Genomic DNA, 144,179 nt, shown 5'->3' on the forward strand with positions numbered 1-144,179 from the left:
AACCCTTATCCAACTTAACTGGAATAAATACAGAATTCTAGGCAAGATATTCATCTTGACAGTTGCAATCCTACCAATCTGCATATTTCCCCATTTCACCAAGTCCTGTCCTATCTGTTGCTTGAGCTTATTATAATTATTTTCTTTAAGTGAGCTACACCTTGTTGTCAATTGTATCCCCAGATATTTTACCTTGTTTGTGACCTGCATCTTTGAAATCTCCATCAACCTACCACTGTTTTAATTGTGCTTTTCTTTGCACTTTTTCCAAAGTCTCAACATCTTTTTTGTAATATGGTGACCAAAGTGGCACTAATACTTCATGTTACTTTGATTCTATGCATCTGTTTATACAACCAAGGATTGTATTAGCTTTTTTGGCTGCCACCCCACACTGCTGGCTCATATAATTTGGTGACTTCATTTATTTTCCATGGGAACATAAATTCAGGAGTTTACAGTTAAGACTTAAGACTTACTGCACTAACAGGCTTGTCTCTGCTCATGTTTTGAAATATACCGAATGTTCTGGCCAAATAAATACTATCAGGCTTCGGGTAGCGGTGGAAAAGAGGACGATTTTTCCAGCACACTAAGAACTATATAAGCAAATAGTTTGGAAATCAATTCGTAACAAAGACACAAGATTATTTTTAAGGATATATATATATATATATCCTTAAAAATAATCTTTATATAAAAAGATTATTATAAAAATAATCTATATATATATCGCCGCCTTAACTGGGTTGAGGAAAAAAAAACCCTAAAAGGATCTCCTTCCCCCCCCCCTCCACCATCGAAGCATGAGCATTAGTGAAAGCAGCATCAGGCAAGAAAGCGGCGGAAGGATACGCGAGGCCGCTGCGATGAGGCTTGGAGACTAGAGGGATATATATATATATGGAGACTCCACCCCGCTGTGATTCATTCTGCTCCTGTCACACACTTAGGATTCAAGATTTAGAGCGCCGGTGAGGCACGCGAGATCGAGGACATGGCTTTCTAGGGCTGCGTGGATCCCGAAGGAAAACGAGCGTGTATTGCGCGCTGCAACAGAATCGGCAACATGGAGTAAGTAATATGTTGGGGTGCTGTCTCTTCCCGTTCACCTTCTCCCGATCCACTCTAGGGAAAGGGGGATCCCTTACGGTGGGAGAAGGACCCAGGGGTGCGGTGGGCGTGGGGATAACTGAAGGAAAAGTAACGAAGCGGGGGCGACAGGATGTTGGGGTTTTCCAAATGTCTGAATAGATGCAGAGTAGCAGTGCTAGTTTTCTCTCCTCCCTACACCCCCCCTCCGGTTCCTAGCATGCTAAAACCTGTTTGTCTGCCCGCCCCTTTCCATCGGGGAGTAGAGTAAGACTTTCTGCTCTCTAGGGAAGGAAGCAGATGCGGCTTGCATAACCCCAGAGAAAAGCCGGGCGGCGAGCGGAGCCTTTGTGTGACCGCAGTTCTGCCATTGCCTCTTCCCTTGCTTCCCGCAAACAAGCATGTCTGCACTTGCCCTAGAATCTTCAGAGGTTTTGGATCAAACTTCCACAAAACTTATGCTGGCTGAGGATTATGGGAGTTGACGTCCAGCACATAGGGGAAGATTCCCACTGTTAGCAAGAAAAGAATTTCTACGATGGTGCTTGTAGTATTGATGCAAGGCGCAAAGCTCATCCTCCCTGTTGAGTGCTTTCCTTGGTATTTTGAAGAGTTGAACACACCCCTTAATTTTCATCAATTTGGCTAACATTCTTTCTGGGCCTAGTTGTAATTAGATACTTGCTACATGTTGTCCTTGACTTACAACTATTCATTTAGCAACTGTTCAAGGTTACAGTAGCACTGAAAAAAAATGACATATGACCAATTCTCCTACTTACGACTGCTGCAGCATCTCCATGGTCATATGATCAAACTTCTGGTAACTGGTGTTTGTTTATGATAGTTGCAGTGTCCTAGGATCATGTGATTGCAACTATGACCTTCCCAGCTGGCCTCTAACAAGAGAAGTCAGTGGGGAAAGCCAGAATCGCTTAATGACCATGTGATTCACTTAACTATGGCAAAAAGGTTATAAAATGAGGTGTGACTCTTTTAACAACTGCCTTGCTTAGCAACAGAAATTCTGGGCCCAAATGTGGTTGTAAATCAAGGACTATCTGTATAGGGTATGGTCTCAGCCTAGTTATGTATCCATTATTGGCCTGCCAGCAGAGGCCTATTCTACAAATCTTTTCACATAAGTTGATTGTACCACAAAGTACTAAGATTTCTACTACAGGTAAAACAAATTCTAGTCTGTTTTACAAAAGAAAGAAATCTTGGCTAATGATTTCATTGAGAAAATAAGGTTCATTTTTATCACTTTCCAGGTCTTCTTTGGCCATCACCACCACTATTATCCTTGCCTGCAGGAGCAGAGCCACGTCTTGCTTGCTACGTGCAAATCCTGCACTGAACCTGAGTGATCACCAATACAATGTCTCTGCTGGCAGCACTGACCCTGGACCTGGACCTGACCATGATCCCAGCTAGCACCATGTCCTGCAGGCCGGAGCTGCTCAAGCACCGGCTGCCCCATGCCGGTCACAGTGAGCTGCTACCCGGACCTGTGGATCAGGGTTTTGCCCTCGGCATGGAGCGCCCGGTGCTAACAGGTGACCAGTTTGAGTGAAAGTAGAATAAACCTTAGAATTTGAGAACATTTACATGTATAAGAGACAAGGAATATCCACTTTAGGGACATAAGATTAATACTAGTTTGCTAGGCTATTTTAATATAATTGAGTGCTAACATTCTGAAAGGCTCCTTATAGCGTTGGGATGATAGAAAAGACTTAAAGAGGAATCCATTTAGGTATCTGAGTCTAATCTGCATGGTCAATTGTTATCTTTTTTTCAATCTGGAACCAAGAGTAAGACTGCGCATTCAGATGACCAAGAAAGAGTTACCATCTTCTTGAATCTTTTTGTTGTTATCTAAGGAACATGTAAATTTTGGAGCACAAATTTGATAGCTAAACAAGGAAAGGGCAGGGCTTTTAATAGTCTTTCAATATTTCTTCCCTTAGCTTCTTTCCCCATCATCACCACTTCGGCTTCTGTTTACCCCATATTATAATTTGGTTGTTCCTATACTAATTCAGATAACGTGTTTCTCTCAAATATTCCATACATAACTGTAACGACACATGAAAATAAGTTTACTTTGTAGTTTGTCTTGTGGCTTTGTCTGATTTTGCTTTTGCAACTGCATAGGCGATGGCTTCTCAGACTGGATGACGGAACGCACAGACCTGGCCACGCTCCTGAGTGTGTCAGGGGAGTCCTCGCCAATCTCACTGCCCTCTCCTCCTGCTCCGGACCTGGAGGCCATGGCCTCCCTGCTCAAAAAAGAATTGGAGCAGATGGAGGATTATTTCTTGGAGGAAACGCTCTCACCTGATCAGGTAGCACCCAGCACCCCTCCCTCTGATGGGAATTTTCACTTTCCTTTTGGTGATGGCTTCCATTCACTGGACCACCACCACAGTACACCTGCACCCTTGCAAACCTTGGATTCAAGTTGCTTAGAATTGTTGGAGCTCTATGGTGGGGAAACGCCTGCTGAGCTCCCCCTGCAGGGCAATGAAATATGTGCCTCAGTTCAGCAGTCACTTGTGCTAACACCTAAAGGGGATCGCCGGCAGAAGAAGAGAGATCAGAACAAGACAGCAGCCCTGCGGTACCGTCAGCGTAAACGAGCTGAACATGAAGCATTGGGGGATGAGTGCCAGGCCTTGGAGGCACGCAATCGCGAGCTGCGAGAGAAAGCAGAATCTATTGAGAGAGAGATCCAGTATGTCAAGGATCTGCTCATTGAAGTGTACAAGGCACGCAGTCAGCGCTTGCGAACCGCCCCCTAGAGGCCCTCTACCCTCATGAAAGGAAAAGTTTATGAGGAGAGGCTATGGAATAGTGCATATAGGCAAGAACAGAACAAGCATGTTAGACATTAGGTTTGGGAAATGTTGGTACTTATTAGCCTGCATTACCCTTTGGGGTAGGAGATAGTAATGCAAGACAGATGCAGAGCTGTAGAGATAAGGAATGGTATAGGAAGGAGAGTTAATTTAGTTTGAAAGAAATTGATACTGCTACTGTAGGAAAGAGCTAAAATTAGCCAGTTTGTGGCCGCTACCGGGATTATCAGGGAAGGCTGTATTGGGATGGTGTCCTTTCCCCCACCCCTCCTCTTCTCCCAACTTGGACAACAGTCCTGAAGCTGTGTATTAGCTTTTTTTGGTATGTACTTTATAGAATTTAAGCTACCTGTACCTAACTATGCACTAATAAACACTTATTTTAAACACTTGCTCTGAGTCAGACTTATAGATATCCCAGGAAGATGTCTCGCCACAGAAACAGGAGTTTAAAAATATCAAGGTTTATTTATACACTTTCACCAACTTAAATTTCATACCTGATCACAGAAAATTTCATTCAGCTGGGATACAAACTACTATCAGAAACAAAAACCTGTAACCAATGTTACCATTCTCTACCCCAAACTTAATACAAATCACTTATGTTCAGTGCTATGACTTCATGCCAAAAAAACTTCAATTAGATAAACTGTATTATTAATAGAAATCATCATCTTTTTCCAGTGACATTTGATTTTGGATCTGCTGCTGCTTCCGATAAAGTTCAGCCACCTGTATTAAAAGAAAGGTAGCTGAGTATTTGTACATAAGGATTGTAGGATGGTCTCCTGTCCTAGTCTTGTAGGTCTTGTCTTGTAGTTTGCTTATCTGCTTATCCAACATTGCAATCCCACTCTCACTAAACTTCTACACTCTTGGGGAAATCCTTCATTATACTAACTTAACATTTCTTTTCAAACATATAAAACCAATCCTTGCAATTCCCACAATAATCTGAGCAAGATAAATTCCCTTTTCATTCCCCCTCCCCCAGTGTTTCTTTGTAGCTATGAGAGCAGCCTGAAATGACCTTTTCATGGATCTGGCTCATGTTAGTATACATGAGGCATCTATTTTACCAAGAACCCCACCCCATGCCGTTTACTGTATTTTTCGGAGTATAAGACGCACCTTTTTCCCCCCAAAAGAGGGTGAAAACCTGGGTGCATCTTATACTCCAAATGTAGCCCTGCCCAGCTTCTCAAACGGAGGTTTCAGAGGCTGAAAAGCTTCAGAAAAGAAGCCCCCAAACAGAGCTTCAGAGGCTTTTTTTCTGAAGCTCTGTTTCGGAGGCTTTCAGAGGCAGAAAAAAAAGCAAGGCATAGAGCTCACAACCAGGAACCTGTTGCTAAAATTCACCTCTGGGAACATGGGGGTATGATTGGGGGTATTCACCTACCAATCAGCTTTTTTCTTATTTTCCTCTCCAAAAATGAAGGTGCGTCTTATACTCTGGTGGGTCTTATACTCCAAAAAATATGATACTTCATTTAGAAAATTAAGCAATGTGGTTAAAAGTTCAATCCAAAAGGATAGAAATGTTCATACTTACACATGCCTCTTTTAGCATTTGCAGGCAAAACTGTTTTATTAAAAAAATGCAGCCCTAGGCTACAAAAATTGCATAGTCTGTCTTGCCATGATTACAGATAATAACATAAAAGGACATGAATCCAATTTTGCATATACTGCAAATAATTCTTGACTGATTCATTTCCCCTTTATATATAGATATCTTGCATCTTTACCTCAACACTGCTAGTCGCCTCCTCTGGTTTCTTATCATCTCGGATGCGCAGGAATCTGGGAAAACGTAAGGAGATGCCCTTTTCTTCGTCCACCTGCAAGGAATAAAAAATTATCCTTGAAGTTTCATAAAAGCTACTTTCTTAAGGCCTCCTTTCAAGTACTGTTTTCTGGGCAAAGAAGAGAAATGGTTAATTGCTAGTTCCTTTCCCAGTAATGTCTTTTGTTAGCAAAAATGACTTTCAGTCTTAATTTGAATCCATCCACAAAGCTAACTCTGGGGGCAACTTTGGTATCTCTGTCTCTCTCTCACACACACACAACTACACACATCATGCATCTGGGAAACATCGGACCACACATCAACAATTGGTTTCCAGTTATCAACTCTGCAAGTGTAGGAACCATTATTATGAACAATTGTTTATATATTGAAGCAACCATATTCAAATATAAAAGTTTATGTTAAGGCACTGGCTATAATAGTTAATATTTATTGTTTCAGCTTTGCTTGCTATCTGAGGCACAGACTATGATGATGTTATACTATTAAATTAACATACTTTGGCATGTGTAACAGCAGAGAATTGAGATGCTTACGCGAGATCAAAAATATATTCATAGATCATTTTCAAGGTTTGCATGGTTCTACTATATGATTTGTTAGGAGTAAAACCAGCACTACCAGAATGACTCTTCACTGGTTTCTGAACAATGAGATCTGAAGTCTCTTAGAAAGGTTCTGGGTTTATGAGTTGTGTGAAGGGCTTAGAATCCACCAGATCTTATCAAATCCTTGGACATGCCTCTAACATTAATAAAGTTACATTAGGCTAAGAGTATATTCTAAGTGTATTTCTCCATTACAGGTGACCATTCAGTGACCAAAGTTTGATAGAACTGAACAGGTGGCACTTATGACTTGTCAGGGATGTTCTGGCCATTGCGGCATCTCCAATCATGTGATCCCAACCTGCATGCTTGGTGCTGACTTGATATTATGATGTTGGCAGCGTGCTAATCAGATGATCACCATTTGTGACCTTTGTTGGATTCTTACAAGGAAAGTCAATAGAGAAACTGGCAAGAGGTTTCAAATTGCAAATACATATCTTTGCTTAATGAGGATGTGGGATTTGTTTAATGATGGCAACCAGAAAGTGCTGGAATGGCCATTGCTAAATGATATGGTCACATGATGTCACATTTTATGACCACACCAGTTAGTGTCCAGTTCCCATTGTTAAATGTTATTTAGTAATATTGTTTTATATTTTTTTCTATCAAGTCATTCTGTTACTGACACAGCATTTGGAAATGTAGTATTTCAAGCTAAACATCAAAAACCTACATAATTATGGTAATTTTAAACATTCAAACAATCAAATAAAATTTAAACTTTTGAGATTATAGCCGGATCACTCACAATACAGTTCTTCATTTCCTTCCAGTATAGATTACTGGACAGTTGTTACTCATACATTATATGTATACTGTATGTGCATTACAAGTTAAATGTTTGTACCTTATATACTTACCATATATACAAAACTAAAACTGTTCCAGTGACTAGGGCCTATGCAAGGGCCTAATTAAAACTACAATACATGCATGGCATAAAAATAAAATCCTTATACCTATTAAACAGTAACAGACATTTCTAATCTTAAAATGTAATTTTAATAGCTGAAGATGTAGTTTCACAAATTTGCCTATTGAAATTGCTACAGAATGCTAAACTAATACTGCTAGAACTGTGATCTCAAAATATTTCCTAAGTAGTGACAGCCAATTAACAGTTTATTCATTATTTGTGGTAAATATAAATTACATGTAGTCCTTGCTATACACACATGAATCCCTTCCAAGGTGTCACCCATCACTCACCAAACCTGATGCTGCTCTGTGGATGGGAGAAATGGATAAATCAGCACACTTCACTTCCCAAACATGCTGGGATTCCAACCAGTGATCAGGTTCAGCTGTTCCACCCCAACGGTAGTATTGTCGTGGTTGTGGAATCACGTAATCCTATAACGCAGAGACTAGGCTGAGTACTAAGAAACTGTGATTCTCTTAAAAATTGGAAATATTCTACTTCACATAGAAAATGTACTTTGGGACACTTTTGAAAGCATTTAGAACTTGAAATATAGCCCAAATCTTCTGAATATCTTCATGAGGGGCCATTTCCAGCTCAAAATGGGTGATTTCGAACTCAATACTGAGCTTTCTGTTTTGCAGATCACTAGCAAGAACTATTATTTATGCAGTAGAAACTTTCAGAGGAATAAGTGCACCAGCAATATTGTATAATACTATTCTGAGTTTAATGGATAGGTCAGTCACCTTAGGCATGTGTATCAGAAAAGAAATCAAGAGTAATTGCCCCATCAAATCCAAAGAGTTTGCTTTTTCCCTTTAGTTCTTCTTAAGGACTTAAACATTAAAAAATGAAGGAATAGAAAATATCAGTAAACCATATTCAAATGAACAGATAAAAGTTCCTACCTTGAGTGAATTATGGAGTTTCTCTAAGTCCTCATCTGAGAATCCAGTGCCAATCTGGAAAGGATAAAGGATACTGACAATTAGATACAAATAACTAAATGTCTACCATTAGTCTTAAAGGGCAAGAAAACATGAAATGGAAAATATAAAAGCTACCAATTTTATACATCAGTTATTATTTATTGTGTATTTCTTTTGTAGTATTGGTAATTTTTTTCCTTCTTTCTTTATCCCGGTAAAATTAGTAGTACGATAAACTGTCATTATGGCAATCTCATTTTATAGATTCTAATTAGAATGGGCAGGGCCATTTTGGTCTAGTGGTTAAAAACACTAGGCTAGAAACTAGGACACCATGCATTATAATTTCCTCTTAGCCACAAAGCCAGCTGAGTAATTTTGATTCTTGCTCAGCCCTAGGAAAGAAGGCAACAGCAAATCACTTTTCAAAAACATAGAATCGTAGGCTTGGAAAGATCTTGGAAGTTCCATTATAGCTCCCCCCCACCCTCCATGAAGGAATTTTCAGTCTACCCTGGACAAATGACTGCTCAATTTTTTTTCCTGAAAACCTCTGGTGACTGCTCACTATGTTGCCAAGAAAACTGCCAAGACTTGTCCATGTGGTTGCCAGGAGTCAAGACTGACTCAAACATGCACACAATCCTCTTCCCTCCACCACAATTAAAGTTAGGGCACTTGATGTTATTTAATACCAAAAATTTATAACTTGTAAATCAATGATCAAAATGTCCTAAAAGTGGTAGTCTAAACATTCTTACTTTGCAGATGCTCTGGAATTCTTCACTTTCCTCATCATAACATGCTAGAAGGAAACCTCCATATGTGCCTGCCCGTTTGCCCTTGCCCAAGTAGGCACCAATCACCACCAGGTCAAGGGTGTCACCAACACCTTCCAGATAATCTTTTTTAAGCTGGTATGGGAAACATAATAATGGAGTAAGTCATCTGCTGCTCAGGGTCTGAACCAATATCTAGGCAGATTTTTCTGGTTCTGGAAGGATATGTCAAGTAGGAAAGAATAATTTGGAATATAACTTTTATTTGCATTCCTTATTCTTGACCATTCTGGGTTCTTTTATTCAAACTGAGAAACAAGTAAAATGGCAAATATAATACCACCCATCCTTGAACAATAGCATGGGCAATTTGAGGAGAGGGGCCAATTCTACCACAAGTCAGCACAGCTAAGCAATTGTATCACATAGTATTTAGAGCTGATCAAGCATTTAGTTCTTACCTTCAGCCAATTATGTGACCTCTTTGCAATTTCATATGTGGCATTCACTTCCAGTGTTTTTATCATTAACCCTTCGCATGAGTCTGAGGAAGGCAAACCATTTTATTATCTTCTACAGCATGTTGTTATTCAGTTTTGCTATTTAAAAGCTTAAAAGTGAAATAAATGATTCACTTTTTATTCTCACAGTTGTACTGACCCTAGGTTATCCATCTCTGAAGAGGGATTCTTCAAAATGTAAAAAATAAATAAATTAAAAAGAAATTAATCCACTGAGGTACAAAGTTAAGTAAGATGGTAAACCTCATTCTTCTAAATATTAAGATTCTGCAATATTGGCTTTCATTTGATGCTCAACAGAAGGTTGAGTTTTATAAACAAAAACACTAAAAGAAACTTGTGTATCAGCTATACAATACCTTTGATAGAGCGTTCCAGAAATTCTGCTATCTCATCAACATTACTAGTATCCATTGAAGTGGCAAAAAGGAACTGGCCTTCAACTTCAGTGAAAGAATTATGCAGTAAGGTCCGACGCTGAGACAGAGGCTTCTGGACTAATGACTAAAATACAGATAATTACACATTTAAAAAGAAGGCACAAAGCAGGGACTTCAAAAGAGTAAAGAAAAGAGGGTTAAAAACTTGCTATACTTACCATTCCATTAAGGTAGAGCATGTCAAATGCATATATACAAACTTGCACTCGGATTTCTGCTGCATCCACATCCTAGAGAACAATGGTACCATAAAGGGATAGGGAGGCTAGATATTTATACCACAGAATATTAATTGGAACATTTCTGGTTTAATTTTATTTGCATGACTTTTACATACCCTCAACTAATAGCTGCTAGAAATATTTCTTCCCTATATGAGATGTTTTATTTTCAAAAATTAGAATTTCCAATATATGGTATCTTTCACCTCTCCTCCCCCCATCATTCAAAAACTAATCCATTTCATTCCAGTTGTGATATGCAGGGGTGTCAAACTCAATTTCATTGAGGGCCTCATTAGGATTGTGGTTGACTTTGGGGGAGCCGGGGGGGGGGGGCATGGCCAGCTCCCACTGCTGCTGTGCTCACTCTCTTTGGCCAGGTTGCTCATAGTGTGTGCAGGAGGACAAAGTGTGTGGGTCAGAGGGAGGCCTACTCCATCTCCTTATGAGGAGCCCTAGCTTTGTAACCAACGCATCTTCAGCCATAAGATGGGAGACCACCAGGAGAGGTCAGGAGGGGACAAGGGGATGGCAAAAGGCAGCAGGGCTGCTGGTGGCCAAGTACTAAGTCAGGATTTACCCTCACTCTCTCTCATTATAATCTTCCTTCCTTTCTTCCCTTCTTTTTCCTTCCCTCTTCTTTCTTCTTCCTTCCCCTCTTTTTCATTCCTTAATCTCTTCCCCTCTTTCCTTGTCCTGTTTTCCCCACTGGAAATAGCTGTTTGCAACATACAAGGAGGGGATATTTTCCTAAGAGCTCACAATTCAAGAATACCAATGGGCACATGAGGTATCTCAGGATAGGGAAGGCCATGGGCATCTAGCGATAGAACAGGCCCTCAAGGTTTTCCCGACCTACTAAGATACCTCATGCTTCTCCCTCCCTTCCTGCCACAAAGACTCACTTACCTTGCAAATACCTGTCTCCTCTCTTTGTTTCTTTGTCTTTGCTTTGAGGAAGGGAGAGGAGAGTTGGCTGGGACATGCTTTTTGTGCCGAGAATGGATGCTCCTGGGTGCTACAATATCGCACAGCTTCAAGCACCCATCCTCTTTTGCAGAGTCGGACCCAGAAACTTTCATTCTCGGTGTGAAAAGTCTTTGCCGGTATCCTGCTCCTTTCTTCCTCCCCAACTACTTTCCACTTTACTACTTAATAAGGAAGAGGAGAATGGTGAGGCTTTGCGCTGGCTGGCCAGGCAGGGAGCAGGTCAGGCGGTGCAGGCTCGCTGGTTGGGGAGGGGCAATCATACACACACACAGTTTGGAGAGCCTCCTTCTCTCTGTCTTGCTGTGGTGGCAGTTGTGGCGCTTCAGTGCCTGGCTGGCAGGAGACTCAGGTAAGCCAGTGCTGGGCGAGGGGGGTGGGTGGTGTTTTCGAACTGTTTCTGTTTAATACTAACTACTTGGGCCTGGGTCACAACACTAGGTTATGGCGGCAAGGAGAAGTGGTGAAGAATGAAGTGAGGTGTGGGGGAGGACAAAACAAGGCAGGGGGTGCAGAGCTGCCATACCTGCCCTGTCCCGGCTTATTGAGGGCCCTTCCACCAGGCCAAACTCTCTCTCACACACACACCTAGGGCAGCCACATCCCTTTACTAACCTTTCCAGCTCCTTTTGCTGCCACTACCTGCAGAGCAACTGAAGTAGTCTGTGACATTACAGTAAAAAAAAATCGTTCAGACCTTCCAACTTCTCTCACACACACATACACAAAAAGATCTTGTGAGGTTGGTATTTTTTTTACTGTTGTCCCACAGATTACTTCAGTTGCTCTGCATGTGGCAAGAGAATTGGGGCTGTGTGGGACTTCCTATGGCTCCGCGGGACTTCCTGTGGCTCCCCGAACGCCGAAGGATGCTCCTTTGGGAGCTCCAGCCCCGCGATTCCGTTAGCCGCTAGAACAGCGAAAATCAGCTGTCTAGCGGCTCGAAACTCTCCCCCTGGGGAAAAGGGGGAGAGAAGAGCAGAGGGGTTTGGGTGGAGCTCCCCTAGACCCCTAGGTTTTTTCTTTTTAAGCCTGGGGTTTGCAGGGTGAGAACTCCCTGAAAGCTCTTCAGTGCTCCGGATCCGGGACGAGTCTGCTTTATGCAGAACGAGGCGTCGCGTCCACACCAGCACCAGCAACTCAATTTTAAGGAAAAAAATTTTGGACTTGAAAGCTGGCAGAGCAAATACAGGAGAAACAAAAATTGCAAGTACTAAACCTTTAACTCCAAAATCTATCACTTCCCTCTGAATCTCTATGGTAGAAAGGGAAAGTAAGATGGTGTGTGACTCTAACGGGGCGCGGAGAAGTGAAACTTAGATACAAAGTATTATGTGGTGTTGAAAGCCCCTGTTTAAAAGAAGAGGATTTTATTTTAAAACGAGAAGGATTTAAAAATTATATCTAAGAAAAAGAAAAAAAAATGGCTGGCTTTTCTGAAAGTGATGAAGGCTCACAAGTGATGAAGGCTCACAAGTGCTGACTGTGGATCTTTTGGAAGAAGTTTTAGAATCATTTGCCTCTGCGTTCGTGGAAGGAATTGAAGGGATTCTTAAGAAGGATTTTACTCAAATCCCAAACAAAGATATAAGTGAAGAGGAGGTGGAAGAAAAAACCCAGTTTATTGTGCCTTTGGAAAATGAAATAGAGGTTCTTCAAATTGGGAAGGAGTGTAACCAGGAAATATTGAGAGATATTCCTCCTAAGGTTTTGATACAGATAAATGGAAAATTGTCAGGAGGTGTTGGGATTTTTTACACAAAAAGGAAGATTCGAAGTGGAACTTTACAACTTTGTTACAAAAATGGATTCTCAATCGTAGTTGAAGAGGTGTCTTTTCTGAGGGGAATTACTTTGCGAAGAGAACGGGATTGTGGCAGAGGAGTGAGACTGAAGAAGAAAGAAAGAAAGAAGAGGGTTTGCAAAGAAGCCAGAGAAAAATGGAGAAGGGAAAAATTCTCGAAAATAAAAGCAGGGGGAGGAGCAATGCTGAAGAAGAAAGTATTACTGAAGAAGGAGGACTGGAAAAAATATAGAAAGAAAGGAGAATGGAAGATTAATTTCTTTTAATGTTTTATTGAAATAAAAAGACTTATTAAAATTGGATAGCTTTTTAAAATTTATTGAAGTATTAAAATGGTTAGCTTAAAATTTAATGGATAGCTTTTTTGTTTTGAAACATATATTTTGAAGAATGTCATATTGATGTATTAAGAGATTTTAAAATGTTTAATCTAAGATTATGGTATTTTTAAAAGGTATATGTGATGAAATGTTTAAGTTAGATATAATTTAACTCGATGGATTAATCATATTTTTTTCTTTAAAAAAAGACATACTTTAAAGAAAGTTTTAAAATGTTTAATTTAGAATTTACAAGGGAGTAGTGGTGAACAATCAGAAATTGGCAAGTGGTTTATGAATGACTAAAGAGGATAAATGTTTAATTTAGAATTTTACTAGGGAGTAATGCTGAAAAAGAAGGTATGGAAAGGATTTTAGTAACAAATGTGAAATGTGATAAAAGAATTTATAAAAGGAAGGTTGATGAATAACTTTTAAAAGGGGAGTTAAAGAACTTGAGGGAGTTTTGAATCTTGTAGTAAATTAGCGTATTTTAGCTTAGGTTTGTTAAATGTTATACCCTGTTTTTGCTCTGGGAAGTCGGGTGTGTGTGTGTGGGGGGGGGGTTGAAGGTTGTGTGGGGATAAAATTGTTATAATTTTTTTAATAAAATAAAAAGATAGAGAAGTGTATTAATAGAGAAGTAAGAAATGTGGGGGAAATGTCATAATAAATGAAATGATAATATTAAGATATGATAAATATTGGAGGAGTAAGAAGAAGACACAAAAGATGTACTTCGATGACACATTGAATGATTATGTATTGTTTGTTTGTTTATAAAATAAAAACTTTTTTTATAAAAAGAGAATTGGGGCTGTGTGCGCGCACGCCCACCGGGATGGCGTGGAGCAGGCCAAAGTGACACGGGCCAGACCCTTATAATTTTCAGGATGGCCACACAGACCGGATTTGGCCTCATTGTAGGCTGGATATGGCCCACTGGCCCTGAGTTTGACACCCCTGCCCTAAAGAAAGGACTCTAGCAGGCATACTGATTAACACATTCTAGAATCATCCAGCCATGTTTTACCTTGCGCTTGCGGGTAGTCAATACTTGGAATGGAAGGATCTGGTTTGAAACAGGGTCCCAGGCCACTGCCTCTGCATCCAAAATGCATGATTTCACAGTGCTGTTTTTCACCTGCACAAGAATATAAGTTTAACTCAACTGAATTTCTGCATGCTGCAAGTTCTCAATCCAGTACCATTTTTAAAGCATTCCTCCTGCAGGAACCCCACTAACTACTGAAATTGCTCTTGTGCCAGCAAAATCATCTCCATATTTCTCCCTTCTGTGATATTTCTAACAACTATCGCACCTTGGGAACACGGGTGACAATATCAGGGTACTTTGTTGTGTTGTTCTCTTGGTTTCGGCTATAAATATGTACTTCTCCATTCTCTAGAATGTGGATCTGTATGGAAAAGAAGAATTAATGAACTACAAATGAAAATGAGGAGAATTAGAGTTCTCTTCTTCGTTCACACCAAACATTGTTACCTGTGCCCGCTCTCCATCATATTTGTATTCACAAGTGAAGGCTGCTTCTTCAAAGCGTTTTAATACCTCCCCAATTCCTTTGGTTGGATGAGCCAGCATGGGCTTCAGGGGAATACCTGTTGCAGAAAATACACAAAGCTGGGATTTGCAGTAACTATTAACAACTGACTCAATGAATAGTAAAGCCCAAGAGAACAAGTGAGAGCAAGTTAGCAAACATATAAGGATTACAGAGAAGAAATTGATTACGGTATGTTTTGTAGAATACTCATTTTTTATTACATCCTTTTATGGACAATCTGTACTATAAAAGGCAAACACAATCATAAGAAATAGAACCTGGTTTCTTTTTAAGATGAAAATGCATAGTTTTTGAAAAGCTAAAGCAAACACCCAGGACTGTATATATAAATCCCAAAGCATATAAAATTTTGGAGAGAAAGTGCTAGTTCTGTTTAAGGGATAGATTCTCAGTTTATCAAGTGCCCCACTCCCACTAAAAATACCTGGCGTGATCTTGCAGTACTGAGGCAAGCTCTCCACACCATGTTCCAAAAGGGCAGGTACTATTATGTCATAATTTGGTAGTTCGCTGAAAACAAAGAAATTAAAATGACAGAGATCTGTGACTAGATCTTGGCTAGCTAAAATATATTAAATTCCCTAATCCAAAGTTTGTAGTGGTTTTTGATTGTTCAGTTTTAGGTTGTTAATTCAGAAGTGATTCAAGCTAGTATTCCTTTAATATTCTGTAAGGCTCCATCAGTTTATTTTTCCTGGCACTTTCCTGCCTTTTCCAAAAGTTCTAGAAAGCTCAGAATGAGAACATAAGCCATTACAGGGGGAAAAAAAAATCTGACAGCATTCCAGCTATGTCAGGGATAAGCAACTAGATCCACACATGAAAAGTTCGTGTTAACTATTTTATTATGTTCTACTTAAATGAGTACAAGAATCTCCCAGAGTGCTTGCCTTCTCTTGGGAACAAACAGCTAAGGTACCATGGAATTTAGGAGGGGTTAAGCTTAAGTCTCTTGCGGCTGCATAAGGATACAAGGCTAGTTCTACACTTGATCTCCCCTCTTGCCTGGCTGGGTGTTTCCTAGCAAATATACAATCAAAACAAAAAGACAAAGGAAAATTTATGCGTAAGTATATATGGACTGACTTAGACGCTTAGTAAGGGCACATGCGAGAAAGTGAAAGCATAATTGCTCAGGTTTCCTTTCTTATCCATTCACAAAAAGTTTCATTTACAAGTGAAAAAACAAAGAATGACATGATTGAAGCCAGATACACTTAGTAGCATTTATTGCTGTCTGGGTCTTTATCTATTGCAACTTATGAAAACTGAGAGCTAAGGGAAATGGAAAGACATTATGAATAATTTATTAATACAAATAATATTCACCAGAAGGCCTGCTTAATAATCAAAACCCTTTCGTCCAGCCAGGCTTTGCGTGCATCTGCAGATTTGCCCTTTGCAGCATCTAAAACATCTGGGGGAAATTCTAGAAGGGGAAGAATATATGCATACGAACACATATTAATGATTAGATTCCTTTAGCTAGGATGTGCACATTTTTGTAAAAGTACAGAATAACTCATTGGGACTGACCATTACTTTGAAGTAATGCAATAGGGACTGCGAACTGTTGCTAAGTGGAGTGGTTATTACACACAATGTCACATGACTGTGCTGACTTATGATGTCAATTCCATTGGAAGTCTTTAAACGAATCACCGCAGGTCATTAAGCACGTCACATGACTGACTTGCTGCCTATTCCTCACTGAATTTGCTTGTCAGAAGCTAGTTGTGAAAGTTACAAACAGCAATCACATGAATGAAGGATACTGCAACAGCTGTAACTTTGAGGATCGATCACCAGTCTTTATTTATAGCACTGTCATAAATTCAAATGGTCAGTGAATGAGTGGTTGGTATGTGAGGACTACCTATATACTAAATGCCATGGACTTTTAGAAATAAGGGTACTATTTGAAATTTTTAAGAGACTGAATATGCTCTCCATGCCCCTAAAATCATGTTGCAAATACTGCTACATTTGTTTGTTAATGATTAATTGTATTTTTTGCTTTCTGATCAAATCTTCAAATTCTGAATTATTTAGCAATAATAAAAAATAGCTTATGTCTTTTAATTCTGACTCAATACAGAATACAAACTTCCTGTCCTATGAATGACCCCAACTTCCGAGACGGTTCTATGTATATATATTCAATTCAGTGGTGAAATCTAAAATTTGTTACTACGGTTCTGTGGGTGTGGCTTGGTGGTGGTGGTGGTAATGTGACTGGGTGGGCGTGGCCAATTTTTTTTTCAACTTTTAAAACCATTTTTTCTACAACCTCTTCGCTGAGGTTGTATTTTGGAGAGAGATATCGGCTTAATACAATATGGAAAGCAAGAGATTTTTATATCAACGTATTAAAGGCTGGGACACCCAAATCACCAGAAGGAAAAAGAAAGAAGGAAGTACTGGAAGGAGAGAGAGAAGAGCTACTGACAGTGGTTCAAGGGGGAGTTTTGACTGGCCAAGAAGAACCACTACAAATTCAGATGGCTGTTCAAGATGTGGAGTTAATTGATATTTTTGAAGAACTGAAGGATCAAAAGGCAACTAAAAAAAAGGGTTTTTTTCTTTTAAAAGCCTTTGACGATCCCAGCTGAGCCGCACGATCATCAGAGGCTTTTTTTACTTTTAAAAGCATTTTTTCTGTTGAAGAGGTTATAAAAAAATGCTTTTAAAAGTAAAAAAAAAGGCCTCTGATGATTGTGCGATTCAGCTGGGCATGGGGCCCGGGGGGGGGGGGGGGGGCAAGGATTTTTGCTACCGGTTCTCCGAACCACCCGCCTCCATCGCTACTGGATCAGGTGATCCAGTCCGAACCGGGAGCATTTCACCCCTGATTCAATTCTTTTGCACTAGAATGCTAATCAGGTATTCCCATGTACTGGTCATGGGACTCCATAAATTTCCCTTCAGCCAGCATTAGTGCTATTTCACATTTGCAAACCAAACTCACTTTGTCCTGGAGGAGTAAGTGATGCTGCCTGGGCAAGAGCTGAAAGGACAGACTGCTCTGCTAACCCAATCCGTAATTTTCCTTCTAGTGACCTGCAATGCACAAAGTACTTTATTACAATACTGAAGAGGTTATGTTGATGGCTGAAGAACTTTATATATGCATAGCTTTGAGTTTGTTGGAATTAAGGACACTAAAAAATAGAATGCTAAGAGTTTGCCACAAACCAGTAAATAAAGTAGAAGAAATAATTATTATAATAGTGTTTAGGAAATCACTGAGATAATGCAAACTAAATATCAAGGCACATCATTTTAGGAATATAATGTGGGTATACTGAAGTGACACAAGGAGAACAATTGTGCTATAAGTATAAATACACTTACCGAGCCACATAACGAGCCTCTGAATGACGACACGCAACAAACAAAGATTTGATAATGTCAATTTTCTTGTTCATAGACTGAGGAAAAAAGAAATGGAAATAGGTTTTGAGATGTATAGGGGGGGGAAGAAAAGGAGGAAGGATAGCTAGTAATTTTTAGAAAATCTCATTTTATATAATTATAGCAACCTCACAAAGAAGGCTCTTCCCATACATACATGATGAGACAGGACACTTCAGAAAATAGTTTTATAACCACCCCACTTTATTGACAAATAGGCAAAAAGAGTTAAAAATTTCTCTGGATCATGTTTTCAGAAACTCTTATCTTCCTCCAAGCCAGTGTTCTATTAGACTGTTCTTTCAGAAATGATAACATCAAATATTTGTGCCAGATAAACATTAAAATTAATATCATATATTACATTTAACTAACTGAACCCTTGCCATATCACCTAATAAATCAACACAGCAGACTGTTCCAAAATTGTTAATATCTACTTACAGAGCTTCCCGCCATGCGACCAATTGCTTGCAGTTTGCCAAAGACAGCAGCAGCACTAAGTTTGGGTGGAGCAAACACCGTTCCTTGTGTTGTGCGACTGTTTTCAGCAACTACACCTAGATCTCCCTTCTCTGCTGCCTCTGCCTTGATTTGGTCCAGTTGCCGACCTAGAGAAAAGACAAGATCATGTAGTCATGATTTTTTTTTAAAAAAATCCCGAGTCACTAATTTATTAATTCTATAACCCTGCATCAGATAAGAACCAAAATGTTCAACTTTATTATAAGAGCATACTAATGTTTTATTGGCAGCTATTGCCTAATTTACTTCTTCTAGAAAGATTATAATTGGACAGACTCACCTGTGGCCTGGGCCAGAGCTTTCATGAGGATGGTTTTGCCAATGCCTAATTCTAGGCCCTCATATGCTGGGCCTAACCGATTGAGACAGAGGTAGACACAGGGGAGCAAGTCTTGTGGAGATAGAACAATTGCAGAACGAAAGAGATTGCTTAGGGTCTCTATAATTTTCAACCTAGAAAGAGAAAGATGTTGTATGATTTTTGAGGACAAGACTGAATGCTACAACTATCCTTACTTATTGTGTAATTTGTAGCAAGTCATCTTACCGGGCAGATTCTTCCTCAATATATTCCAAAGTACGAGCCACAGCCATGTATGGTATCCTGTCGAAAGAATTAGGATAACAGCAACATTTAAAACTAAATACTAAAAACTAACTAATTTAAAACTAAAAACTAACCCAGAAGTAGTAGAACGAAGTGAGCTTTCTTCTCTTTGCATATATTTATATCCCCTGAATTTGCTAAAAAAACAGCCATCAGTGAAAAAGAATGCTAAAATCTTTAAAAGGACCTCTTCTCTCTCAAAAATTAATATTAAATTTCATCTATTTTGTTCAATTGGACTTGCATATTGTGATAAGCTATGATTTTTAAATATTATGACTGTTAAATAAGGCACCATTGAATGGGCTCACATATATCATGCTAAGCCATAACAATTAATAATGCAGATCCAAATAACAAACTCTAGTGTTTTAGAAAAAATAGTAGCTCGATTATAATAGCTTGACTCTAAACAAAAGGCAGTTTATATTAAAGAAGTGTTAGATGATAACTATGGCTGGAAAATGAGACACACTCTTCACAGGTCTTAAATACCAATTCTTGGTTTAGGACATGAGATAATTAATACAGTAATTTAACATGATTCTATAATGAAGCTTATATGAGACTGACATGAAAACAGATAGGAAATGTCCACTGGTACTTGGATAATAAGAGATAATTTTTTAAAAGAAGCAATGTTTTGTAGCATAAAATATAACTTCAGTGACACTCACTTTTGGCCAGGGTCCCAGCAAGCATCATGAACAGGATGATAACTGCTCTTTGTAGGGTTGTACTCTGCAGGCTCAAGTGTAAGAGATGGTTTGAGAAAACTGTAAAAGCGGGGAGGAGGAGAGGAATACATAGTATGTAGTTATCCTACACAAAATGACTAATTTACATTGTTTAAGATTTGGGAGCCACGGTGGCGCAGGGGTTAGAATGCTATATTGCAGGCTACCTCTGCCTACAGCCAGGAGTTTGACCCTGATTGAATGACGGTTGACTCAGTCTTCCATCCTTCTCAGGTCAGTAAAATGAGGACCTGGATTGTTGGGGGCAATATACTGACATATGTAAACTGCTCAGAGTACTGTAAAGCACAAGGAGCAGTATACAAGTCTATGTGCTACTGGTATTTCTAAATCTATCATTAGATTATGCAAAAGACCCAAGTCTTTTTGCAGCAAATCAGACACTGGCAAAAAAAAAAAAAAAAAAAAAGGTGTCATGTGAAGAAAGAAAGAAAGAAATGGCTTCTAAGAAACTTCAACTTCTGGCTGAGCAACAAATACAAACACAAGTGCAAACATTTAATTTGGAAATGCTGCAAAAATCATTGAAGGAATCTATCACAGAAACTTTGAAAGAATCCTTAAAGGAGCAGACCTCTGTTATGGAAGAAAAATTTAAGGAAGTTACAGAAGTTATTGAGGTTCGTAACAAGGAGATAAGAGAGGATATTGTGTTTGCGTTTCAAGATTTAGCAAAAAATATGGTTCAGCTGGATGAGAAGGTTGAGGAAATAAGTCAAGCTAATTTGAACTTGGAAAATAAAGTGGAAGAAATTCGGAATAAATCAGAAAGGGCAGATGAAGAAATGACTCTTTTACAATACAGAATGATGGAATTTGCAGTGAGAGTGTAGGATTGAAAGTAAGTAACTTAGAGAATTTAAGAGAGATTATTCCAGAAGCCCTGGCACCCTTGATTGGAGACCAGCCAGAAGACCTTGCACTTCAGATTGATAAAATGTATCGGGTTAATTCCTGGATTGCTAGACAGAAACAGTTGCCAAGAGATGTGGTGATTTATTTTACAACTAGAAGTGTCAGAAATGCAATCTTACAAGCAGCTTACAAGAACAAAGTGGAAGTTGCAGGCCAAGAGCTTATAATACTGAAGGAAATTCCTTCCAAAATGTTAGGAAATAGAAAGGATTTTGCTTTTTTGGTGGATGAATTAAAAAATCGACAGATGCAGTTCAGATGGGATGTTCCAACAGGATTAATTGTGAACCTTTCAGGACAAAGATACCATCTTAATACAGTTTGGAAGGCAAAAGATTTCTATATCAATGTATTGAAGGTGGGATGTCCACCATCGCCAGAAATGAGGAGGAGAAAGGAGGTAGAGATGGCCAAGAAACGGGAGACAGAAGAGAAACATTTGCAAGCTGAAGCTGGGGCAGCAATTAAGGATGGGCAATCTTTGGATGCTGTTTAGGTTGGGAACCTCTGATAAATTTGGATGGAAGATTTGGAGTTGAGAGACATTTGGCGTGAGCGGAATAATGAAGAAAAAGATTTTACTTTTTTCTCTGACGGACATCAATCCTTCTCTAGGATTGATTTTATATTAATTACTAATTATTTTCTTTCTAGGGTAAAGAAGACAAAGATATGCTCAAGAATATTGTCTGATCATAGCCCGGTTTGGGTGGAATTAGATCAGGAAAAGAGAGATAGGCGGTCATGAAGATTAAATGAGAATTTGTTTAGATATGAAGAAAATGTGAAGGAGTGCAAAAGATATATGAAAGAATTTTTTGTTATGAATATGCATAAGGGTACATCTATGGAGATGGTATGGGATGTAAGTAAAGCATATATGAGAGGAATTTTAATACATATGAATACTAGACACAGACTTAGACAGCAGAAAAAGCAGAAAGATTTAGAGGAAGAAATAAAAAAGAAAGACCAATTACTTATACTAAATCCACAAGACAAGAGAACAAAAGAAGCAATAAATATATTACGAGGGCAGTTTAAAATGTAGACCAGGTGGCTACTAACTTACAATATGCTAAGCATAATACGTTTTGCAATGCTAATAAGCCAGGTAGATGGATGGCTTATCTAATAAGGAAAAAACATAAATCACGATTAATTGCTAAGATTGAATATAGAGGTAAAGATGTGTATCAACAGAATTTGATTAAGAAAGCTTTTTTTAGAGTTTTATACAAAGTTATATACTAGTGACTCAATTCAAGATATAGATATAGAGATATATACAGGAGCAGAATATTGTTGCACTTACATTGGAGCAACGGGAAGGATTGAATCAACTTATAACTTCTGAGGAAATTTCTTCAGTAATCAAAGAGTTAAAAACGGGTAAAGCCCCAGGGACAGATGGTTTGACAGCTGTTTATTATAAAAATTTACAAGTAGAAACGGTGGAACCGCTTAGGGATTTATTTAATAAAATTTTGTCTGGAGGGGAAGTGCCTCCTTCTTGGAGAACAGCTTTTATTTCATTGATACCAAAGGAAGATCAAGATTGCAATAAACCAGAAAATTATAGGCCAATATCGCTTTTAAACATTTATTATAAGATTTTTGCTAAAACAAATAGATTAATGATAGTTATGCAGCAAATGATTCATGACCAGTCAGGATTTATAAAAGGGAGACAAATTACATGTAACGTTAGACAAATTGTTGACTTATTGGAATATCTGAAGAGAAACAACCAGGTCCCTGCAGCACTTTTTTCCTTGGATGCTGAGAAAGCATTTGATCGATTGAATTGGAAATGTCTACTTAAAGTAATAGAAAGGATGCAATTTGGGGAATATTTTACACAATCAATTAAAGCAATATATCAACAACAAACAGCCCAAATATTAGTTAATGGTAGTTTAACAGAAATTTTTAAAATTGAAAAAGGGACAAGGCAGGGGTGTCCATTATCTCCACTATTGTTTATTTTAACTTTAGAACTATTATTGAATAAAATATGTAGTTCAAGTGAAATCAAGGGAATTAAAATAAAACAGCAAGATTACAGATTAAGAGCATTGGAGATGACCTGATTGTTACTCTATCACAACCAACACATTCGGTGATATATCTGAGGGATATACTTGATCAATATGGAAAAATATCGGGATTTAAAATAAATCAACGAAAGACAAAGATAATAACAAAAAATATGACTATACAGCAAAAAGAAAAGTTAGAAAGAATAATGGGCTTTGAAATAGTAAAAAAGGTGAGATATTTGGAAGTGTTCATTACAGCTACAAATGTGAAACTATATAAAAATAATTATGAAGTGTTATGGCATAAAGTACAGAAAGAAATGGAAAATTGGAAAAAGTTACAATTATCTTTACTGGGAAGAATAGCAGCAATAAAGATGAATGTTTTGCCAAGATTTTTATTTTTGTTTCAAATGATACCAATACTTAAAAAAGATGTAAATTTCAAGGAATGGCAGAAAGGTATTAATAATTTTGTATGGGTGGGTAAAAGACCTAGGGTAAAGTTAAAAGTAATACAGGATATACGTGAAAGAGGGGGTCTTAAAATGCCTAATTTAAGATTATATTATGAGGCAACTGTTCTTTCAACAATTAGTGATTAGTTTAATTTAAGTGAAGAAAGAATACTGAATATAGAAGGGTATGACTTGTTATACGGATGGCATGCTTATTTATTGTATGATAAGAAAGTGGACAAGACATTCAAAAGTCATATACTTAGAAATGCTTTGTTGTGTGTCTGGAAAAAGTATCAGTATAAGTTGAATTATAAAATACCTGTATGGGCAATTCCTAGACACGTGATAGAGAATATAAGCATAGAACAAAAACAAGAGGTGATTACTTATAAAGAACTTTTTATGGAGAGGGGAAAATTACAATTGAAATCATTAAATATATTGAGAGAAGAAGGGAGAACCTGTACATGGTTTCAGTATGAGCAACTGCAAGCTAGATGGAAGGAAGACCAGAAATTTGGTATCATGCAAAATGAAGAAAATTTGGTAAAACAAATCAGAGACCAAGGGCACTCGCTTATTAAAAGGTTATATAACGTTTTGATAGAAATAGATTCGGAAACAGAATTGGTTAAAAACTGTATGATTAAATGGGCACAGAATATTCAGGAACCTATAATGTTGGAAACTTGGGAAAAAATATGGGTTAGAAATGTTAAATTTACACAAGCACAAAACTTGAGAGAAAATTTTTACAAAATGTTTTATAGATGGCATTTAGACCCAAAAAAACTAGCGAGTATGTACCCAGACATGCAAGCTCAATGCTGGAGATATGAGTCGGAGGATGCAACGTATTTTCATATATGGTGGACTTGTAAAAAAGTTAAGGCATTTTGGATAAAAATTTGGTGGATTATGCAAAATATTATGAAAAAAAGGTTAATTTACTCCACAATTGTTTTTGCTGGGCATAATTACAGATTGTACAGCTATAGAGACTAAATTGATTTTAAACTTGATAACAGCAGCTAGGCTTTTGGTAGCACAATATTGGAAGAAGAAATGTTTACCTACTATTGAAGAATGGACATTAAAAGTGGCAAATTTTGCAGAGATGGCGAAAATTTCGGCGTACTTGAAGGATCATACACAAGAAAGATATATACTGGAGTGGAGAAGATGGATTGATTACATTCAAAATATTAGATTAGGAAATACCAAATAGCTTATGATTGACTAGAATGTCAGAAATGTATCTGTATTGTACAAGGGGAGTTAAAGTTCTAAGGGAGGTGCGGGAACTTATAGATTGTTAGTTTAGTTTAGCTTATGATTGATAAATGCTATACCCTGAATTTTGCTCTGGGAAGTTCGGGGGGGATGTGGGGTGGGAGGGTGTAGAGGGAGGGGGGAGGAAATTTGTAAAAATGTTTTCTGTCTTGTAAAACTTTTTAATAATAATAAAAAAAAACACTCACATTGGTTTTCCCTGAAATAACTTTCTGATTTAGTAATAATTGTTAAATCCTTTCTGGACAAAAAGCATGAAGTATTGTGATCTGCTTATTACATGAACTTATTCTTTGGAATATTGATATAGTATTAAGATAAATATGAGACAGAGCTGTCTTAGAAAAAACACACCAATCACCTACTTGTCAGCCATGCCGTTGGACTCATCATTACTGACTTTATTAAGACACTTTGGTACTGGCATGTTTTCTGATACTACAGGTGCTTGCTTCTTTTCTATTTTCACTGAACTTTTCTTGGGAGCTGAAGGTGAAAACATAACACAACATAACATTCCAAACTACAGGCAGTTCTTGACTTAAGACCATTGATTTACCAACTATTTGAAGTTATGACAGTGTTTAAAAGTGACCTGCAACCAATCCTCACATTTACAATGTTTGCAGTGTCCTGTGATAATGTAATTGCCACCTGAAACTTTCTCAGCCAGCTTCCAACAAGCAGAGTCATTGGGGAAGCTGGCTGGAAGGTTGCAAGCCAGTCAAGTGATGTCTTGCTTAATGACTGCAGCAAGAAAGATCATAAATCAGATATAGTCATGTGATGCCACACTTAGTGACTGCACTGCTTAACGATAACTTTTCTGGTCCCTACCATGGTCTTAAGTGAGGTATAAAATCAAAGCAATTAAACAGAATCCGTTATCAGCCAAAAAAGTAATCTCCCCGCTAAAATTATCAAAAGAGGCAAGAATTATGATAATCTCACTTATATGGAATGCTGGTTTATGGGCATATTTTCTCTTCACAGGTAGTCCTTAACTTATGACTATTCAATTAACAATGGTTTGAAGTTATAATGGCCTCAGAACAAGTAATTTAAATCTGCTAACTGACTGCAATTCAGGTGCTTGGCAAGTGGCTTCTATTTATGATGGCTGAAGCTTCTTGTGGTCATGTGATTAGCAACTTTCCCAGTTGGCTTCAACAATAAAATTCAATTGGGGAAACTGCATTTACTCTTCATGTGATTCACGTAATGATCATTTGCTTAAAATCAACAGTGATTCACTAACAACTACAGTAAAAATCAGGTCCAGTCACATGTGATGTACTTAACAACCACATCGCTTTTGGTAGCAACTGAAATTCAGGTCCCAGTTGTGGTCGTAAATCAAGGACTGTCTATATTGTATGTTGTAGAATATTAGAAATAATCCTCATTTCTACAAAGCATTGGTTAACACTGAATATATCGCTAAATGTCTATGGAGATTCTCAGTCATCCAGGTTATAGTTGCCTCAAAGATGCTTTTTCAAGAGGCAACTGGACTTTCTGGGGTTTTTTTGAAGACGTTTCGCTTCTCATCCAAGAAGCTTCTTCAGCTCTGATAAGCAAAATGTCTTCAAAGAAAATCCAGAAAGTCCAGTTGCCTCTTGCAAAAGCACCTTTGAGACAATACTGAATATACAAAGTATCCCTTTTCATTTCTTCAATATAATTTTTGAGATGTGACTAGAATTGCAGAGTATTCCAAGTGCTGTAACATCATAATTTGTTTAAAAATAATTATATGGCATTTTTTTTGCAATTTCTTTACTAATTATTATCAATGCAGATTGTTTTCTTCCCGCAGTAACTGAATACAATGGTATTATTCAGCTATCCAGCCCATTTACAATATCAGGCTCAAGACTTCCATCCTTCTGAGGTGGGTAAAATGAGGACCCAAATTGTTGGTGGCAATATGCTAACTCTGTAAACCGCTTAGAGAGGGCTATAAAGCACTGTAAAGCGGTATAGAAGTCTAAGTGCTATTGCTCATTCCTCATCAGTCACCACTAGTTCAGACCCCTAGAGGAAGCATATGGCATTTCTTTTTCTCTTAATATGGCACTTTTGATTATATTATACTTCTTTTCTTATAAACAAGTACTTTCTCCTTCTGTACCCTTAAATTGAAAAAAACAGAGACAGGTTGATGGAGTTCTTTTTTAAAAAAAATCATCCCAAATAATTGATAATATTGGCTATTTCATTGGTCTTACTTCTATGCAGAAATGGTGGTACATTTCAAACTTACCAAAAAAACTAGAAATTGACTTGCTGGATGGCTTAGAGGAATCTGGGATTTCTTTTTCCTTTGCATTTTTGTCTGTTTTATGCTCCACAAATGTTGCATTCTCACTTTTAACTTCTTCCACTTCTGTGGGTTTCTCATTGGTTTTATCTGTAGAGTCTGTTTATGAAGCAGAAACCAAATGTTCAACATTATCTGTAGAAAATTCAACTAAGTTTTAAAGCCTAACCCATTTCAACTCAAGTTTGTTTTGACTTGCTTTTTGATACCTATTTTTGATATCCAAGATAGTTGCAAACTGCTTCTGAGAAACGAACATTTAGAGAACAATATTTTGCACTTGAAAAGCCTGCAGAAGATCTGAAGACAGGGTAAATTCATATAAGCATTGACAAACATGACTGGACTCTACAGTATATTATCTTTTATGAAAAAATATGTTGCAAACTAAAACTGTGGACCTAATGTAGAATATATAAAAAGGCATGGTAGTTTTAATGACTGAGTCGAACGAACATAAGCTTATTCTCTGTGTAAACTATATTAACATAGAAATAATTCTCTTCTAATAACCAGACAATAAGGTGCTCACCATCTCTATCAAGCTCTTCCTTCCGTCTTTTACTACTGCGATTTTCATGGGAATAATAGCTGTTGTCATCTTCCTCTGGTTTACGTTTAGAGAGCTGCTTGCGGGCTAAAGGTAGAAGTAAATTTCATTTACAATTAAATTGTCACTACTTTTCCCAACTGTTAGGAAACTTTTGCTGGCCTTAAAGCAAATAAGAGATCATGGAGACTTGATATGCTGTATTTAATTCATATCAAGAGTCCTTGACTCTTCTTGACTAAAAACTGTCTTAACTTAAGCAAAAAAGATTTACAAAAGTGGTAAGATACAGATCAAAAAAATAGTTAAATGTTAAAGGATGTCTACAGAATGCCACACAAAACCTCATTATTCTAGATGGAAAGTGTGAATTTCCTGTTTTTCTGATCTTCCTCAAAGTTCTCCTTTCCAAAACTCAATGCAAATGTTTCTAAGTAGCAAAAACAGGAAGTTGGAAGAAGCAGGGAAGTAGGCCTCAATTCTGGATTGGGCTTTGTGTAACAAGTTGAGAGCTTAATTTGAAAATTTAGCAAGGCAATGTTATCCTAATTTATTCAAAGGTTATTTGAAGTAGTAAGAAAGAAATAATGCCTGATGTCGCTGCTAGCACCGTAGTTTCTGAGGGCTATAAAAGAAGAGCTAGCAGATATTACTAAATGGTAGATTTTATCAGTGTTGGGGCCCAATTAACATTCAAAGGACAGCAACAACTTTCCATATTTCTAAAAATTCAAACAACATTTCTCCATTATACTTAATAGATTACTTGCTGATTGAGGACTGGGATTTGAGCAGTTTCCATGAATCAATGCAATTATGATTTTCTGACTTATATTTTCATAGGCAACCAAATTGTTGATCTGATTCCAGGGTGGATAAAAATCAATGATTTTTTTTTATTTAAATCGGATTTTTTTAAATATAATGCTTTTTGAGGAAAATATATTACCATCCAAAGGTTATTCCATCATGAAATAAAGATTAGTTTTTTAATTATGTAGAATAAGGCTGTATATGTTTAATTTTTGGTAAATAAATTCCATTAATCCATTCACAATGTCATGCTCTTCCAGAGGTTTTTGTAAGATTATTGGGCAGTTTCTCTGCCTACAAGATATTATCACAGATGCTTGGTTTACTTTGCAGTTCTCAAAACTGAATTTGACTCAGCAGAGATCACATGCCTCTTCTTCACAGCAAAAATGTTATAACATGAACAGAGTTGAGAAAAAGGCCTTAATCCTATTGTTCTACAAACCTATGAATACAGAATTAACCCCTTCAGTGATAAGTTTCAAGAAGTTCAGTGAATAGAATAGAAATAATATTTTTCTGATTGTTCGGAGTGGAATAGATCTGCACAAGAAGAAAGTGAAACTAAGTGCGAGGAGGAAGGGGCAAGCAGACAAGCAGTACAAAATGAAAGTGAAACTTTCTGAGCACAATACTGCACAGCCACAGACAGACAAGTCTTTGGATCTTTTTGTGTGTATGACCTGAGGTTTATCACATTCTTTCCTTGGAGGAAAAAACCTATAATGGCAGCAGGCCGTAAAAGAGACCCAGTTTGGCAATATTTTAATGAAGTTCCTTTACTTATCGGTAAGGCAGGCAAACACTGCAACAAAGAAATGCAAGGCCTGGTGGCCCGAATGAGGCAACATCATGAGAAGTGCTGTGATGAAGATGACCAAAGAAACACATTTGAACAGGCAGGATCTTCAGGTTGTTAAACATTTTTATTGAATCATATTTCTAAAGACTGCCTTGAACTGTCATGTTTGAGCAAAATTATATTTCTTATTATTACTGCATGTTACTGTCATTTGGTACAGTTATGAAGAAAAGCAAATATTCCTTTTGGGGCAGTGCTGTGTACAATAAGCAGAAATTGTATAAACAATAAAATAACAGCATTGACTTTTTTGTTTAGGGGAATTCATGGATTCTGGAAACTATCCACCTTCAAGATCACCATCCTCCTGTTCTACAGTTTCAGAGTTATCCATCCAGGATAGTGCTTCATTAGCATCATCATCATCAGACACCCACAGCCAGATATCACTATCACCTAAAAGAAAGAAAAAACCCTTCCCTCCTGGAACCACCATAGATAAGTTTGTGATAAAAACTAGCAGATTAGAAAAAGAGTTAATTGATGAAAAAATTGCCCAGTTTGTTTATGCAATGAACTCTTCTTTCCGTCTGACTGAGAACCCACATTTCATTAATATGGTTCAGTCACTGAGACCAGGATACAGTCCACCCAGCAGAGCAGATGTTGCAGGGAAACTGCTGGATAAAGTGTATGACAGAGAAATGGAGCAATGTGCAACAGCTCTGGAGGGTAGAATTGTTAACCTAAGTATTGATGGGTGGAGTAATGTCCACAATGATCCTATTGTATGTGCTTGTATAACAATAGAAGGGAAAGTCTTCCTTGCACAAACAATTGATACCTCAGGAAATGCACACACAGCAGAATACTTACAAGAAGTGGCAGTAAAAGCTATAACAACATGTGAACAAAAATTCAAATGTCTAGTACGCAGTTTGGTCACAGACAATGCTTCAAATGTATCCAAGATGAGAAGAAATTTAGAAGAGCAGGAAGGGAATACAAAGCTAATAACATATGGTTGCAGTGCTCATTTGCTGCACCTCTTAGCCAAAGACTTAAGTGTTCCAGAAATAAAGACTAATGTTGTTGAAATTGCTAAATACTTCCGTAACAATCATTTTGCTGCAGCAGCTCTGAAAAGGATGGATGGAACCAAGCTAACGCTCCCACAAGATGTTAGATGGAACTCTGTGGTGGACTGTTGTGAGCAGTATATCAAGAATGGCCTATTCTGATGACAGTTTGTGAAGAAAATCGAGATAAAATAGATGGCACTGTCACAGGCCAAATCCTCAACATTGGGCTTAAGAGAAATGTTGAAATATGCTGAGCATTCTGAAACCCATCTATGAAGCTTTAAACAAAATACAGAAAAATAGCTGTTTTATTGCTGATGCTGTTGAAATTTGGAAGGAACTGAGTAAACACTTAAAAACAGAACTACACATGGACAGAATTAAATTACAAGCATTAAAAAAACGAATGGGACAAGTACTGTCTCCAGCTCATTTTTTGGCAAATATTGTCAATATCCAGTATCAGGGTCAAAACTTAAGTGCTGAGGAAGAGGAGTTAGCTATGACATGGGTATCCAGCAATCATCCATCCGTAATGCCAACTATAATAAACTTCAAAGCTAAGGGGGAACCATTCAAGAAATATATGTTTGCTGAAGATATTTTAAAGAAAGTCACACCAGTGAACTGGTGGAAGTCACTTAAGCACTTGGATTTAGAGACTGTTAAAGTAATGATTTCACTTTTAACAGCAGTAGCTTCTTCTGCAAGCGTTGAAAGAATATTCTCTTCTTTTGGACTCATTCATTCTAAATTGAGAAATTGTTTGGGACCCGATAAAGCAGGAAAGCTTGTTTTTCTTTTCCAGATTATGAACAATGAAGAAGATGAAGATGACGAGTGAGCTACAGAGGACAGTATTTAAGTTTTTCATGTGTAGGCTGGGCTGACAGTCTAAGTTTCTTAAAATATATATATTTTGTTTAGCCAAATTAGTTAACAAACATGGATGTTTGTTTAAGCAAATAACATATGCTGTAATGTTATTGTTTCAGTTGAATAAATCTATTTAAATTGTTATTATTAAGGTAATGATTATTTTTCTCCTTCCTAAGTACAAGAAAAAAGTTGTCCAAATATGAATGATTAACCTATTAAACTGGGGATAAAAAAACTAATATGAAAAGTTGTTATTCTAATATGCATCTACTTGCATATTAAAGTTATACCAGCAAGAATTAGTCTTTATGTAGAAAACTATGATTTAAATCAAGCCTTACTGACTAGTGATTTAAATAGTGATTTAAATCAAATCCACCCTGTCTGATTCTATATAGTAAAACTGTATTATAGACATGTTATAGTATTTTCAAGAAGCTGAGATTTCAGTATGCTTTCTTATTGGCAGAACTATCACAATGAAGCTGGTGAGGCTGGCTAGCACTGCTTGTTGACATTTCTAATACACCAAACATGATGAAATGAGGGGCCTATAATAAATGTCAGGCATTAAACTAACCTTCTATCAAAATCAAATTGAGCCAAACTGCTTTGATGGGGTCAGTAATTAAGGTTCCAATCTCATCCAGTTTTCTGCAACTTAAATGGATGGACTTCAGCTTACCGAATTCCTCAACAATATGGAAACTTGTGGAAAGCTATCTAAAACCAGAACTATTCGCTAAGTTCAAGATTTCCTAATTCGATTCGGACTGCATAGTAGTCTTTTAAATAACAATGTTAGAATTAAAGTATCTACAGAGCAAAGATATCAATGGTATAACAGTTTCTGTACACAAACTTTTCTCAGTTGGATGTTCAAGAGGGTGAACTTACCAGTTTTGCGCCTTGGGATACTGACAGATGTGGCTGAATTGGAGGTAGTTGGGCTGGTACTTGGAGAGATGCTCTCTTCAGAGATTTTTGGCTCAGGAACACAGTCAGGGCTCTAAAAATGGAGAATTATTAGGTGACAAAATATAGATAGAAAGAATAACCACAGATAATCATAATCTTGAACATTACAATAAAAGAGGGACAAACCAATATTTATTATAACTTTTATGTTAATCTAATAAGAGCAACCTAACTTGAAATATGTGCTACAATTGAAATTAAATGAGAAATGCAACTCCCAACAACTCTGGGCAATCACAAGTAAAAACATGTTTAAAAATAAAACCTGTATTCTTGAAAGATGAAAGCAGAAAATATTCATTAAGAGTTCAAAGAGTTTTCCATGATTAATCTGCCAAAAATTAGGATGTTATAGGAACAGATTTACCAACTTGTTGTCATCTGCTTGTGCATCCTTTCTATCTAATTCCACAGAATCTTCTTCATCATCACTCTTAAGGACCTTAGGTGATTTTTTTGATGCAGAGTTCACTGTGAAGTCTTCGCAGAGTTCTGAACCATTTACAAATTTCCTGAGAACCAAATATTTAGCAATAATTACTGAATTACTAAATATCCTGTGTGTATGTATGTATATATACACATACACACAAACACATATGTGTTAAAAGTCAGTTATAGATAGATAAAGATTTTTCAGCAGCAAGGACTGTGTATTCAAAATCAGCATTCTTTGAAGATTTGGCCCAAGAATCACTGTAAGAATGCCCAAGATGATAAATAGACTTTGCAATATGAGTACATATCTCAAAGTAACTCACTTTTGTGAAATAAGCACATCTTCCAAGTGGCTGTCTTCTGTTTTTTCTTTTTCAGACTTTACTCGTGCCAGAGGCTGGAAGAATGATCTGCTCAGACATAAATAAAAATGGTTATAGATATTCTTCCCCATTCTGAGGGCTATAGAGTGCATAATAATTTTTATAAGAGAATGATATCATAGTTTTTGGCAGCTTTCCAGTTCAAATAGCCGTCTTTCATACTAAAGCAAGTACATAGAGACAGATAATAGAAAAGTACACCTAAATAAAAGGGCAGATAAATATATAATAGTAATTGCAAATGCTGCCTCTGCAAAGAAGCTGAAGAAATGGTGAACCACCTAGCAGCTGTAAGAAGGTCACACAAACTAACTAAAAACAATGGCATGACAAAAGGCAACAATGGTGCATTGGAATATCTGCAAGAAACCATTTGCCTGCAAGCAAGAACTGGTAGGGCCACAAGGCAAAGTAAGAGAAAATGAGGAAGCTAAAGTGCTTTGGGACTTTAGAATTCAAACAAACATCTGCCACATAACAGCCCAGAATTAACTGTCAGTAAGAAAGATAAAAAAGTCTGGATAGTGGATGTTGTAGTATATGGAGAAACAGAATAGAAGAGAAAGAACTGGAGAAAATCCCAAAATACAAAGACCTGCAAATAGATGCGGAATGATTATGGCAAAAGAAAAAATAAAATAAAATGGCTAGATAGAAACAACATTAAGAGCGTGTTGGGTTTAATCCCAAAACAGTTGGAGCACTACTTGAACACCATCAACTCTTACAAAACCAATTGTAAATGCAGTTTTGCTGTAATGATACCTTTAATAACATTAAACAAGATCTGCCTATCCCAGGTCCTTGGGAAGGATTTGATAGGTGGATAAAGATGCCAAATCCAGTTTTAAAATCTGGCTAAAATCTAACCAAGATATTTTTAAAAAATCACTGAAGGAAAAAAAAACCTTTGGAAACAGTAATATGTTTGTCTTTGCCCAACCAATAATGTAGAAGACAGGGAGCCATTACTTTGGCATTGTTCCTGCTCATGGTGAGTACATAACTCAACTAATTTCTCCCAAAGGAAGTTGTGGTCTTCAAAACACACAAAAAATTATACATCTATATTTATATCTATACTGAAAACATTTGTTTGTTGTTTTATTTTGGTTTCTTTTTTCTAAGCCACTGCATGGCACTGCTTGAGTTCATGGCCATATAAACTGTATAAACAAATAAATAAAGCAGTGTTGCTTGAAAACATAACATTATCTTAAAGTATCGTTATATTTGTTAAGTATTTTAATTGCTGATATGTTCCTTTTACATACTTCAAGAAATTGTTAGCATTTTTAAAAAATGGTAATGTTCAGTCAGGAAAATAATTTCATAGTTAAACATTTTACCTCGTTTCAAATGTCTGTTTTGAGTATCGGAAATGAAATATTTCAACTTTAGACTACTATACACCTTATTTGCTTATAGATGTTATGCTGTCGCATACCTTATATTGCTCTGCATTGTAGAGATCTGGATTTTTCCTTAGTTCATCAGTTCCACAAAATAGTATAAACAAATTCATGGATTATCATATGGATTATATTCTATTTTCTTACAGGATACAGCTGAAAGAAAATAAGAAATGATAGATTGAATTTGAGCTGTGTAAAACTGTGACTGTTGGAATTCCATCAAAATGTAGTGATGGCCACAAACTTAGATGGCTTTAAAAGACGGTTGAATAAATTCATGAAATGTGTGTCTATCTAGTTTTTGGAAGATGCTTCCTTTGGCTTAGGGATGTCATGCCTCCCTATACCAGTTTCAAAAGAAAAAGAACAGGTCATTTCTCTCTCCTGCTTTACCTCAGAAGCCTCTCCTTGGTTAATGTGAAGAAAAAAATAATAATGATGTAATATGGACCTTAGCTTGATTCAGCAGGGCTGTTCTTTGGTTCTACTTCTAGAAGCATAGCATGACTTTTCTAGATTCACTTTAAGCCCATCAAATCCACTCCTACTCAACACAGGTATACTAATAAATATAGCTATTTAACGTCTGCTTGAATGCATATAATGGAGCAGAACCTATTACCTTCTACTTCTGGTTGGTTCCACTTCTAACATTTGAGGAATTTACTGTTCTCTAATTTATTGTTCTATGTTCTACACTCTGGAATGAAATAGAACAGGTCTTAAACTTCTAAGTGATATCCTTTCAGATTTTGAAGAACGTTATTAATCCTTTTCTCAGGTACCTTTTCTCAATTTCTTTAAACTCTCTTAAATCTTATTCCTATTATTCATAAAAATATTTAATGATTGCTAGCACACAATTATATCTTTACAGTTTTATTTATTTTTTATTTTGTGGAAGCTGCCTGCAAAATCTTTTCAATATTCCTTCTCACTGGACAAATAAGCTGTTGCAGACCTTGTCCATAAAATGGATAAACATATGACAGCATATTATAGCACTAGGCAATGAAAACAAGTATCGTATTTTTCAGAGTCTAAGACACACTCCTCCCACCACACACAAAAGGTGGGTGAAAATTTCGGTGCGTCTTATAGACCGAATATGGGCCTGTTTTTGGGCTCCTGGCCCTCAATGTGGCGCACTTTCGCCCTCCCCAGCCTCCAGAAGCATTATGCAGACCAAAAACAGGACGTGCGGAACACTGCAGAGTCCTTCTGGGGGCCGGGGAGGGCAAAAATGCAACATTTTTTTTCTTGTTTTCCTCCTGTAAATCTAGGTGCATCTTGTAGTCTGGTGCATCTTAGACTCTGAAAAATACAGTAACTTTCTAGAGTTTGTGGCATTTGTGAAATAAAAGTGCAATCAAGATGCTAAAATAGCATCTTTTGCAAGATTGCTTGAGTTGTAGAACAGAGAAGTGCTCAACTCTCTTTAAAGTCATAAATTTTAATTTAATTTAAATTTTAAATCATAGTATTACATTTTGACATGCAAGTTCAGTTTTCTATATTCTTTCATTGAAACTGAAACAACAACAAAAAAATCAGGTAAGCTAGAACCAGGTAACTTGGTTCCTTCCATATGTTTTCCATATGTAAGATGTCAACATTCTGTTCTAGTTTGATTAAATGGGTGGTGTCATTTTATTTGGAGCATTAGCTAGTTATATTCTAAGATAGTTTCTTAAATTATAGTTCTAGGTTCCCGCAAAGGGTCTGCAAAATGAAACTTTTTGCCAGTCTATGTTGAAAAATAACACAATGTTAAAATCCCATCAAACAATTGTGAAAAGGAGTAGTGGCAGTGAATGCATTGATTTGTGTTTAACACAGTAAAAATGTATAAAATATAACCCATATTAAAAAAAAAACCTATTTTGACATCTTCCATAATTATTCAAAGTGGGAAAGGGTGAGAGAAAAAAATTTAAGAAATACTATTCTAAAAGATCAGTTGTAAAAAGGAATCACAGGCATTCAGATGAAAGAAGTTTTGGGGATGGGTCATTCAAATCTGATGGCATATAGATCAATTATTAAGATGGCGTCAAGTATAAAATACTTTGATTCAGAAGCTTTAAGCCAGTACCTTGGAAAATTCATTAAAGACAGTCTTTACCTGGATTGCTGCTGAGTTCTAGTCTATGATAGCAGTAATATCAGCATTAGCCCTGTTGTGTAATATGACATTGTTAGATTCCTTCTTTCAAGAACTCAAACAGTTATAATACTTCCTCCTAATTCTCCCCCCCCACCCCCCACCAAACAATAGCACTGCTGACAGCTAGGCTGCATTTGTATTTGTAGGTTAAAAACTGCTATTACTGGCAATAATTCTGTTGGAATTCAGTGAATGTAGCAGAGTTGTCTAAAATATCTGGAACTATTAAAATGTAGAGGCTTTTCTTCATCAAACTCTTTATAACATTAGCCATATTAGCAGATAAAAGTTAAACAGGCTTTCTCCATTCTTCTATTCCATATTAATATTTACACAAAATAGCAAATATAGTATGTGGAAGAAATTACAATTGTTTAGCATTTTATATATATACGTTCACAGCTTTTCTTATTCCATTTCTCTCTCACCTAACACAAGTTTTTAATAAATGCAAATCTAAAGCACAAATACTTGCAAAAAGTCACCAGACTTTCTCATTCATTTAACACACATTTGGAAATATATATATATACAAGAGCAAGGGAAGAAATAAAACCCCACAGATCATACAGCAAAGAGCTAAGCCTGAAAACGCATTTTCAATGTTTTGCAATGCTGCTTATCTCTCCTTTTAATTCATCTTCGTAATATATACATTTTCTTATAAGATGAGCGGTTTTATATCGATTTTTATTTTGAAAATGTCACACACCATATCCTCCCCGTAAAATTTACCACAGTAATTTATACAAGAGCATATACAAATAGAATAACATTATAAAAAGGGTCCTTGGGAACTAATATTTCTTTTTGAGAGGAATGGATAGCTTTCCTCCATTTCCCCCCCTCTGTCTATTCCCTGCCAAATTTGACTCTGGTGAAGGGCAAGGCCTGACAATAGCGGCAAGTAAATACGTTACAAAACACACCTCATGGGACATCAAAAGATAATGAGCAACCGAAATAAATGAGACCGACAGAAAAACCCCTTCTCTGCCACCCGTTCAGCAGACACCAGAGAGTCAAGAGCTAATACGTAAGTCTCGCTTATATAGAGAGAGAAAAAAAGAGGTAGGCGTATGTGTGCGTGGGGGGGAAGTGCTATTCACAAGAACAGTTCATAGGGGAGCGTTCCCGCCATTTCTTTCCCCGCGATTTTTAGAGAGAAAATCTCCCTCATCCCCATTCTATCCTGGACGCACTAATTATTCCCGCCAAAAGTATCCCCTCCGCTCCCCTCCTCCCCCACGGTCGCGCGAAAGCTCCTTCGGCAGCCCCGCAAGGGGGGGGCAAGCTCGCGCGCGCGCAAAAAGCGAAAAAGAATTACCTGCCCCAGCTTCAATGGTTCCCCCTCACCTAGCAACATCCCGCCCATTTTCTTTTTCGCGCCAAAACACAAGCTAGCAATCGGCGGGAAAAAAAAAAAAACCACCCAGCGACCGGGATCCTGACGTCATAAGTCCTCGACGCCTTGATAAAACTACGTATAGATCAGCAAAGCTGGCTGGGGAATTCTGGGAGTTGAAGTCCGCTAGGCTTAAAGTTGCCAAGGTTGGAGACCCCTGGTATAGATAATATCTCTCACTTTCTTTCGTCATTCCCCTTCCCCCCCCAAGCCTGCTGGGAAAGAATGGCCCTTTTTGAAAAGTCTCGCTCATTTCTGTTACCAGAAGGAATTTGAAGAACTTCTGAGGTTGCATACAGAAAAGGAAGGGATGTTGGGAGACAGACGAGAGGAGAAGGAACTGGGGTTTGGAAAGCCTGATACCACTGGCTGGCTCTCTCAGGCTTGGAAGTTCACAAAGCTTTGCCTTTTCTCGTCCCTTTCAGTACTGCTGTAGGGTGGTGGAGGTTTATTTATTTAGCAAATGGCATACAATGTCAGGGAAATCTCCAATGCTAGACACGATGCAATCCTGACAGCCTAAATGGCTAGTTCAGTATGTTTTGCGCTTGCGTGCCTATCCTTGATACATCTCAGGGGTGAACTACCTTACAGCAGCTGAAGCGATGCTGAGGTTGTTGCCTCTTCCAAGCTCCTCTGCTTGGTGTCTCCTTGCCTCGTGTTGCGTTGGCTTGCGTCTGGCCGGATCCAAAGTGGCTTCCGCTCCTTAGCACACAGGAGCTAAGCATACAGGAGTTTTCCCCATAGAAGTGGCACCCATCTATCTACTAGTGGAGAGAAAATGGCCCTTTAAATCAAGTCAATTTGAGAGGCCTTGCGGGTGGCGCCTGATCCCCGAGAGCCAGAAAGAAGAGAAAAAGATTCTGTTATGTTTTTTGGCTCAAGAGTTTGGGATGATTTCAGTGAGGGAAGTATCTGGCGTGCTGGATAAGGGAGTTGCCTTAAACAAAGTTGATGGTTATACAGTATTATTTGGAATCACATTGGGAGAAAGGTGTTGTATTTGAAATGTGTATTGTGTGTGTGAAAATTTATTTTCCTTGGCATGTTTTAAAGAAGTTTGTTTTTCATTTCATTCCTGACTGGTTGCCTTCTCTCAACTCCTCTCAACTTGGTTACAGACACTTAAAGTCTTGTTTTGGTTTCCCTTAGGTGATTGACCAGACTCAAAATAGATGTGGATTTCTGGTCAATCCTCTCCTTGTTCTCCAGAGGGCTGGTATGGAAAAGAGGAACTAGTTTATAGTGAAGGGATAGTGGCAGCAGAGACCTACTGTAATAGTCCAGTTCCTCTTTGCCCCAAAGTGTTATTACCTCAGAAGTGACGGGTTTTGGAACTGGAGCTGGCTTGACCTGAATTTCCTTATCAGAATTAAAAATGCTCTAGTTATTGTCTGAATTGCTGATAAAGAAACCTTAACAAAATACAACATATGTATTTCTATACATATGGTAATAGAAGGACAGAATTATTTATAGGGACCTGACTAATTTGGGATTTGGAAACTAAGCACATTTAGTTCTGGACAGGACTTGAGTGGGAGATCAGACAAAACTACCAGGATTGGGAAGTTGAAACACATCGTATTGGACAATGGTGGCAAATTCTACACATTATTGAGAGGAATAAAGCTCAACAAAGTTGAGCTTAACTCGAAATTTATGCTATACAGGTAGTCCTCGACTTACAACAGTTCATTCAGTGACCATTCAAAGTTACAATGGCACTGAAAAAAGTGACTTATGAGCATTTTTCATACTTACGACCATTGCAGCATTCACTTGGTCACATAATCAAAATTAAGATGCTTGGCAACTGGTTCATATTTATGATGATTGCAAAGTTCTGGGATCATGTGATCACCTTTTGTAACCTGACAAGCAAAGTCAATGGGGAAGTCAGACTCACTTAACAACTGTTACTAACTTAACAATTGCCGTGATAAACTTAACAATGGTGGCAAGAAAGGTAGTAAATTGGAGCAAAATTCACTTAACAAATGTCTCACTTAGCAACAGAAATTTTGAGCTCAATTGTGGCCATAAGCCAAGAGCTACCTGTATACCCCAAGACACTCTTAAGAGTAATTCTGACTCCCTAAATCAGAATTATTTGCCAGCCTATTTTGAAAAATATTAAAATCCCATTAGATAATTGTGAGGAGTTGTAGCAGCAATGAACGCACCAATTTTAATTTTTAATAAAGTAAATATTGATAAATTAATCCATACAATAAAGGCTACATATTTTTAAAAGTGGGAAAGAGTCCTGAAAGGAAAATTGTTTTAAAAACATTTCTATAAAATATTGGCACCAAACATAACACAAATAGCTAAAATGTGGCCCTTTTGTTTTAAATGAAGACTGAGGAGACGTTCTGCCATTCGAATCTTTATTCCTAATGTATTTTTATTGATGCTTTTCAATACTGAATTCAGAATTTGAAAACATAAGTTTTTCAAAATAATGTTGTAACCACTGATGGTGGAATAATGGTTCTGCATCACAGCATGCAACTGGATGTGTCTCATCATATGGACAGCACATAATGTCTATCAGTATGATAAGACATGGTTTAAATAAACTGCAGTGCTTTTGCTGAATATTTTTTTTTACTGAATTCACAGTTTACATGGATAGAAAAGTTTCTTGTTATAGTTTCCTGTTAGAATTTGTCCCACAATTACAGAGGACATTGTTAAAAAGAATAGAGCGCATCCTTATATCCTTATATCTATCAGTGTTTATAGATCACATAAGCCAAGTAGGATGATATAACACTTGCATCTTTAGAAGCACTGCTTATTACTGGTTTGCTGTATCTGGCAACTATCAAAAGTGAAGGCAGTACATCTGGGCCTTCCTGTGGGAAAACCAGGAAGCTGGTGAACATGACCACCAATTTAGTTGTTAGAAAATGACTTTTTAGTATTCTGCACAATCCTTTGATGGTTCTCTATAATAGGTTTAACAGCTTGGTCCTATTTAATTAAACACAGTGAGTGATTTCAGATACATCTAATTTCACACATTTCAGTTGCATAATCTGCAAAATGTATCTTTCCTTGCAAGAGGATTTGAGCTATCTTCGCAAGAAATATTGAAAAGGTTGTTTGGCTGGTTTTGCTAAATCACAGAACATTCATATTCTTTGGATTTGGTTTTGGATATAGATTAGAATGTCGATATGTACCTCCCATATGTGGAGGTTTTTTATTCAGAACCCAATGAAATGTAAGACAGGTCTACAAATAAATACCTTTTTAAAACTGAGCATCCTTGTCTTTCCTTCTTTGTGCGTTAGCTGTGGAAATTTTCTATACCTCAGTCCTAGCTTTTATTTAACAGCTACAAATCTTTAAGCACATAGATAGGCACTGCCAGCCTGTTTTTATGATGGGTGGCCAAGTCTCAATTAATTATTTATTTCAAACTGAGCACTATACCAAAGTTATATGAGAGTATAATATCACCATCTTCACTTTTCTAAAATGACAAGTATTACGGTGGTCACTAAGACTTATGTATTGTTGTTCAGTACATATATGGCACAGGGTAATACTTAAACTGAGGGATACAATAGGTGGCATTTCTCCTGCTGCACAATATCTTGATTTCTGTTTGAGGAGCTAGATTGAAGGTTGAGGTCAAAGAGGCCTTTTCCAACTCAAAGATGTACAACAAAGATGTACTGGCAAGGAAGCTGGCAAACCATATAAATGGAGCAGCTACAAGTAATAAGATTTTGGTTCCCCAGGAAGGAACATGTGGTATCTTCTAGGAGGAACCCATTGTGCATATCCTTGAGCTCATAATGTGCATGGGGCACCAGATCTAGTTTATCAGCTACCAGATCTGCATAGACATTAGGACAGAAGGTGTAGTACAATGCAATCACTGGTATCATATTTAGACTTGAAGTCTCCACATGCAAGGCCTGGAGATCCAGTAAACCCTAAGCCCAGGAAGCCGGAACCATAGGAGGATTGAGTGCAGTCAGCAGCTTATGGCGATGGGTACTAAGATGATCAAGAAATACTGGAAATACTGTTTGTAATGCAGCTAGGCAGCATCAAGCTGTCCAATTGAAAGGATCTTGAATAACAGTGGGAAAAATATCTTATTAATTTTGAGAAAAATCTATTTTGAGCAATGTGTACCCAATTTCTATATTATTGGTGCCTTTGCATGTGGTCTCTGAAATTGACTTCTTTTTTATTTATCCTGTTGGAGCAGTAAGAAGATTGGCTGCCCAGCCTCTATTACATTGCACCTAGGCCCCAAGAATCGTCTAGTGCAGGGGTATCAAACTCAAGGCCCGCGGGCCACATCTGTCCCGCGGGATGCTTAGATCTGGCTCGCACGCTGCCGCTGGAAATAGTGAAGGACCAGTGCGCTATGCCCCTGCCAGTAAAAATGGAGCTTGGGGTTGCATGTGACCCTCCCAGCTCCGTTTTCAGCCATGAAGGCCTCCTGCAGCCCTCTGAAGTGAAAATGAAGCTCTATTTTCACTGGCAGAGGGCTGCAGGAGGCCATTGCAGCCAAAAATTGAGCCTCAATGAATGACATTGAGCTGGCCACGGCCACCCCCCCCCACGCCCTCCCCATCCCCCAGGGTCAAACACAACCCTGATGTGGCCCTCAATAAAATAGACTTTGACAATCCTGGTCTAGTGGTAAATGAGGCCAGAATTGGAGCACAATCAGTGCCTGACAGAACTGGAATGTGCACACTATTTCAAACAGCATCAAAAGCTTGTTCTCCCTCTTTAAAAGAAAGTGAATTGGCTGTAAAATGTTGCCAAAAATTGAAGAGGGGAAGTTACTAGGAGATAATTGAAAAAAATTAACATATACTATTTATAAAATTACATTCTACTTTTTCCAGGGAAGATGGAACTTTCATGATGAACTATAATATTTTTAAAGAAAATCCTCCCAAACTGGTGCTCTTCAGATGTCAATTCTCAACCATTCTATCATTCCAACACATCTGGAAGATACCTTGTTGAGGAAGACAAGGCTGTGAGAGAGATTAAGAAAAAGGCTTTAAGAAGTATGATAAATCCTTTCCATAAATTGTGAGTTTAAAAAGATTTTATATAGAGATTTGAACAGCATCCAAAATATTAATCCCATCTATATATTCTATATTAACTTCCTGAGATATTCTAATTTGAATAGATTCTCAGTTTTTATTCAATTTATTATAGCTTATAGTTTCAATCAGATATTTATATCCTGCTAATCAGGGTTCCTAATATGTATGCTTAATTTCCAAGCCTGAGAGTGATTTTTAGTTTTTTAAAATGATATATTTTATAATATATAGATTACTAATGATGTATTGAAAAAGTGTAATTTCCATATTTTAGTTACATTGTTTACTTATTTGTAATTTATTCCTTTATATGACTTTAATCTCTTTTTGTTCTACTCCTCCTCTAAAAGGCTTAATTTAAAAACAGGAAAATATTTTTTATTTGTATGCATTTATATGATTATGTTAACTTTAATATGTACCATGACCAAATGTTTAGTTAATCAGTATTATTCTCATGCTTCCCAATAGTGGACAAGGAAAAATCTAAGGAATCTTAGGCAAGCATGTGCATGATTGAGGCCTGCACATGAATACACATATACAGATAGTCCTCAAAGTATAACCACAATTGAGACCAAATTTTCTGTTGTTAAGCAAGGCAGTTGTTAAATGAGTCACCTGATTTTGCCATGGTGGTTAAGTGAATCACTGTAGTTAAATGAATCATGAAGCCATTACGTAAATCCGGGTTCCCGATTCACTATGCTTGTTAGAAGCTGGCTAGGTAGATCACAAATGTTGATCACATGGCCCTGGGATGCTGCAACCATCATAAATATATGACGAATGCTGAGTACCTGAATTTTGACCACACGACTAGTGGATGCTTCATCAGTTATAGGTGTGAGGACTGGTTGTAAGTCACTTTTTACAGTGTCGTAACTTTGGTCACTAAACAAATGGTTAAAAGTCGAGGACTACTGTACTGTACACACTGTCATTCAGATGGTGGGATTTTGACCAAAACTTATTTTTGATAAATGAAAGTGTACATGGAAAAGTCTATGGAAATCCTCCCATTTTTCAGATTCAATGTTAATGTAAGTGCATGAGTTATTATTTCCAATTGTAAAAATCTTCTGTATATTACTTCTGATTATATCATAAACAGCTATGTTTAAAGAAAATAAGATTTTCTTGTTTTACCTCATGGTGGCATTTTATCATTAAGAATCTAAATTCTATTAGGGATAACTTAAGTCATTTTAGATAATGCATCTAATAATTTTAAAGAGGGAGGAGTTTTTCAGAATCTGTTGCACTTATAAATTTACTTGACTTCCATCCTTTGGGATAAGCTACCCCTTCTGGTTAGGATTCTTCTCTTGCTCATTCTTCTGAGTTATGCCCTACAACATCATAGCTTGTGTGTTATATGATCAGAATTAAATATAGCAATATATTACAGATATAAATAGGGGAGATTAAATGGGACACCTGAGTTAGTTTCCATAAGTTGTATATTTTTACATTTCTTGGGATTTTGTTTTCTGCAGTTTGCTTCGAAGTTATTTTTAACTAATTGCTGGAAATCAGATAGTACTTAAATAAGGTGAAAAAAAAAGTATATCAAATATATTTGAAAATGATACCTTAGCATTACAAAATTAATTATCTACCAGCAACTATATAGGGACAACGTACCATTCTTGCTGAAAGGCTTTCTGTGAACTAATATACTTTGCTTATTCTAAAAGGAACCCAAGAAGAAAAAGAATAACATAATACATATGGATATATTTTAATATATACTTTAAAAAAACATCAGTAAGAATAGTTCCCTTATTTGTTAAAAGCAAAAATTATGTTTCAGTTTACTGGAATTTTCATATAAATCTAATGCTGGAGATTCACTGCAGCTGTCAAATCTTACTTCTGAAAATGTTTATGTGAAAGAATAACATTGTATATCCACTTAAGTATGCACATTTGCACACATGAAATCCAGTACAGAAGCCCCTGTCACCTGGGTTCCCTTAAATTCAGCCCAGAAATCTCTCAACACTGAAAACAAATTCCATCTGTATGGAGCTGATGCCTGAAGAAATCTGATTTCTCTCCCAAACTTATGATTTTTATATATTATATACCTATCTCTGCATACAGAAACACACTTCGAAGTACAAATGTGTGCATTTAATACATAATGCAATAAATCAATATATACACATATTATGATGGAGCATGGGCGAAACATATACTAGAAAGGAAATATATACAGATCGATAGGCATGTTTCTGGCTGTGTTTGTTCCTTATGCTTCATAGAATAGCACAATATCAGGAGCCCTGGTAGCGCAGCAGACTAAAGCACTGTTATTAACATCAGCTGCCTGCAATTACTGCAAGTTCAAATCTCACCAGGCTCAAGGTTGTCTCAGCCTTCAATCCTTTCTAAGGTAGGTAAAATGAGGACCCAGATTGTGGGGGCAATAAACTGACTTTGTATAAATATACAAAAGTATGAAGGCTATTGCTTAACGCATTGTAAGCCGCCCTGAGTCTTCAGAGAAGGGCGGCATATAAATCAAATAAAAAAAAAAAAGGAATAGAAATAGAATGTTTTTCTAAATTCGACCAATCCACAATTCTGAATCCTGGTCCCCAGCCCCAGCCATTCCAGCTGCAGTGCACCCTATGCTGTCTTTTAACCAAAAGACTTTATTCCCTTCCTTCTGGACTCCACAGTATGGTAGAACCATATCTGCCGGACTGTCCCTGATCCTGTCTTGGATCTTTACCTGTCCAGGGTGCAGTCCGAGCTCGGGGAAATAATCCCCCGGCATTCCATCTAGCTCTTGCTGATTCTGGCCGAAAGAAAAGGCGAACCGCACGCTCCCCCTGCTGGAGCTTCCAGCAGAACAATCGATTTAGAATGACGTCGCTCAGCCAACGTCGAAAAATTAATGAGGGATGCTGAGAGGAAACAATAACTTGAAGGATTTTAGGTGAAAGATTTTGCAGTGTTAAGAGGTGACATGTACCTCTAGGCATGTGTAAAGGGCTTTGAGTCGGGAAGATTGACATTCGGAGTATTGGTGAGACAAGGGTGCAATTCCCTGCATTTACACTCTTGCAGCGTAAGAATTTGTTATTGCATGCAAAGCGAGCTTTAACGATTGGGAAAATGCTTCAAGGACATAGTAGTTCCAAGCAGGCCAACCTGCAAGCACATCTTTGTGCATGTGTTAAGTATGGAGCAAGTTTTTACACTGCACATGCCCAACAATGCTGTCATCTTAACAGCCCCAAGGCAGCCAAATCCAGAATCATTATGTTATAGTAGTTATGGTACTGGCCTATAAGCAAAGAAACCCAGATGCTAGTTCCCCTTAATATACTGGACAACTCTGACTTAATTGTGTTCTCTCAGCCCAATCTATCTTGTAGAGTTGCTCTCTACAGAAAAACGTCTTTTACTGCACTTATGTATACTACTGTATACCAGTCATACCTATTATCAGGTCCAAAATAAACCCCCAAATCTACTGTGACAATGTTTCCAAAGTCATTTCATTGGAGCAGCAGCAGTGGCTTGATCTTGGGTCAAACAGGGAATAAATATTTGTGAACAGTAGACAGAAGATGGTTATACCACTCATGCTATCTGCAACTCCCATCCCCCACTGAATCTGATATGTATTCAGATTATTTAGATTGTCATAGCTCCTGTTTGAACTCTGTAGGAGCCAGATCTCTGATAGACCCACTATACTATGTATTTTTGAAAGCAAATGGAATTTCAAGTATGATACCTCACCTCTCTTGTAGGAACAGAAACTCACAATAAGTGGCAGGATGGATTATTCTGCAAACAATTTATTCCTGCAGATGTAAATGTCTTTGAATAAAAACTGGTTTTTCAGTGCCCTTGCTCTGTTCTGCAATTTACAGCTCAAGTACTATTTTGATGTTGTGACATTTTTGCTAAATTAAGTTATTATAAATTCCACATGAACACTTGCATATGTTACTACATACATTCCTCTTAATATCTGCTTTTTCAAAGGCACATGCTTGTTGAAAATATTTTTTCCATAATGTGCATGTATCAAAGTGATTTCTGAAGCTTTTATGAAAATTCCAGAACTTGCTTTATCGGTTAATTCTGAATTTTATGGAAGAGTGGGAGAGTCCTTTAAATATTTATACTTCTTTCCATTCCCAAGTCTTTCTGAAACGGAGACTGGGGACATAGATCCATTAATGGCTGCTGGGCTATAAAATTATTTCTAGCTGAGTTTTTAAGACAAGTTGTCTCAGGTAAAGCTGTACTTGAGAACTTCCAGCCTCTGGTTCTGCTTCAGTTGGAAGCCTTCATACATGTACAATATTGATAATTTAAACACGTACCTGGACTTTATCCAAAGATAAACTAACTCAAATAATCAAGCAATTCAATGACTTCAGGATCTAAGGCAATGGCAGAGAATCTGCATAACTCAGGACTGATGTGTTAGATTGTTGTGATCTCTTGGCTTTTCAGTTGTAGATATTTTATTACCCATTCAAATCACATCTTCAGTGCTATGATCAACATTACCCCTCAAGACATATTTGAAACATCTGAATATTTTTCATTCTAAATTCCTGACTGGAAAACATTTGTGAGAACTTGGGGCCAATTCTAATATCTTCCTGGCTATCTTTTAGTAAATGATTACAGTTTGCAGACCTGCCCATAAGTGAAGTGGGTGACTCAGCTGTGCCATTGTTTAGCAGAGATGCCAAGTATGCTCATGATGAGCCTACAGATACAAAAGCTGATATGATGGATGAAAAATAAAGCCATCTTGAGAGGGGGACACCTGGCAATTCCATCACTAACATAAACTGAGGAATCTGTGAGTTTTATAGCTTATTTGGGGAATTTAGTTGTTCTAATTGAAGTTAATACCACACCAAGGAAGATACTAGATTAATTTTCTTTCAAGTGAACAATATCCCAATCAAGAAACTGCCAAAGAGCCAACAGTAAACAGCCCAGCCAAAGAATCTCTAAGACCATCCCCATCAACACAGGCAGGGCAACCCACCAGAATATAACAGACAGCATACAGCACTCCTTACTAGCACTGACTAGCATTATCTAGTTTGGGTAATGAAATATCTGTAAGAAAACAAGCTCAGAGTGCACCAAGGACCCTTCATGTCAACCCTGAGCTACAAATATTATCCTTTACAAGGAAGATATCTTGGAATGTCTCATTAAGGAGCAGCTCTTGATTGCCTTGCCTGAGGATATGCAGAGATGACTAGGGGAATATCATCCAGAAACATGTGATAAGAATAGAAAGAATAGAAAGAAAGTTGTCCACAATGGACAACTCAAAGGGCGAGGCCTGGGAAGCACATCCAAGTTAGTAAGCATCCTCCCCCAAACTTTTGAGCTGTGAATAGCCCCATCATAGATCCAGACTAGGTCTCATTCAGGCCTCTGCATGGAATCCACCCCCACCCCCCTATCTTAAGCAATATCAGCCTGTAGGGCATGTTCAAATAGTTTAGAATTTTAAATCAATTCTTTTTTTAAAAAGGGGGGAAGAATATATAACATGTTAACAAAGTGTTTGGTGCTGTTACTTTAGGCTTATCTTTTTAGCAAGTATCTTCTTTGGAAAGTCCTTAACAAGCCAATAGAGCTTTTAAGGACAAAAGAAGATTGTGGTATTATCATTCATGAGGAACTTGTCAAGGATTATTCGGAAAATTTAAAAAGTGCCTAGGGTAGGGAAAATATTTTAACTTCCAAAATTCAGGGAGGAAACGGTGGTAGACCTATCTATTCAAATACTTAATTGGTTATTACATCATATTTGACAGTATCTTGCAATCAAATCTTTCAGTGGAGAAAAATATTACTATCATTTAACTGGATGGAATAATGGTCATGATAAAGATTAGAAAGCATGCTAATACATGGCAAGCAGATTCCTATTTTTTCTTTCTTAGTCATTCTCTATTGCCTAATGGAGACCAGAAGATTTTAATTTAGTCTAAATTAGGACTACCAGATCTTGGAGCAAAAATCCAGATGCAGCAAAAGTTAGGGTTTTTTTTACCATCTATTAATCATCCAGATGTTTGCAGTCTGGATTTGGTATATTAACTGCTGGGTCATGTTGAGAGATAATGTCTGGGCTCATACAATAGTCTAATTTTATTTTGCTTAATTTTAATAATTAACAAATTATCATGAAGCAAACCATGGTAACATGCAGTATTTATGAGAACTGCTATGGACTGACATGATGTTACACAGCTTCTTGCAAAGCTCAGTAGGAATTTAAACCTGGGTCTTCTTTGACTCAATCCAAGACCCCAAATATCATATCATTCTGGCTATCATGTCTTTAGATTAGATGATGTTGTACTGAATGTTTTATTTACTAGATTCTGTGTGTATTTATAAATACACACACGCTAACAATACTCAGTTTGGTATTGTGGTTAAGGCATTAGATTAGAAATTGGAAGATTATGAATTCCATGCCACTGATAAACCACTTCTGAAAAATCTTGCCAAGAAAACTACAGGGAATTGTCTAGGCAGTCTCCAAAAAACAGACACAACTGATTGGAAGAACCCCCCCCCCAATTGTTATTGTAGAATGTTTTGCATATTCAAAGAATCACATGTGATACCGGTATCTATGTGAAGATTTAAAATACAGAACTGAGTAAGATTGTTTTATAAACAACCAAAGTTTTCAAAAAGAATTTTTTGAATTTTGTGGAATGTTTCTATTTCTGTACTACTTTAGCTGATGAAAAGTACTGAAAATGTTAAAGCATGCACTTTTTGTGGTATGAATTTGCATTCTCTTTCTTATAGAGTAACATAGCTGCTGCAATTGTTTATTTAGCTGAAGAGGCAATGGTAGAGTTACCTGGACTCTCAGTATAGAATTTGGATTGCCAGTGGGCATTATGGATGTGGTCTGCTGATTTCTGGCAGCAGATTGGATGTAAGGAGTCTTTTCTACTCCATGTATAAAGCATCAAAGAGCCATTTTTAAAAAATCTAGCCAAAATCCATTTCTTTTCTAACCAGATGGGTTGGAATTACCATTCTCTAATTTCTAATCAGCATGGCAATCTCATACATCTGCACACTAAGTTTTGAATACACTATATCTGTGAAGATATATAGTAAACAAATTTCATTTTATTTAATGGGATTTTAAAATGAATAATTGGTGCATCTGTATGCTATGTATTACTAAGAGATAAATCCCATTATATTTAGATTGATTCCTATATACCTGTATGACTCATTGTTTATATTTTGCAAGTCATTTTGGCACCAGTGAAATGTCCTATGAAATGCCAGATCCACTGCCAGTGGTTTCAGTTGGAGCTTGCAGGTGATTCAATCCCCAAAGTATTTCATATGGCTAATATATTCATAACTATGAGTTTATAGCTAAACTACAAATTAATAAAATTATCAACTCCCAGTTAAGTGAGAAATGAAGAACTATAAATTCTGATTACATTAAACTTCTTTTAATGTGCAAACTAGAAAAAAATAAAGCTTTAATAAAAAAATTACAAAAACATTTTTTTTTCTCTTAAAAAAACTAACATTTACATGTGCAGCTATAACCATTGCAAAATTCCAAACATGCAGTTTTGGTATATCAACAGTGTTAGAGGGATTAAAATTGGTAGTGTTAGAAGACCCTGAAATACTTACGATGTGCTTGACAGGAATTTACAAACAGCCAGAAGATGAAATTAGAAAACCACTACTTACAGTACACTCAATTTAATTTTTGCCCCATCTTCAAAACACAAGATTCCTCAATTCTTAGCCAAATCAGTATTTAAAGTCACCATTTCAAAAGTTTGTCATGTGCTAATGAGAACTATTGTCTGACAAACACAAACTGCAAATTTCCTTGGAAATGAGGCCAACTTCTCCAAGAGATGTAATTCAGATGAGTTAAATCAAATTCCTTGCATTTCTAAACCAGGTCATTCTCTAGATTTTATCTCGACTCTGGTGAGGTTTTTTGGAAAGCAATTCTATTTTCAGGAAAACAAACATCCTAGGAGAGAAAATTCTAATAAAAAAGTTCCAATGAACCACAAATATTGTGAATTTTACCATCCCTTATTGAGGCACTGTTAAAAAAAAAAAAAGGTACACACACAAAATTGACAGATCAACAGAACAATCCACACCTCTCTCACAGTTTCAAATACAGAATTTTCAAGATCTCCACAAAAGAGGCACTGGATTGAAGGCCTTTAAGGTGACATTCCATTACGTATTACCTAGAAATTTGCCCAAATTTGTAAAAATTTCATAAATCATTAATTAGCTAATATATGACTGGATACATCCATATGATTTTTATGCATGAGCAAATAAAGACATTTTTGCACTTAAGAACACGACTGATTAACCTGAAAGCGAGATTTATTTTTTATTGTTTAGGACGTTTGCAAAATTGATATTTACGAAAGAAATTCTGTATCCAGTTGCAGAGCCTCAACAATCTGAGCAGTTTATTTAAATATATGCCCTTCAATTGAGTGTGCAAAACATTTTGAGGTCAAACCATTCCATCCTTGAAATGTTCCATTCTGGCGTGAGAGCATCTCTTCTAAGAATACAAGAGGGGGTCCAATCTTGAAACTCATTTAAAGATCAGACAGCTTTCAGTATACTCAGATATCAAAGTGTACTGACCTTGAAGCATTTTGCACATTTCTATGGTCAATCACATTTTGATTTCTGGGGATTTCTGGGGAGGGATAGGGCTGAATTTCCACTAGCTTTGGCTGTGTGATTGTCTAGCTTTCTTCTTCTGACTGTGATATCAATAAGAAAATATTTCTATTACCAATGAAGGTTACAACTTTGCTGCTCTTCTCCCTTCCCTTCCCCTGGATGATTTTAGTAATTAACAAATAACAAAACATTCAATAGGTGAACTGAGCTACTGAAGGCATTTTTTCTTCTATCAATATTTATGGTAACTGCCTTGTCACCAGAAAGTGGTTCTGGCTTCTAGAAGAATCTTGGGCACGGAACATTTCCCTGATTTAAAGTTATTTCCTAAAAACTTCTTTGCACATTCAAGTCAGCTATACTCTTTTTCTTCCTAGGATTCAAGTCAGTTAAAGGATTCGCCTGCATCTTGCGTCGTCTGCTCCACACTGTACTGTAGTTCTGAACTGCCTGTGCATTCACAACACCCAGCCTTTCGCTCTAGGCTCCCTTGCCCTGAATTCCGCTTTGCATTTTTCCCACACAATGAACAACGGTTTGATTCTTCTCGCACGTGGGTCCTCATGTGGTTCACCAGGTTGAATTTGTGCAAGAATCTTTTCCCACATTCAGTGCACTGATGGGGCTTGACCCCTGTATGTACTCTCCGGTGTCTGGTGAGGGTAGATTTACGTGAGAAGTTCTTCCCACATTCGGGGCAAGGGAAAAGCGCTTCTTGCTTGTGCAAGGGCTGTTTTTTCAAAGCTAGCTGACTGTTGGGTGTCTGGTGAGCAAAGGGAGCCACTTGCAAATTGGGAAGAAGGCGATTTCTCTGTCTTTTTGAACTTTCCTGTAACAGATACTCTTCCTCATTTTTAGTCTGTATTTCATCACCTGCTGGATTAAAAGAGAAAAAAAAGTTATTACTATTCATGTAACTATACACTAGAAAGAGTTTCATCATCTTCACTTTTGCAAGAAGACGAACACTTAAATTATTTAGTTACAGATTGATTTTTTTTTCCTGGCAGCCGTTGTTAATTCCACAACAATTTTGCAGAATAAGATATGGTAAATAGTTTATGACTGAAGAGTTATTTGAACTAGGATCTTCTTAGTCCAGAGTGACTCTTTGGCCCAATTTGGTCCCTTCAGATACTCTTGATTTTCAATCCCATAATCCCTAACTAAATGACTGTATTACCAGAGTTGACCCAAAATATTTGGAGTCTCAAAAATCCTTACCTACTGAGGAGGCATGCTCATTCAGCTCTTCCTTATTTTCTCTGCACAGCACCTGCTGGATATCTGAGACTACTTGCTCACTTTCTGGTAAATTCACAGACTCCTCAAGCATATACGGCCCTAGCACCTGAAACAGACACCATTCAAGGCAAAGGAATACACCAACCAGAGGGATACAGTAGTGTCAAGGAAAGGTAGAATGCAAATAGCAACACATGAGAAACATCTTCAATCATCTTTAGTCACTAGGGAAGCCAGTGGTGTAAAATAGATTAAAATATGTGTGTGTGATTGTATAGGTGTCAATCCGGGGGAAAAAACCAGTTCACACATGCTGACTTTAACCTAAACCTGGGAGTCACCAAATCCTAACCAGACAAAGCCAATTCTGGGCTGGATGCTACCAATTGCTACACCTTACAAAATGCATGGAATCTTTTATTTTATTTATTTATGCATGGTAGTTCAGAATTCATACTTGCTTGACATAAATGAACAAAACCTGGATCTCTCCAAGAGTCTTCTGGTACTTTTTCTGTGAATTTTAATAGTATATAAGGTTGCCTGTATCAGCTGATATTCATTTAAATCATTCAGGTTCTTGCAGAATCTATTACTTGGAATCCTGACACTCTGCTCTAAAGGTAGGAAATACTTTTTCTAGTGAAGGAGAGGGGTGTCAATACTTGTGTGGTTAAACAATGTAAGAGAATACATGCTCCCTGTGTCGCTTCCTCACTTTCAAGTTGTTTTCTCTTTGTGAACAAACAGGACATTTAAAAAGCAGTAAAAATTTCAGCTCAATGAATTTTCATGGTCAGTTTCAGAAATCACTTTCATTATACTTCAAAGAATAGTTGTATATAAATAAAGTAAGCACATTTTTAAACTATTAAAATATATGTAGCATTAAACTTTTCGTCATAGGACATTTTGACATTAGGGATGTTATCAAATAAACACTTGCCTGTGAAATAGGTGTCAAATGGCCTTTATGGAACGTGACCATTTCTGTTATGAACATCAAACCTGAGTCACTCTTTGAGCTGCTTGTAAAATTTGTATTTTTTAAAAAAAAAAAATACACAAAAGAGAAAGTTCCTCCTCATGGGAGCTGGGCACTACTAAATAAAATTGTAAAACTAAAGAAAAAAGGGTGGGGGGGGATGATTCAGCAACAACCAGCTCCCTAAAAGTAGTTTTTTCCCCCCCAATCCTGGATTCTATCATGAGTGTAGACAGAAGCTGGTGTTGTTAAAAGTGATTTAAACATTGCATGTTCGGACATAAGCTCCCAGGTTTCATGCTGGACCAGTGCTCACCTGTTGATCCCATCTCTCATTGTCTTGCTGCTTCAGAAGAAAATGTTCTGCCAAGGTTACTGCCTGAATGCAGGTCTTTGGATGATATTCCTGAACCCACTCTTGCATTTCCTCGGGCAAGATAGTCAGAAACTGCTCTAGGATCAATAGCTCTACAATCTGTTCCTTGGTGCGGCTCTCTGGCTCCAGCCAGCGATAGCAGAGCCCCCGCAGCCGAGAACAGACGTCACGGGGCCCTTCGGCCTCCTGGTAACGCAAATGCCTGAAATGCTGCCTTTGCCTCTCCAGACTGACAGCATCTTCTCGTAAGATTGCAGCTTTTACTTTCCCATAATCCCCACTTTCTCTGGGATCCAAGCTGTTGTAGGCCTGGAGGGCAGCTCCATTGAGGGCTGGCACCAACCGGGTCACCCACTGTTCCCGTGGCCATTTGCAGGCTTCAGCCACATCCTCAAAAGTAGTCAAGTAGGTCTCAATGTCTTCTGTTAAGGTAAGTTCTGGTACTTGCAGATTCCTCCATGCAGGTGATTGAACTGGGGTAAGTTCTGGAGTTGGCAATTCCTGCCCTTGGATTTCCCAGCGTTGGGGTGCCTCTAGTCGTTCATTCCTGGTTTGCTGTGGTGTTATTAGCCGGAGACTTCCTCCTCCTGTTCCTACCGGTACAATACGATATGTTTTTACTGAGCCTTCTGACATTCCTAATGGATCAGAGCCTGCTGGGTCTGGTTCTTTTTCCATTTTCACCAATGGTTGCACTCGTTGTTCAAATTGTGTCTGACATTGGAAGTACTGGGCCACCATATTTCGCTTTGCTGCTATTTTTCTCCTCATTCTTTATTTGGATTTGGAGTTTAAGTAGGCTTTTGCTGAAGCTTTCAATAACTGGTCTGCCAACTAGAGAGGCTATCAAGTGGAGAAATTCCTTGAATGGTTTGGATCTCAGACTAGAAGGATAGACAAAGACACCACAAACAGGAATATGAACAGTTTTTTTTTAAATTTTTAAAACTCAGTTACAATAGAACTACCTATTTTAATATGTTAATTGATGGCCCCAATACATGCTACCAGCACAAATCAGACTTGACTGCCCAATAAGATGTATAACTATAATTAACATTAAAAGAAAACTAGATATGATTACAGGAGCAGGCTGGAAAAGGGTACATAAAGCTAGTATTTGAAAAATAAATAATATATTTCATCTATCTTTTGCTGCTTCCAAGCTGACCAAGCTGCATTAAAAATTACTTAAACTAATTATTAGTACCATAAAATGACTGTGTTATATGACTTTCCTTTCAGGTTAGCTAAACTGGAGAAAGCAGGATGTTTTGATTAAAGTTTTGATTAAAGTAATCTATTCAGCTATTAAAACTAAAGTCTAAATTTGACTGGAAATAAAGAAGCAGAAAGGAATGGTTTAAGCTATTATTAGTTTTATGTAACTTTCCATAGTTTTATAATTCATGGTTTGAGGCCAGCTAATTTATAATTGATCATAGTTTATATAAAAAACTGTTGTACCAGCCTGTGCACTGGAAATTTGGCATCCTCCAGAAGTTTTGGCCTGGACCTTTCTAAAATTGATTATTCTAAGTTGTGATGAATCTTTCTCTAGGGCAGCATTATTCAAAACACCAACTGCAGAATAATATCTTGCTTCTGAGTATCATTGGGGAATCTAGTTGTAATAAAAATATGCTGGACTAAGGTGGGCCCTTGTCTTATCCAATGGGGTTGTTTTTATATTCAGTAGTTATTTAAGTTATATTGCCCTAGGTTGATGGAAATGGTGGAAATTGAAATCCAAAACATATAGAAGCATTTCACATATTCAGCACTAGATATTATGAACACAAACTTTTTTGTTATCTAGGCTTGCTGGAAATTTTTAATACAATACAGAAAGGCTTAAGGAAAAAAACCCAGAAGATAAAAGTTTGCTCCATTAGATATATATAAAAAGAAATGTTTGCAGTATTTTTTTCCTAAATAAAAGGAAATAACAGAAACACAAATTCATTCTCAAAATTACCCCAAACTGAAACAAGAGACTATGTATTAATTCAGCTCTGAATTCTACTGGCTGGGCATTGAGCCAAGAAACCCCAAAACTTTTTCAACATGTACCAAAAAGAACTGACTAGATTTTTTAGTGTGCTAATTCAGTGGTGTGAAATCATGGTGGAATTAACTATTATAATTCTAACAATAATATATAATGTAATCAATCATGATTAAGTAAATAAAAATACAGTAGTAGTATTTTTTAGCTACCTCCATTAAAAATATGAGATCGTTGTTTAAAAAAAAAAGAGAGAGGATCTTTTGGAGGTGGCATTTTTAAAATATCAACCAGATGTACTCCTTTTATAATCTGTGACAAGTGGATGGAAGGTTTTCTGTTCGGGTTGACCATCAAGACAAAACCAAGAATTATATTAAATCTCAATTTACAGATCATAAATAGCCATCAGTAGAAACGTAACAAAGATAAAGTGCCTTTTCTAAGCATGCAATGCTGGTCAAAAGTAAATTTAGGATTTAGAAGTTTATGCCTCACTAAAAATTAATCCATCTTTCCAAATATTCCTTGCTTGCTGTCTGGAGAAGGAAGGGATCAAATTCTTAGGAAGCTGGAATACAACAGGGTCTAAGTAACTCTTAGAAGTATCCAAATTTCTTTAATAAGGATTTTAGACCACCATACCAATATCTAATTCTCTGCAAACAAATTCATTGTTCCAAAGAGCAGTTTCGCTAACTGAGGCATACTCAAGATATTAATGGAACAAAATTTCTAATAAAAGTTTCAAATAGAATATTCTAGATATTCAGATATTCTATCTGAAACTTTATAAAGTTTCTCTAGATATAATAGAAAAGAATATTTTCAAATATAAGTACAATGCCAGAATAGATATGGGAGGGGGAAGACAAAAAATGAAATCTTACTAGTTTTGAGTCTTCTACTGATCCAGCCTTGCCAACCAAAAACTGCAGATTCAGTCCCGCATGTGCTTGCTTGCCCACTCCAAATGCTTTACTTGATGTCAGTTTTTTAAAAAAACCGTTTAAGACCCCTCCTCAAAGACTTAGTTGACTCCAGCCTTTGCAGTCCTCACTTTCTTGAACCTGTTATTCAGGAATCCCTCCCCCATCTCAGAGCATGCTCAGATTAACAGAGTTGTGCAACTCACTAGGCTTCATTGCACCCATGTGGTCTCTCAACCCATTTTAGATTTCCCACAAACAGTGGGGAACTGTTAGTATGCAGGCCATTGGTGTGCTTGCAAACAAAAGCCCACCCCATAACAGAGCATTAACTTCACAAAAGCAAGCCATCAGCTATCCAGACTGCCTGGCTCCTTCTTTTTCCAGAGGTCTGCCCAATAAACTTCTTTATAAATACATGCACATCATTTTTATATGATGCACCATTCTATAGCCACAGAATCTTAACACCTCAATTTTTTAAAAAATGTATAAGCATAGGCTAAATGGGTCAGACTGATCCTGAAATAAGAATGTGCTCAGGAACAATATAAATAACACCAACAGAATATAATGTTCCTAGAAAGAGAAAAAGGGTTGAAATTATCTACTGGAACGCTTCTCAGTAGGGAAATAGGAAAAACATAACTATTTGATTTTAGGCTGTCATGAATATTTGAAATGTCTGTTCAGAAGAAGTTTTACTTTCACTGAAACATATTTGCTATTAAAAGCTTTTAAGAGTGATGTTTATCTGAATATAACATTAAAACATTACATTCATGTACAAGCCATGGTTAACTGAACCATAATGAACCCAATCCAATTTTCCGGGTACAAATATTAGACTGACCACAGTGGTTGATTTCACAAAGCAGGCTAAAATGTGGTGGGCTATACTTACTGTGCAAAAGATCATTGTTATCAGACTGTCCAGATGACTCAAATAAGTGGAGTCAAATGACTTGCCTCAAGGAAGGTTTAGATTGCAATGATAAAACAATTTAAGATAAAGGTCTCTTTGGACAGAACTGATTCTATGGAAATGTGTTACATCCATCAAAGTTTTCTTGGCAACAGTACAGATATGGTTCAACATTGCCTTTTTCTGGAATATTTTCTTAAGTAACTTCCCTCAAAATTAGATAAATAAAATTTACAGAGGCCAAACTGCCCTGCCCTGATCTAGATTTAAAACAATTAGATACAAAAGATACTAGGATTATCCTTGGGGTGGAATGGAGTAGGAGTGTGTGTGTTTGAGAAAGAGTGCCTTGGGATGGAGCAGTATATAAATTTGGGTAATAAACATGTATCTTCCGCTGATGTAATAAAACCATAACCCTAGATGCCCTTGCTTAAGTATAAGCCCTACTGAAACAATACTTATATCTATGGCTTATATTTATGTAGGCACTAGATACAGCCTGTGCTTTTTAAATACAAAATAAATTAATTTGGCATTCAAAAAGATGTTTTATCACTCTCCTCCTGGACCACCAGCCTTTAATTCCATTTATTTTACATCTAAGCCTGTGTATAGTATTGAGGACCAAGGTTGGCTGCGTTCAATTAAGTTTAGTCCCCGAAAAGTAACGCAGGTTGTATTTGTCTAAGAGCCGGACTGAAGCTGCGATCTGGGAGGAGTGTTATCTGCTCCGCCCATTGATTATTAGGAGGAAGATTAAAAAAAAAAAAAAAATCCTGAACAGAACTCCTGAACAATATTTCTGATCGCTTCTGCCTCAAGATCCCCCCCCCTTTCCCTTAATGTTAACAACTCTGACAAGGTCCTTCTCCCAATTTATCTTCCGTCCAAAACAGTGGACTTTTTAAACTAGCACGTATTTACCATGTCAGACTAGTTAGACCCTTCCTCAATTTGCTTCCTCCTTCCCTTTCCCAGCCAGTTTGCAGGTTGCAGAGAAGTCTTTATCAGGAAGAGATCTCTGATCTAAAACTGGAAGCAACCAGATTCTTTAACCCAAGCCTTTCACCTACGGCGTTACAGCTGATGGAGCAGCTCCAAAGGGAAGAACTATACCTTTGTCGAGCCCTGGCTGAAATTAAGTTCTGCCCAGCAGCGTGCACTAAACACCAATCCCAGTAAGATTCGCGACCATGGTTTCAAATAAGGAATCCTGGTAATGCAACTTTGCCCAAGGATGCCGCAGGCTATTTCCCTTGAGCTTCTGCCAGCGGATAATTTCCAAATTAAAAAAAAAAAAAAAAAAAAAAAGGTGCCGGGGCTCAAAGCTGCCCGGAAGCCACTTCCCCCTGACCCGGGAAGTCCTTCCCCCTAATCATCCCAAAAATGTAGCAATTGACTGCAGTGATGCATTGCAACGGGAAGGTATTTTGGAAATGTTTGGGAGGGTTTTTTGTTTTTGTAAAAAACCCTTTCTTTTCTCTTCCACCTTCGGGTGCTTATTCATTTATTCCCACCGTTGAGGCTTTCTGTGCAGAAAAGCAGCTCCCGGTGCTGCGAGCAAATTCTCACAGTGGAAAGTAAGGTGAGAACGAGTGAAAGGGGCAGCGCCTTCAGGGTCCTAGAACCATCCATCTCGATTAGGGAATTAAACTCTTAGACTTTTAAGACTTTAGTTCCCCAATTCTCCGATCCCCCCAAGACTTAGAGGATTCGGTATAAACATTTTTAAGAGTTTGGGATGAGGACACAGAGAAGAGGAGCCGTCTTGGAACAAGACGGTAGAGATTAGCTATAATACTTTGGTTATTGTGGATGTAGGAAATACAAAATTGGAAGCCTGAGTATTTCTATTAGACAATTAATTTTCCTAAATGCTGTTTTAGGGAATCCTCCCCTAAATATTTTTTTGGTTTTTTTTAATTTTTTCAAATTTAGTCTGTCACTGTACCTTTAAGAGCAGATTTATTGGCAGATGACAGTGCCTAATCGACCTTGGCTGATCTCAGAACAGCTAAACAGAGTTTGGCTGGGTTAGTAGTAGAATAGGCATTGGAAATCCAGCCATTATAGGTTAGACCACAGTGTGGAAAAGAAAGAAGAAATCCTGGAAGAAAAGTCTTCGGCTTCAAAGGACTCTCTGGCGATATTGCATTTTGGGCCAGAAATTATTTGTTGTTTGGACTCTCAATTTTCTGATAATAAAGGAAGTCCAAGACCAGTGTCCTGTAATTTGTTCAGCCCAGAAACAGTTTTCTTCCCTGATTGTTTGCATATGGGTGGAGGAAGTGATTTCTGAAAAAGCAAAGCCATCTGATTTGTTTTGGACATCTTTCATAAGAGATGACAGGATTCCTAGGAAGGAGAGAATAGCATTACTAGGGAAAAAAAACCACTTCTCATGGACAATGTTGCTTCTGGATGTTTTAGAACAGGGGTCTCCAACCTTAGCAACTTTAAGACTTGTGGACTTCAACTCCCAAAATTCCTCTGGGAGTTGAAGTCCACAAGTCTTAAAGTTGCCAAGGTTGGAGACCCCCGTTCTAGAACATATCTCCCATAAGTCCCAGCTACTGACCTGGGCTGATAGGAGCTGCAGTCCGAAACTTCCTAAGGGCATCCTATTGAGTGTCCTCTTTTAGGAAGGTATCTACTTCACACAATAATATTCTGTTGTAATGATTTTTTGCCTTTATCTTTGCTCAGCAAGCAAAATACCATCCTTAAAAGCCAGTGTTTCAGTTCTCATAAGAGGCTAAGGCCTCTATGAAAAATATTATTTATCTAAACCTAGTTCTCCTTGTAATTTGGGGGATCATTTTTGCTCTCCCAACTTACAGCATTTCCTGAAAGTGCAGGTTCTATGTCATACAAGATAGAATGGCACCCAAAGTTATAAACTGGAAAGGGTGCATTGAATGAGTATATTGGTAGGCAATTTATATGTTATATAGTAGTGATGGCTAACTTTTTCCGGACTGAGTACCCAAAGTGTGTGTGTGTGTGTGTGTGTGTGTGTGCACCTGAACCCCCAAAATGCAGTGTGTGCAACCCCTGCGCTTGTGCCCCCAGCGCATGCGGCCACCTGCATGCCCCCCCACGTGCCCTGCATATGTGCAGCAGAGACCCAAAGACCAGTTGGCCGGTGGGAGGTGCGTGCGCATGCGCAGCAGAGCTGAACTGGGGCAACAGCTCGTGTGCCATCAAAGAGGGCGCTGCATGCCACATCTGGCATGCGTGCCATAGGTTCACCATCAGAATTATATAGGTACAAGACCTGTGCCTAAATAATGGTCTTCTTTATATTTTCTCTGTAGATATATACTGCTTGTTTATTGCAATAGCCCTAAAAGAAAGGTTATTTTTTACAATGGAGACAAGATATCCAGTTTATTCAGGAAGTACCAGAAATGAGAGAAGAGGCTTGGGGCCCCACCATTTGTAATTCCTTGTATAGAACTCATACAATTCTATTCTTTACTCATACCTTTCTTGAATTATTTTTCCAGCTTGTCAATCAGAAACTGGGAAAGGGGTTGTCTTCTTTTGTGGGAAGTAGAATAAATTACCTGTAGGCTGCTGGGATCTCTTCAAAATGCTGATCATCATCTATAAAGCTTTATATGGCCTGACAATGGGAGATACCAAGAAATGCCTTGGCAAGCATGATTTTGCCTTTCTACTTTGAACTTTGGAGGGGAGGGGTTTGCTCAAAGTTTCCTCCAACTGGAAATGAAGGGGGCTTGGACCAGATGACGAGTTGGGCATTATGGAATATCCTTCCTCCAAAGTGAGGTCAGCCTCACCCCTTATTTCCCAGAAGTTCCTGAAGATCTGGCTTTATCATCAGGCCTGGAGTTCTCAGGGGACCAATGAGATCTTGAGGTGACTCATTGCTAATCCAATGGTATGGGACAAAATAGTTTTTTCGTGAAAGCAATTGCTTGAGGGCTTTTGGATTGGGGCTGAAAGGTGAAAGAAAGCAGTATGCTTCTTCCCATATTTGGGTAGACCAGGTTGCTTCGATAGAAAACCCATATATATGTGTGTGTGTATATGTATATATGTACAGTCAGGTCCAGAAATATTGGGACATCGACACAATTCTAACATCTTTGGCTCTATACACCACCACAATGGAGTTGGAATGAAACAAACACAATGTGCGTTAACTGCAGACTGTCAGCTTTAATTTGAGGGTATGTACATCCAACTCAGGTGAACGGTGTAGGATTTACAGCAGTTTGTATATGTGCCTCCCACTTGTTAAGGGACCAAAAGTAATGGGACAATTGGCTTCTCAGCTGTTCCATGGCCAGGTGTGTGATATTCCCTTATTACCCCAATTACAATGTGCAGATAAAAGGCCCAGAGTTCATTTCAAGTGTGCTATTTACATTTGGAATCTGTTGCTGTCAACTCTCAAGATAAGATCCAAAGAGCTGTCACTATCAGTGAAGCAAGCCATCATTAGGCTGAAGAAACAAAACAAACCCATCAGAGAGATAGCAAGAACATTAGGCGTGGCCAAAACAACTGTTTGAAACATTCTCAAAAAGAAGGAATGAACCGGTGAGCTCAGCAACACCAAAAGACCCGGGAGACCACGGAAAACAAGTGTGGTGGATGACCGAAGAATTCTTTCCCTGGTGAAGAAAACACCCTTCACAACAGTTGGCCAGATCAAGAACACTCTCCAGGAGGTAGGTGTATGTGTGTCAAAGTCAACAATCAAGAGAAGACTTCACCAGAGTGAATACAGAGGGTTCACCACAAGATGTAAACCATTGGTGAGCCTCAAAAACAGGAAGGCCAGATTAGAGTTTGCCAAACAACATCTAACAAAGCCTTCACAGTTCTGGAACAAGATCCTATGGACAGATGAGACCAAGATCAACTTGTACCAGAGTGATGGGAAGAGAAGAGTATGGAGAAGGAAAGGAACTGCTCATGATCCTAATCATACCACCTCATCAGTGAAGCATGGTGGTGGTAGTGTCATGGCGTGGGCATTTATGGCTGCCAATGGAACTGGTTCTCTTGTATTTATTGATGTGACTGCTGACAAAAGCAGCAGGATGAATTCTGAAGTGTTTCGGGCAATATTATCTGCTCACATTCAGCCAAATGCTGCAGAACTCATTGGATAGCGCTTCACAGTGCAGATGGACAATGACCCAAAGCATACTGCAAAAGCAACCAGAGTTTTTGAAGGGACAGAAGTGAAATGTTATGCAATGGCCAAGTCTATCACCTGACCTGAATCCCATTGAGCATGCATTTCACTTGCTGAAGACAAAACTGAAGGGAAAATGCCCCAAGAACAAGCAGGAACTGAAGACAGTTGCAGTAGAGGCCTGGCAGAGCATCACCAGGGATGAAACCCAGCATCTGGTGATGTCTATGCGTTCCAGATTTCAGGCTGTGATTGACTGCAAAGGATTTGCAACCAAGTATTAAGAAGGGAAAGTTTGATTTATGATTATTATTCTGTCCCATTACTTTTGGTCCCTTAACAAGTGGGAGGCACATATGCAAACTGCTGTAAGTCCTACACCGTTCACCTGAGTTGGATGTACATACCCTTAAATTAAAGCTGACAGTCTGCAGTTAAAGCACATTGTGTTTGTTTCATTCCAACTCCATTGTGGTGGTGTATAGAGCCAAAGATGTTAGAATTGGGTTGATGTCCCAATATTTCTGGACCTGACTGTATATGTATGTATATACCGTTTTCCCCAAAATAAGACATCCCCTGATAATAAGTCCAATCAGGCTTTTGAGTGCATGGCAATAAGGCCAAGCACTTATTTCAGGGTTCAAAAAATATAAGACAGGGTCTTATTTTCGGGCAAACATGTGTATATATACGTGTGTGTGTGTGTGTGTGTGTGTGTGTGTGTGTATTTTCTGAGGTTTTCGTGGGTGTTTGTATGTAGATCTTTGGTTATTTGGGTTTTGTCCCACGTCAAATTGGAAGTGTCTTGGTGACGTTTCTACGAAGTCTCATTTGTCATCTTCAGGCTGGTGTTTTCGGCTTCGTGCTTCTAGGAGCACGCACGAAGCCGAAAACACCAGCCTGAAGATGACGAATGAGATTTCGTTGAAACGTCGCCAAGACACTTCCAATTTTACGTGGGAGAAGACCCGAATAACCAAAGACATACATACATACATACATACATACATACATACATACATACATATATATATATATATATATATATATATATATTACATATATATATGTAATTTTGCTGCATATTGTCCAGAGTAATGTATTGGGAGATGGCTGAATAAAATTCATAAATAATAAAGCATATTTCACCCAGAGGTACAATATTCTCCTACTTTCCTTGTGTTCAGGAAGACAGTGAAAATGACTTTATTTCAATGGGGCTTTGGGCTTTAGAATGTTAAGTTTTCATGATAAGCCCAATGTAACCTCTCTCCCTAAGTATATTTGTAGGAAGATGCTGGAAGGTAAAATTACACTGTACTATATCCCTTAATACAGTGGCCCCTGGACTGGAGGGGACGTGGTTTCACGTGTTGCCTGATTCGCATGGATGGGGCTTCGCTTGTTTTCACGACCCGATTTCTGGCATGCTGAGGCCTGGTCCTGGTCCTGGTCTACAGACCAGGGGTTGGAGACCCCTGCCTCACTGGCCACACTAATACAATCAATGATTTCAATTCGTTCATAGTAATATTGAGTGGGTCATAAGATTCTTCTGCTGAAGTAACTGAAGTGATTGATAAAAGTGTGTGAATGTCTGGCTTTTAATTTATCATTTTCCTAGGGATCTGCAACCTCTCTTGCTTTTGTGAAATCCCAAAGGAGAAAATTGTGTGGAAACATCTCCCACAGGACTTTTTCAGTTAGGGAGCCTAGGTATCCAAGGACACTGCAGTTATTGAGAGATGTATAAGAAAAACAACTTCAACAAGCTCAAAAATGCCATCCAAGAAATTGTGAGAATGAGGTCAAAATAGTAGAAATAAAAACCAATTTCCATGCTCTCTCAGCAGACCTTACCGCCACCTTTTAAGGTAGCTTAGCATCTCTATTAAAAATGGAAGTCTAAAATTAGGGCTTTACCTAATGCAGAGATCTGCACCCGTTTCCCACAGAAAGCAAAACACCAGGAGCTACATAACCTGGATGGGTGTGGCCAACTCAACGTCATTCACTCCAATCCAGTCACATGACACCCCCCCCCCCAGCTGTGCCTGCCCAGGTTTTGTAGCTCCCGGTGTTTTCTTTTCTATGGGAAACAGGTATCTCTCTCTCTATGTATCTTTCTCACTTTCTCCCTCTCGTCTTTCTCCCTCTCTCCCTCATCTTTCCCTCCCTCTCATCTATCTCCCTCTCCCTCTCTCATCTTTCTCTCTCATCTCTTTTTCCCTCCTTCTCCTCTTTCTCATTTGTTTCTCTTTCCTCTCTTTCATTCTTTCCCTCCATCATTTTCTCCTTTTTTTCTCCCCTTTTCTCTCTCTAATCTTTCTCGTGCATGCATGCACACAAGTGGGATATCCTTGTGGGCCAGGATCATGATGGTGGCAGGCACGGCATCTCCTACTCCCACTGCTGCCACTGCGCAGTGAGGTGAGTAGCTGGCTGCGCTGCACAGAGCAGGAGAGCTGCGCTATGCAGGGGAGCCGGAGCTCTTTCCTCTCTGCATCCGGTGGTGGCAGCTGCTCCTCCCTGTTCCCCTCCTTCCTGAGCCAACATGAAGGGGATCGCGACTGGCACTGAGTTTCCAGTGAAGGACACAGAATAGCAAAAAGCAGTCAGTCGCAGGCAGTGTTAAGAAAACGCTAGGGGCGCTTCAGCTGCATGGCTCTGCTTGCGCCTTCTCGGGGCGGAGATCAGGTCACATGACCGGGTCGGCAGGGAGCCACAGGAGAGGGGTCAAAGAGCCGCATGCAGCTCTGGGGCCATGGGTTGCCGATACCCGACCTAATGCAACTGGGTGAACTCTGATTAAGACTAGATTTGAATGGGATTGTATTCCTCCAACAATCTCTAAAGTTGTAGATTTAGTAAGATCTGTTGTTATGGAATAAAATCTGATAAATTCTAACCATCAAAGTATTGGACTATAAAGATCTGAGCTGCAAAAATCTGAATGACTACTAGATGGCAACACATGAGGTTGTAGAATATAATCTTTGGAGAAGCATCGCTAACTCTCTTACTGGGATATTTACATTTTTTGTAGCTATTCATTTGCTTTACTCAAGAGCACTTTTAGATATTTTTTCATCAATTTTTTAAGATGTAATCATTACCCAGTTCCTGTTCTTATATTTTACCTTTCCTATATGTGGCAAAAGTCTAATGGTTACTCATATAATCTGAGAGATTTCAAAAACTATGCATTGGCTTCCATTATTTGTATATATAGGCAGTCCTTGATTTACAACAGTTCGTTTGGTGTCCATTCAAAGTTACAGCACTGAAAAAAGTGACTTCTGAGCATTTTTCACACTTACAACCATTGCAACATCCCTATGTTCATGTGATCAAAATTTGGATTCCTGGCAACTGGTTCATATTTATGACGAGATCATGTGAACAGCTTTTGCAACCTTCTGACAGTCAATGGGGAAGGCAGATTCACTTAACAGCCATGCTACTAACTTAACAACTGCAATGATTCACTTAACAACTGTGGCTAGAAAGGTCATAAAATGGGGAAAACCTCATAACAAATGTCTCACTTAAAAACATAAATTTTGGACTTGACTGCGGTCATAAATCAAGGACTACCTGTAGGACGATTTAATCTGCGAGCAAATGTGAGCTGGATCACTTTAAAGAACCCTTAAGACTGTGGGGGAAGGTCTTGTTGATATCCCTGACATAAGCTTATGTAGCCTTTTATTTAATAAGGTCTTATTATGCTTATCTTCCTAGCTCAGGCAAAATTGGAGAGGTGCTGCCATCTGCTGAGAGATTGCATGCAATGTTATTTACAGGTTTTATCTTGACAATTTGAGCAGGAGTGTTGTTATCATTTTGTGCCTGCCTTAGAAAACACTCATTTATTTAGGAAAATTATTTGACTCAAGGGTTTGTGTAGCATGCCTTGTCAAACAATAGACAATTAATGCATCTTAGAAACTTCGTTAATTTCACTCCCTCGGTAATCTATCTCATTGGGGATGACCAGTGCCCCCACAATAAGTACCCGACCAGAAGTAAACTCATATTTATATCCAGAATAAAAACAAATGGCAGTTTTTAAACACTGCGTTAAATCTTTATGCAGAGTAGTTATTCTATTCATTATATAAATGGTATGAATATGTGCCATCTATCCAAGATTATATACCCGGGGTGGTATAAGAGAATAATTACCTTCAATTCAATAAATCCAAAATTCTTTATATATTGATAAACTCCAAGTGTTTGCATAATTCAACAATTTAAAACTATTTTAAACTTACTGTTCTTATTTCTAAACTTTATTAACATATTTATGGATATTAAATCAAACTACAAAATTTGAGAGAAGCTCATATTATATTTCATTGCATGTATGTGCCTTTGAGTTATTGTTGACTTTTGGTGAAGCTTGGAAGTAGACCCTGCCGTTTGTTTTTTTGGTAAGGTTTTTCAGCAGTGGTTTCTGCTTCCTAAGGCTAAAAGAGTGTGACTAGCTCAAGATCATCCAGCAGTTTTATGCTTGAAGCAAGACAACCTCCTGATTTCTGCTTGATGCCTTAATCACACCAAACTGGCTTTTTTTGTAAGCATCCCCTTCATTATTTTATACTGTTAGCATAATGAAATTGACAACCATAAATATTACCTGAGGTTAATACTGATCTGGGGTTTTTGTTCTTAACTAGAGTGTTTAATCCTTTATTGCTCTCTCAGATCAGTGAAAATCTCATTTATTATACGAATCTATCTCGGGTTTTGCTGGGATTAGGAATGCATCCCTAATTTTTAACGAGTGGAGGATGCATACATATTTATGCTCCAAGGTCTTAATATAAACTTTAAACTGCAAATTAAAGAAGAAATATTGGGGTGGTAGGTGTCAGTCTTAATTTTCATTCTTTCAAGTGATATTTTTTTTGGGGGGGGGAGAGGAGCACATATATATAGCATAGAATAAATATAAATCTACTGGTGGCATAGTGTTTAGAATGCAGTATTGCAGGCAAACCCTGCCCATAGCCTGAGTTCAATCCTGATGGGCTCAAGGTTGTCTCAGCCTTCCATCCTTCCAAGAGTGATAAAATGACGACCCAGATTGTTGGGGGCAATGTGCAAATAATGCTTCCACATTATAAACCTCCCAGAGAGTGTTGTAAAATGCTATGGGGTGATACATAAGCCTACATGCTATTGCTACATTTATGCCTAGAATGCTTGCATATCAATGCGCCAACAGAGCAATTTGTGATGCATTAGAACTTAGGTAAAGGTAAAGGTTCCCCTCGCACAAGTTGTTCCTGAATCTAGGGGGCAGTGCTTATCTCCGTTTCAAAGCTGAAGACCCAGCGCTGTCCGAAGACATCTCCATGGTCATGTGGCTGGCATGACTAAACGTCAAAGGCGCATGGAACGCTGTTACATTCTCACCAAAGGTGGTCCCTATTTTTCTACTTACATTTTTTATGTGCTTTCGAACTGCTAGGTTGGCAGAAGCTGGGACAAGTAACAGGAGCTCACCCCTTTCGTGGCACTAGGGATTTGAATCACTGAACTGCTGATCTTTCGATCAACAAGCTCAGTGTCTTATCCACTGAGCCACCATGTCCCTTGCATTAGAACTTAATGAGTTTGTAAGCAAGGCACTAGTACTTTTAAGGGAATGACGACCCAGAACCTAATAGGTTCTAATGGAGGTTGCAGCAGGTTACATTTCAGCAAGAATAGAAGCAGAATAGATGCAGATGTTCCAGTTTCAGGCATATGATGACACTGTAAACTCAGAGCCCGAATACCTGGGGGCCGACTCTACTTCCCAGAACTTCATTGCCAGCATTCACACACTTAGCTAGTTGATCTCCTGTAAATAAATAGTCGAGAATCAGGATGTTGAAGCAACACTCACTTTAATTTAAACAATATAATGGCATTTAGCACATCTTCCAATATCCAAAGGACAGTTCTCATGAATTTGGATGCCCTATAAACTTCAGGAAGGCAACTCCCAGAATTTTCAGCAGCGGCTATTATGGCTGGGGAATCCTAAGGAACTAATCCATCAAAAAAGTATTTCAAGAAGAACTAGAATCGGGAAGGAGGATGGCGTTAAGTACTACTTCTGCTGGAATTGCATTCACCAAATCTCTTTTTCCATAAAACAAAGATTCCCTTGACTCAAATTCCTGGTTACACCATGAACATTTCAAGGTAGCCTTCTTGGCAACAATGCAAAATTGATGCTACTGCCTTCTTTTAAGATGTTTCTTCAACTTCTCGGCCTGGGAAGCAGTCCCAGGATTTCCCCATGGCCTCTAAGTACTAACAAGATCTGATATTGAGTTGCTATTTCAATGATCACCCAAGGTAGATTAAGGACTGCTACACACTACTATTTCTTATCCTGACATTGATTCCCCTCGACAAGCTCCTCTCAATACATCACCTGCATTCACTTGGAGCCAATGAACAGCTTTTCCTTCCAGCAGTTCCCACTCATTTTTCTGCTCTGCAGCATTCAAATGAAGCCAGAGAACAGCCAGCACTGTTGCCCATATATCTGAGGCCACCTGAAAACAATGGCGGGGAAAATATGCTAAATGAGCCTTACATATTATTCCTGTACAGCTGTGCAAAATATTTTTCCAAATGATGGCTAAAAATAATTATTCAGTACTAAATCAGAAACACAAGCTAGTTGTTATCCAGAATTCAAAGCAATAGATTGAAATAGATAATGGATACCACAGTTTTCATTAACAATAGTTAAGACTCCATGATTTCACTCCATGTGTTCCATGGAGTGAAATTCAGTTAAGACATCTTCCCCACCACTCCAACTCCTGATTACTGGCAACCATCTCCAGTGTCTAGTTCACTCCATGTCCTAATGCTGAGATAGTTTTGTTGAATGAGCTAAATGCTCCATAATTATGTATGAAATTTTGAAGATGTTAAAATGTTTTTAGAGGAAGAGCCACATAAGGTGGCTGTGGCCTTCCATCCCCCATCATGGCAAAATCAGGGATTAAAGACAGAGTAAACATGCATTGGCCTGTCTTCTTACCTATTTTGACAGCTCCTGTGTTCCTAAAAATGCCTGCTTACTTTCTATCAATGTCACAACTTTTTTTTTTTTAGTTTGTTCTGAACTCTGGAATTTGCTATCCTCTGGATTTTCTGGAATACAACTCTCACAATTTCCTGCTTCTATCCTTGCTAACTGCAATGGGTGATTTGATGCCCACTGCATTTGGAGGGTTCTACAATGCTTACATTATTTTAATTCTGTACTCCTTTCCCTCAAATTAGCTGAACATGGACTCGAGAAAGCTTTTTCTATCAATAGAGAATAATAAATGAATAAAGCTTTTGCTGTTCATTATGGAAAATGTACAGAAACTTACATGGGCCGGTGCTTTGCCTGAGATCTCAGCTTCACTCAGGTCTAGTATGGCAGCTAGGGCAGGCCCATGAGGCCAGGAGCCATTTGCATTCTGCAGGGATACCAACTTCAAAAGAGGAGATTCTTCTTCCTTAGTTCTGCTGCTTGACCTGTAGAAAAAGGGGATCTCAGTATTGGAGATGTTCAAAACCCATCAAGGTTTACCTTCAATTTCCTTTTAGCTGGTTTTTTTACATTGAATGTGTCAACTTGCCTATTTGTATCTTTTGCCGGGTGGAGTGATTTTCTCACTAAATACAGAGGTAAAAATCATAGCGTTAAGAGAGGAACTACTAATGTAACTCTAGATTATTTACTTATTTAATCAAATCCATATAACTGAACATCTCACAAATTTTCTCACAAAAGAGAAAAACTTTTTGCAGGAGCTGCCAGAATTCCTAAGACAGGAATCTTTTGAGTTCACGTCAGAGGGTTTGTCGTGTTTGTGGAGCTGGGTCAGAACAATTTTAGTCACTTTGCAGTTACTGACACAAACCACATTCCATGTTTGACTTATATGCAAAATATAATGGACATTTGTCTATGGAGATTCTCATTCATCCAGGTCATGATTGTCCCAAAGGTGCTTTTTCAAGAGGCAACTAACTTTCTGGTTAAAGAAAGTCCAGTTGCCTCTTGAAAGAGCACCTTTGGGATCATGGACATTTGTGAAAATGGCCTTTTAAAAAATTAGCCTTCCATTGTGATTATGGGAATTACCTTCAACTTTCATTTGTGGTACAGCACATCTCTTCGCCCCCAGATTGAGAAATTGAGAACCTAACGGCTGTGAGCCAAAATACGTTCCATGAACTGAATTGGCAGCTGTAGACATTCCAAAATAAAACATCACAGGACAACTTTTGCAATAAAAGCTGTAATATTCCAAAATTAATGTTTCCTTCCTTTTGTGTCTTTCTAGTCCTCCATGAGCTCTGAATGGTTTAGATCAGTACAACATTTCTCAACTTTTTAAGATATTTAAAACAATTAGTCCCCTTTAACTATTTAAACAATATAATTAAAAGATGAACAGCAGTAGATGCAAGCATTTCGTATTGACTCATCAGTACCAAACTTACAATAACACGGTTAAAATCAGTATAAAATATAGGGTCTAGTGAGAACATTAATTAAATGTATAACGTATGCGAGGAACCAACCAATGATAAATCTTACACCCATGGAAGGTATAGATTGACACACAGCTGTTTCTGCACACACAAAGGAGGCTTCAATCGATCGATGGCAACTACTTCGGCAAACCGCAGAAAACGAGGGTTCCAGCAAATCATGGCCATAAAATGGCTTCTTCAGCCATTGTGATTCATACACTACCTATGGGTCACCAAGTCGATCCAAACACTGTTCAAAGTTTTATTGCGCTACAGGAACTCTATTTTCTACGGTTTGCCAAAGCATTTGCCATCAATCGATTGAAGCCTCCTTTGTGTGTGCAGAAACAGCTGTGTGTCAATCTACGCCTTCCATGGGCCTAAGGTTTGTCATTGGTTGGTTCCTTGCACACGTTATACGTTTAATTAACATTCTCGCTAGACCCCATATTTTATGCCGATTTTAACCGTGTTATTGTAAGTTTGGTACTGACGGGTCAATACGAAATGCCTGCATCTACTGTCTTTTAATTGTATTATTTAAACTTTTAAGATTCAACTCCCATAATTCTCCAGCCAAGTGAAGTTCACATATCTTAAAATTGACAAGGTTGAAACCCCCTCGCTAGAATTCATTGTTTCAATCAGTCACTAAATGACAGGTTTCTAGAGCTCATTATTAGTAACTATAAAACTGCCTGTTTCATTCCTCCCACCCTGTCACAATACTTTACATTTTGTTTTCTGCATTATCTACATTTTGTTCAAAAATAAGACTTTCAGAGGTGCAAATGTTAGGCATTGTCTTAAAGGTCCAATTTTGGATTCCCAACAGTTGTTTCCACCTCAATTTTGCCAGACTCACAAAGATGAGAGATTGCAGCAAAACTCAACATTACACAAATAATATTCTACATGTATTTATTGTATTTATTAATATGAACAAATGCACCCCATGTTTAATCTTCATACAGAATATAAAGGAAATTAATGAGAACAGCATTTCTTTTGCTTGTACATTGACTAACAGGAATTACCTTGCTGGTTATGACACATACTTGCCCCTAGACATTCAACTGAATAGTCATGGATGTCGCGTTTAATTTTATGTGATGATCCTAATCTCCGGCGGACCATCACTCCTGATGATCCCATCAAAACTGCAGATGTTCCAAAGTAAAACAGAACACAGGAAAATGTTTTGCAATAGGAACTGTAATAAGACAAGATTATTTTTTTCTTCTCTTCGTGTCCTATTCCCCCATAAGCACTGAATGGTCTAGAACAGGGGTCACCAACCTTTCGGACCTCAGGGACCACTAAATTTATAATTTTAAAACCCGCAGACCACTAATATCTACCTAATGACCGGCTGGGTGGGCGTGGCTAGGTGGTCATGTGACTGGGTGGACATGGCCAACTTAATGTCACTCACATCAAGGGGTGCCTCCCCAGCCTCTACTAGCCCTTTCCCTCCCAGCCACTCCCCTTTCCCTCCCCACCCGGGCTTATTAATGTTCCAACAGGAAGCAGTTGTTGGAGCTAAGCAGCCACGAGAAAAAGTTGGCAAAACAGCTCAGTTCAAATTGGATCTGCCCAAGAAGGAGGCTCAGCAAAAGCACCTCACTGAGGACTACGAGCATAGGTTTTCCAAGCAGAGGGAAGATCTGTGGTAGTGCAAGGCCAGGTACCCGTGCCTGGAGGCACAGCAGGCTGAGATGGTCAGCCAGTTCCAGACCATTATGCTGTCCCTCTTCACCACCACCAGCGCTTTCCTCCAGCCTTTGCCCAAAGCCCCACACCAGGAGACTGAAGCAGATCCCAAGTTGTAATTTCTGCCCCCCCTGCAACCTGCACAAAAAGACCCCAAAGGGGTAGACTCTCTGCAGCAATCCCTACAAAGAGCTAGCATGGGCCAAGGTGGGACCGCTGCAGCCCATCCTCCAGCAGCAGAACAAACAGCAAGGGAGGTCAGGGCCCAGTCTTGAGAAGACCCATGCTCCTGGGAATATGGGGAAGAAGCTCTCCAGTTTGCAGATCTCCCACTCTGGCGTATCTTGGCAATTGGACTGTTTTTCTCTGCCCCCCTTTCCTGTTTTGTCTGCTGGATCGATGCATTCAACCTAGCTTGAAAACTGGGGCGCTGTATGCCCGGACCAGGCGCTTTCTCTCAGCCTCCCACCCATCTCTGTTTCTGCGAGGCCTCTGGGTGGGAGGCCTGAAAGAAGGCGCCTGGTCCAGGCATACAGCCTTCCAGGAGCCTCTTTTGTATTCCTTCTCCTAAGGAGAAGCTTTGTGGTCGATCTGAGTGAAGGAAAAAATAAAATGGGCAGAGTGACGGCAGCTTGCTGACTTCGGTGAGAATGTCGGTTCTATATTCCAGAGCTCTAGTCACAGGACTGGCCCATTGGTCATCCCGGAGCAGCTCCTTCACCCAGGTACACGGATCTGCCTGGATGGCCAGCGCAAGAGCAGGAGGTGCACCCGGCATGACATCTCCATCCACACGAGCACTTTTGCACTTGCAACTAAAGCCACCTGCGCTCCTCCAAGGATTGGTTGCTATCCGCCTCTGCGCCGCCCACTGTGATCTCCGCTGAGGTTCTCTGCCCTCTCCAGAGTTTACAAAGGAACGAAGAATGCTGCTCCTTCGAGGTCTTCCATGGCCCTGGCAGAGGGGAGGGAGGGGGATCCTAGCTGGATACCAGTCACAACACGCAGCAACTGCCAATTAAGTTTAGCACTCAAATGACCTGGTCATGTCTGTTGTGTGAATGCAGCCCCCGTGATGCCCTCCTCAGGCCCAGGTCTGGTGGGTGGGTAAGTGGGTGGAGAAAACAACCTGGGGATTTGGGTGGCCTTTATGTGGCCAGGATGCCTGCAGGATCCCTGGCTTCTGAAGTCAACGAGGCCCAGCATTTGGGCTCTGGCGTACTCTTCTCCTCCTGGATGGCAGGAGTTTCGCATGCCGCTCATTGAAGTGCCTGGATTCCCAGGGAGGGAGGGAGGGAGGGAGGGAGGGGCTGGATCTACTGAACAGGAAGCTAAGTGCCTGAAGCACCCCATCCAATCACAGGGACTCCAGGCGCTTCAGAGAGCAGTGTGTGAAACTTCGGCTGGGCTTGAGAGACTGAGTTTGCAGGGGTCGATCTAGCACCCTGCTGGCTACAAGACAAATGTTCATTGCACATCTCCGGCCCAGGGACCGTAGTTTGAGGAATATAAAACATGCAAATAATTTTTCTGCGGACTCCAAAATTTTCTCATGGACCACTGGTTGGTGACCTCTGGTCTAGAATAGATCAGTATTTCTCAACCATGACAACTTTTGAGATGCAATGATTTCAAGTTTCCAGAATTCCCTAGTGAGGTTAAGTCCAGACATTTTAAGGTTGCCATGGTTGAAAATGTTAGCCTAGATCCCAGCAGATGCAGAGTGAATGACATAGCAAGTCTGAGCTGGAATATGGAAAAGTCCCCCTAAAACAATGATTGGCAGCCTGAATTGTCTTTTTAAAATGGCTAGAAAGCAGGAGATGTGAATTCTAGTCTTGTCACAAAGTCAGCTGGATGACCTGGAGCCCACCACTTTCTCTTAATTCTGAGAGGAAGGCAATAGCAAACCACTTTTGAAACTTTGACAAGTAAACTTGTCGAGGCAGTCACCAGGTATCAATACTGACTTGAAGGCACGAACATACACACATGCTTCTTAGAATGACCCCAGTCTGTAGTTTCAAAACCTGGGAAAATGGGGAATATCTGCAGCATTATGCAGCTTCATTCACAGTGCATCATTGCCCAATTCTTCATTAAACATTAAGTGTGACCCCAAACTATTAAAAAGCTGCCCTTCCATCCCTAGAAGGATAGTAACTTTTTCAAGAAAGATTTGCAGCTGCCTACAAAGAGCAGTCAGAAAAATGTCTGGAAATGGTTTCTTCTCTGAAAGAAAGAGGGAATGGCCTAATGTAGAAATCATTACAGTATTTATTCTTTTAATTTTACAATCAACTATTACTATTCAGATTTTAAACATCCAACAGCCAGATAGCTCAGGAAGGAGGTAAAACACTAGCAATCCAGCTAGGTCATTACAAGAATATGATATGTTGATGATACCTGCCAATCAATAAGAGTGGATACCTGCCACTTGCTCTGCCAACTGCTGGGCAGCTAAAATCCAGGCAGCAATGGGGCTTTTTAAACTGAAGCTCTACAAGGCAAAACTCCAGACTATCTGGAGAAGCTCAGCTGCAAACTGGACCCCCATTTGATTCAAGACTTGGACTGATCCGCCATCTTTTGCTCCAAACTCACCTGGAAGTGGGACATTTCGGTGGATGAGAGGTCCTTGAACTGGCTTGCCCAGCTCCATATTCACACCCACGTAAGCTGTCTGGGAACACACCACTCCAGAGCTCAGGCTTGTCTCTAGTGCCAGGACCCGCTTTTCTTCCACCTTCTCCTTGTCCTCTTCTAATTCCTGCAACAGCACCTGAGCTGCCAGACGGTGAACAGGGAGCCTGCACAAAAGGGGTAGGGATGGGTAGAGAAAGGGCTGCCATTACATCAAAGTCTTAATTGATTCACAGTTCCTTCTATATCGTGGTTTTCTGCCCACAGGATCAGCTGACAGTAAATACAGGAAAAAGTTAATAGTGACTAACTACTTGTTTTGCATTTTAACTTGGGAAGCTGAAAAATCTTAGGCTAAAAAGACTTATCCTTGTGGTCTCTTCTCTGAAAAGAGAAAAAGCAGAACCTGAATGTATCTCTGGGGGAGCATTTCTGTAGCCTGGAAATAACATGAAAGAACACATGTGGTTTATTTTGCATTGGCTTGGGCTGTTGGGTTTTAGTCAACCAATGTCTTCTTAACTCTGTCTTCATTATGAAAACTGACAGAACAATTATGAATCCAGCCAAATCTCTTGGCTAAAGGATATGAATCCAGAGGGCAAGAGATGACACACACATCTAAGCAATAAAGTTGATTAAGGTGGCGGCTTCCTACTTTCATTTGGCATTAACATACAAAGGACATATAACCTCCAAGAGGAAATGACTTTGCTAAGTGAAAAGCACCTCTCTTTGAATCAACAAAACAGCTTCATTTTTTTCTTGGTTCATAAGCTACTCCTGGCTGCATCGTGTGTGAAGAGATAGCTGGGAGCAGCTCATGAAGAAACTCTGTGAATCTGAAAAAAGAGGCATCTGCTTCAAGATTCAGAGCAATAATTTGAATGGGCTCCCACTGACCCACTCATGTACCTCTTTTAAAGGGTTTGTTCAGACTTGGGTTCTATCTCGAATGAAGGGTTCTGGGTTCTACCTGTCTGTCTTCTCAAGTTGGAATGAGAACTTTGTTGTTTCTGTCGGAGTCTCATTTTGGAAATTATACCGAACCACGGCTGTCCCCTCCATGGAGCCTGACGTCTGTATAAAAACAAAGGGAAGGAAGGGGAAAAGAAGCAATTTTTTCCCCCTGAGAATTGGGACGTTCTAGGATTAGAGCTGTGGAGGAAGGGCAACTGAATACCCTTAGCTGAGCCAGGCATAGTCCACAGGACAGAGGATTTCTCCTGTTGGTGGGCCTCAGGTGGATCACTTGCCTGAATTTGGCCCCGGATCTGAGCATAGATGAGGCAGCGCTGACCTTGGAAAATGAACTGAGGGCCTGACCCCACAAGTTTGGCCTCAAGGCCAGAAGGCAACTCCCAGCTCAGAGAGATCCCCGTCACTGCTGGCTGAAGGGCCTTCTTCAGACTTTGCAAAGCCTGCAGGAAACAGGAATTTTACGAAAAAGCAATATAAGATTTCAGGATCCTCTGAGAAATAAAAGACAAAATTTACTTTCAAAATGTTAAGTTTATTACTGCTCTAGCTTTGAGATTGTAGAACAGCACCTGCAAAAACAATCAACGTTTTGGCTGCACACGACGTTCTATTCTGCTCCTACTCCTCATGACGCAGTAAGTCCTCTGGACTGCGACTGGTAATAATATTGGCAAAACAAAACTACTTGACTGAAAACTGAATATAAAGTGCAGCTTCTGGCTGCAAAGAAGGCAAATGTAGTTTTATCCTGCAACTGCAGAAGAATAATTTTCAAGAAATTGTTGAAATAATTTTTCAACAATAATTGTAGAAATAATTTTTCAACTGTATTCTGCTTTGTACAGACTCTGCTTTGAATGCCATGTCTAGTTCTGGCCATTACTCTTTAAGAAGGAGTGAAAAGAACTGAGCAGATTCAGAGGAAGACAGGAAAAAAGATCAAGGAATTAGAAACTAAGCTCTGTGAAGGTAGATTGAAGGCGCAGAGCATGTTTAGAACTCAGAAAAGATGGCTGAGGAGAGATACAGTGGCACTCTTCAAATATCTGAAAGCGACTGCAGAATTAATGATGAATTGAATGGCCTTAAAACATCTAAATAAATTAATACATTGCCTTGAGCTCCTAACTGAAAGGAAAATTATAAATCCAAACAAAGAAGAATGATTATGTCTTATTCCAGAATGCAGGAATAGTGGATTTGATTACAGGAAGACAGATTCTGATTTAAAGTTAGACAAAACTTTCTGATAGTAAGAGCAATTGCCTAGAAAAGTAAATAGGCTTCTGTTCATTTGATGTATTCAGATGGAGATGAAACAAGATGTTTTAATTAGGATTCCTGCTCTGAAAAGGAATTGGACTGAATAGCCTAAATAGTACCTTCTGTGATTCTATGAATTATATCTTGCAACTTTGATTAATACTGGACAACCCATGACCCACTGCGTCATTGTTTCAGAAATATTTCTGTATCTAGTAGCATATAGATAGATTTTATCCCATCTGATGAGTTCTAGAAAGAGCTGTCATCAAATCAAATCAAATCAAACTTTATTGTCAATGCACAACATGTGTACAATAAAATTGAATGAGCCTCTCTTGGTGCAGCCCCCCTGAAACACAAAATACATCTCAATAACTCAATAAATGAAAGAAATAGAATCCCTAAACCCAAATAAGTAATAACTAACACACATTCCCATATACCTATATGTATGTAACATTATGTTATATTACATCAGTATGAACATGTTGCATGGCCCTGCAAGTTTATCATATTAAACCTAATTGTGGTGCTATGAAGTCTGACAGCCCACAGATAAAAGTTATTTTTCAGCCTATTCATTTGGTTGGCTATGCTTCTATATTTCCTTCCCGATGGTAGGAAAGTAAAGAAGTGCTGACCAGGATATGAATCATACAAGTAATCTTTGACTAACTATCACAATTGAGCCCAAAATGTCTTTTACTAAGCAAGATAATTGTTAAGTGACTTTGCTCCATTTTACAACTTTTTTGCCACAGCTGTTAAGAGAATAACTGAAATTGTTAAGTCAATAACATGGTTCTTAAGTGAATCTAGCTTTCCCATTGACTTTGCTTGTGAGAAGATTGCAAAAGGTTATCACATGACCCTAGGTCACTGCAACTATCATAAACATGAACCAATTGCCAAGCATCCAAATTTTGATCAGAAGACCAGGAGGATGCTGCAATGGTCACAAGTGTGAAAAATGGTCATATGTCACTTTTTTCAGTGCTTTATAATTTTGAATGGTCATTAAATTTATAAGTTGAAGACTAACTGTAATAAATTTATTATTAATCCCCAAGCTTCCAAATAACAAGAAGACAAGGATCTATGTCTGCTACCCCAAAATATGTTCCTATACTTGTGCCTCATGGAGAACATGTATTATAAACCAAAATAAACAATGGGTTTTCACATTAGTTCCTGTTAGCACAAAAGAACCGAATCCATGTAATTTCTGATGCCTCCCCCTTCTTTTATCTCAAAGGTATTAAACTACTGCAGCTGAAATATTAAAAATTTATAATTAAGTTTTAGGCAGCCTAAAAGATGCTAAATCCTGGAACTATGTATCAATGACATGCAGCAAAGCCAAAACCCATTAAGAGGAAGAGATCTCACCTTGGCCTGCATGCGTTCTTTGCCAGTGATGAATTCGGCACTGCCTCCAGCAGCTCGAGCAATGCCTTTGACCAGAGCTGTTGAAGCCCCTTCCCCAATGCCAAAGGAGAAACACCTGTTTGGTAAGGAAGGAAGAAGGTAGAAGATGATGGAAACCAAGTGAGAAGAACATCAATAAAATAATTTCATCCTCTCTTTTTACCTATTCCGTGAGCACTGTGCACTAGAGTTAGACATGACTGACAGGAAAACCTTAATCTTTTCTTACCTGTGGAAGTGACTGTTATGTCGAACTTCAGCAATGACCTCATTTGTATTAGACACTTCTCCATCAGTGAACACAAAGATCTGTGGAGATAGAGAGCAACTTGAAGTGAAAATTGTAAAGGGCAGGGAGAGGAAGATTGGAAGCAGGCAAGAAGAAATTTAATTTGAACTTCCTGTGGCTTGTCAAAGAGACAATAGGACTGGAACGAAGCCAAGGATTTGCTTAATGATCTCAACATTCCACAAAATGGCTTAGCTCTAGATATGGTGACCTGCTCGTTCTGTGTATAGTTACTGTTTTTGTTCTACCAATGTTGGTGAGGTCTGAGTAACAGTATGTTGCCTTGAGAAGTAGTTTCTAGATTATAAATTTTAGCCTGATAAAAATAGCACAAGCAGATTTGGAGTGAAATTTATCTTGGTTTTCTTGGTGGCATATTGACCAAAATATGTCCAACAATTGTTGTTGTTGTTAGTTGCGAAGTCATGTCTGACCCATCGTAACCCCATGGATGTTCCTCCAGGCCTTCCTGCCCTCTACCATCCTCTGGAGTCCATTTAATCTCATGCTGACTGCTTCAATGACTCCATCCAGCCACCTCATTCTCTGTCATCCCTTTCTTCTTTTGCCCTCAATCGTTCCTAGCATTAGGCTCTTCTCCAGTGAGTCCTTCCTTCTCATTAGGTGGCCAATAGATCAATAGCATTTACTATTAATAAAGAATGCTACATATAGTATTGGTATAACTGGGACTAGTAACCTAGTTCAGTGGTTCCCAACTTTTGCAGCTCAGCTGGGGGTGGAGAAGACGGGAACTGGGTGACATGAGTGGTGGGCTGGGGTGTGTGTGTGCACAGCTCCACTCATGCAAGAGAGAAGAGAAGCCTTTGGGGTATGGTTTCGCGCTCCTTCATGCTTTTTTACACCAAAAGCTTTTGCAAAGAGACAGAAGGCCTGAATCTGTGTGAGATCACGCCTCTAAAGCCTTTCGTCCATTTGCAAAAGCTTTTGGCAATGAAGAAGAGAAGCCTCTGGGGGCACGGTCTCGTGCTCCTTCAGACTCACTGAGGTTGCCCAATTCTCCAAAAGCAGATCAGGAAAGCTGAGCAAGGCACTCTAGTCCCACTCAGCCTCTGCTTTCACAGCTCCGCTTTTTGAGCATTGGGAGCAGGCGGCTTGGTGGCCTGGAGGAGATGGGGAGGGGCACTGGGCCATGTGAGTGGTGGGTGCACATGCACACAGCTACACTCATGCAAGAGAGAAGTCTTTGTGGTGCTGCTCATGAGAGTGGATCTATGTGCACTCACCAGCCCACCTCTCATGCAGCCCGGTTCTGAATAGGCCATGGCCTGGTAGTCCCCAACCTGGCCTGAGGGTTGGGGACTCCTGACCAGTATTTTCCCTATCTTATTAAAAGTGACATGTGAAGACTTTAATGATCTAATGCCATGATGGGCTGTGGAAGTCAATATTTATGGGCCCACCAGGTGCTAATCATTATTATCATTGGAAGAATGTAAGACTATTAAATGTAGAGAATGCAGATTAATGGAATAAATGGAAGGAAAACAGAAATGTACCTGTGAAATTAAGAACAAGAGAAGGATGTAATAAATATAAATGAAGGTCTTGTAGAATAGAATTGCTATATGTAGAGAAATGAAAGTGAACATTTAATGAATTGGTCTTATCTAAATTTATTTGGTTGCAAACCATTAAAGGGACTAATATGTCTATGTTTGCAAACTTACAGCATATAATAAAAGTAAAGCTTCTTTCTAAGAGTCCTTATATTGGTAGTTATGGGCATTATTATGTGCTTTTCTATAAATCTTTTTGTGCTCATGCATAAATCCTGATTCTATCTAAAAAGAAATATCTTATTAGAATTGAATACCTGTCGAGGATGTCCTTCAAAGCATGGCTGGCTGTAAATAGCCTTCAGGGGTTTTATAATCTCTGTTCCTCCCAAATCACAACGCAGCTCCTTCACACGTTGGACAGATGTATCCATGGTCTGCTGGGTATACTTAACACTCTGCCTGTGAAGGGTAGTGAATGCTATTACTAAACTAAACCAAGTTCTCCCAAACAACCTTTTATATATTCCCCATATCCACAAGAATCTACCCTTCATCATCTCACTTTTCATAGCCTTAAAGCATAACTACACAGATCAAAGCCATTGTTCGTAATTTATCATCTTTAATATACTAAGAAGTATAGAGAACCCAAGGGCAATATATGGCTATTGAGAAGGCCAAAGAAGACAAGAGAATACCTCCTGAGGACCCAATAGGAGATCTCAAGTTCATGAACTTTCACCCAATTATAATTTTCATGATAATTCATGATAAAGGAGCAAACATTGGGAGAAATTAAACTATGCTTACTTAATGTTCCTTTATGTCAGTAAAATTTAGTTTTTGTGCTGGCATTATTTCTTTTTGAAGTGCGGGCTCTCAAAAGTGAAGTGGGACACTACAATCCCAAAATCTCACATGTTTTTGGTCTATGGTAAAGCTTTTCAAGTTAAGAAAATGGATTTCAAGGAAGTGGTACATGTCAGACACAACACTGTGTAATTTTTTTTCTTCTACTTCTAATTTAAGGACTTTAGAGTTTCTTCTATTTAACCCAGTATTTCTTTTAAAAACAAATTATCCATTTGATTCTTTCCAAATATATTTTACATAACAAGTAGGAGTTGGCGAAACCAAGAAATAAAAAGATGGACAAAAGGCATATTTTAATACTCACGGGTAAAATGAGTCAAAGGTAGAACCAAAGCCATAGATGTTGAAGTAACATCCCAGAGGGAGACTCTTTAGCAAGAAAATCAAGGTCTCCTGAAATGGAACAGGGGAAGAGAATGTCACTTTAGATATTCCAGCACATCCTTTCAGATTCAAAATGGCAGTTTCCATATTTATCTCCTCTACTTTTCTGAGGTTCTCCCTTTGCAAGGTCAACTGTTGTGTTTGTATGTAGGTTAAAGGGACTTGGGCTTCAATTATCATCACTTTGTGACGTTCCCTAGACACTAAATCCACTGCACTTCACAGAGTTGTTTTTACATGTCAGAGGGAAAGGACCATGTACAAGCACCTTGAAAGATTTGAGGAAATTCTACACAGGCAATACATGTGGCCTATAAATATTGTAGACCAGTCTCTTCTTTACCACAGACCCCGTTTAAATATCTTTTGTGGCCATAAACCATGGCCATGGACCCTCCAAGACTTATCTCACGATTTAAATCATGATATTTCTTCAAGCCTTCACGGACCCCCTGAGATGACATAGCAGCCCCACACGGGTCCATGGACTGCAGGTCAAGAACCACTATCCTAAACCACTTTTCATTCTCCATCTTCAATAATCCAACTGATTCACCCATTCATCCATCTTTAAAGTACCTTAGCACTCTCGATGCGTGATTGTGAGCCAAAACTGTTACCCAAGGTGTTACCCATGCTGCCAGAGCGATCCAGCAGGAAGATAAACTCTCCAGGAACACATTGACCTGCTTTGGCAGCTGGAATGTTTGGGTACAGGCTTAGCAGAAGTGCTGGGTCTCCCATCAGTGAACCTATATTTGCAGGAAGAAAGCAATCAATAGGCATTTTCAAACACGGTCCAGGCAGTAGAAGAACATCATGGCTTCAAAACCTAAGGGACTGGTTTGGACAAAACTCAACAGCACTTTTTCGTGTGGCTGTTGATAAAAACAGGATCACCAACATGATCGTCAATGTCTGATGATGGATATGGCACAAGAAGGAGGAGGAGGCATTTTCACTCAAGGCAGGATTCCTCCAATTCTTAGGATTTCCACTTCAGCCACATGATAGTTTATGCCAAAGATGAAGAACCTGTGTTCCTCCATATGTTGCTGAGTTGCATCTCTCAGCATCCTTCACTGGTAGGCCTAGTAAGGACTGCTGAGAATTATAGTGCAGAGACATACATTCCCACCTCTGCCTTCAACTTTGTTTACCTGGGGCAGCTCCAGATTTCCCAGTCTCTAAAATGGCACTGGTCTTGTGTACATCTTCATAATATATCAGCAGTTCCACATCACGGTCAAATTGGTGCCCTTTAGCCAAGGAGACCTTTGGGAAGATAAGTGAAATCAAAGTGCTTGCAGGTTGTAGTTCTAACATTATGGTAGACCCCAGGCCGTGAATTCTTATAGTAAATGCTATGCTAAGTAGCTAAGACAAGGAAGTTGCTTAAGATTTTGTTATGTAAATACTGCCTTGCCTTAAGCCTTTCATTAAGGGAGGATCCCTTTTAACTCTGATGGGAGCACTGATAGGAGCATTGATAGGAGCAGATCATCCAGATACCTAGCTATTTGGCCCACTCTAAGAGGACTTGGCCCACTCTAAGAGGACTTTCAGAAGATCTGTTTAGCCTTGCAAAGTCATCTACCCTTTGTGAGAATGGCAATATATACAACTTGGTGTCTTCTCAATTGCATAAGCCATGCTTTCTGGGAATGATGGAACTGGTAGCATAACATATTTGAAGGCTACCTGATTGGGGAACAGGTAACTGGGAATCTTTTGGCCAGCACAGTCAGCCCTTGTCCTTCCTCAGGACAAGTGAGTGTGGGATTTGTTCATTATTTCTACATAAATAATATGCATGATTTATGTACAAATAATTATTTGGGAAACCATGTACAGGTAACCCTTGACTTACAACCACAATTATCACATAATCTCAGTCGTTGAGCAAGACCACCCATATGACTGCTTTGCTCAATAGCTACAATCCCAGCAGAGAGAGACACTTGCGTGCAACTTGTGCTGGACCTGCCTGAGGCCCTTTTCTCTCCTTTCCTTATCAAATTGTTTCTCTGCTCAGGAGCTGAAAGACTTCTCTGCCAAATTCCAAGAAGGATTTTCAGCCCCTGAACAGAGACATTTGTGCAAGGCCTGCACTGGGCTGTCCCATCCATCAGGCACCCAACACTCCTTGCCTTACCACCCAGTTTCTCTGCTTAGATTTTGGTACCCTCTTGTCTCTCGGGTGGCTGAAAGAACTGTCTGCCAAAGGAGTTCAGCTCCCCTCAATGCACAAAAGGGAGAATCCTTCGATTGGATGCAAGAATGCAGCTTTCAGCCAGCATCTATAGACCAGAGGGAGCTCTTTCAGCAGATGCAGCAGCTTGCAACTACTGACTTTCTGGGAAAGCCAGCAGAGAAGATTGCCAATGACAATTACATGATTGAGAGGTACTTGGCAACTGGTTGTAAGTGTGGTCAGGTTGCCAAGCATCCAGACAGTGATCATGTGACTGTTGGGGTTTTGTAATGGCCAGAGATGCTTTATGGTTTAAAGCAGGGGTGTCAAACTCAAGGCCCATGGGGGGGCGTTAGATCTGGCCTGCAGTGCCGCCCTGGAAACAGTGAAGGACTGGCCCACGGTGCCTCTGCAGCCCTTCCATGCTCTGTTTTTGCCGGCAGAGAGTTGCAGGAGGCCATTGCAGCTGAAAATGGAGCTCGGGAGCCCATTTTCTCTGGCAGAGCACATGGACCATCACAGGTGCCCCTAACATGAGTGACATCAAGCTGGCTATGCCACCCTAGCCACACCCACTCCTCCCCCACAAGGTCAAACACAACCCTGATGCAGCCCTCAATGAATTCAAATTTGACACCCCTGCTGTAAAGCATCCTTTCCTAGGCTATCGTAACTCTAGATCATCATTAAATAAATGAACAGTTGTTAAGTTGAGCATTACCTGTAGCTCTTACTTCACAGCAGACCAAAAATTTTCAGCAGTTCTAAAAGGAACTACTGTACATCTGGCAGCTCCTATGCATTTAGAGCCCTCTATTGGGGCAGCAGCACCACTGCTTTTCAGCATCAGTCTTAATCTCACATCCTATTTTTGTTTTTTTCTTCTAAAAGTCAGTTCAAATGGGGTGAACAATCCTGTATTTCATTTGGTTGTTGGGTTCATGCAGACTACTGATGTGGTGTATGAAGTGTGCAGGTGTTGGAAAAATACTTTTTACCCAAAGTTTCTCCCAATCCTAATTTTTAGATCCCGCACAGCCTCACCTGGGCAGCAGTGCGATCCTCTGATATATTCTGTGTAAGACTGCATTTTGAGTCCACCCGGTTGATGCCATAGGGGGACTCCACCTTGGCACTGAGGCTGAGGGTGTAAGGCAGAGCTTCTTTGGACACCCGTGGTATCTGCTGGAAAACAGTGCTCCCTTCTGAGCCTGCTAACAGAAAACACATGTGAGGCTCTGTCTATAGAAAGTAGGGAGGTTCCTGGGGGATTCCCAGAATCTGGGGCAGCAGGACACACCACCTGAAACAGGAAAGTGGCACTGTGGTGCTGGGTTTATTAGGTTGGACTAAGCTCAGGTTCAGAGCCTTATATGGCCACAATCTTCACTCTAATTTTCGATTCCAGCAGATGCTTTGCTTGGACTCCAAAGCTACACAGGGAGGGATATGATTACTACTTGGCTACCACAGAAGTAACCAATGGTAGCTCCAGCCCTGTGATTCCGTTTGCTGCTAGAACAGCGAAAATCAGCTGTTCTAGCGGCTTGGAACTCTCCCCCAGGGAAAAAGGGGGAGAGAAGAGCAGAAGGGTCTGGGTAGAGCTCCCCTAGACCCCCAGGCTTTTTTTTTTTTAAGCTTGGGGTTTGCAGGGTGAGAGCTCCCTGAAAGCCCTTCAGTGCTCCGGATCCGGGATGATTCTGCTTTATGCAGAACAAGGGGTCGCGACCACACCAGCAGTGCAATTTTAAGGATTAAAATTTGAATCTGGATGCTGGCAGAGCAAAATCAGGAGAACAGAAAATGCAAGTATTAAACTTTAACGCCGTTTAAAACAAAGAAAAAAAGATGGCGCTTAAGGGCGGCAAAAACGAAACTTATAAGTGAAAGTGATTGTTAAAAGCTGTAAAAACTACTGGATTACCCGGTAAGAAAAAGGATTTAAAGTGCTAGTGAAATGAAAACGACTATGGTATTGACTCTAACTACTTTATACTTCTAAATTGTGTGAAAATTATTGGATTTATTGACCTGATAGCTGAATAAATTTAAAGTGGAAATTGAACTATGGCTGACATCAAGGATGGAGGATATGAGCCAGCAAATTCACAAGTTGTGACTGTAAAGGTTTTACAAGAACTTTTAAATAAAGAAGGAAGTGACTGATTATATAAGCAGGAAGAGTCGAAATGGAGGTTTTGAATTGAAGGAGATAACTTTTAGAAGAGAACAATTTCCAAAGATGCATCAGCCTCAAATCTATATTCAAAAATAAAAGTAGGGGGAGGAGCAATGTTGAAGAAAGTACTATTGCAGAAGAAGGACTGGAAAAAATATAGAAAGAAAGGAAGAATTGAAGATTAGTTTCTTTTGGGGAGGATTTTAATACTAAATTTGAAAAGTCTACTGAAATGAGTATCTTTTAAGTTTAAGTAAAAATGTTTAACTAAAATGGATAGCTTTTTAAAAAAATATCAAGTTATTAAAATGGTTAACTTTAAACTTAATTGATAATTTTCTGAAAGTTTTGAAACAGATATTTTGAAGGAGGAACTCAAGAGTTAGAAATAATTTAACTAAATGGATTAATAGTATTTTTAAGGTTATATTGTGAAGAATATTCTATTGAAGTGTTTTTTTAAGAAAAAAAACTTACTGTATTAAAATGGTTAATTTAAAATTGAATGGATATAAAATAATATTTTTTTTCTTCTTAAAATATATGCTTTAAAGAAAGTTTTAAAATGTTTAAATTAGAATCCTAAAAGGGGAGGCTGATGAACAATTTTCAAAAGAGGAGTTAAAGAGTGTGAGGGGGTTGTGAATCTTGTGGTAAGTTAGTATATTTTAGCTTATGTTTGTTTAATGCTATATCCTGTTTTTGCTCTGGGAAGTCGGGAGTGGGGGTGGGGAAGGGGGGGTTGAAGGTTGTGTAGAGATAAAATGGTTGTCTAATTTTTAATAAAATTAAAAGATAGTTTAATAAATAAATGTATTATTAATAAATGTATTAATAGAGAAGTAAAAAAAGTGGGGAAAATGTTATAATAAAGGAAATGATGATATTAAGATATGATAAATATTGGAAAGCAGAAAAAAGACACAAAAGATGTATTTAGAAGATATGTTGACTGATTGATTATGTATTGTTTGTTTGTTTGTCTATAAAATAAAAAACTTTTTGAATAAAAAAAAGAAGTAACCAATGGTAAATCACTCCTGCCAAGAAAAGGAAGTGTCCATGAAGCCATAAGGAATCCTGCTCAAATTGGAGGACATGTAATTGTATCCTAGTCCCCCAGCCTGAAAATCCAGCCTACTTCATGAAGATGGTGTGAGAAGAAAATAGGAAGGGAAGAAACGCACTTTATATTAGTATTTTTTAATTTAGAAAGGAAAATAATGAGATATGATAGCTGAAGGTTTCCAAGTTCTTTGTACCTTCTTCTACTCATCTGGGGGGCACCATCTTGCAAAAGTCTGGTGTAGTAACTGCACACCATTTTGAGCTGTATCCGTTAGTAAAAATAAAGAAAATGCTAACATTAAATGGAAAGAATCAATGGCAGCATGCCTCTTTCTCAAGCTTCTTACTTCAAGAGTTTATTGTTTTAATGGCAAACTATAGCTGTGTTTGCACAATGTGACTGAAATCCTGCTAATTTCACATCCCCAAAGAATGTACAGAACATGTTAACTCCTGTACAAGCATTGTACATTATGCCTTCATGTCTTGTATGAATCCAGCCCCAGCTGTTGGTTTTTAGGATGAAGCTGAGTTAATTGTCCCAGTGCTTGACACCATTGAGAAGGGAGAGCAGGAAAGGAAACCATTGGAAGCTTTGCTTTGGGGGCTTCATGCTGAACTTGGGAATATAGTTAGTTACCTGCAGGAACATAGCGGGGGTTCAAGACAGCTGGCAGGACAAAACGGACGGCATCATCTGGTTCTACCACTAGTGCTTGAACATAGCGCAGTTTCAGTGTGGCTTCCTCACCAGGAGGAAGATTGCCCAGGTTGCACATGAAAATGTCACTGGTATTTTCTTCTCTCTCAAGCAAGAAAGCCTGGCGGCCTTCACTCAGGGCATCTTCGTATTCTTGCTCGGCCTGTGTTGAAGAAGAGGGAGAAAGAAGCAAGAACAGGACAAGATCACTGATTAAAGTGGTCACAAATAAAGTGCCTCTGGGACTTGGGTTTTTTAAAAAATCCCAGCCAGCAATGGCAATTCACTTTCATAGTGTTGTCAAGAAGATTACATGCACCTAATTATCAGACACCGAGTTTAGTAACCTTTCCAGATAGTCTTCCTTTCAAATGAAAAACACATTCACATGTGTGGGAAGTTACACTATTCCTACCACCACTTACCTTTCATTATAGTAGAGAAACAAACGTTGTCAAGAAAATATATCAAACCTGAAGGAAATGTATTTAAGCCTGTTTAGCATAGCTGATTGTGACTTGTAGATACAATCTGGGTGCAGCAATATAACCTCTTAGTCCTTCCCAAAACTATATCCTTGTATTCTGAAATGTTTTTTAGTGTTCTGTACCTGCTTCTTCTCTCGGATCTGGGCCTCAATCCGTGTCCCACCAATCAGACCCTCAAAGGCATAGACTGCGGCTTCATCATCCAGAGGGAAGACAAAGGTGGCCTCCACTGGATTCTTTTCCTCATTCTGGTACTGCAGTTCTGATACTACGTCAGCCACGAAACCTCGTATAGTGACATCCACAGAAATGCTTTTCAAAGGCACTGGGGTGTGGAAAATAACAAAAAGAAGATAGTTAACTCACTATCCAGCCTGGCCCAGAGCAGAAAACCCTGCGCTAAGAGTTAATAGTTGAAAGTGCTGGCTGGTAAGATGTCTTTTGTAGGTGTCATGCCCCTACTCCAAGATCTGTAACCCCCAAATCATTATTAATGTATGGGATTTATATGGCCACCCATCTCACATGTGTGACCCTGGGCACCATACATAATTAAAAAACAAAAAATCACAAAATCCAATGATCAAAACCAATTAAAAACTGCAAAAACTACAGTAACAAAAAGGGGCTGTACAATTGCATGGGATTCACAAGTTAGATGCATATACAGGTTTTGAGGGCCCTGCAGGATGGGACTAGCTTCACCTCAGGGGAAAATTGTTCCAAAGGGTGGTTGCCCCAATAGAAAGGCTCTCTTCCTGGAGAGGCTGTAAATCATTGTGAAGCTGTATATAAGTCTAAGTGCTATTGCTATCCCACTGAGGGAGACCTAAAAAACGTTTTCCTTTGTTAACTAACATTGTTATTTTAATTTAACTTATTTTTCCTCTCTTTTAAAATGGCGCTAAAGCTCATTACAGGCTGGAATGTAGGAGAAGTTTTTACCCTGTTGCTGTATGGATTGATTGATAGTTTCTAACATTTCTAAATTGAAAAGATAAAGTATAGAAGGGAGAGCTGGAAATTATCTCCTGATAAAAAAAAGTTTGTTAGCTGCTAATTGGCTGGCATCTGGTTTGTCTCTTCATGAACTCCAAATAACCTTTTCCTTGCTAACATCTTAAAATTTACGCCTTTTCTGATACCAGATCTCATTTAAATGGGCATACATGTAACATGTTTGACTATATGTAGCTGATTTACTGTAGGTGTTTCTTTTATTTTATCTGTCCAATCAACTTTTCCTTTTGCATTATCTTTGTGGTGTTAATTATAAAATGGAATGTAAGATAAGGATCTGGATTCCCCCTCTTTGAATGAGAGGAATCCTCTCTGTCTGAATACTCTGATAAATTGTCATTAAAAAATCTTCCTGTCTCAGTCTATCTCATTGGAAAATATGCATACTGAGGCGCAAGCCTAAAAAAAGACATATTTGGCCTTCACTGCTAAACCAAGTTCATTGCCTGACTGAACCCACAGCGTGCCATTTCTGGAGTTGGGGAGAGGCGGTCCCTCAAATAACCTGTTCCTGTGCCATGTAAGGTTTGAAAAGTTATACAGGTAGTCCTCGACTTACAACAGTTCATTTAGCGACCGTTCAAAGTTACAACAGCACTGAAAAAAGTGGCTCGTGATGACCTTTGAAGCAACCTCATGGTCACGTGATCAGAATTCAGATGCTTGACAACTAGTTCACATTAATGACGGTTGCAGTGTTACCTGGGTCATGTGATCCCTTTTTCGACCTTCTGACAAGGAAAGTTAATGGGGAAGCCAGATTCACTTAACAACTGTGTTACTAACTTATCAACTGCAGTAATTCACTTAACAACTGTGGCAAGGAAGGTCGTAAAATGGGGCAAAATTCATTTAACAAATGCCTCAACAACAGAAATTTTGGGCTCAATTGTGATCGTAAGTCGAGGACTACCTCTAATTAGAATCTTGAACTGGATCAGGAAGCAAACTGGCAAACCAAAGCAGATGCTCACAGGACCCAGATCAGACAAAAACATTACAAGAAAATCCCAAATTGGCTCTCAATGATGGAGGCCCTGACTCACCCAAATAGGTGGGAGAGGGAGAAAATGGCCAGATATAAAGATATTCTAGATGAAGGAGGGAGGCTTAAACCAAATGATACCTTACGAGAGCAAGGAATAACCTTAGATTGGTGGACCTACTCACAAGTAAAATCCAGATATCAGAGGGACAAAGAACAATATGGTATAGAACCGGGACCAAATGGATTGGACAAAGTTCTGATGGGAACAAATAAAAAGATTCTGGCAAAATTATACAATTATCTGCTAAGCGATGAGAAGTTTGAAGAGGTTACAAAGAATCAAATAATTGCATGGGAGAAAAATATAGGGTGCAATATAAATTTCGGGGAATGGGAGGAGGCATGGAATAGAAATCTTAAATTGACTAGAGCGGTGGCATATAAGGAAAATCATTACAAAATGCTTCATAGGTGGTACCTAGCCCCGGCCAGACTAGTGAAGATATATCCCAATATACATCCCAATTGTTGGAAATGCGGCCATGGCCAAGGCACCTTCTTTCACATGTGGTGGACATGCCCGGAAGCGAAAGGATATTGGAGTAAGATCAGGAGATGGTTACACGAAATAATTGGGGAAGATATTGAACTAACACCAGAGATTTTCCTCCTGGGAATAATAAAGAAGCCATATAGAAAGGAAATGACACATTTAATGATCCATATAATTACAGCCGCTAGATTGGCATATGCACAATTTTGGAAAGAGAAAATTCAACCACCAGAAGAGCTTACAATTAAGAAAATACTCGAGTGCGCAGAGATGACTAAATTAACTTATGAATTAAATGATGAAAAGTCAGTATACTATATGGTGTGGGAAAGGTGGTACAAGTGGTTGCATGATAAAATGGAAGAAAGATCAAAGGTGTGTTAAATATTGGTTAAAAGTGAGTCAAAATATCAACAAGTATTATTTATGTAAATAGTTAAAACACTGCATATCCGATACAAATTGAAAAATGTTTATTATATTTATGTGTTTTATGTTATTGTTTGAATGATTGTTTTGTTTGTTTGTTTGTTTTTCTCATTTTTTTTTCCTTTTTGTTCTGTAAAAAATCTCAATAAAGTCTATTAAAAAAAAAAAAATTTATGCAGGTCTTGGAGCACATAAAGCTATCTATTTTGTTGCATTTTGCACCAGCTGAAAGGTCCAGATACTCTTCAAGAGCAGAATATACAAATGACCTGCAAAGCTATAGAATTAAAATCATAAACTCAAAGACATCATAGTTTCCTTTTTATGCAACTTTCCATTTTACTCAACCTTAACCAGGAATCAGATACTCAGTTTACCTGGCACTTTAGAGGATGTGAGAAGGCCACATCGATGCATAATTGATGCTCTACGGAGGAGAAACAAGGCACACCAACTGTGGAAGACAAAAAATATTACCCTTTTTTATTTTAAGAGAATAGTATACTCCCACATCATTTATAAGTCATTTAAACTGGAAAAAGAATGATTTTCTGACATGGTACAGGGACTATTTTAGCTAAGCAAAATGGCTCATCTGGCCTATTCCTGGTAGTGAATTCTTTCATTTTTAGCCATTGTTATTTTGCGTCTTCTGTGAATTAGCTAGAGGTTTGATGGGGCCATAACACAAACCAGGAATAACCTTGTTTCTCTGTTTGCACTGTCCATTATGTCACATTTGCAATCAGAAAGCCAGCAGAGAATAATTGAATAATCAAATCATAGGACAACAAGGGATTTCTGAGATCTTAGTTTACGTCTATAAAATCATGGGTTATTTATTGACCCTGTATGCATCACGATAAGCCAAATTAAACAAGCCATATTGTAGTTTAATTCAGTTTGTGAATTCATCCAGAGAAGCTGGATGAATTCATGCAGCTAAAACCGGCTAAAACTTTGCTTTCTTCAGCAGAATCCATTACTGCAAAGGAATAGTTTTTCTGTTCTGTTAAAAGCCACTGAGATTGAACATCATCCAAATTATAAAAACCACAAACAAACAACACTTTAGCTATCTCTATGAGAAGGATTGGAGAGAAAATATTTTCATGCTCTTCTTTAGCCGAGCAGATTTCAAAATAAGTGCAAATAGATAACAGCTGCTATCACTTCCTGCTACATGACATGACTTTTTTGGATAATTTGATATAAGAGATAACAGCAAATGCAAAAAACACAAGCCAGATATTATTTCTATAATGTAATTGTTTATTGTCATCTTATAAGGTAGACCAAGACAGGTCACAAAAATGACTCCACCAGAAGTCTAGAATATATTTTAATGCAGCTCCTTCTCCATTTGTTGTCTTAACAGCTTCTAGGTGGCTTCTCCATAGTCATATCTGTGGCTCCCTACACATATCAAGGTAAGATTTTCCAAATATTTAATACACCAATCTAAGCTAAAGCTAAGAATTGTAGCCTTGTTTGATTCCCATAAACCCATGCCAACATCATTAATTATCAGAAGTTATTGGAACTGTAGTGTAACAACTGGCCATTTTCCTTGCTCTGATTTATGAGGTTCACTAGATTCTTGGAAGTCCTTCTTGAGAGCAGTGAATTTACTAGATTTTAGGCCTGGCTGTTAGCCAACTCTGGAGAAGACAAGGGGCTTTGATCAGGGACTTAAGTATGCAAAATATGAACTTTATAACTGAAGTTTTCTGTTCCTGAACCAACAAAATGAGATGAAAAAGAGTCACTACAAACAGATGAGGCATTAATCAGGAATTTTAAAGGGGAGGGGAAAAAGGAGAAAGCAAACATCTAAAATATTGCTGTACTTCAATTAAATTGCTTCTCTGTTACACAATAAGCATATCTGCAGCAGAGATTTCTGATACAATATGGATACCCTGAACAACTGCATCATCCTCTGATTGATGGGAAAATTTTCTTGATAGCAATTGGAATGGAAACATTGGCTGCTCAGCACTAGTCTAATACACATTCTGTCTCATTCTTCACTTTCTTTAGGCAGCAGGAATCCACCTAGTGTCTACTACCAGTCACAGGTTTTGAAAGTTCAGCTTGCATAAGCATTTGGAAATGAAATGGGCCTGGGTAGGGGCTGAGGACAGAACCACTTGCCATAGACCTGATTTCTCCAACCGGATGCTATTAAAGATCTTGTTGGACTGCAATTCCCATAATCTCCAAGAAGCCTACTTTGGAATATGGATGTTATAGTCCAATGCAGGCTGAGGGCTGTGTTGAAATTCCAGATATATGGTACAGTAAATTCTCAGAGAGCCAGTTTGGTGCAATAGTTAAGGCATTCGGCTAGAAACTGGGAGACCGTCCCACCTTAGGTATAGAGCCAGCAGGGTGACCTTGGGCCAGTCAGCCTTTCTCAGCCCTAAGAAGGAGGCAATGGCAAACCGGTTCCAAAATTTTGCCAAGAGAACTGCAGCAATATTGTAAGATGACTGGAAATTTGCCTAATTACTAGTTTATTAACAATCAGAGGCATTTGTAAGCTACAGATGAATTTCAGCCAGAATGTGCCTTTGCTACTTTTTTAACACCTGCCAGCAACAGCTGACACATATAGACTGACCACAAATGTCTCTTATACAGACTACTGTTAGGATGCGGCTTTAACACTTGGTTAAAATACATTGCAGGCCAGCCCATAAGTAGAAATTTAAGGTGACATGATATTTACCTCAAACAGTGGTTAGGAGCCTCCAGATACTCACGGTCTAGAGGAGAATGAAGTTTATCAGTAGCATAGTAAAAACCACATCCAAGGATAGTCAACATATACGGTAATGAAGTAGGAGAAACTAGTTAATACAGTATTACTGCTTTTTTTAAAAAAAATTGATTTATATGCCGCCCTTCTCTGGAGACTCAGGGCGGCTTACAATGCGTTAAGCAATAGCCTTCATACTTTTGTATATTTATACAAAGTCAGCTTATTGCCCCCACAAACTGGGTCTCATTTTACCTACCTTAGAAAGGATGGAAGGCTGAGTCAACCTTGAGCCGGGTGAGATTCGAACTTACAGTAATTACAGACAGCTGGTGTTAATCACAATTCTATTAGTCTGCTGAGCCACCAGGCCCATCCTGCTTCAGACAGGAAGGTAGTGCAGAGAGTGGTAAAGTTGGCAGAGAAGATTATTGGCAGTTCACTTCTTACTATGCAGGACATAGCATGTAAGCGATGCTTGAGCAGAGTCCACAGTATTGTCTGGGACGTTACACATCCACTTCACGACCTGTTTTCCTTGTTACCTTCTGGGAGGGGGCTTTGTGGTATCCGAAGCAGAACATCCAGATTCAATCACAGTTTTGTTCTGTATAGTATCAACCTTTTAACTCTAAAGTTTCCTCTTTCCTTTATGTATTCAAAATGATATACACACACACACACACACACACACACAGTGTGTGTGTGTGTGTGTGTGTGTGTGTGTGTGTGTGTGTATGTCTCTTTAGCCAGGTTCTACCTACGTAAACCAAGATATTATGTAGCCCTAGTTCAATGAAAGCCCAGAAACTAGCGAATTGTGATTTCACTGAACTAGGGCTACATAATATCTTGGTTTACTTAGGTAGAACCTGGCTAGAGACATACACATAAAACCTACAATATACATACATACATACATGATGTATATATATATATATATATATATAGAGAGAGAGAGAGAGAGAGAGAGAGAGAGAGGGAGGGAGGGAGGGAGGGAGGGAGGGAGGGAGGGAGAGAGAGAGAGAGAGAGAGAGAGAGAGAGAGAGAGAGAGAGAGAGAGCGCAAGTATATATAATGTGTAAATATGTGTTATGTATGGGTATGGGTACTTTCTTTTGAGAGCAGCAACAGAACTTCATTTTTAATTCTCCTTGATCTTGAGCGGAAATTGGCTTCCTCAGTTTCCCTACTTAGTCAGCCATATCCAGATAGCGGCCAGAAGTCAATGTTGACTGGAAGGTATGCGTGCCTTTCTGTCTGTTTTCTTAGTTCACTAGGAGGAGCCAGAATATTAGAAACTATATATGTGATTAGGGGAACGAGCAGGGCCGGATTTTCCTATAGGCTAACTAGGCTTCAGCCTAGGGCCTCAAGATCAAGAGGGGCCTACACAGTGGTGGGATTCTGGGGGTTCTAGGGGGTTCGGCCGAACCCTTTGTTAAATTGCTGGCTCGCCCGCCCCTCGCCTCCCACCCGCGCGGCGCCAGCCTACCGTAGCCAGGGGTAGGCAATTGTGGCTCTTTTACAACCTGTGGACTTCAACTTGCAGAATTCCTGAGACAGCTTGGCTGACAATTGCCCACCCCTTCCCTAGCCTGAGTTCCGCTGCCTGGGATCCACGTGGGCTGCCACGTGGTTCCCCACCGGCTCCGGGACGCAAGAGAGCAGGATGGAGAAAGCAGCTTCCACACCTTCACTCACCCTCCCTCTCTGCTCTGTTGGATCGCCGGCCGTTCGCTTACCCCGCCCACTCCCCATCTATTGCTGCCTCCGATGGCTAGAGGAAAAAAAACCTTCAAATTCTTGCCGCGGGGCTTCAAAGGGCCGCCCTAGAGCCAGTGGTGCAGCCGAACCCTTTGTTAAATTGCTGGCTTGCCCCGCCCCTCCGCACCACTATTTATTGCCAATAAATAGTGGTGGGCGAGGGGCGGGGGAGCCAGCAATTTAACAAAGGGTTCGGTGGTTTTTTTGTAATTTTATTGGCCCACGGAGCTTCAGCATAGGCTAATTAGCCCTTGCTTAGATCGGCTCCCGACCCCCAGCTGATTTGCTCTCAACTGTTTTGCTCAGAGCTCTGCTGCTTGCTTGGAAAGAGTGCAGATTTTTTTCCCCCTAGTTATACTGAAAAACGAAAGAGAAAGTAAAGCAGGCTGTTGGCTTTGCACGTTGGAAAATTAGGCAGGCAGATTTCTTTTTCCTCACCAAAAAAGGTAGGTGCAAACAACATGAAATTTAGGGAAAAAGAGGAGATTTTAAAACACAAAAGAAAAAAAGCTCTATTTAACTAGGGAATTGTAATAATTGAGATACTATTAATTGTATATTGTGTTGAAAGCAGAAATGGTTAAGTTGTGGTTTGGAGGAATATATGGGGGAAATTATTTGGTTTATTATTATTGGTAAATATAATTAATTGATTTGTAAGAAATTGGATTGCATGGAAATAATTGGAATATTCATGTTCATATTGATTAATATACAAAAAAGGTAGTTATATAACTAATTGATTTATATTAAAATGTTGAATTCATATTAAACAACTGTAATATTACATAATTAACCAATGTAAGGATGGATATAAAAATAGATGACAATGGGAAGAGGTATAATATAGAATAGAAGGGAAAAATTGAATTTGATTAAGATTAGAGATGAGGATGAAGGGTAATATTGGTTTTTTACAAAAATAGATGAGGACTAAATATGGCAAAAAGGAAATATAGAAATTGTAAATTTAATTGAAATGACTAAACACTGTTTAAATTTATGAACCGGCCAAATACTCTGTTCAAAGAAAATACATTGTATGTTTGTATGTGTGTTTCTAATTATTGCTATTTATTCATATTTGTTCTCTTTTATTCTTTAAAGTTTAACAATTCATTCTTTATCTTAATATCTTTATATTTGTTTGGGGTTGGCTTTCTTCCCTTTCATCTTTTTTATTGTACAGCAATCTTTCTCCTCAAACCTACCACCTCTCTTTCTTTCCTTCTTACTTTCTCTTCCTCCCCGTCTTCTTCTCCTCCCTACTTCCTCTTCCTTTCTCCTTTCCTCCTCCCTTCCTCCCTCTCTTACCCTCCCTCCTACTCTAATTTCCCTTCCCTTCCTTCATCCCTCTCTAATGCTGTATCCTTTTGTGCATATGGACTACTCAGAGGGCTGAAAAAGTTATTTTTGACTGGTCCTCACACTTTTGACCAGTCCTCGAACTTACGACTGTCCTCACATTTTATGTTTTTGCCCTATCTTGTCACCATGGTGAAGAGAAGCAGTTGTGAAATGAGTGACATGGTTGTTAAGAAAGCTGCACGGGCATAAATGTGAGGATGGTCATAAGTGTGAGGACTGGTCAAAAGTGCGAGGCCCAGTCAGAAATGACTTTTTTCAGCCCTCTGAAAAAAGTCTATGCACATAGCCATGCCCACCCGGTCACATGACGAGCTACCCACGCCTACACAGTCACGTGACCAGCTAGCCACGCCCACCCAGTCACATGATTGCCAAGCCACACCCCAACTAAGCCACGCCCACAGTCCTGTTGTTAAAAAAATTGAATCCCACCGCTGGTGAAAGGGCCTCATAAGTGGAATAGCCTAGGGTCTCTTTTCATCTAAATCCGGCCCTGGGAACGAGACTATATATATATGATTAGGGGAACAAGATATTATTGACCAAGAACAGAGAAATAGAAATTAAGAGTTAGGTGGATTAAGGGCATAGAAGTTGCTTGCTTCTTTGGGAAACTTCAGTGTAAAGGGGTGGAGTTGGGAAACAACGGTGGTTGGCAAAAAACCCAGAACAGGAGATCGTGACAGTAATTTATCGGGAAGGCAAGCTAACACTATTTTGTTTTTCCTGTAGGCGAAGCAGTATAAATGGTAGTCGTTTGAAAGATGCAAGAAAGCGCTCCGGTACTCCAAAGATAATTTTGCCTACCTTAAAGGTTCTGGACACTGTCGCCTTTTCCTCTTTGACTACAACCCAGCCGAAAGCGAAAGCGCAGGTTTTCTGCAGAAATTCCCGAATATCCCCGCCCCTCGTTCGGGAAGTACCAACCCGTGGGAGTCTCGCTTCCGGATCTGCGCCTGACGGAACCACTCCCTCTTAGCCCTGTGGCTGCTCCCTCTTTTCCTCCGTTTTGGAAACATTAACCGCAACGGCGAGCCTTTTAAAATTCCTTTAATCCGAGGCTGCTAAACACACCATTGCAATCCCTGCGGGGAGATAGCTTGGCTTTTCAGTCTTTCCTCCGTCCCTCGTTTTACACCCAACGTGGACTCAGCGTCATCCTTGGAAATGCCCGTTACTCTACCCTCCCTTCCACAATCCAATACGGAAGGTGCCAACAAAGAAGAATATTTGTAGCTCAGGGGTTGACATAGGGGTCCTTGGTGCTCTCTGAGCTTGCTTGTTTTCTTGTAGACGTTTCATTACCCAAACTAGGCAACATCAACGACTAGCACTGACGATGTTACCTACTTTGGTAATGAAACGTCTGCAAGAAAGCTAATTCAGAGAGCACCAAGGAACCCTCAGTATGGAAGGTGGGTGACGGGACTCCCACAATTCCCACAGCTCACCATCACCGTCCAGGACTCTTAATTCTCCTAATCCCCCCCCCCCAGCCTATGATTTTGCTGTCAGGATTTGACGGAAGCTGCAGCCGAAACCACTAAAAGACGCATAGATGGCGAAATGGTGATCTCATCCCGGTTCAGGTTTTCACAATCTGCCCACGTTGTAGTCCAACCTGGTTCAAGGGGGGATTTTGCGGAGTAATTCTTACCTACCTTCGGGTCGAGAAACGAACACGATTCGCGTGATTTTTCTTCTTTCAGAATGGCTTCTTAACCCGGATCCGGAGTATTGTTCCTTTTGCTGGCGAAGTTTAGGCAAAAGCCTGTTTCCCGTCAGCCAAATGGCCCTGAGAATTTGAAGAAATATGTGGCAGAACCGAGTTTGCGCATTTGTACTAAAAGAAGGAAAACATTTAACCTAGTTGCTCATTTTCTGTTTGTGAATGTACCGGTGCAGAATATTTTTTTTCTTTTTCTTTTGAGGCACCTGTGTTGTATTTGCAATAATGTGATGATGTGAGATGTTTTTTGTTACGTTGCCCCATACATCAGGAGCACTTTGCATTGTGGTTAGGTATAGAAACAAATTAAACTGATTTGAGTTTTTATTCTGTCATTTAATAGATTGGATCAATGTAGCCACAGATGATTCAAAAATCAAAAATGCATCCACAACTGTGCAAATGAGGCCGCTCCCCTTTTCACATGCAGACATACTTGGACTACATCCTGATTCAGCTAAACATGGATTGTTTAGATATAGAAGAACCTTAAATTAATCAGATATTTTCTCTTTGATTTCAGTGACATATATGAACTATCAAGAATTTTAACCCAAAGATTATTGTTTAACTCATTCCTAATTTAAAGTTTTTTTTCTATTTCTGCAATATTTGCTAACATTTCAAGAATTATAGCTTACATAGGCAGCCAAATTAGTTATTTCTCCTAAAAGTAGAAAGAATGAAGCAATTTTTGAAATGTCAGTTTGAGACATTACTATATTTTTAAACTTGCTTCTCTTAGGTTTTAAATAGCTGTAATAGCAGGAAAAACTAATGAACCTATGTAAATGAATGAAACTTGCTTAAAACTGTTTCTTCCAGCCCATATATTTTGCCCTTTTATTACATATTTATATTCTTTATTAGTTGCTTCTTACAGTTTATAAGAAAATAATTATATACAATTTTGGACAAAATATGCAAACAAGTAATCCAGCACTGGAAGCCAAAATGGAGAAGATTTCCACAGCCACCATGTATTTACCCTTGGTGCTCAGGTAGGTGGGGACAAAAGAGATCCAGACAATACAAAACACCAGCAAGCTGAAAGTGATGAACTTAGCTTCATTGAAAGTGCTGGGTAAGTTCCTAGCAAGGAAAGCCACAAGGAAACTAATGACAGCTAAGAATCCCAGGTAGCCCAGAACACAATAAAACAGAACGGGAGATCCTGTATTACATTCTATCACAGATTCCTCAATGAAAGAATGAATGTCGCAATCTGGGAATGGGGGAGCAACATAGAGCCAGACAGAACAAATCATTGCTTGAATTAGAGAACAAAAAAGAACTACAGAATTGGCCAATCTTTTGCCCACCCATTTTCTCATTCTACTTCCCGGTTTGGTGGCCATGAAAGCTACAACCACCGTGATGGTTTTTGCCAATATCAAAGAAACAGCCATGGAGAAGATGATGCCAAAAGATATTTGTTGGAGGTAGCAGGTGACAGCATGTGGTTGGCCAATGAATAGGAAGGGGCAAAGGAAGCAGAGGAAGAGACAGATGAGCAGGGAGTAGGTGAGATCCCGATTGTTGGCTTTGACGATGTGAGTATTTCTGTATTTAATAAAGATTCCTAGCACAAAAACTGTGATCAGAGAAAAAAACAGAGACAAAGAAACTAAAATGATTCCCAAAGGTTCATGATGGGAAAGAAAATTAGGGATCTTAGGAAGACATAGATTTCTGCCTTCATTTGCATATTGATCTTCTGGGCAACTGTAACAATCATACGAATCTGAAAAACAGAGTAGTTGCCATTGCTGTTCATCAAATATATCACACGGAAATTGGCTAAATAACTAGAACAGAAATAGAAAAGTGAACTCTTGTCCTTCTTCCTGCTTTCCTTTTTAAGTACTTCATTATATAGATCAAACTAGTTGGATGTATCAAGATGACAAATTAATTGTAATGAATTCAACCAGTTCAGGCAACCAGTTCTTATGATTGAGGATAATTTCAATATTTCAGTAAAAAAAACATACATTGATTTTTGTTACAGAAACACCAAATTTGCAAATGAGATGCCACTGGATATTCATGTACATCTGTGGCCACATAACATCTATACAAACATATAGACACACAGACTCAGTCACACAGTCACACGTTTCTGCATGGTTTTGCCTTGCTGGTTCAACAGAAGCCCCAGATTGATTGGTTGAACACCTTCTGCTTCATTTATAATTTTCAAATTAACATCATTGCAAGTTGTGAAATATTGTTATATAGTCAGGCAGTCCTTTGCCAATAATAAATAAATATACAAAATATTAAATATAAATTGAGATTAGAATTGGGATTAAGAGTAGAAAGTGTCATAAAGGAAAAAAAAACAATTCATCAGACATTCTTATTTTTCTTTCTTAGGAGGAGTCTGGCTGAGTAGTGAAAGTTTTCATATTGGAGTTTTACAAAGCAGGACTGCAGGCATCTGTTTAAGGGGGGAAATGCTCCTGGTTCAGACCGGATCGTCCAATCCGTTAATGATAGCGGTGGGTAGTTCAGAGAACCGGTAGCAAAAATCCCTGCCCCCCTGCCCATGCCCCCCCAATCACCCAGTCACCCACTTGCCCGCTTGGCCACTTGCTGCTTCTTTACGTCTCACTCGCTTTTCCGGCCTTGCTTCGCCTGCTGCAATCCCTGCAACCAATTGCATCAGCTAGCAACTGAATCTACCTGCCTGCAATCAATCTCATTGGTGAGCAACTGAATCTGCCTGCCTTGTGCCTTCAATTGGGTAAGTAACTGGGTTTTTCTTTTTGGGGTGGAGCTTTAGAAAAAATAGTTAATTGGTTTTTTTAAAAGAGTTTTATTTGTTTTTAGACATAGCAATTTAAAGTTAAGGAATTTTTAAATTTAGCTGCTTTTATCTAAAAATATGAATAAAATAAAATAATAAAATAATATATTTGTGCAGCTTTCTGAGATTTGGTGTGTTTCTGTAGTGTTTCACTCTAACTACACAAACACACAAAATCTCATAAAGCTGTATGTGGCATGTTATGTGGAAAAAGTGTGAAACTTGGTTTCTGAGCTTTTTGGGGCTGTGGGTCAAGTGCAGCTGCTTTTACATTGTGTGTGAGTCAGTTGTTTTGTGTGTGTGTAAAGTGTGAAAGTTGGTTTTTGAGCTTTTTGTGGCTGTGTGAGGTTCCTGCTTCTTGCAGGGGCCATTTTGGGTCAAGTGCAGCTACTTTTACATTGTATGTGAGTCCGTTGTGTTGTGTGTGTGTGTAAAGTATGAAAGTTGGTTGTTGGTACCTCTTATTGTTTTGTGTACTTTGTTTATTATTTTTATTTTTTACTATTATTGACCACGCCCACCCAGTCACCTGACCACCAAGCCATGCCCACTAATTAAGCCATGCCCACAGAACCAGTAGGGAAATTTTTTAGATTTCACTCCTGATCTGTTTCTTACCTTTTTCATGTGATATCTTCTCTGTTGGGCATTGGATACAATCATAGCAACAAAATGGCTGTCCTTCTTTCTTTTTCCGGCTATATCCAGGATGGCATTTATCATTGCACACTGCAAGGGGCAAGATCTAAGTATTGAAAATTAAGACATTTAAACAGTTTATAAATAATTAGTATGCCTTAGATTAAGTTCAGAGAAAGAATGTGATGTATTTTCTTTCAGGTCAATCAATCAATAATATTTTTTAAAGAAAGTTTGCAAACCAGAACATTGTTTTAATATTTTTGTTATTAATTTCAATTTCCATATTATTGTTCCTTGTATCTTATACTTCAATGGAACAGTTTCTGCAAATATAAGTTTTTCCACTGGTGATCAGTATTTATTTCTTCTACTATTTCTAGGTGATTTGTAAATAGAATAGAAGAAATTAAAAAAATTCTAGAAATTAGAATATGGGTAAAATGTTTTAGGTATGGTAAATATGTGATTAGTAAAATATAGTCAGAGATAATAACAGTTGATATTGTATATTGGTGAATGGATCGTCATATTTTGTCATATATTTGAAGCAATTTTATAAATATTACTTTGTACTATTGTATTATTTGTTACCAAAATGGGGAAGCTACAACTTTGCAATTATCACATGCTAGTCTAGCTTCCTAGAAAAATGTTTCATTGGTTACTTGCTATGTAGTATCATAAAAGCAGCAGATTCTAGAAACAATACTTAATTCCTTAAAGAATGTATCTCCTTTAATCATGCTATTTATCAGTAACCTTGGTTCTGCCATTTATTCTCAGCTGAATCAACCTTAAAATGAATGTATAAATATCATAAATCATTGGTACTAATATCATTGGTATATTCATCAATTCATAATTTAAATTTTAATTGACTGTTAATTAACTGTGCAATACAAGTTTTCTGGAATACTCATAGTAAAACATCTTCTACTAGTTCCATGAATAGTTGTAGGCATATTCAGACCATTTAGAATGGTCAACCAGGGAGTAGGTCATCCAAGGATGCGTGAGATCAATATACAAATCCTTACTCATCTATGAAAATTATTAGAAGACCCTGACCCTTTAATACACTCTCACTTTGTTAAACCACAGCATTTTTTAGTAGTAAAAAAAAATAGTGATGTGTTTCTATAGACCAACATGGCCATCTTAAAAGAACTGTGAAATAAAAATGTAATTTAAAGAATCCCTAAGTTTTGAAAATACTGTTTTCTACTGCCATATTTATTTTTAATAATTCACTATCAAGCTTGTTGATCAGTTCTTTTTATTATTATTATGATTTCATTGATGTAATCAAATTTCACTTGATAATATTTGACCTATCAGTTGAATAAGACTGTATAAATGTTACATACCCAACTATGATCCAAACTTCTATACAATAGAATCTCTGGTCACGAAGGCTTCTGACCACAACCAAATTGGGTTCCGACCAAAAAATTCACAAAATTTTTGAATCTGGTCACAAACACATACTCGGGTGGCGATCAAACACAGCCGTGGCCGATTTCCCCTTCCACATCATAGAGAAAGTACTGATCTGCTGAACAAACTTGTCTGCCATTCTACATGTTAAAGTTACCCTTTAGTCTTGTTCTTGCTGGCTTCTTGCTTGTTTTGTAAGATTAACTTTCTCCCCAGACAGGCAGCCTCTCTCTCCCTCTCCTACCTCTGCAGGAGAGCTGTATGATGCCTCAGAAACCTTGATTGCAGATTTTCTGTTACTGTTGTTTTGCGTGTGTGGCGAGGGCTGGGAACAGAGTCAAGCAAGCTCTGCAGTTGAGAATCCCGGCAGCTTGGAAGCCAGGATTCCCCCCACTCCCAGCTCCCATCCTCTTAGTCCCAAATCCCAAGCAAGGATTCTTGTCTGCCATTCCATGTTAAAATTACTCTTTAATCCCGTTCTCACTGGCAGTTGAAGTGGCACCATGGCGACCTCTGGGAGCTGCAGAGAGTGGCGGCTCCAGAAGCAGGAGCAGGAGCAGGAGCAGGAGCAGGAGCAGGAGCAGGAGCAGGAGCAGGAGCAGGAGCAGGAGCTCACAGCCTCAGCAGGCCAATGACAGAAAGATCCTGGCGCTTGGCTTCATAGCATGGAAGGAGAATGTGTGTTGGGCTGCTTCTACTCACCAGGGCTTCCTTGCAGAGAGGAGGGCAGGAGGAGTGCTGCATGAGCCAGCCCATCCAGCCCAAGGCCGCCTGACTTCCTGCCTAGGTTGTGGGAGAGCTGGGCCGAGAAGAAGGCAGGAGGAGTGCTGTGCAAGCCGCCCAGCCCAAGCCCGCCTACCCTCCCACCCAGATTGTGGGAGAGCCAGGCCCCTAAAATGGCCAAGAGGAAGGCAGGAGGAACGCTGTGCAAGCCAGCCAGGCCAGCCAAACCCCGCCTGCCCTCCCGCCCAGGTTGTCGGAGAGCTGGGCCCCTAAGACAGCCAAGAGGAAGGCAGGAGGATCTATCAGTGTTATTAAAAGATTTTACATTTTACTATTGCACTGAGTTCTATGGCATAATTAATTATCTTTGTGTTTAAAAAATCTTTAAAAAAAACAGTATTTATATACAGTTCATAGCGGTCTGGAACAGATTGATCATATTTACATACAATCAATGGGGAAATCAGGTTGCGACCAAAGTTATGGAACGAATTATGGTCGTGACCAAAGATTCTACTGTATCAGGATCAATGCTTTCCTAAGATGTTTGACCTACAATGAAGGAGAGATCAACATGGATAACGTAGAATCAAAACACAGGACACAAAGCAAACAAGCTCACTCCAATGATTTATTAGACCAGGAGTCCCCAACCTTTTGGACCTCAGGGACCACCAAGTTCATAATTTTAAATTCTGCGGATCACTGTGGGGGGGAGGCTCAGCTGCCTTTTGGGCCTACCTCTCTTCTTCTGCGAGGCCTCCAGGTGGGAGGCCTGAGAGAAAGTGCCTGGCCCAGGCACACAGCCTGGAAACCTCTTTTGTATTCCTTCTCTCAAGAAGCTTGGTTAATCTAATTTGTAAGACAGTGGGTGAATAAGCTAGCTACAGATTGATTAGTTTAAGAAAAGGGATTTTTAAGTGATACATTTAGGGGAGTGGAGGAAATGGATAGAGTGGAATAAATGTTAAATTAGATTTTATGGGGAGCCCGCTTTGAAATGTTATTAAAGTAGGACTTATTGTATAGTTTTAAAGTGGAAGGTGGTTTTGAATTGTTGCAATAATGCATAGATATAAAACACTATTATGCTAAATTAGAGTTATTTTATAATAGTTATAGTATAATGTGTTTGTTTTTTTTTGTTTTTTTTTTTCTCTTCTTCTTTTCTGAAATGTATGGATAAAGGGGGATTTATAATACTCTTAGTAAGTAAAGGTCAGTATTTTGAGGAGGGAGTAAGTAATCTGTTATGAATTAGGGTTTTTTTTTGTTACGAAGAAGTCACAGGGGGGGAAGGGTGGGGAGGGGGGGTTAGGGAGGGGGGTGAGGGGGGGGAAAAAGGGGGAAAAATTTGTATTTGAAAACCTTTTCAATAAAAAAAAAAAAAAAAGAAGCTTGGTTAATCTGAATAAAGGAAAACAAAGATGGGCAGACGGTGGCTTGCTGACATTGGTGGGAAAGTTGGTCCCATATTCCAGAAATGTGATAGTCACAGGACTGGCCCTTTGGTCATCCCAGAGCAGCTCCACCCGGGTGCACTGGCCTGCAGTGGAGCTGCCTGCTCAACAGCAGGCCAGTGCACCTGGGTGGAAGAAGCTGCTCCAGGATGGCCAAAGGGCCAGTCCTGTGAGTACTACAGCTTTGGGATATGGGACCGGTCCGTGGTGGGCCTGGAAATATCCTCCATAGGGGTGGCACATGCAATGTGCAACTTTGCAGGTGGTGCAATGTGCAAAAAGGAGCACAGCCCTCACTGATTGGAACAAGATAATGGTGGTGTTGCAGGAGAGGGGGGGGGATGGGGGACGGTCCAAGTGGCGGGGATAGGGAACGGCCCAAACGGCAGTGCCGATGGCTGGAAGGTGCGGGAGTGAAACACTACTTGCATTTGGGCGGCATCAGCATTTGGCCTTTGCCGTGGTATATTTGCACCAGCCCTTGTCTCCTGCCGCTTGGGGCTTGGAGCAGTAAACTGCGTCCAGGAAGCTTTTTTCCATTTTATCATTTCTTCCCTACATTACAGTACACTGTTCATAACTGTCCTATTTTAAATTTAATCAGCATCAACCTAGAATCTTAACCAGTGCACCATTACTATTTTTTGCATAACATAATCAAGGCAATGCAGCAAAGAAAGCAAAGCTAGCAAATCTCAGTTCCCCCGCTTCATGCTAAATTTCTTTTAAGAATTTATACTCATTCCCATTTTAAATGGATAGGCATATTCATGCCTGGGATTTATCCACCAATCCAATACAAAGAGAACTCTTTAAAGCCTGGTGTTTCTAAATCTTTGTTTTTAAATCGCATAGGTAAAAAAAAGCAGGTTGGAAGCAAATAGAGGACTTGGGAAAGTAATGGTTAGGGGAAAAAAATCAATGAGAAAAATGGAGATGTCGGGAAAGGGACAGCCGATGTAAATAATAATAATTTTTAAAAATCACAACCACAGGGGATTTGGGCAGCTAATGCTGGAAAAGCGAACTTTGGAAATCACCAGCTGGGTATAAAAAGAGCTTTCTTTTTTTCAGAAAGAGCTGCAGAGAAAGAAGGGGAAAGAGTTAGGCAGGAGACAAGCTTTTGTGCAAAAAAGTCGGGCAAAGATACCCTACTACCAGGTTTCTTCCTCCTCTTCTTAGAACCACTGCTGCTCTTCTTCCTTTTTTTCGCAGCCGTAGCTACCCAGCCTCTGAAGATCCAGTATTTCCACCTCATCCAAAAGGCTGGCCAGGGGCAGAAGGATAGAAGGGATGGCAAGGGCTCCGTAGGGTCCCCTCATGGGGGATGGCTTGAAGTAGATGAAGGGCTCAGTTTGGCATACAAGAGCCAGCGCTAGGCTTGACCTGTCGACTGGAGTGGAGCTGCTGTAGGGGACTGATGAGGTGGCGCTTGGGGCTTATTTATTTGTATCCCACCTACATTATTTTTATAAATAACCCAAGGCAGCGAACATATCCAATATACCTTCCTCTTCCTATTTTCCCCACAACAAACCTATGAAGTGGATTAGATTGAAAGAGAGAGCGACTAGCCCAACTTCACTCATCTGGCTTTCATTGTTAAGGTGGGCCTTGAACCAGGAGTGAAATTCACTTACCTTCCCTACCAGTTCGCAAATGTGTGCGCATGCGCAGAGGCTTAAAATGTCACAAAAAAGCCCTTCTGTTATCTACAGTACAGAGAACAATGGTCTTCATTAGAAGAAATATTTGCATCTTTAGATTCAGGGGTTTTGATGGGAATGTTCTGATAAAATTTTCTATAGGCTACATGAGTTATAAGCTAGGACCCATTTTTTCAATTAAACAGTCAAACAAACAGTCCCGTTTATCTGAAAACTGATTTTCTCCACAATAATATTGGATTGAGAGTCAGTTTGGTGTAAGCAGGGAGACCATGACTTCTAGTTCTCACTTAGACACAAAGTCTTTGGAATGACCTTGGATAGTCACTGTCTCTCAGCCTTAGGAAGGAGGTTATGGCACACCGCTTCTAAAAAACTGCAGGGATCTTTCCAGGCAGTCTCCAAGAATCAAACATGATTGATGGGGAAAAAACTTTTTCTCATTCAATCTAACTTCACCTGGTTAAATTGTCCTTGCCATGTAATGATCTCCTTGGTAATATTGACCTCTTTGCCTGGTGAAGCTATGGGATCCATTCTTCCAATTTTTATTCTAATGATAGATTGGTTTGGAAAAGCAAGCCAGTTGATGATGTCAAATCTAGTTGCTAATTCTCCATTGGTATTAAAATATACTTCCTCTCCAGCACTGTTGTTAAATGAGATGCTCTTCATAAAAGAATAAAACTGTAAGAAATTAAAAAAAGGAAGTCTATCATACTGAAAGTGGATGAATATATGCACACACACACACACACACACACACACACACACATTTATAAAGTTCAAAAATTACACCCACACACCCATATCCACACCCTAATATCACTTTTCCACATTTAGAGATTTTGCCTAATCTGCATATAGTTTGTAACTAATTAATTTTATGACTTGCTGGAATTTATTTGTGGGATATTTGGAAGATATTTAAACTTATCTTGGCAGAGTACAGCAAAAGAAGCCAATAAGTATTGAATGCATTGATACAGGAATTCTTGAAGAACATAGACATGAAATTGCTGAGCTACTAGGAAAATGTAACTTGTCCTTAATTTGATTCTCAATCCCAATGTAATGATTTTTTTCACTTGTTCATAGATAAACTTGACTTTGGAGGAAACAGTGAGCTGGCCAAGTTTGAAGATAAAAAACATTTTTTTATTCAGGGTGATAAAAATCAAAAGTGTCTTTCTCTCAGTTTGCTAGATAAGAAGATCAAATATGGCTACAACATTGAGCAGAAATATCAAGGGAATCCAGAACTCTAGCTAGAGAGGGAAATGGAGAAAATGTGACAGATGAAGGCAAACCACTTCTGTTCTGTTGCTAAGTAACTGCATGAATGCATTACTTCTTATTGTAAGGGATGCAATAATTGTTTGGGATGCAAGGGAAAAAGACAAGAAGGGAAGATATTTTCTCTTTCTCTCTTAATAAAAAGTCATAATTTGCCAGAGAAATGAATGTAAACAGAGAAGTGGAGGAGGATGAAGAGGAAAGAAACTCAGTGCCGTGTCTTGAATAGCATCATATTCAAGCAGTGGGCAGTCACTCATCCAAAGAATTGACATCAAGACATAGAATTGATATCATATACTTTGGTGGTGTTTATTCAACCCATTCAACCAGTTCAATTAATTTGACTTTTAAAACATAAGTGTTACAACAAGAAGATATTTGTGTGTGAAGAAATAGTTGCGCATGAAGCATGGAAAACAAATGCCATTTTCAATGAAGGCATCAGGCATCTAAGGAAACCAAATGCTCTGTCCAATTGATATTCTCACAGAGACTAGTTTTCCCATACACGAAGAGCTGATTTTGATGTGAAACATTACCTGCCAATGTTGCAATTTGAGATGATCACCTCCCCCTTCATTTTTCCTGGATTTAAGTTTGGATCTTGATGAGTGCATGGCCTGTAAAGCATGTGCTATGGTGTGGGCTGCATTGTAAATGTTATAGCTTTGGCCAGTCATGCTCATTTCAAAATATGGTCCAGGAATGTTCTTTAACTCTTCATCTCCACTGCAGATTTTCTGTCTCTCTTTAACCAACTCAAAGTCTGATAATGAACAGTTAAACGAATTCTCCCAGAAGACTCTGATAAAACCATCTCCTTTTGGATAAAGAGGATTTAAGCTCTGAAGGAAATTTTGGAATTCTACCAGCTCACAGAAGTGATGACTGAATGACAAAGCACCATGGAAGACTTGGGTGTTCAGTCCTTGCTGAAATGTGTGTGATGCAAAAGACCATTCAGCAGTCATAATCCATACCTTACTTATATTTGCTACTGTCATACCCATCAGTATTGCCATATACATTAGCCCACTCAAAGCAAACACAGTGTGAGTCTGTGCACTTACAATAACAACATTGGTCTTCTTGAAAGAAGACAACATTATATCCACATGTTCCAGCAAGGCTGCAAGGTCATACAGAGCAGACAAGGTAGATGGGATCCTTTCAATAAAAGCAGTACAGATGCCACCACGAGAAAGCTTTGGTGTTAATGTTTGGATGAAATCTGTTCCTTGATCATCATCCCTTGCAATAATTCCAATCCACGTCCATTGAAAATACAGAAGTAGCTGGACAATTCCAGTATACTGAACCTCTTCATTCGGAACCATCTGGTAGATAGTAGGAAACATAGTTTTGTAATCCTTTCTAGAAGCAAGGAAGGAATATGTGAACTGTGGAAAAAATAATATTTTTAAATATAAGGAGAGTTTAGATAGTCTTATATGCAAATTAACTATAGTCTTACAATATGTCACAGAAGTGAGTACACCCCCTCACATTTTGTAAAAATTTCAGTATATCTTTTCATATGACCACACTGAAGAAATGACACTTGGCTACAATGTAAAGTAATGAGTATACAGCTTGTATAACAGTAAATGTGCTGTCCCCTCAAAATAATGTAAAGTAGTGAATACACAGCTTGTATAACAGTGTAAATATACTGTTTTGGTATCTATATATCTTAAATAATGAAGGCTAAATCTATTACAGATTTAAAAGGGATACAATTAGGAAATTGATGTCATAAGTAATTTTTTTCAGCATCAACATGAAGAGAGATTCTTGTTCTTTTCTGAATTTACCTGAATTCTAAAACCTTACTTTCCGTGAAGAAATGTTTCATTTTTAAATGACCAGGAACAATATAATTTACTTTCTGCTTGTTTTTATTACTATACTTACCTGTGGAACTTTGTAAGGGCTTACAATGTCAGATATATGGAAAGTGGTTTCAGAGTTAAGTCCTCCAATGACAGATACCAGATTCTTTTGAATCCCACAGTTGTAGTTTGGAACAAATCTATGCCAACTGGACACAAAATCCAGGCTGTTTTGGTAAGTCATCTTTGGCTCAAAATAGTTGTCATAGATGTGGAATCCTAAACTGATATTAGGTAATATGCTGGTGTTCTCATTGATCTCTTTCACAGCAAACACCAAAGATAGAACATGCTGATAATTCTTCAGGACTATGCTAAAACAATCATACAAAAAAGTATGGCAATAACAATAGCATTTAAGAGTCAGCATATCATCCTCAACAATCTGGGTCCTCATTTTACCCACCTCAGAAGGACGGAAGGCTTGAGCTGGTGAGAATTGAACTGCCGAACTGCTAGCAGTCAGCAGTCAGCAGAATTAGCCTGCAGTACTGTGTTGTAATCACTGTGCCACCATGGCTCCTAAATTGAATTTATTCTTAACTTGTCTGGAAACTGTGTCTACCTCTAGCAAGAACCTCCAAAATTTAGTCACTGTGGAGACCGCCTTATATATACTATAAATTGACAACAAAGAAAATGCAAATAATCTAGGTTTCATGTAACTTTTTTTCTCTCTGAGGCCCAGTTATTTAAATATGAGGATACAGAGTTTTTTACAATAAAGAATGGAATGACTACTCTTTATATCCAATTATTATTTTAGCTACTGGATGCAGAAAAGAGGTTAGTTGACATGTCAAAGGCAACTATCAATGGAATAGAATCATGGATAGGCAAAGGAGCAAAGAAGAAAAGAAAGGAAATATGTTTTTTCTGGAAAAAGAAAGTTTACATAATTTGATTTGCTTTTAAACATTCTATATCATCTTCAATGAAATAGCTTGCTTTTTGGATATATTATAAATACTGAAGCTAGATCACTCTGAAAATATAGTTCACTATAACTGCTTTCCCTACAGCTTCTTATATTTATTGTTATAGAATTGTTCTTACATGGGTTTGTCTGTAGATTTTGTTTCTGGAAATTCTTTGAAAGTTATAAAGTCACCAGGAGAAAAAAGATGAGAGACAAGCCCACCAATGACAAGGTCTCCTGGCTGATAATATTCTGGTGGGAAAGAAAGATCACCTTTCATGCTGCACATAGAACTGCATAATCTAGATTCAGCAAGAGGTAGCAACAAACAAAGATAGAGGAAGAAAGGAAGCACTTTGATAGAATAACAAATGGCCATTTTTTATCGTTATTTATTGCTTCTTTGCAACTGAATCCGATTCCCATCTAAAGAGTGATGCATGCCTTAGAAGAATTATTCAGAACTTGTATACTGATCCATCAGTCTCGTCATCCAGCATGCAGGAGGTTTCATCACTTTTTCACCTGTGATACCTTACTTTTCTAATAAATTGATAAATGCCTTGGTAACCCTAAAGACAACTAATTAAAGGAATGGTGTATTCTGTAAGGCCCATAGTGCTAGCCCTAAATCAGGAAGTTAGGTTATATGTTTTTAGATTTATTTATACAATAATGGACACTGAAAATTCAGTTTGGCTTTGGATAAAAAAAGTTTCATTGGAAGTAATTATAGGGTTCATGATTAAGTCTCCAGTGTATTATATTCTTAGTGGAACCGTGAAAGAAAACATGTTTGCCACCTGTTATGTTAAGATAAGTAGTAAACTTTCCATGGTTCATATTATTAATGAAAACTAATAATAATATAACAATATATTTATGAATAACTTAATAATTAAGCAAGAAAAATCTAATGTTTGTAACAGTTAAATTGGAATAAAATGAAAAATGTTTAAATATTTGTGCCATCCTAATGTAAATGAAGTGGGCTCTGATAGATGACCACTGGATAACTTTCTATTCACTCTATTCTAAAAAGCAATGCATCCGGTTGGAAAAAGTACAAACTCAACCAAAATCCTTTTGGTTCCTCTAGGAGGCCTCTAAGTTGTCAGAAGAAAGGAACATTCTAATGACATACAGCTTAAAGGTTGGTTAGGTCAAGGGGATCCACATGAGTTAAAAGTTATCTATCGTCAGAAGATGATTTGAGTCTATGTTTCAGTAATCTACAAAAAGAATTATAACTGTTTTGCAAAGAAACTCAGTAATTAGGAAATGTCAATTAAAAAAGACAAATGTATATGACCATATGAATTGCTGAGTTAACAGAATCCTTTATCTAGAAGGGTATAAAACCATTGTACCTAATTTCTGTCTTTGTTCAACGCTTCATGTACAGAGCTTTGAACCTATTGCGCAATATATAAATTGTCTCTGATTAATCCAAAAGTTTTGTTTGTCTTATTAAATCCACAACATTTATGGCACCCCAGATGGGACTAAAAGGAGGAACTTTTGTTCTACCAGACAGCCTGCCTCAGCGGGAATCGACGCCTCTCCAAGGAAAATCCACTGGCCGGCCATTAGGACTCCTTTGAAGTCCACGGAGATTCAGTGAGGAGGTGCCGTAAACCCGCTGACGAAAACAGGCCAGTCAAGAATCCTTGAAGGTTAATCAGACACAGAGACTCAACATAAATACAAAGAAAGAAAGAAAGAAAGAAAGAAAGAAAGAAAGAGGAAAAGAAAACAGGTAAGTATAAATCAGAGAGTTAAAGTCTCTCTGTTTAGAGGTGCCTACTTTTTAAGGGGTAGAAGAGTGGGGCTTGATCAACCCCCTTAGGGATCAGGTGGCATCCTGAAGTCTCTGGAATTAAGTATTTAAGTATTGGAATTAAGGAACTAAGTATTATGTGTAATCTTATGTGTGGTAAGAGAAGAACTAATTGCAGTGTTATAAAATTTCTGATAAACTGACATTCTTAAACAGCCAGAGAACTCTGAAAGAACTAAGAATAAATAAGACATTGTTTACTGTTCTTCCCACCCGGGGTTTAGCAGGCAGTAAAAAGGTAAAAGCCTGTCTAAATGGGAAAACAGATAATATGACTTGATCAATTTGGTGTGATTTCTGTTAAATATATATATGTATATATATATAATGATAGTGTGTAAAATTGAATGGAATTGATTGTGATATGTGTGGCTGCCAGCAAAGTGAATAGATTTGTGCTTGAGGCTGTGGGAGATGTTTGAGATGATTGTAATGGTGGGATTTTTTTTTGTATGTGAAATTGGTTTAAACAAGAAGTCTGATTGCAGTACAAATGTGAAAAGCCTGTGTGTTGATAAAGTGAGAAATTAGAGAAATACTGAATGTGTTGCTTTGTTGTAAGAATGCTGAATGGAGGAGGGAAGCGAGGCGTGCTTCCTTGCGTGCTGTAAAACATTTTTTTCCTCTCCCCCCTTTTCCTTTGTAAGAGAGAAACAGTTCCTTTTAACTTTTTTTCTCCTTTCTCTCACACCCCCACCCCTCCTCCTCTTTCTGCGAAGCCTCTTTCATTAACATATGAAAGCTATGCAGATACATTCTCCTTTCTGCTCTGAAAACATTTTGATTTTATTTTTATTCTTTTCTTTTCTGGAAATTTTTGGAGGTTTAATACGCTTAATTAAACCTGTACTTAAAATCCTGTTGTTTCGCCAGGCTGGGTTAGCAACATAATTTTAAATTGGATGTTTTAAATTTCTGGGGTTTTAAATTGAGCCGAATCCATTTAATATTTTTAATTATTTTAAATTGGTGTTTGTCTTGTTTTTTTAAACAAAATAGGCTGTACACCGCCTTGAGTCCTTCAGGAGAAGAGTGGTATAGAAATAAAATTATTTTTATTCTTATTTTTATTCTATCTCAAAGAAATGATTTTGAAAGATTTTTTGAATCTGACTTGCATTTTCCGGGAGGCAGAGAATTACATTTTGCAGCTAAAATTACTGCCCTTTTAGGAATTGTTACAGTGATGAGTTAGAAATTACAATATGTAGTAAGAGAGATTCAGTGGCATTTTTGTCTAAAATGTTAGATTCTGCCTCGAGAGTATGCTTGTTTTTGTTCACTTCAGTTTACAAGGAGATCAGATATTGGTGCTGAGGAGCTAATTTGTTTATAGAGGGATATACAATAGTTGAAGGAAGAGAGGAAGTTTAGTGGGAGCCAGAAGTTTGTCTACACAGACTTGTGCTGACAGCGGTACGAGAATTGTATAAGAAGGAGTTAGAGAAAGTAGAATTGATGGGAGGGACAAGGTATGTGATGTGTTTTTGGAAAGTTATGGAAGTTGGCAGAATGAAATGTGGAAGTGCTAAGAAGTAGAAGAGAAGTGGTGTTTTTTGTTGACAGAGATCAGATTAAGTGGACAAAGCATTTGAATACACTTAATCAGTGAAGGGAGTGTTGGAAGATTTGAGAAGCTCAATATTAAAAGCACAAGAAAATTCCCCTAAAGAAAATAAGCAGAAACTCAGGCAGAGTTCAGCCCCCACCTTTGCCAATGGGCCATTAAGAAACTGAGACGCCACCTTATTTTCCACAACAAAGGAAGAATAAAAGATGTGTTTGTTTCTTGCTTGCCTTACTAGGAACAATAAACTGATTCCAGGAGTTTTGAATTCAGGAAGGGAAAGCTCTGCCTTTCAGCAATCTTTAAAGGGAAAGACTCCCCCCCCCGACAGGAGTAGTAAAAAAAACCAAAAACAAAACAAAAAAAAAATCACTCCTGATAGAAAGGAGGGGTGGCGTCTCCGCCTCCATCTATAAACAAGCAAGAATTAAGATAATTCTATGCAAAATTAATTGAATCTGGACTTTGGAGTTTGAAATGGGAGGGACATGAAAGAGGAAGCCTTGAAAATTTGAAACAGGCTTTAACCAGGGCTCCTGTATTGGGTTTGCCAAATTTGGAAAAGCCATTCGGTCTCTTTGTAGACACACACACACACACACACACACACACACACACACACACACAAATTGAATTGCATGAGGGGTGTTGGCTCAGAAAGTAGGAAATTGACCTTTGAGGGAGCCCTCATTGTAAGCACCCCACATCAAGTCAGAACTATCCTTCACTGGTGGTTATCTGATTCAAGATTCTAAACAAAGATGAAACAATTTTAATGCAGCAGACAGATTTGATTTTAACTACAGATCACAATTTGAATCAAGCACAGTTCTTAACCAACACCAGATCAATGGATCACCTTGGATGAGAACATTATGGTGTTGAAATAATTGGTTTCCATACAAAAATAAGACCTGATTTGGAGGGACACCCCCTGGAGACAAATTGCCTTGAAATTGGTCTGCTCAAACCTTTGAATTGTATTCATTAAATTAAGCTCTATGGACAGGGAGCCTGGATAGCTCAGTAGACAAATGCATTGTAATTTAACACCAGCTGTCTGCAATTACTGTAAATTCAAATCTCACCAGGCTCAAGGTTGACTCAGCCTTCCATCCTTTCTAAGGTAGGTGAATTCTAAGGTGAATTGAGGACCCAGTTTGTGGGGGGCAATAAGATGACTTTATGACGGCTATTGCTTAATGCATTGTAACCCTTAGTCTATGGACATCATTTGGCAAAATATGGGTAGAGTCATTGGGGACTTCAAGCTATTGTAGATGAACTTTTAAACTAAGCTTTGGTTGTATTGGGATATATCCTTTAGTAACATCAATTATAAACAAATGTTTGGTTTGTAAAAAGGTGAATGAACATGCTGTCAGAAAACAACGGATGGGTAAGAGGTACCACCAGCTTTAAGACCATTTCAATGTATTCATGTGGATTTTACAGAATTACCAAAAGTAAGGAGTGTAAAATATTTATTAGTCATAGTGAACCACCTCAGAGGGTGGGTTGCAGCTTTTCTCTGCAGTAATGCTACAGCAACAGTGGTGTCAAGAGTTTTACCCAACCTAGACAGATTATCATCATATGAACTGTTGTTTGGAGTAGTTTTCACTACAGGAAGCATATGCATTAATTCCCTGGAAACCAGAGACAAAGTATTGAAACAATATGTGTATAACCTGTCCAGATATTTTGAAGTTTTTAGGAAACAAGGACTATTAGCCCAAACACTACCTTTGAAGTTTCCAGTCCACAAATTCCACCACGATGATTGGATGTTAATCCAAACTGGACGGAAGTTAGACCCCAAGTGAACGGGCCCAATCTCATCAAGAAGGTCCAGTGAAGTTGATGATCCAAAGGATCCAAGGGACTGGTAGGCAGCCACCAGTGGGAATAGCGTTCTTCATCATCTGGACTATTTTTGTATTTTTTCTTTCTTAGGATTCAGTGGTTGCCTATGCTGTTTCCCAACTGAAAAGGACTACAACTGCTCAGATTCCTTTGCGCACTTGCCCAGATGTATTGGTTTTGTAATTGTGCTTTTAAGATCTTAGGAGGACGATCCTGGATCCACTGGATGAGACTGATACCAGGTAACAAAAAACTGACAGGCCATTGGTGCGGAAGTTTAAGAAGAATACACCCTGCTGAGTTCTACCAGGAACGAACTCTCTACGCATGGTGGTGATCATCAGCTTTGCTGGACCACACCGGAAGCTGGTCACCTGCGCACAGCGGAAGATTCATCAGGAGGAAACTGCCTTCACATTGTACATATACATATTATTAGCTGTAATATAACACTTTCTTACACATACTAATATTAGAGGGAGTTTGGGTGTGGGTTCTGTGGGTAGTTGCTTTTCTAGCCTTACTAATACTCTTGTTTTACATATATAAGGAACGGTTTTGTGGTAGACCTAGGATTTTTATTGCTATTTCTGTTTCCCAAACCACACACACTACTAACCCTTTCCCTGATGTAGTGAGCTTCACACCATAGTTGATTATGATTTGTTTATGGCTTTGGACATTATTCGCACTAGGACTCTCAAGTGAACATAAGATGAACATTGATTCCCCAAGTAGAGACACTTTAGGTCAAGTTCGCTCCTGCCAAAAACGCATTGTCTATGCACGGGGTTCTTACTTTAGACCTAAGTCAACTCCACCACCTAAGGTTGCACTATTGACATTCCCAGCTGAGGGGGGAATAGATAAGGAAAATGGGCCTCTACAACAATTGCATAGAGGAGACTATATATCACGGATTTTGGAATAAAGTCAAGATCTTGTTAAACAGTATGACCCTACCCTAGGTCAGAAATGCTGCTTATGTTTATCTGCTAGCCCTGCATCTTATCATGCTGTTCCTGTCAAACCACAACTCTGGGTTAGAGCAAAGGCTACCAGAAATAAACTTTAAGAAGGGAAAGTGGGGTGGATGGAATCTGTCCAAGACCATTTCAACCTCCAGAATTTCCACTCTGGTTCAACTTAAAGTCCAAATCAGGTTTGTGTATCCTTTTTCCACCTGGAAATACTACCTCTCGATATGTTTTTGAAGGACCAATTCTCAGAGATAAACAGAAGGACCCCTCACTGGAAGTCCCATTGCAACCACTGGCAGGAATGTTTGTGGCAGGGACTTAGGGGTCTGGACTAATGCAAGAAACTACTGAGTGCATGCCTTTTCCATAAATCTTCTTATGTGGAAAGGATGCATATTTGTGTTTACCAACAAACTGGACAGGAACATGTAACGAATCAGGTGTGGTCAGAGAAATTGCCAAGGAATTGCAGGATAGGGCTTCCAAGATAGGTCAGAGGTTATAAACAACTGACATGTGGTTTTCTTGGTTGCCTGGATCCGGGTGGATTAATATGGCTGTGGCAGGCCTAGCTTTTATTCCTTGTGCAATCCCTATGCTGAAACAGCTATCAATAAGAGCAGTAAAGGAGATTCAAGTTGAAAAGGAACTAGCTTTGACAGAACATTTTCTTAATCAACTTGGTCCCTATCCTGTGGGAGAACATAAAGATTCTGAGGCAGATCCATATGAGGAAATGGAACCTGTAGAAAGAAGTAGAGAATCTCCCCAAGAATCAAGAGAGGAAAAAAACAAAAACAATCAAGAACTACCTATCCTTGACTTTTATTAATTATATTTTGTTAGACCCTATATATGGTAGATTTGTTTATTGGAACCTTGTATACTCAGAAGTTAAACTTATATGAGAATAGTGAAAGTTTCTGCATTGAAAAACTTTCAGAGGGGGGAATAATGTAAATGAAGCGGGCTCTGATAGATGACCACTGGATAACTTTCTATTCACTCTATTCTAAAAAGCAATGCATCCGGTTGGAAAAAGTACAAACTCAGCCAAAATCCTTTTGGTTCCTCTAGGAGGCCTCTAAGTTGTCAGAAGAAAGGAACATTCTAATGACATACAGCTTAAAGGTTGGTTAGGTCAAGGGGATCCACATGAGTTAAAAGTTGTCTATCATCAGAAGATGATTTGAGTCTATGCTTCAGTAATCAGTCTGAGTCTATAATTCAGTAATGTACAGAACTTTGAACCTATTGCGCAATATATAAATTGTCTCTGATTAATCCAAAAGTTTTGTTTGTCTTATTAAATCCACAACAATCCATACAACAACCTGGTTTGAATTGTTATCAATGGAAGCAAATTGAAATGATTGAGAAATTTTTCTTAAGATATTTAGGCTGCTCTCAAAAGTTAGGTTAAGATGAAGATCATTTGTCTTCTAAAATTGATACTTATATGGTTGATTTTTCTCCTTAATTTTACAGAGGTTTAACTACAATCTTGCCTCTTTTTCTTCCTCTAGCTCTGCCTCATTCCAATCTATATAATCTATAACTAATTTACAAAGTGCAATATCCACTTTGTGTCTGTTGTCTTAACTTAGATCTCACTGCAGATCTCATTAAGTTTATCTAGCTTTCATTTATATGCCTGTGAGCCTGTCATTTGTGGCCACATCCAATTACTTTTTGCGATGATTATTGAATGAATAAGTGTAGTCATTATGCAACTGTGACAGTTTATTGAAAACTGAAACTAGCGATAGTTTCTGGCAAAAATGCCATAAATCATGTCATGTGGCAGAAGAACTCTGTAAATAGCAATAAATATGGGATAGTTGCCAGGCACCCAGAATATGATCAAAGGCCTGGGGCGGGGGTGGGGTGGAGAATGGCCATTAGAACTTCAGATCCTGGTTGTAAAAAGCTAGAGGGAGGCAAGGTATGTGCCTGTAATAAAGATATGGATTTATATCTCTTTCATCAGAACTATAAGGGCAAATACCAAAAATAGGGGTCTTATGGTAACTACCACCAATCACAGCTGAAAGTAATATTTCAATACTAGAAAACAATGCTTTGGCATTAAATAGAGCCTATTTAAACTTGTATTATAGGTGTTATAAGTTAGATAGGTGTTATCTTACCATTTTCTTTCCTATTCTGACTTGTATTCTAATCTTGTCTTTTATGGCAGGGATCCCCAACCCCTGGGCCACGGCCCACTACTGGGCTGTGGCCCATTTGGAATCGGGCTGCAGCCGATTTGGTGATCATACATACTACCATAGTTGACTGTAAGCATGAATGAGCATGCAGTCCCACTTGCACCGGGGGTTACTTGTGCATATGTAGTCCCACTCGTGTGCACACTTACCACTCACACAAATGAAGCTCTGTGTGTGAACACACGTGTCTACCCCTCACACAAAACCATTCCCTGCACCAGACCACCAACCGGGAAAGGTTGGGGAACACTGGTTTATGGTACTATTTTTGTTAGGTTGAATTATTATTTTTTCTTTTTGTGTAAAGACAGATGCAAAGAATGAATTAAGCAGTTCTGCTTTCTCCCTGCTACCCGTTACCTCCTTGGCATCTTCTCCCATTAGTGCATCAATCGTTTCCTTGAATTTCTTCATTTTGTGCATGTTGAAAGAAACCAGGGATCTGAGATAAAGTAATATATAATATTCTTTCTAATTATTAAATGGGGTTGATCAAAATGATACACTTACTTTGGCTAAAATGAGCAATTGCCAACTCAGCTAAATTCCAGACTTTGCAGGGCTGAATCTGGTATTATGTTAAAATTGCAATTACCACGTGAACATCTTCAAATCCAAAAGAGTTTTTGTTTTCCAAAAGTGTTTTCAAGCCAAAGGAGGTTAGGGAAACGAAAACACTCCTTACTCTATATATAGAATAACAGAGTTGGAAGGGACCTTGGAGGTCTTCTAGTCTAATCCCCTGTTCAGGAAGGAAACCCTACACCACTTCAGACAAATGGTTATCCAACATCTTCTTAAAAATTTCCAGTGTTGGAGCATTCACAACTTCTGCAGGCAGGTTCATCATCATAATCATAAGTTTATTTGTCAAGCATATATAAGATAACAGGTAAAAGTATAAACATAATTTGAATACATGAAAAGAGTAAGTAAAAAAGAATACTAGGAAAGGGATGGTAGGCACGCTGGTGCATTTATGCAGACCTCTTAGGAATGGGGTGAGGTCAACAGTAGACAGTTTAAGGTTAAACTGGGGGTTTGGGGAAAAAACTACAGAGTCAAGTAGTGCATTCCAGGCATTGACCATTCTGTTACTGAAGTCATATTTTCTGTAATTGAGTTTGGAATGGCTTACCTTGAGTTTGTATCTATTATTTGCTCTTATATTGTTATGGTTGAAGCTGAAGTAGTTATTGACAGGAAGGACATTGTGGCAGATAATTTTATGTACTATGCTTAGATCAAACTGAAGTCAACGTAGTTCTAAGTTGTCTAAGCCCAAAATTTGGAGTCTGGTGGCATAAGGTATTTTATTGTGGTTAGAGGAATAGAGGACTCTTGTAAAATATCTCTGGATTCTCTCAATTGTATTAATGTCCAATATGCAGTGAGGGTTCCAGACAGATGAGCTGTATTCAAGAATTAGTCTAGCAAATGTTTGTATGTTCTAGTTAGTAGTACAATATTACCAGAGAAGAAGCTACACAAGATTAAGTTAACAATTCTTAATGCCTTTTTGACAATGTTGTTACAGTGGGCTGGGGCACTTAGATCTTTGGAAATGCGTACTCCAAGGTCCTTGACAGAGTGAGGGTCATCTACAAGGTCATGTCCATCTAATTTGTATTTTATGTTTTGATTTTTTTTTTTTGCCAATGTGTAAGACAAAGCATTTGTTGTTTGAGATTTGAAGTTGCTACTTGTTAGACCAATCTGACACGTAGTCAAGGTCTTTTTGAAGGAAAGTTGCATTGTCGGTGGTGTTGAATAGTTTAACATCATTAGCGAAGAGAACACAGTTGCTTGTAGCTTGAATATTTTTTAGATGTAGGGACTTTTTGTAGAAGATAGCAACACCACCTCCTCTACAGATTTCATGATCTGACCGGTAAACATGATAGTCTTTTACTGTAGTAATGGCGTCAGGGAGGGATGTATTCAGCCAAGTTTCACAGACAAATATAATGTCGAATATAACCATATTTAGTAAGAGGAGGAATTCAGGTATTTTATTTACAAGGCTTCTTGCATTAAGTAGCTTGCATTTAAGGTCGGTAGTAATTGTTACAGAGGAAGTTTGGGGTGTCGTGTCTCCCCTAGTCCTTCTTTTCATTAAACTAGACATACCCAATTCCTGCAACCATTCTTCATATGTTTTAGCCTCCGGTCCCCTAATCATCTTTGTAGCTCTTCTCTGCACTCTTTCTAAAGTCTCATTCTGGACCACATATCACATTTTAAAGCTCTTGATTCTTCCTCAGCTAAAAATTGGTAATATAGGAGAGTACATTTTATTTTTTTAGGTGCCATAGTTTGAAGCTCGTACTACATGACCCAGGTTCTAGGAGCATTCAAGGTTCCTAAATTAAAAATTTACTCAACTAAATGAGAATGACTTATTAATTTCTTACCAATAACATGTCTTGTCTTGCTTCAAAAGAGGAAATTAACTTATTTTGTTTCACTTCTAGAATTTCACTTCATATTGTTCAAGGCTGCATTTTATCAGGTTAGTTTTCGCCAAATATTTAAGTCTGTCTGTCTGTCTGTCTGTCTGTCTGTCTGTCTGTCTCTCTCTCTCTCTCTCTCTCTCTCATCTATCATCAATTTACATACACATATAGGGAAAAATATATGCTATCCACACTGTTTAAACTTAGTCTTAATCTTAATGATGCAATATTTTGATCTCAGCAGTATTTTTAAACAAATCAATCTTTTAAAATAGGGGTTCCCAGCCAGTCTGCGGACTGGCACCTGTCCACGCAAATTTCCTTGATGGATATTTCCTTAACGTACTTTCCATGCTGGAAAGGCAAGCATCCAGGGACAGGTTTTTGAGGACTTATAGTCTTATAGTTTTCTTGGTACCCTCTGCTGGAGAGAGTGTAGGATGTAATGTAGGAATATAGTCAGCGAATTAATCATGATTTGCTTAGAGATAGTAAACCATTGCTAAAATTACTTTTTGTTCTTGTGGAGTGATTATAAGACATAATTAATTAAAACCATGCTTAGCACAATGTATGGAAACATTGATATGTAGTCATCAGGAAGAAGATTACACATTTTACTTCCTAGGGTATTCTAACAGCACTGAGATTTTTCTGGTGCTGTTCCATTCAGAACTGATCAGATCTGACACTGTTTTGTTTTTCAAGATGAACCAAGGTGGACTTCCTACTTATTGTAGATAGCTTTGTAAATGCAGATAGAATTTTGTTCCAAATACACATGCAAATAGACATGAGAGCTGGGAGCTACCCCGACATCTTAAAATGCAAATATTTCAAAGGTGCAAAATAAATGAAGCAAAACACTAAAGTTTAGAATGGGATTTAATAAACTTGCATACTTCTAGTTCTTCATTATTTTTCAGAGTTTTTATTTAATATTGATATTAGATGTTGTTCCTGATTACCTTGCGTGATAACATTCAATATTGTGCCAAATGCAGAACTTGCGTTCTCATTTGGAAAAATTCATTTCAGGCAAAAATAATCACAGTTCTTTATTTGAGTTTCCAAATAATTATCAAAAGTTGTTGTGCAAGAAATAAATTAAACATGATAAATTACTGAGTGGTATTTAAAGGGGAAATCAAGAGATTTAAGAAATAGAGTAGGTATTTTTTGTAATACAGAGATATTTTTCTTATTAAGTGAAGTGAAAGTAGAGTTCTGTCTTGTATTTACCTGTAGACAAGGAACTGGGAACTAAACACCACTAGCAGATTATATTTAAGTGAACTGAAAGAAATCTTACTAGTTTGAAGGTAGGAACCAACACCCATATTTGCAATGATGCAGTTGCTGGGTCTTTGTCTTCTTTGTGAGTATAATAAAGATTAATAATGTTTTTTTAAAAAGATTGAGCAGTTTACAATATGAATGAGTAAGGATTTTCATCCAGTGAATTAATTCTTGGGTTCTGCTATGAAATGCATTTATAATATTTAACAGAAATAGCTGTATAACTTCTATAACTGTGGAATTCCCTTTTAATTTTTTTTTGATGTGTTTATTCAAAATCGAAGTAATTTCCATCTTTTGCATTATTGCCTCCACCCAATCTATGATCCAGAAACCATGGTATAACAAGGAGGAGCACAAAATAGAAAAGAAAAATGAGGAAACCAACAACTATATATTTTTTTCTCTTTTGAGCAAATAACTCCTGATGCAATGGAAAAAGATTTTATTGTGTTGTATTATTTCTAAGCCTTGTCACCAATAGATCCCACAGATAGGGCTACCCAGTGAAGTTTTTCTAAATTAAATGGATTAAGGATTATAGAACAGCTCTAATATTTTAATGAATTTTGATACAAAACCACAATTAAATGAGTGATGTGTTTAGGAAACATGTCAAGCACAGGGGACATGCGTGGCACCGGGGATCCGTACTATTCCACCCCAGCTCAGTCTCGGTCGTGCCATGAGGCTCCTCCTCAAGCAGGACAAGACAGAGGAAAGGGGGGCAGCTAAGACACAGGCTGCTCCTACAGCCTGCCCCCGCCTTCTCTCTCCAAAGTTCCTCATGGCAGAGATGGCATTGCGAGTGGGAACCCTGCTTACCTGCTGGAAGCTTAGCCCTGGCTGCTATTTCTGCCTCTTCTCCAACCACTCGGAGCCCTGCATAATAGCACTGTGGCTTGCTTGAGGTAGCTGCAGTTTGGACTTTTCCTCATCTTCCTCCATCTTCTCCTCCTTGAGGAGGAGCCTCATGGTGTGACTGAGGCTGAGGAGGGGCGGGATAGTAATTGCGCGGATCCACCAGCACTGCGCATGTCCTCTGTGTTGCAATGATGAAGTGCTTTGCCAAGGAAAGCAGAGTCTCAGGCTGCTCCTGGAGCAGCCAGGAGAAGGAGAAACTGCCAGCGGAGAGGTGAGCTGCCCCAGGAGGACCGGAGGAGAGCGCAGCTCCTCACTCATGGAGATATATCAGTGGGGAAGTGGTCGCGGTTAGAGGTGCACCGGCCAGGAAGCAGTCATGCTCCCTGGTGGGAGAGGGTTGCACAAACCTTTGCTGGCGTGAACGTGCAACCCTCTCCTGCCGGGGGAAGCAGGGACTGCTTCCTGGCTCGCACACCTTTTACCGCTTTCCGCAACCACTTCCCCGCTGGTGGATCTCCATGAGTGAGGAGCTGTGCTCTCCTCCGGTCCTCCTGGAGCAGCTCGCCTCCCTGCTGGCAGCTTCTCCTTCTCCTGGCTGCTCCATTCTGGTGAGAACGGCCTACCACCACAGCCTGTCCCCACCCTTTCTGGTGCTGCCGGAGAAGTGGCAGCATGAAAACCACTCTTGCTGGGGACAAGGGGGTGGTGGCAGCAGGAGCAGCAGGCTGGGGCTTCCCTCCCTCCCCCCAGAAGCCTGGGGCTATGCCAGAAGTCTGCTCAGGTGGGGAGACAAGGAAGCCCCGGACTGCCCTCAGAATAATGACTTTCCAGGCCCAAAACGGGGCACTGGGGGGGGAGGCACATGTGCAGGGCGCGTATGTGCAATGTGGGGTGCATGCACAGGGGGAGCACGTGGGGGTCATGCGCGCATGCACATGTGGGAGGGCTCGCATTGCATTATGGGTGCTGGCATGCGTGTGAGCTGTTGCGTGCACACATACACATTTCTAGCACGCCATGAGAAAAAGGTTCACCAACACTGGTATATGAGGTTGGCTCTGTTATTTCTAGATCCATGTTTCTTTCTAACCACTTTGCTGCTGGAAAGCAAAGACTCCTCTTGCCTTTGATTTTTGACAGTATGTGTTGTTTCTGAGGCCATGTTGTTTTCTAAATCATCTGCTACTTTAAAAACAGGTTCCTTTTGTAAGTTTAAAATATTTAGAGTGAATTTTTCCCAAGATGTTTTCCACAGATGTTATAAGTTCATCAAATCTTTGAGAAACAAATTCAAGTAAAAATTGCATGTTTACTAAGCAGTCTCTTTTCTCTTCCCCTCTCCTCTTCCCCTCCTTCCTCTTTCTCTCTGTAATCTGATCTGTTATTATTCAGTGAAGCAGATCAGCAGAACAGGGGACAATAAAGAGACAGAGGCAGTAGTAGAATTCAGCCCGTTCGCACTACTTCATCTGAACTGGTAACTAACTTTTTGAGCAATTTGGCGAACCAGCTGAATAGCACCGTGCCCTGCTACGCCTTGCCCCTCGCAGCCACTCTCCTCAGATGAGGCTGATATGTCCAACAACAGCTTTGATCAGGCTCTCGCCACTAGTCAAGGCTAAGGGGGTGTGCTCCATTGGCCCCAGAAAGCAGGGCTCGCTTGGGAATAGGAGGTGATGATGATGGCTGTAGCAGTTTTGGGGCTCCCGAGCAGCTCCTGAAACAGGGTTTCATGCATCCTCAGGATTCCTCCTCCTGGATGGGTCCACAGCCGTCCAAAAGTCATTTGGGGTCATTCCTGAGTTCCCCCATCAAATCCAGGGGTCAGGGCTGCCAAAAACCCAGATCTGGCTGCAAAGAACCAGCAGATTGTGGGTAAGAGAAAGAAAAATTCTTACCCTCCAGCAGTCATTTTGAGCAAGGACTAAGTTTGGCTTCTGTTGTCATTATTAGCCATCACTGATACACAAAAAGCTAGAATTCAGATAAACATATTTAAATAAATAAATAACTGCTTAGCTAAGTAAAAATAGTTAGTTGCAACTGAATTGATTATAAAAATAAACATTACTTTTTTTTTCATTTTTTTCCAATTATCTATGAACTGTTTATAATTATTGCTGTTATAGGCCACTAAACTGTCTCAGAAAGCATTTTTCAGTGAATCTTAAAAATCACAATTAAAATTAATTACCAGAATAATTTATGCACTTTCATAAACCTCATAATTTAAAGGGGGGAAATGGTTTTTAGATCAGTAAATTATAAATTCTTGTTTACTATAATTAATCATAGCATTGTAAAAGTTAATATATTGATTATATTCATTATTATTAATATTACTTTGTATCTTTAATGATAAAAATAAACATTGATTCTGAAGTTATGCTTAGCTCTATTTTTCTCAAACTACACTATTTGATTATTCATATGGTCCTGGGATACACAATAAAATATTTAATTATAATATAATTTTGAATATGCTCAAAGATGGTATATTACTGGTAAATATGACAAAAATAGTATATTTCAACTATTAATATCTCTTAATTTTAAAGACATACAGCTAACAAGGCAAGACAGCTGTAATTTTCCAGGTAAGTTTTTGCTCTATTATATGTCCTTATTGTAGGAAAACTTGCCTTTTCTCATACATATCTCTGCAACCCCCAACTAACTCTCCATTTCCATCCATCTTATTTCATGACTAACCTCCTCTTAATACAGGAAGGCTGTAAATATTATTCAGGTTGTAATATCATGTTATCAACTTTTGAAGGTGAGAGAGATTAGATATTGATATGTATGTTGATTTGGAAAATCAATGTATTTTTTAGATATTTATGATAAGCAAGAAGGAATTGCCCTCTCCTTAAAAAAACAGTTAAAATAGTTCTTGGACTATTAGAGTCCAGATCTTTGTCACCATTGATTTGGAAAATCAATGTATTTTTTAGATATTTATGATAAGCAAGAAAGAATTGCCCTCTCCTTAAAAAAACAGTTAAAGTAGTTCTTGGGCTGTTAGAGTCTAGATCTTTGTCACCTAGCTTTCTCACACTAATCAAAACTTACACAATGAGTAAAAGTCGCTGTATGATTGTTTTTCTTCACAGGCAATCTTCTATCACCTGCTATATTTCTGAATAACTCATCAAGAGATGAAGGAGATACTATCTGGTTTAGATGTAAAATACCCCCACTCTCGAATTTTACCCGGGTTGTTTTTTGTAAAGATGGGAAAGAGATACAAAGTTGTAAACAAATGGAGAACATATTTGCATATAACCTTCATTACAAAATATCACAAGAGCACACAGGGTCAATTTCCTGCATGTATCAGTTCAAGAACTTAAAAAATCGGTCCAATAATTCTGGTCTAAGCAATGCCATAGATCTTCAGCAAGTTTTGGGTAAGAACATTTTTTAAAAAATCAATATTGAGTTTCTTAACTGGTGATTTAAAAATAACAACTTATTTCTTACTTAAAAGTGGATCTAAATTTTATTCAGATTTCACAATTTTAGCCTAAACTTCATCTCCAATCAGATATTAATGATAGGACTTCAACAAAGTTTGCAATACATTCAAGGACTGTATCTCTCTTTGTATGTTAGAAAAATCACATCTGAAAACATATATGAACTTGTGCAGTTTTGAAAAATAATGAATTTATATGAATGGAGTAAAGTGTTATTCATATTAGGTAAAATGAGGAAATGAATAAGATTAAAACAAACAGATTAACTCTTAAATAAAACAAGATAATGCTTTTTAAAATTGCCTTAATTTCCTTCAGAATTCAGCCAATTTCAAATCTGGAACAGACCCAAGAGGATTTGCAACAAAATCTTTCCTGTTTTAAGTCTTACAAACTAACACTATAAACTTTTTGTGTGTTAATAATTATCTTCCAACCTGAATACACATTCATTAATTGAAGATTATACTAAATTCCTTGTCATTAATGGTACAGCCTTTTTTCCCTCTAACACAGAAACTTTTGTCGGAAATAGGAACCTTATAATAGCAGTAGCAATAAGATTTAGACTTATATACTACCCAGTGGTGGGATTCAGTTTTTTTAACAACTGGTTCTGTGGGCGTGGCTTACTTGGGGGTGTGGCTTAGTGGTCATGTGACTGGGTGGGGCGTGGCTAGCTGGTCATGTGACCGGGTGGGTGCATAGGGACAACTCAGAGGGCTGAAAAAAGTCATTTCTGACTGATCCTCGCACTTTTGACTGATCCTCGCACTTTTGACTGGTCCTCGCATTTATGACCATCCTCACATTTATGCCCATTGCGGCATTCTTAACAACTGTGTCAGTCATTTCACGACTACTTCTCTTCACCACGGTGACAAGATACGGCGCAAAACGTAAAATGTGAGGACAGTCGTAAGTTCAAGGACTAGTCAAAAGTGCGAGGACCAGTCAAAAATAACGTTTTCAGCCCTCTGAGTAGTCCCTATGCACATAGGGACTACCCAGAGGGCTGAAAAAAGTGATTTCTGACAGGCCCTCACACTTTTGACTGGTCATCATTTATGCCATCATTTATCTCCTAGTCCAGAGATCTCCAACCTTGGCAACTTTAAGCCTGGCAGACTTCAACTCCCAGAATTCCCCAGCCAGCTATGCTGGCTGGAGAATTCTGGGAATTGAAGTCCACAAGTCTTAAAGCTGCCAAGTTTGAAGACCTCTGAGCTAGGGCTTTGGGCCAGCCTTTTGAGGAGGGGGTCCCATTCGGAGAAACCCCCTGCCTCTCAGGAAGCATCCGGCCCAGGCAGTGAAAGTTGCCAAGGTTGGAGATCTCTGGACTAGAAGACCTCCAAAGGTCCCTTCCAACTCTGTAATTCTGGTATGGCAAGCAAGCACAGTTAAGCTACTTAAATTCTCCAGAGCCTTAGAAGATGGTAAAGCAAATAAATAATAATAATAATAATAATAATAATAATTTTATTTCTATACCGCCCTTCTCCCAAAGGACTCAGGGCGGTGTACAGCCAATTTAAAAACACAAGACACAACAATAATTAAAAATTAAAATAATTAAATAGATTTGGCCGATTTAAAACCCCAAAAATTAAAATACCCCAATTTAAAATTATTATATTGACAGCCCTGCCTGGCGGAACAACAGGGTCTTCAGTGCGCAGCGGAACACTCGGAGGTCGGAGATCTTACGTATTTCCGGGGGCAGTTCATTCCACAGGATTGGGGCTCCCACAGAGAAGGCCCTCCCCCTGGGTGTCGCCAGCCGACATAACTTGGCTGATGGCACCCTGAGGAGACCCTCTCTGTGGGAACGGACTGGTCGCCCCCCCCAGCTTTCCGCCCAGAGCCTTTTCCTCTCTTCCTAAGGCTGAATCTCCCCTAGTTTTGGAGGAACTTCAGTTGCAACAATCAGAGCGCTATCTAGATTGGGATCTACATTGATGTGGCATAACTTCAGGATCACCCCCTCTTTCTGTGCCGAGGCAGCAGCTCACAATTTGGGGGGGGGGGCTGAGCTAGCCTAACTTGGCTCAAATCAGTGGCCCAAGCGCAAGTTTTGGCTTCTCACAGATCGGTGGGCCTGGCTCCTTGTGCAGATTTGCTGCCTCGCTTTGATCAATCAATCCAGTCCCACTTTCTCCCTGCCTCTGCGGTGCAGCCAACTCTGACATCGCTTTGGCATCTCTCAGCATTGCCCCTTACCAGACAAGGGAATGCCATTGCGCCCCGAGAGAGCCGCAGCGAAACCCAAGGACCGCCCCGATTGTTGCCGCCGGAGGGATTCAGTTTGCCTGCTCCTCCGACCGCCTTAGTAATGGTGTTCCTGTCTTAAAGGGGAAGACGACGTGGAAAGGGAAAAAAAAAAACCAACTCTCTGCCGGGGCCAACTCGGAAGCGGCTGCTTTAAATTGGTCAGAGCCAGTGGGAAATTAATTCCCTCTTGGTTTCTGGAATAGGAAGGAAGGAAGGAAAGGGAGACATTTCTCGGGAAATAGCCAGTGAAAGTTCTTGGACTTAAGTTGAAACGTTTAAGAATGTCAGCTAAAAGCCTGATTACTGAAATGAGTTGTGCCCATAAGAGAGTAAATCAGAAGAGGGGCTGCTTATATATATAAAACAGAGATCTTCAAACGTGGCAGCTTTAAGACTTGTGGACTTCAACTCCCAGAATTCTCCAAAATTCCCCAGAATGGGCTAGGCGGGAGTTGAAGCCCACAGGTTGTAAAAGAGCCACAATTGCCCACCCCTGGGCTAGGGTAGGCTGGCGCCTCATGGGTGGGAGGCCGGGCAGGGCAAGGGGCGGGCAATCCAGCAATTTAACAAACGGTTCGGTGTGCTGCAAGGCCAATAAATTACAAAAAAACACAGAACCATTTGTTAAATTACTGGCTCCCCCGCCCCGCCCCCACTATTTATTGGCAAGGGGCGGGGCGAGCCAGCAATTTAACAAATGGTTCAGCCAAACCACCTAGAACCGGCAGAATCCCACCACTGATATTACCACGTAGCAGTTTATAGCTCTCTTTGGGCTCTCTCAACAGAGGAGGAGGAGGGATAAAACACCACCTATTTCAAATCTACAACAAAGCCCTTCAACAGTTCCAAGAAGCTTCCACAACAAATCACAATCTGATTCAGGTGAGGCTGAGGGCAAAGATCTCAGTTTTCTGAGAGTAAAGTTTTCATGGAGAATGCTAATGACTAGATGACTGCAAAGAAATACAATCAGACTCTTTCCCACCATCATCCAGTCTCAACTGTCAGTACCTTTCCTTTTATCTCCCCTGCCATCACAACTGATGAAACTTCTTGGATGAGAAGCGGATCGTTTAGTTCTTCCTCAGGAAAAAATAGTCGACTTGTCTTTTGGGAAAAAAAAGCTCCTTTGAGACAACTATGACCTGGATGACTGAGAATCTCCACAGACCCTTCAGGGAGCTTTCTCCAGGGCTAGTCATCAGGCATTCATCTTCACCAGAAGCCAGAATTTGCCCACATTTTCTTTTCCTCAGAATCTTATGTACTAAGTTGTTTTAATTTTATTTGTGGTAATTAAAAAGTTAACACTTTGTGATTTTCTGTAAAGAAAAACAGTATAAGAAAACTGAATATGGATGTTTAAAGGCAATGAGATAATCAATTAAGCACAGTTAGGGGGACCACTTTCACAGATTTTTAATAGCTTTACTTTTAATTAAAGCTTGTAGGGTTTACATTAATGAAACTGGAGACCATTGATTAAATAATGTATTTTTTCTTGCAATTTTGTAAACATCAATTATCCTGTAAGAAAATACAGTAAAATAGAGAAAATAGAAACATAACATAAAAAGAACTGATTTCTCTAGGAAGGTCTGACAGGTTTAAAGGTCAAATTTGTAATGCTTGGTTAACAAAAAATAAAAGAAAGATGGCCACTTCCACCCTAAAATATTATTGGTTAGATTGAGGTTCTTAGGGCTTTCAACACTTTCTCTCTCAGAGTAGTTCTCTATTTCTCTTCTGACTCTAACTTATGCTATGCAGGTATTTACTTGATTTACCTGCTCTCTGTAGTAGAGAATAACACTGTAGCTGTAGATAGATTTAGATAAAGCATGCTTTCCTATTAGCAAGTTATTTCCTAAAGAAGCATTAACTTTATTTTTCTTTCATTCAAGGGGCAATCTCAAGCATACTTTCTTATAAAAAATGTATACTTTAATGTTTGTGTTTTTGTTTCCATGCATTCTTTTTACTGTACCTGTTACCCAGCCAAACATTATATAGAATTAGGAGTGGAAGAGTCATTTGATTGTGATTCTAGGGGATTGGGATATTAGCTAAGAAAATAGCAGTGTAGCTGGTTGGCTATGAAAGAAAGGGCAACAAAATAATAAATGATATGGAAACAGAATTTGCCATATTGGTTATAATATAAGGTTTAGTTACATTAATCCAGCTGCACATACTTTGTATATAATTTTAAAGCCTATTTAATGCTCTTTAATATCTCAGCATATAATTAATTTTTCACCTAATTGTTGAAATATTTTAATTGTTATTCTGTATTTTTGTATTATAGAACTCAACTTCAGAATGGAGGAGCAAAGCTCAATTTCTCTGGGTATTTACAATATGCAATTTTTCATTTTTTCTCTCTCTTTATTTTAAAATCTGTCTCCCCCACCAATGTTTTTTCCTGCTTTAAATACTGTTCTTTGTCTCTGTATCTGCTTGTAATTGTACATTTCTTCATTCTGGTAGGTATTGGTACTGAAAAATACCTGAAATACTTGTTCTTTCTACTTCTAATTAACAACAATAAGAATGTATTTAACAATGAAAATAGCACAATTTTCATAAATAAAACTGCAGATACCTGTACTCAAAAGAAAATCATTACATTTTCTACCTTCTATATATCTGTCTGAATCAATCAATATCTATCATCTGTCTGTCTATCTATCTATCTATCTATCTATCTATCTATCTATCTATCTATCAATCCATGCATCCATGCATCCATGCATCCATGCATCCATGCATCCATCCATCCATCCATCCATCCGATTTCTTGGCTGCCCATCTTACCACAGGGTAATAGTATAAGAAAGGCAGCTTATACTATTAAAAAATAAAACTATATAAATAAAATACTATAAAAGTATAGAACTACAAAATATATTAGCTGAAAGTTGGTGAGGGAGTAGGATAAGAATTATTTTAGAAACAGAATTATTTTAGTTTAGGATGATTGAAATGATGATGCTACATTTCATGTTTTACTATGCTGAGAAAATCATATTAATTCTAATAACATTTTGAAGTGCTCATCTCAATTATAAAATCTATAATCTATAAAACTATTCTCTACCCTTGAAGAACTATAAAGCCTATATAATAGTAGCTGCCATTTCTTTTTCTCTCTCAAATCACGGTCTCACCTCCCACCATTTCGGGTTAAATAATTGATTAATAATTTTTTTTGTCTGCTTTTAGGCTTAGGAATTGGAATTACAGCTGCCATTTTAATCATTGCTATAATATCTTATGTGATGAAGAAACAAGGTAATATTTAAGTTTACAATCATGTTTAAATGTTAAAAACTAATGATCAGTACAAGGAGCAGCATACGATGATTGGCAGCTCAGATTTTCTTTTCTATTTTTTCTGCCAAATGACCCACAACTATTACTGTGCATTTTGACTATTGTAGCTAATGACTATTGAGGACTACTAGGCTCTATATTAACTATTAAAGGCTGCAATCGGGAATAAAATATTTCACCCACCCTGAGAAACAATGGAATCATTGGTGATACAGTAGTCTATATCAGGAATGTCAAATTTACATCATCATGGTGGTGTCATGTGACATATCAGGACTTTCCCCCTTCACTAAATTGGGTGTGGGCGTGGCCAGAACATGACGCATCTGGCCCGTAGGCCAGGAATTTTACAGCCCTGATCTATATGAAAAAAGCCAGTTTGATGTAGCAATTAAGACACCAGACTAGAAACCAGGAGAATATGAGTTCTAGTCCTGTCTTAGGCACAAAGCCAGGTGGGGTATCTTGGATCAATCATTCTTTCTCAACCTTAGGAAGTAGGCAATGTCAAACCATTTCTCAAATCTTGCCAAAAAAATCTGTAGGGACTTGTCCAGGTAGTTACCAGAAGTCATCACTGAATCAACAGGGGGCCTCCACACCCACATACACCCATGTCTATATGAAGTTCCTAGACTATACATTTTTGCACCCTGCTTTATGCTTTATTGTGAAAAACAGATCATAGACCATGTAAAATTCTTTCTTTCTTTTTCTCTGTCTCAGGTATATTAAAGTGGAAAGTAACCAGGTAAACATATTGAGCTTCAATGGTAACAGGAGATTTAATTAATGTACATTATATTCTTAAGGGCTAAGTAGCAGTATTGTAAAACCTTAAGTTGTTGTTCTTGTAGTGAAGAGGAAAGAATAGCCATATATTATTCACCATGTATTTTTCCATATCTTTTTCTCACCCTTCTTTGAAGCCAGAAGTCAAGTTATCGATTTACATTCTTAACAGAGCATTTTAGAATTTAAATATTGTGTTTTTGTTGTCTAAAAAAGGAGTAACAATTATGTTCTCAAAGTCTAAAAGAGAACAGTCAGCAAAACCTATTACTCTTTTGAGAACAAGTTTATCTGATACTATTGCAATATGTTGACCAATTATTGCATTGTCTGTATTTGTTCATAGTGGTATAATTTTTTTTAAAAAAACCCTCTTATTCTTTCTTATAAAATTTTTATCTTTTTATTCTAAAAAATTACTGTTCTATCTTGATTATAAAACCAGTGACGTGTCTAGAGGGGCGAAGAGGGAAATGCTTAACACTAACAGAAATCCTTTCACTGAAAATTTATATCTATGTGCAAGTAAGACCATTATTAATGTTTTTTAAAAAAATTATGGAGCTCTACTTTTTTAAAAAAGGTAAACATTTTATTAAAATTTTGGATATGTTCAGTATCAAGTCATTTGCATTCCTCAATTGGTATTGAATCTGGTTTAGCAGATAATATTATCATCAATAACAGTAATATCATAATCAAGAATAACAACTTTCAAAGCCTTTATCACTTTACCTCTTTTAAATTATTATTCAAATTGGTATCAATTTTATCAGACAACAAACACCTCAATAATTGTGGTATATAAATGCCCATTTATTTATATTAGTTCTAAATATCCTTGCATTCTGTAGGTGGCTCAAGTTCTAATGTTTTAACAGACAGGAGAAAATAACAAGTTCTATGTTTAGACTGTTCAGACATACTTATTTTTTCTTATTCCTCAAAAATTATTATCAGAAGAGGAAGTACAGTAATACTTTCATTTCATTTATTAGATAGTAATGAAATATTCTTTGTCATTGTTTATCAGGGTATTCATACAACATCATAAAAAAGAAAGAGTGTAAAAAAGCATATAGAGATGTACTATAGCAGAGGTAATGAATTACTATCCAAGCCATGTTAAGTGAGAAAGATAATTCCCTAGGCAAAACAAATAAGTAAATGGAAATATGTATCTTGAATAGAGAAATTGGTTGGAGATTACAATCAGTTCAAAGATAAATACAAAATTCTTCACTGAAGAACCAAAATCAAATATATAGGAACAGAATATGAGATAACTCACTTGACAATGTTATTTGTGATGCACAGACCTCTCAGAAAAATACTAAGTACTAATTGGATATGGCTCACCAGTATGATATGGAGTGCGCTTTCTCTGCCTTATGGAATGCCCTTCCCCCTGAGACCCAAGAGGACCTTGTCACTCTTGGCTTTCCAGAAGGTCCCAAAGATCAGGTTTTTACTAAGGCAATAGGGCCAGGATTTTAATGGAGCTCAGTATGCATACTCATGTATTGTGAGTTTCATTTGATTACAATTGTAAAAATTGCATTTTTGCTTCATTTTTAGAATTTTATCATATTTAACCAATTTCGCTGTATACATGATGTACAATGACAATAAAGGCTATACTATATTTTTTCTTGTCTATTGGCTGCTAGTTCTCAGAATTATTTATTTAAGAAGGATGGTAATGTGAATGTTATAAAGTTCAAATCAACAACCACAAATGTGAACACCCACACCCACACCAACCCACCAGATGACAATAATAAATGTAATAATTAACTGAAGTACAATTTCCAATTCATGAGGATTAGTAGTTCTGCTTTGTTCTCCAATGTTCAGACATCATCTTGAACATTACCTTACGTTTCTAGCACCATACTTTTCAGGGATTATGAGAAATTACTCAGAGAAGGGCATAAAACTGATTAAGGCCTAAAAATGGGCCTCAGAAATTAGTGGATATTTACTCTTGAGAAGAGAAGGCTGAGGGATGGCGTGATAGCATTCTTGAAGCACTTGAAGAAGTGCATCAAGACCTAATCTCTCTTCTCCCAGAGGGGAGATTATGAACAATGGATTTAATGGGCAGGAATGTGGATTCAAATTGCGCATTAAAGAAAGCTGCCACCATCATCAGCATCAAATAGCTTCCTTATAGCAGTTCAATAGTGGAACCAATTATCAAGCAAGATATTGAATTCTCATTTGGTGAAGGTGTTCAAGTGAAAGAGTGAATATCCATTTAACAGGTATATTTTTGGATGCCTGCACTAAATGGTAGGTTGGACAGATTGACATAAATGGCTTCTTCCATCTCAATGAGTCCAGGATTCCAGATGTACATAATACAGTAAACTGATCTTTCCATACGCTCAGATTCTCTCTCTCTCCCTCCCTCTCCCTCTCTGTGTATGTGTGTGTGTAAAGAAATGTTGCATATTTGTGGTAATCAATTTTGTTGTATCTTTTTGCAATGCTTTTTGAGTAGAATGGTCAGGTACAGATTTCAAGATGGCCAGGCAACTCCCAAAGCAAAAGGGATCCTATTTTTATGTGTTTTGCCTCCTTGAATGTTGTGATAAAAGCAGCATATAACATTATCTAGCCTGTAATATCAACATACTAAGATGAATGCAATTTGAAGTTTAAAATCTAAGAATTTTCCCAACAGCCCATTTTCACTTTAGCTTTATTATCCAATCTTTTTTCTTTTTTTTTCAGAGAGCAACATATAGCCAGTGCTCATACAGAAATGGAAAGCCAACCAAGTAAGGCTACCCAAGTCAATCTTTCTTTCTGTTCAAATTTTTAAATGAACTTAGATGGTTCACCTTCTGGGCAGGAAATGAAATGCATTATACATTTTTTTTCTAGCCAAGCTACAGAAAAATATAAATATATTACATCTTGTGGCTCTATAATATTATTATTTCCCCCCTCAAACTACAAAGTAAAAAGTTCAGATAAGACTTCAGCTACTTGAAACTTGAAAAAAATTATAGAAACTTTCAGTTTACTTCAAAAAAATAATTTATGGACAGAGATTTTTTTTAACATGAAAAACAGTTTGATAAGCAAACATTTATAAGAATGGCTGAAATAATGATGTTATTATTTCAGCCATTCTGTTATGCCTTTACTACAGGTAAAGCATAACAGTGATATTATGTAGATTATGGTAGTTTCTCCTTATATAGATAAACCTGGACATTAGGAAATGTAGCTCTTAGTCTACTTTTTAAAACAAGCCAATAGAAGAGAATCTTTGGTTTTTGGTCCACTTTATGCTCCCCTCCATAATTAAAAAATAGTGTGGAAAAATGTTTCCTGCTGAACTTTGCCCATAAAGATATAAAGTGATAGATGATTCCTAAATGTTTCCTTTTTTTGGTCATCCATGCTACAAAAACATTAAAATGGTTACATTTAATCTAGTTTATTTCTAATTAAGAGGAGCCAGCTGTTTAAATCCAGACATGAATGTCCAGTGGACCTGGCAAAGGAGTCCAGGACTCCTTAGATGAATACCCAGGACTGGCAAATAATTCCTCCTAGTTGGCTTTCAAAAATGTGTTCACATTTGATCCCTCTAACCTGAAATAATTGAGATAACTCAAAAAGCTTCAGAAAACTATGTCACATACTACAGATATGGCTTAATCTCTTCCTACAGAAAAGGAAAAGTCATTTCAAGCTAATATATTTTAATTTAACAAGTCTGCACACTAAATGTTCACAAAATAATTGCTGCTACCAATAGGTGCATACTCCCTTATCCAACAAATCCATTCACTTGATGAAGGTGGTTCAACTGATAATGCTCTGCGCGTCTATGCAGAAGTGACTTCCAATCAGTTTAGCAGGACATCTTCTCGGGTAAGTATCAAAGGATTGTACCCAGGTTAGTCTGATTTTAATTGGATTAATGAGGGGGGTGGGGATGGGAGGGCAAGGAGCATGTATAATGGAAACAAAATAAATAAATAAAAAAGCCAGTTTATCCAACTAATCAATTTACGGAAGTTTAAATTTACACAAAATAATATCAGTTAATCATATGGGAATATCTATAGGTAGTCAGTTAACCTGTTTAATTTACCTAATCCTCCAGGAAAAAGAACTGGAAGGAACAGAAGGAATGGCTAAAATAGGATGCCTTTCATTGTCAAGGTGTGACAGCATGGAACGTATCTCACAAACACTAATGAGCTGTAGAAGTCAAATTATGTCCATTATTACCTATTCAGTGTTAGTGATGTGATGAAGCATTTCTATCTGTGCAGACTGGATGTCTTCATTAGAAGCATGGCAATACAAAGAATCTTCTCCTAGATTATAGTTCAGAAGAAGGAAGAAACTAGAAAATGAGGGATTTAGGAAATATATGTTGTGTCTTTAGGGACGACTCTGGAGCCAGGCCGTTGAATTCTTAAACTTTATTAACCAGGTAACATGACACAACAAGAGAAGGAGAACAGAACGCGAATGCACGATCTGACAGCTCCTTAAAAACCCAAGCTGTCAGGCAGCGGTAACCAATTAACACCCAGGCAACTCCCGCTACTTTTGTTGCTGTGCGTCTCCGCCAATCCCATCCTGCTGACGACATAGCCTGCTCCAAAGCGGCCGAGCCGGCGGGGACTTAACACCCCTATCCCCCCGGATTGAACAGGTGTAGTCAGCTAAGTAGGCGGGACGACGCCGGAGCCTCCCGGACCGCCTTAATTCAGGTATGGAAGGGGCAGAAGGTGGAGCATCGCCCTTTGAATCGTCGGCGGGATCCGCGACTACAGATGGTGGAACGCCGGTCTCCGCGGATGGCCCAGCACGCTCCAATAAGCCTTCTGACGGAAACTGCTCAGCTGGGAACTGGTGGTCCGTGACCGGCCGGACAGGTTGCGTTCCTGGGGCCGGTGACGTTGTCGGTGAACGCAGGGAATCTTGCAACATTGGAGGGTCGGAGCCATCAGCACAGCGGCGTCTTAGTTGGTTAATGTGCCGCTGCCATACACGGCCATCGGCCAGCTGGACTCTATAAGAATAGGGTCCGGTCAGTTGTATGATGTGCCCCGGAAGCCACCTGACTGTAGGGTCAAAATTAAGGGCGAAAACTAAATCGCCCACAACGAATGAGCGAGCTTGACTGCACCCCCGCGGGGTCGGTTCCTGGGTATAACTAGGATGCAAGCGATCCAAGGTGATCCAGAGTCGCCGACCCATCAGAAGCTCGGCGGGACTGTGATTGGTAGAGGCGATAGGGGTCGTGTGTTGTGCCAACAGGTATTGATATACTTTCTGATGCCAATTTGAGGGCCCTAAACGGCGTAACGCCTCTTTCGCTGACCTCACGGCCCGTTCAGCCAATCCATTAGCGGCCGGATGACAAGGTGCCATACGGGCATGGCGTATGCCACACTTAGCGAGGAATAATTGAAAGGGTGCCAACGTGAACTGTGGGCCGTTGTCAGTAACTATAATATCAGGTAACCCATGGGTGGCAAAAAGACCCTCTAAGACTCGGGTGACAGCTTCTGTGGTTGTTGAGGACATGATCGTTAGATCCACCCATTTAGAATAGGCGTCAACCGTGATTAGGAAAGTGCGGCCGTAAAAGGGGCCCGCCAGGTCTAGGTGCAATCTTGCCCAGGGACCTCTGGGCGTATCCCACTCCTGGACAGGGGCCGCGGGGGGAGCAGACCGTGACAGTTGACATTGGGGACAACGGGCCACCCACCCCTCTATATCCTGATCAATCCCCGGCCACCATACATAGCTTCTGCCCAACCCTTTCATGCGCACGATGCCCGGATGGGCATCATGGAGGCATGTCAACACGCGAGATCTAAGCATGAGGGGAACAACCACCTGGCTTCCCCATAGGAGACACCCTGACAGCACGGACAACTCATGTTGCCTGCGCAGGTAAGGCAAAAACTCCGACGAGGGGTGAGTTGGAGGCCAACCCCTGCGGACCCAATCTATGACACGGGCCAGAATGGGGTCGGTCGCAGACTGAGACCGAACATCGGCTGCGGTCACTAAGGGAGACAACTTGTCCACCAGGAGAACCGACGACGCCGGGGCTGGGTCCCGGACTGTCAAGGGGAGGGGGCAGCGGCTGTGGGCATCCGCATGCCCAATTGCCTTTCCGGGTTTATACTGCAGCTCGTAGGAATAGGCAGCCAAAAACTCAACCCACCGTGACATGCGAGGGGAGAGAATAGGAGGAGTTTGACGGTCCGCCGCTAGCAAACCCAACAAGGGTTTGTGGTCGGTGATTAGATAGAAGAACCGACCGTAGACGTAATCATGGAATCTTTTGATTCCCGCGACGGCCGCCAAGGCTTCCCTGTCGATCTGACTATAATTACGTTCCGCACTGGATAAGGTGTGGGAATAGTAAGCAATAGGTGCTTCCGCCCCGTTGGGTAACACGTGACTCAACACTGCGCCCACCCCATAGGGGGAGGCGTCGCAAGTCAGGGAAAGGGGCAAACTGGCATCATACTGCACTAGGACGGCCTCAGACGTGAGAACGTCCTTGACAGCCTTGAACGAGGCAGCTGCCCGTCGATCCCAATGCCAGGGAGATTTAGAGTCTAAGAGCCGATGTAGGGGCTCGGCCAGAGAAGCCTTGTGCGGTAAAAATACAGCATAGAAATTAAGCAGACCAAGAAAAGCCTGCAACTCGGCCCGGTTTCTTGGCACTGGGGCATCCTTAATAGCGGCCACCTTGGCCGGGGCTAGGCGGATTCCAGCAGAATCAATCAGGAAACCCAGAAATTCCACTTGGGGAACCGCCATTCGACACTTATCGGCCCTAAGCTTTAACCCCGCCTGCCTGAAACGTGTAAGGACAGCCATGATCTTAGCGATGAGGTCCACCTGATCCGCAGCCGCGATCAGGATGTCATCGAAATAAGGCATGACCCCCTGTAACCCGTAGAGCAGCCGCTCCATCAGGCTCTGAAAGATCCCCGGGGCGACACTAACCCCGAATTGCAGGCGGGTACATTTGAACGCCCCCCTGTGTGTCACAATCGTCTGGGCCAGGGCAGTGGCCTCGTCCATGGGCAGCTGTTGATATGCTTGGGCGAGGTCCAGCTTCGCGAAGACCTTGCCCTGACCCAGCAAGTGGAGGAGATGTTGGACCACGGGGACGGGGTAGTGATTAGCCTGCAACGCCCTATTAAGGGTTGCCTTGTAATCGGCACAGATCCTAATAGATCCGTCAGCCTTTAGAGGAATCACTATAGGGGTCTCCCATTTTGCGTGTTCTACAGGTTGGAGAATCCCTTGTGCTATTAGTTTATCCAGTTCCCGGTCTACTCTGGCTCGCAGTGCAAGTGGCACCCTTCGAGGCTTCAGTCGCCTAGGAGCCACCTGGGGGTCCAGATTGAAAGAGATGGGGAGCCCTGTATATTTACCAAGCTGGCCATCGAACACATCTGCAAACTCGCGAGTCAGCTCAGCGGCGATGTCAGAACTGGTGGCATGGACTCCGGACACACCCAGACGTAACGCAGCGAACCAGTCTAACCCCAGCAAGCTAGGAAGACGGTTCTGCACGACAATCAGAGGCAGGTGACCTGAAAAAGAGCCATAAACAACATGGAAAGAACCACAGCCTAACATGGGGATTTGCTTCCCCTGGTAGTCCTTGAGTTTGATAGGGCAGGCATCCAAGCGCTGTGGAGAGAAAGAAGGAATTAGAGCCTTTAGAGTGGACCATGCAATTAAGGAACGGGAGGAGCCCGTATCAAGCTCCATACGGCACG

General features: G+C 39.0%; 5 protein-coding genes across 25 annotated transcripts; 1 reads left to right on the forward strand and 4 right to left on the reverse strand.

The window, feature by feature from the left end:
* Positions 1-812: 812 nt before the first annotated feature.
* Positions 813-4,348, forward strand: ATF5 (activating transcription factor 5). The gene is made up of 3 exons (XM_034423050.3): positions 813-1,074; positions 2,367-2,651; positions 3,253-4,348. Exons 2-3 carry the CDS (start codon positions 2,474-2,476, stop codon positions 3,897-3,899), a joined length of 825 nt encoding a protein of 274 aa, XP_034278941.1. The 5' UTR covers positions 813-1,074; positions 2,367-2,473; the 3' UTR covers positions 3,900-4,348.
* A 52-nt stretch (positions 4,349-4,400) lies between these two features.
* On the reverse strand, positions 4,401-38,313 carry LIG1 (DNA ligase 1). 3 transcript variants are annotated; one of them, XM_034423048.2, is made up of 28 exons: positions 38,068-38,313; positions 36,699-36,750; positions 34,606-34,726; positions 33,099-33,185; positions 32,705-32,849; positions 32,257-32,368; positions 27,766-27,870; positions 27,177-27,332; positions 25,276-25,396; positions 20,119-20,217; positions 19,382-19,438; positions 19,115-19,287; positions 18,754-18,920; positions 18,250-18,326; positions 17,864-17,955; positions 16,225-16,324; positions 15,320-15,405; positions 14,814-14,929; positions 14,632-14,727; positions 14,343-14,453; positions 10,136-10,207; positions 9,897-10,041; positions 9,478-9,560; positions 8,999-9,151; positions 8,217-8,270; positions 7,593-7,736; positions 5,708-5,800; positions 4,401-4,691 (listed from the first exon to the last, which is right to left on the reverse strand). In XM_034423048.2, the coding sequence occupies exons 3-28, from the start codon at positions 34,620-34,622 to the stop codon at positions 4,617-4,619; spliced, it is 2,736 nt and encodes a 911-aa protein (XP_034278939.1). In that variant the 5' UTR covers positions 34,623-34,726; positions 36,699-36,750; positions 38,068-38,313; the 3' UTR covers positions 4,401-4,616. The 3 variants fall into 3 exon arrangements, with proteins under 3 accessions (XP_034278939.1, XP_034278940.1, XP_087748060.1); XM_034423049.3 differs by lacking the exon at positions 38,068-38,313 and adding an exon at positions 37,670-38,054; XM_087891934.1 differs by lacking the exon at positions 36,699-36,750 and having other exon boundaries at positions 38,068-38,203.
* A 12,426-nt stretch (positions 38,314-50,739) lies between these two features.
* On the reverse strand, positions 50,740-59,814 carry LOC117668980 (uncharacterized). Of its 3 annotated transcripts, none has more exons than XM_034423052.3 (4): positions 59,580-59,814; positions 54,539-55,482; positions 53,217-53,343; positions 50,740-52,868 (listed from the first exon to the last, which is right to left on the reverse strand). In XM_034423052.3, exons 2-4 carry the CDS (start codon positions 55,367-55,369, stop codon positions 52,378-52,380), a joined length of 1,449 nt encoding a protein of 482 aa, XP_034278943.1. In that variant the 5' UTR covers positions 55,370-55,482; positions 59,580-59,814; the 3' UTR covers positions 50,740-52,377. The 3 variants fall into 3 exon arrangements, with proteins under 3 accessions (XP_034278943.1, XP_087748062.1, XP_034278942.1); XM_087891936.1 differs by having other exon boundaries at positions 50,740-52,865; positions 59,580-59,813; XM_034423051.3 differs by lacking the exon at positions 59,580-59,814 and adding an exon at positions 57,497-59,237.
* A 7,896-nt stretch (positions 59,815-67,710) lies between these two features.
* LOC117668981 (von Willebrand factor A domain-containing protein 5A) lies at positions 67,711-100,740 on the reverse strand. 17 transcript variants are annotated; one of them, XR_015733710.1, is made up of 21 exons: positions 99,624-99,727; positions 95,652-95,688; positions 93,295-93,371; positions 90,050-90,252; positions 89,380-89,602; positions 86,537-86,706; positions 84,459-84,573; positions 83,878-84,050; positions 83,219-83,307; positions 82,356-82,500; positions 80,459-80,538; positions 80,191-80,305; positions 77,811-77,975; positions 77,531-77,634; positions 76,516-76,721; positions 73,233-74,863; positions 71,801-71,905; positions 71,292-71,328; positions 71,040-71,187; positions 70,079-70,202; positions 67,711-69,496 (listed from the first exon to the last, which is right to left on the reverse strand). XR_015733710.1 is itself a non-coding variant. In XM_087891942.1 (21 exons), exons 3-21 carry the CDS (start codon positions 93,332-93,334, stop codon positions 69,417-69,419), a joined length of 2,424 nt encoding a protein of 807 aa, XP_087748068.1. In that variant the 5' UTR covers positions 93,335-93,371; positions 95,652-95,688; positions 100,478-100,636; the 3' UTR covers positions 67,711-69,416. The 17 variants fall into 17 exon arrangements, 14 of the variants coding, with proteins under 14 accessions (XP_087748068.1, XP_087748064.1, XP_087748065.1 ...); XM_087891942.1 differs by lacking the exon at positions 99,624-99,727 and adding an exon at positions 100,478-100,636 and having other exon boundaries at positions 73,254-73,355; XM_087891938.1 differs by lacking the exon at positions 99,624-99,727 and adding an exon at positions 100,478-100,636 and having other exon boundaries at positions 73,233-73,355.
* Positions 100,741-101,429: 689 nt separating this feature from the next.
* On the reverse strand, positions 101,430-113,676 carry LOC148113995 (vomeronasal type-2 receptor 26-like). The gene is made up of 6 exons (XM_087893604.1): positions 113,534-113,676; positions 112,500-112,791; positions 111,125-111,985; positions 109,746-109,973; positions 103,976-104,102; positions 101,430-102,289 (listed from the first exon to the last, which is right to left on the reverse strand). Exons 1-6 carry the CDS (start codon positions 113,674-113,676, stop codon positions 101,430-101,432), a joined length of 2,511 nt encoding a protein of 836 aa, XP_087749730.1.
* Positions 113,677-144,179: the final 30,503 nt, after the last annotated feature.

This window comes from Pantherophis guttatus, chromosome 4, assembly GCF_059756535.1.
Source record: "Pantherophis guttatus breed Tessera chromosome 4, ASM5975653v1, whole genome shotgun sequence".
NCBI classification, from domain to species: domain Eukaryota; kingdom Metazoa; phylum Chordata; class Lepidosauria; order Squamata; family Colubridae; genus Pantherophis; species Pantherophis guttatus.

What these genes read in the sequence shown, in the direction of transcription:
- LOC117668980 (XM_034423052.3), bottom strand. Translation starts at nt 55,369, where the DNA reads ATGAGGAGAAAAATAGCAGCAAAGCGAAATATGGTGGCCCAGTACTTC. An exon ending in ATGAGAGATGGGATCAACAG is followed by an intron (nt 53,344 to 54,538) that starts GTGAGCACTGGT and finishes TGTCTGTTTCAG; the next exon opens with GTGCTAGGGCCGTATATGCT. An exon ending in TGAGCATGCCTCCTCAGTAG is followed by an intron (nt 52,869 to 53,216) that starts GTAAGGATTTTT and finishes CTTTTAATCCAG; the next exon opens with CAGGTGATGAAATACAGACT.
- ATF5 (XM_034423050.3), top strand. Translation starts at nt 2,474, where the DNA reads ATGTCTCTGCTGGCAGCACTGACCCTGGACCTGGACCTGACCATGATC. An exon ending in GGAGCGCCCGGTGCTAACAG is followed by an intron (nt 2,652 to 3,252) that starts GTGACCAGTTTG and finishes GCAACTGCATAG; the next exon opens with GCGATGGCTTCTCAGACTGG.
- LOC148113995 (XM_087893604.1), bottom strand. Translation starts at nt 113,676, where the DNA reads ATGAAAGGTGATCTTTCTTTCCCACCAGAATATTATCAGCCAGGAGAC. An exon ending in GGCAAGGACAATTTAACCAG is followed by an intron (nt 104,103 to 109,745) that starts GTGAAGTTAGAT and finishes TTCAATACTTAG; the next exon opens with ATCTTGCCCCTTGCAGTGTG. An exon ending in GAAGATATCACATGAAAAAG is followed by an intron (nt 102,290 to 103,975) that starts GTAAGAAACAGA and finishes TCTGTTTTTCAG; the next exon opens with ATTCGTATGATTGTTACAGT.
- LIG1 (XM_034423048.2), bottom strand. An exon ending in GGAAGAGCTTGATAGAGATG is followed by an intron (nt 27,333 to 27,765) that starts GTGAGCACCTTA and finishes CTTCATAAACAG; the next exon opens with ACTCTACAGATAAAACCAAT. An exon ending in ACTTACTCCTCCAGGACAAA is followed by an intron (nt 16,325 to 17,863) that starts GTGAGTTTGGTT and finishes TTCCCCTTCTAG; the next exon opens with AATTTCCCCCAGATGTTTTA.
- LOC117668981 (XM_034423058.3), bottom strand. Translation starts at nt 93,334, where the DNA reads ATGCATCGATGTGGCCTTCTCACATCCTCTAAAGTGCCAG. An exon ending in CCGAAATGTCCCACTTCCAG is followed by an intron (nt 73,356 to 76,515) that starts GTGAGTTTGGAG and finishes GAACATCTGCAG; the next exon opens with TTTTGATGGGATCATCAGGA. An exon ending in ACCACAAATGAAAGTTGAAG is followed by an intron (nt 71,329 to 71,800) that starts GTAATTCCCATA and finishes CTCTGTATTTAG; the next exon opens with TGAGAAAATCACTCCACCCG.